General features: G+C 39.0%; 2 protein-coding genes across 6 annotated transcripts; one reads left to right on the top strand and one right to left on the bottom strand.

Annotated features, from left to right (window-relative positions):
- Nucleotides 1-10,534: 10,534 nt before the first annotated feature.
- RNF138 (ring finger protein 138) lies at nt 10,535-19,377 on the bottom strand. 2 transcript variants are annotated; one of them, XM_030944018.1, is made up of 7 exons: nt 19,047-19,377; nt 18,013-18,178; nt 16,406-16,521; nt 13,562-13,630; nt 12,969-13,074; nt 12,078-12,185; nt 10,535-10,702 (listed from the first exon to the last, which is right to left on the bottom strand). In XM_030944018.1, the coding sequence occupies exons 1-7, from the start codon at nt 19,157-19,159 to the stop codon at nt 10,634-10,636; spliced, it is 747 nt and encodes a 248-aa protein (XP_030799878.1). In that variant the 5' UTR covers nt 19,160-19,377; the 3' UTR covers nt 10,535-10,633. The 2 variants fall into 2 exon arrangements, with proteins under 2 accessions (XP_030799878.1, XP_030799879.1); XM_030944019.1 differs by having other exon boundaries at nt 13,562-13,627; nt 19,047-19,375.
- A 23,418-nt stretch (nt 19,378-42,795) lies between these two features.
- Nucleotides 42,796-94,486, top strand: TRAPPC8 (trafficking protein particle complex 8). 4 transcript variants are annotated; one of them, XM_030969797.1, is made up of 31 exons: nt 42,796-43,123; nt 48,469-48,663; nt 51,293-51,376; nt 54,115-54,204; nt 55,526-55,700; nt 56,003-56,156; nt 57,288-57,369; nt 58,793-59,040; nt 60,035-60,150; nt 61,428-61,578; nt 62,873-62,973; nt 64,468-64,573; nt 66,115-66,246; nt 68,217-68,441; nt 69,449-69,557; nt 70,289-70,483; nt 70,674-70,804; nt 71,875-71,949; nt 72,620-72,746; nt 73,525-73,682; nt 74,463-74,905; nt 77,264-77,411; nt 78,637-78,733; nt 79,182-79,250; nt 79,367-79,407; nt 80,943-81,128; nt 81,628-81,729; nt 88,318-88,365; nt 89,712-89,857; nt 91,377-91,466; nt 93,437-94,486. In XM_030969797.1, exons 1-31 carry the CDS (start codon nt 42,967-42,969, stop codon nt 93,669-93,671), a joined length of 4,416 nt encoding a protein of 1,471 aa, XP_030825657.1. In that variant the 5' UTR covers nt 42,796-42,966; the 3' UTR covers nt 93,672-94,486. The 4 variants fall into 4 exon arrangements, with proteins under 4 accessions (XP_030825657.1, XP_030825660.1, XP_030825658.1 ...); XM_030969800.1 differs by lacking the exon at nt 51,293-51,376; XM_030969798.1 differs by lacking the exon at nt 88,318-88,365.
- The last annotated feature ends 49,693 nt before the right edge of the window (nt 94,487-144,179 follow it).

The following is a 144,179-nucleotide window of genomic DNA, read 5'->3' as shown; positions in this document are numbered from 1 at the left end:
CACATTAGGACATGATAACGACAACAGAAATAGTGAGGGCAATAAATCTGAGACATCATCTAGAGACACCACAAATGCAAAGGACTAAGAGTTCTTCTGAGTGGAATCTGAAATGTACTTGAGCTATGTTTACAATACACTGTGCAACCACAAGTGTATGACAGTGATTACTTTGGACACAGAAAAGCACTACTAAGTTCTTACACACGGCTGGGTGCTAAGCCGAAGTCTTGACCTCCCATATGCTCACACACACATAGAACAGTGTCTCTCAGTACAGCTATGCATTTCACTTTCTTGGTGCGACCACACGCCCCACTGCCCAAGCCCTGTCCTTTCTTTACATCACTTTTTGTTCTCTGGGCATCCCATCCTCATCACCATTAATGTTATGGGTTCTGGAGGATGCCCATGCACAAAAACCGCTGAAACCCAACTGAGATTGCAAAGCAGAATTGTTTTTATTACACGCAGTACCAAATAATACATACCAACCCCTAGATTTTTTGGAAAGCTGCTGAGCAGGAGAAGGAGATGGAGCATGGTGCTCAGGTGGGAGGGGCAGGCAGGCACTGCACCTTCAGGAAGTCCCCTGGATCAAAATGCATGCATCTTGTCCTCTTCAGCCCCTGCACCCCAGAACCACACCTCATATCTCCTCCTCTTGGAGTGGAATTTTTCCAGTTACGACATCATCTCACACTTGGCCACAGTGTGAGATGAGGCCACAACAGCAAATGATACCACCTCCATATTAACAACAGCTCCATTGTATATTGTTCTTCTTTCACAGGTTATGTTCCTATCAATTGACCAAATACATTGTTTCTCTTAAGGGTCAAATTCCCACCTGTTGAACAATAAGGTTTTCTTTTGTCTTTTCTTCATTGTTGTATCTTTTCAAAACTGGTCAAAACTGGTCAAAACTGAAAAACTGTATCCATTGTTCCTTGATTATAGTAGCATACAAGGGCTTTCTACAGACGGTGAACTCAACAGAAATAGCACAGTTTTGGTCTTACTACTTGATTTTGGAAGAAAGCCTAAGACTCTGCTTTTCTACTCCCCTTTAAATGGAAATAATCACTACAATTGCCCTCTGTTCCCCATTCCCACTTCTAAGATGCATCAACCAATACTAGGAGCTTGCACCAAATTCTTGTCAATAGCATATAGAGGGATGAAGGGTTATATGAACCTCCATGTCATGACCATTGCTACTTTCAGGACTGGCTGAAAAGTGAGTTACCTAAAGAAAATACGAGCAGGTGTGAGAATTGGCATATAGTGACACCAAAGAGAGAAGGCATGAAAGTTATATGCTAACACACATTGCTGTTTTATTAGATAAACTCAGAGTTTTGACACCTCAACCAGTCATCTGGTAAAATAAAACAAGATGCAATGGTAAAATAAATACTATATTAATTACAGAACATCAGGGCTTTTAAGATAGAAGCTCTTGGAGGAAAATTCGGTGCCACCCAGTAAGTAGCTAAAACAGCTTTTGAGCCTATTTTATGTTGAGATGAAAGTAATTCATATAGGGGCAGTCTTCAAGAAGCTATTTTCTGTCTAACCATGGAAGATCTTTTCAACAGACCTTATCTGCTTTTGTGACCATGTTCTCTACAATGACAAACATCTTGCCTTATTACTGACTTACTGTCTGTGTTCAGGCAATATACCTACCTCTTATTTTTCTTCAGGGTTTTCATTCAGAACTTGCATTTTTCTTACCAGATGAATACAACCATGTGTTACCTCCAAGACTGAGGTCCACAATAAGAAATAACTGAGTATTACTTCAGATGAATTAATAAAGAGTAGTGCAACTTACTTGAATAGACAGTGTGCATTTTCAGAAGAAAAAAAATAATGGCAGTCTTAGATTAAGTGTTTGTTCCACAGCTACCAGTGCATATATGTTGAGGAATGCACCTGGTCAAGGTAGCTCAGCTTGCAAGCTGCAGATTGAGATGCCTGAAAGTCTTGTGAATGGTCAGGCTGAGAAGTTTCCTTAACATATGACAGCCAAAATAATGCATGTCCTTTCTTGACACAGTTGGGGATCTGTGGAATTCAAGAATGTTATTTCCATTAACCTTCTTTGATCTGCAAGAAGACCACCAGTATCCTGATTACAAGCTCTGAGTTTGAAGAAAAATAAAAACACTAAATGCAAAGGAGAATGAACAGGTCTTTAACTGGTTGATTGCTTTTTCCTTTCTTGCAATACTTTGCCTCTAACATGTTTCACAACTTTTACGACTGCTAAGATATCTTATGAGCCCTGAGTAACTGTAACAGACACCTGCAAAATCTGAGCTTTTGCCAGTCAATTGCATTTCTTTCCCCCCAGACTCTCATGCTCTCATGCTTCTAGGAGAAACAAGGAAAATTAAAGACGTCAGAACTCGCTGTGGAGCTTGCTGCTGATCTATTGCAAGTGACTGCCTGGATTTCCTGCTGAGCTTACTTTGCAAGCACCAGAGTGATGGAGAGCATCCCAGAGCAGACTGCATGTTCCTTGGGACAGGCACTGTGTCATCTTGCCTTCCTGCTGGCACTGTTGTATGTGGGCTCTTCCACAGCACAGCAATAAAGATACTGCACTGCTTTTCCCCTGCCTTGCTGCAGGAGAAGGAACATCATCAGGCATCATACAATGCAGATGGGAAGCACCACCTGTTTTACTCCTCTTTGTAAAGCTACTGAACTTTGTAATACTCTGGGAAGAGACAGTAATGGAGGCAGAGAGACTGGGAAAAATGAGTGGAGGAGGGCAAGAATGCTCTTTTAAAAGTCAAAGGAACTTAATTACAAAACGCAATTTCTGCTAACTACTGAGAATCATAAACCCAAGTAAAATTAGCTCCATACATATAGTAATTTTTTAGAATTTTTAGTATGTAGTTTCATATTTGAATAGTTTTGTTAATCTTCTGTAAGGCAGCAGACATGCTTTGGTAATTTTGCCATCTGTATACTGTTCAGCAAACAATGATTCACGACTGCTCGTTGGCATTTGGGTGGATACCTGTCTGATGGCAAGTTTCAGTGTCAGCTTCAAGTGATATGGATTCATTACATAACATGAAAAGTGCTGGTTTGCAGAACACCACGTGTTCCACTCACAGCAGTGCTTACAGTTCAAATGTGAAAAGAGCAGGAAGATACTCAGATGGTCTATTACTCTCAGTGGATTGTCCCTTGCCCTGTCTCAAGTTTCCTGTGTTATCTTGCACAAGTTGGGTTCACTTTTTAGGTTAATCTCCTAAACAGAGATACTATTGCAGTGTTATCTCCTTGGCTGATGAGGCAAAAAGCAGCAATGAAGATAAGAGTTGTCAGATAAACCTGTAAGATAACAGACCCTCAATCAAATCCAGAATGCTACAAGTTCAATATATTTAATATATTGAAGTTCAAATATTTAAAGTTAGAAAGGTCCAGTGTTTACAAACCTAGCAAGTGTCATATGGGATGTAATGAAAAAAAGTGAAAATTACACCAGATATCAAATACAAGTGTTCCAACTGCTTGCAGAGGAGCAAACAAGGCAGGCTTGCTTTCATTAAGAGTTTATCAAGAAAATGAAGCAGACCTTCAGCTTCCTTGCACTGCTTAGCTACAGGTAAATTAAAAAGCAAGGTTAAAAAGCAAATGGCAGAAACTTGGGTAACATTGCACACCTTCCTGCCCACTGCCACTTCAGACCTACTTAAACCGTCCTTTTTTGTATGTTTAAGAAAGCAGTATTTCATAAATTAAATAACTACTCAATAACTACAGGATTACACCTCCCTCCCTCTCCCAGGGTGCTGAATCACGTCTGACATGTTTTTACACAAACACATTTCACGCTAAATATGAATCAGATCACCGTGTGAAATGAACTGTCGCTGCTCAGCAGCCACTCCAGGGGCTGTGGCTGGCCACTATCATGCCACTGCAGAAGCACACTCCAGGGAGACTTCATTCTTTCTCACATGAGGCAACATAAGCCTTAGCTGCTACAATTCCTCCCTTCGTACCAGAGGGCCGTCCCAGCCCTAGACTATTGTGAGCGCTGAGAAGGGATAAGGCAGCACACCTGGACAGGGCACCTGGCGGACCTCACAGCGCCGCGGCGATGGAATCAGCGAGGGCGGTGGTAAGTGTGCAGTCTCACAAAGCCAGAAGTCAGGACTGAGCACTAGCCCCTTGTCACTGTCACAGTCACAGAATGCATCAGTCCCCAGCTGCCCCCGTGTGCCTCCTGCCGGCACTACAGCGCCCGAGCTCGAGAGGACTCTGCAGAACGCCCTTGGGCAAGGAGAGGTCTTGCGAGTACATGGCGCTTGCAAGAACGTGTCACATTTAATGTTCGCTGGTGAACAGGGGAGCACTCCATTCTTCCCAGAGTGGAGTCCAGGGGGCAACACTGCTTACTTGCCACAGATGATGAAACAACATACGTAAACCTATAATTTCAAGATTTTAAAGTAAGTTGCAAGAATTCTTTCTGTGGAATGGAATGACCCCAGCCAGTCTCTTAACACTCCTCCCCCAAATCCATAAAATATTAATTGCATTTTATGAAACATCAGGAGAGAAATTCCGTATGTAATAGTGTTTTGGAGTACAACTACTTATTGAATTATCACCCTCCAATACTTATTTAGAGAGTACCCAAAATACTCAGTGCCCTCTGGTGGTTTGAGTTATGAAAGACAAAAAAAAAAAAAACCCAACATATAATAAACTACTCAAGTTTGATCAGTCTCACAACTAAGGTGGCACATGAATCTCACCTTCTATGGCAGTAGGGCCACAGCAGTTACCCTGGAGAAAAAAACATCCCACACACTTCAGTCCATACCTGCAAAACCATAGAACCTAACAGAAGGTTTTCTGGGCAAAAAAGGGTGCTATTACCATAAAAGAACTGGGCTTTGTGAAAAGTTTTTGATTTTTAACCTGTTCCTAATCTCTCCAATCCTAAACCAGATCGTCCCCCTACAGAAGACAACAAAGCAAACACCTTAAAATGTGTTCAAAAGCAATAAAATCTATCTGCTAAGACTTTCCCATTCTTTCCAAGTGCAAACACATTCTGAGAAACATAAACTCCTCTAGCCATAGAAGTAAACATGCCTGGAGAACTCCATAAATTATTGGTGCTAAGCTTCTTAGTTACTGTATTTACCCCTGTGGCCCATATAAGCCCCATATTAAAGGCACAGCCAGAGGAGCTTATAAAACATACAGAATATGAAACAATAATTAGTAGCCAAGTAATATAATCATAGCAATTTAATTGATGACTACTTTAAAAGAGAGAAAAGGCAGTGGGAGGGAAATGGGTAGTGTATATTTATGAGAACTGCTGTAGGGAAATGCACATAGAGGAAAACAGGTGGTGAGACACTGGAACAGGTTACCCAAAAAAGCTACGGTTGCCCCAGCCCTGGAAGTGTTCAAGGCCAGGCTGGGTGGGGCTTTGAGCAACCTGGTCCGGCAGAAGGTGTCCCTGCTTCTGGCAGGGGCTTGGAATGAGATTATCTTCAAGGTTCATTCTAACCCAAGCCATTCAGTGAAAAAATGAGTGACAGAGACACAACAGTAGAAAAAGAATGTAAAGTAATAGTGAGAAGCAGTTTTCTCAGTGACTATACATCCTCGTAAGATTAAGCAATTTCATAAAAACAGTATTCTGTCTCTGAGCTCTTGGAAATAACCTACAGCTTCACAGAGCTGAGGAATGCCTCTAAATATATACAGAGTACTTCAAGGCACAGATTTGAAATATAATTAAATGCTACTCTACAGAATGCATTCAGCAGTGATGGCTCCTCCCTCCATCCTTGCCCTCAATTTCCTAACAGTGAGTTGTGGTGAGGCAATAAATGTAAAATTCACTTTCTTAGCTGTTTCCTGGTTATGTCCACAAAAATGTTACAGATAAAATAAGTCTGGTTAGAGCTGGAAAATGAAGAGGTGAAAACTGGTCCTTCCCAAAGCAGACCTAGAGTTTGAGAAATATAAGAAACAGTACAGACCTACTCTACTCATGAGACAAAAAACCCCCATAGTTTGACCCTAGTAAGTCTGGCAATTCCCTGGGAAGTAGAAGTTTTAACATTATTGAAATGCCTCCTCATTGCAGACACCCTGAATTTTGCCTCCTTTTTTTTTTCCCAAATACAGCCAAAACAGGAAACAAAATAAACATGATTTCTGGAGCAAATGTATGGAGAACAGACTATGTCGTTTTTGTGCCCTTTTATTGCTTATTTCTCCAATTCTAAAAGAAACCTGAAGATGCCCTCATCAGACATCCGTGTGGTTCTTCTGTCTTGCAATAAAGCAGCCTTGGATGCCAGGTTCTGCAGTCATTTCACAAATGTGCACTTTACCACATGTAGTAAACACTGTCCCATCCCCTAACCATGCTCATGAGTTGGTGTGTCTGTTTCTGTATAAAACAAAGGATATAAAAAATACACCATTCACTCTTTTGAAGCAGTCACAGACACTTGTTCAAATCTCACCAGACTCAAAATTCAAATCTAAAAAAGAAGAACTCAGAAATGCTTCCCAAACACAGAAAGCCTTCTAGTCCCAACTACCTGTCAGAAGATGACCTGGGTGCACAAAGATCCCCCCCTCTCCCTGGGAATGAGGCCCTGGCTTAAGGCTGGAGAACAAAGGGCAGTTTTACAGAGCTCAAGTATCCTATAACCAAGATACTGCCAATAAGAATTAAACACATCACATGCATTCTCTCTAAGTAGTGAAATATGAATTGCTGTAATCAAATCAAATCAAATGAAATCTCTAACAAAGGGCTAATAAAGAGATCCTGAGGATACAGCAGTTTACTTAGAGATCAGAAAATTAGATTACATGGGGAAAGAATAAATTAATAAAAAGGAAATTTACATAGCTTTGTTACATTTCTATCATTTAAATGAACACATTAAGTCAATTTTATTACTGTATCTGTGTGTCCTTAGAATGCAAAAGCACAAGAAATAACCATTTTTTTCAGTACAAGAACAAAGGGCAGAAGGACAAATCATCTAGCTGCCACTTTGCTGGTTAAAACTTGTAACCAGCCCAAATTTACTGGTATTTCTTTCTCCAGAAAAGCATTAAATCTTCTCAGAAAACCTTTAAATAACAAGGTTTGTTCATGACCCCAAGTGTTACATACCTCTTTCTGTGTCCTTTTAGGATGTTATTTCTCTATTAACATTACATGGAACAGCAACAAACAAACATGGAAACAAGAAAATATGCACAAAGCAGATTTGGGCCAACCTATAATCTTTTCTGCTTGCTGGAAATACCCAAGGTATGATATCAGGTGTCTTGTCTCAGCTCACAGATGCATCACCAGTCACATCTCATCATTCCAGCAGCATACACACTGTTCCAATAACTCAAAGACATACAGTGATCACAAATTAAAGTTTTAGAAAGCATCTGAAAAGGAAGAAGTAGCACCAAGGGAACTGATCATCTTTATTATGCAACAAAAAGACAAATAGAAAATAAAATACTTTAACAGGAAAAAACCCAGAAGGTACAATTCAAACATAACATATTGAAACCATACATAATGCAACATGAACATGAAGACATTGTTAAGAAGCAATGTTCTAGTAAAGATTTCATGTTTTGGGCATCACCCATCACAGATACACAGCTTTTTGAGCATGTCTGAGTTTCAGTGAGAAAGATCATGACCAGCAGCAACATATTCAAATAATTTAATTTTCATTAAACGTTTACCTAGTGAATGTATTGGATGCAATCTCTTAATATTAAAAGTATAAAATCTTAAGCAAGGCAGCACCTGCCAATACAGATTTTAAATAAAGAGGTTAAACATTTTGAAAGGTTTCTTTGTATTGCATTAATACACACTTGTTGCTTTAAAATGTGTACAAGTCTCCCAGCATTTAAACATGACTAAAATGCTCAGCAACTATGCATCAAGTGACAACTATTTATTGCTATAGAAAACATTGTTTCCCAGAGTTTTAAAACAGATGTCATCTCACTCGTAATTCCCAAGATATATTCAAGTAATAACTAGTTCCAGCATCCATGAGGCATTCAGAATCTGTATTGGCTGTAGGCATTTATTGCCAGATCATATAAACATTTTGTTGAATCTAAAAAAGTTAACTAGACATACATCTAACTGTTAAACTCCTTAGGAAATGTATGCAGTAATAAATCACCATAGTATGTGTTTTTGTTAAAAAAAGATAAAACTTCATCAGGTACCTTGATGTTCTTCTCTGTATAAGGGCGCTGTTTAATAGTTGGCTTTGCTGAGCAAATGTAAAAATCTCCTTTTTTTTCTGTTGGCTCAGTGAACCACTCCAAATCAATGCGATCACACAAGCACTAGAGATGACAGACAAGTGAGAATACACAGATGTGTATGGGGGCAATCTGGAAATTGGAATATAAGTTCCAAGTGTGGTCTGCTGTCAAAATACTGTAGTGAGACAGTAACAAAATGCAAAAAATGTAGTTATAAAAAAGTATATAAGCTTCAGACAAGGTTTTTGAAATAGACAGCTGTGACGGTTGTCACAAGGGTTCTTGGGTGAAGGAAGAGACGAGAAGGTTGACTCCATTATCAGAAGGCTTGATTTATTATTTTATGATATATACATATACTATAACTATACTAAAAAGAAAAAGCAGGAGAGCTTTTCAGAAGCTTGCTAAGCTAACAATAGAAAAGTAAAGAATGATAACAAACCCCGCACTCTCAGACTGTGAGAGAGCTCTCAGTTCTGGATTGGCCATTATTTCTAAACATCCAAGATGGGCCAATCCAGACTGACCTGTTGCATTCCACAGCAGCAGATAACCTATTGTTTATGTCTATCTCTGAGGCCACAGATTATCAGAAGGAAAAATCCTAAGGAAAGGATTTTTCACAAAGAGAATGTCTGCGACAGACAGCTGTTTCTGAAATAGACAACTTTCTCTGAATTTTAGCCAGCAATGCCTTAAGTAACATTTTACACTCAAAAAAAATTAAGATAGAAAAGGCAAGTTCAAATGTGTAGTGGGTTAGTTCCAACACTCAATAAATTAGAACTTTCAGTTCTGAAACACATATTGTAAAATGAGGCGTTTCAACCTTACCAGTTTTGGAATATGAAATATCTCAGCATTTAAAGAATAATCAAAACCTCTGTTTGGAGAGGAACAGGGAGTCTGGGCACAAGAAGCAGACTGTACTTTGGCTGCACAACTGATATTACAACACATAAATCACCATCTAGACTAAAAAAATTTACTGGGGATGTTTTCCACCACATTTGCAATGCTCATTAACAACAATAGCTTGACAATGGGTGATGGAAACACAGAATGCAGTTAGTCCTAACAGGTGTATGTTCAGAACACTCTATTTAAAACTCCAAAATGTATGCTGTGCAGCCTTCTTTCCCTTTCTCCCTTTTAATATAAAGGATCCTAAAGTTTTTACACATGGATTTTCCATCTAAATTCAAAATTGCATTATTTGTATTTTCTCCAATTTTAACGATGTTCTTGCTGGGAAGGTGGAAATCTAGAACAGGAACTCTTAAAGTATGTTGGTCACTATTTTAGAGTAAATTCTTTTCTTCTCAACTGTTTTTTGAAGCCTTTGGGTGCAGGAGATGTACAAGTTTTAAACAGCTTTACAAAAATAAAAGGTTTTTGTAGGTGTGAAGCTGGTTTAGTTATTTGGCTACACAGCCTTCCATGAAAGACAGGACAGACCAAAACTTGAATTCCAAATGTAAAACGAGAAGTTCTTAAAAAGCTCCAGCAAGACCTGGTCACAGGCATAGGCCAAAAAAGTATACCTTTTGCATGTAATCTTGAATTGCTCAGAAAACATGTAATCTTCCTTAGGAGTACAGATAATATGCCTCATCACATTAGTAACCAAGCATCCTATTTTAGTTATTCCCAAAGAGCAAAAAATAGATTTAGTTATTCCTAGGCAATGGCATCCTTCTTTCTCAATGAAAGGTGAAAAAAAGCCCTGCTCTGCATTGTTGATCAGTAGAAAAGAAATATTTTAATATTTTAAGCTGTTGTTATTTTCAGTCACATAGCAATAGTAAAAAACAAATCACAATATCAAAATAAAATTAGTCCTTGGCAGGACAAATGCCTGTCCTTGGCAGGAAGAAAAAAAAATAAATTATCATCTCATAAGATATCTTAGAAGACAGCTGAACTTGAAGAAACCCAACAGTGCAACAGAGCATCACTGCATGTCTTTCTAAAGATACTTTCAAAGTTGGTTTGGATGAATTAAAACATCCTACATTAATTATATGAACATGTAATTAACAGAGTAGTAAATGTTAGAGAAAATCAAGACAAGAGTGACAAGTTCCAAAAATGTCCCTACTTCCATAGGGGCAGAACTCAGTCAAGATATCAAGCCTGAGTTTCAGCAAAATCATTTATCAAAAGTCCTTATGAGTGTGAAAAGAAGCTTAGCCTGAAAAGTGAGTACTGAAAAACATTTTTATTAATATACCCTTCGGATGGCAAACAGAATAAAGTAATTTTTCTCTCAGATAATCAGTACGAAGATGAAGGGGGCTCTACTTTAAAAGTTCACATGACAGGATTCTTGAACTGCATTTTGGTATTGGGCTTCTTCATCAAGCTGAAGATTCTAAACAAAATGAAAACATCATCAAAATGGGCAAATACTCAAGATGTAGCATAGTCATTAGTTTAATCACTCATCTGCTATGTTTTTACATTGGAAATGGCACCTAGACCAAAGACTCTATGCTACTAGATGATTGTTTATATTGCACACAATCTTTTTATTGAACCAAGTACCAAGAGACATACGAGACAGGAGAAGAATCAGTAGAGTGGGACAAGGCTCATTAAGCAGAAGGGTCCATCTTCTCTTCCTGGCTCAATTGCATTACAGAACAGCCAGCTCAGGAAAGCTGACTGTGTCATGCAATCCTTTTAACAGGGCTTCTAACCAGCCAAAACATCCTCCATTAATAAAACCAAAATGGGATCCCCAGACAACAGTAATCATAGACTGTTGAGAATACATTGCCTAAAACAGGAAAGCAAACACAGAACACAAAGTCTGCTACTTTTTGCAGGAATATCCTCCAGGTTCTTAATATGCCAGAGTGATGAATCTTGTAAGTGCAATTCTGGCAGTTTCCCCAAATCAGAATTCCTATCACCAGTTTTAGGTCATCATATACACACTCATGGTGAAGAGCCCAATCCCCCCTATCAAACCCTAGCTCTTCAGGCCTTTATCACAGCTCACTCATCTCAAAGGACAAGATACATAATCTTTGCCATCCTGACCCAGTGAGGCTGCCTGTGACTCAAATACTATACCTGTTGCACACCTCAAAGCCTGTCAAACTCTGTAGAAAAAGCCACAAACTCTCCAGCTCTCTGATCCCATATGCAGAACCCAAATGGCTGGCTTGACTTATGAATCAGCCACTGACTACATCTGTGTATGTAGTTCTCCATCTACTTAAGGTCATTTACTCAAAGAGAGCCTGAAAAGAGGCAACCTAAACACTGATTCAGTGACACATCTCTTTTCCAGTCTCTCTCACAACATACAGGAAGAGCAGCTGTAGCAGCAATATCAGCTAGTCAACCTGCACACTAAGTCCTGAGAATAACTTCACAATTTCTGCATTAAAAGGTCAATAATGTCTATAAAAAGAGTAGCATCTATTTTATTTCCCCCAGAAACAGCAGTAATAAATTGTTCTAATAAACAGAATAAAAGCAATAAATAGTTCAGATTGAGAACACTGAGCCAAAGACTTAACTCATCAGCTTGGAGAAGTTTGACTATTGACAACATCTATTCCCAGTAGCACTTCATGTTGATAACAAACAGACAGGTCTGCTTCCGAGTTCCATAAAGAACAGGAACACAGCTCGTCCAGAGCACATGTCAGGTACGAAATTTTTATTTGGCATTTTGATTTTTAGAAAAAAAGTTACCATTTATTCCTCCACACATCAAAGAAGAAAAAGCTTACCACAAATTCTCCGTAGTCAAACCGGTGTCTTAGATTTAGATGGCTAACAAGATTTCTAGTAACCTGGTTAGTATCTGCCCAAGGAAGAGATACACAAATAGGACAGATCTGAATTTGGAGGGGAAAGAGAAGAGACAGAATGAACAAAAAAAGTTATTGGCAATACAGAATGCATTAAAGACGTGTTCTACTGGAATAACTAGTCTATTACTCATCCACTATCAAAATACAGTAAGACATTAACATCAAATCATGCTGCTAAGTGTGCTTTTCCTCAATTGTGTAACATTCAAAAACTACATTTCAACTTGGTCGATTTCTTAAGTGTTTCTCTTTGGAGTGAAAGATTATCCTATCTGTCTGAGCTAATTTTGCAAAGTGCCTACTGCATCCTACTTATTGTTTGGGTTTTCATAAAATTGAGATGATCAAGTAGACCAAAAGGAAAAATAACACACCCTATACATATGAAAATAATAGAAAACTGAACAGATTTTTCTTTTTCCGACCCTTTGGTTACCTGGGATTACTTTTCAAGTAACTGTAGATTTCACACACAACAGTAGTTACGTTACAACTGGGATTCTATAGAAACAGACCTGAACCACTAAATAAAGAAGAGTTAAGCATGAGGCTCAAAAACGGAGCCTGTTTCACACCAAGATAAATGAGACCACTAACTCAGAAATGCTTAGAACCAGCAGGCTGGACATGAAACGTTTTCACATCAAAGTCACTCCTCAATTTAAATGCACTGTGTGAAATGTATTGTCTGTCTTTCTCAAACCACAGTGATTGTTACAGATACAGAGTAGTGACTGCACAGTTAAAATCGTCCACATAATTACAATGAAAGTAGCTTAAGAAACATACATAAGCAGCTCTACTTACCACAGGAACGATCTGATAAAGATGTCTATTATTACAGTGATCCAGCAAGCGCTGTCTGGTAAAATTGGCCTCCTGACACAGGGGGCATTTGAAGGTTGGGTGTCCACTGTAAACAGAAGTACAAAAGCATTAAACGGAAAAGAGTTTCAGAAGTAGTGTTAAGAAAGCATACAAATGAAGCTATCATTGTTTTCCCTTGCTTTGATAACAACAAAAAACCCCCCACACCCCCACTGACATATTAACAGATCTAAAGGTGTCCCAGTCCTACTACCACCTTGCAATTGTGAATTTACTAATTGTAAATTAGCATGCCTAAATGCACTCTTCTGAGACTTGGGCTTCTTTTGTTCCCACTGCAGCTACACCCTGGTTTTACTTTCTTGTAATACCTTTCAAATCCTTCAGAAAAGTACTAAAATACCCAAATTCTAACAGGTACAAGTGTACAAGAAACTACAGGATTGTACAAATACAGCTCCTGGTGTTTTTGTGTGGGTTTTTTTGTGTTTTGGTTTTTGCATTAGCAGAAGTTTGCACTGTGACTATCAGAATCTATTTTAATAACAACTATAGACAAGTAAGCAACCTACCTTGTTTCTCCTTGAAGTATTTGATTATTAGCCATCTCGCCAGTACCAGGTATAGCATCATTCCTGCTACTTTAAATGAAAGAAAAAAAAAAGAAACTTGAGATTATTTTACTCAATTATCAACATTTTAGAAGTTTAACAGTAAGAGATGGTGGGGGGATATGCATTAAGTCCCATGAATTTCAAAGAAACATACAATGGCACATATCCTAATACAATGGCACATATCCTTTGGATCAAGGTATGTCTCAGTATTTACAGAATCACCAAAGCTGAAAGAAACCTTCAAGATCATCTGTTCAACTATCAACCCAGCACCACCATAATCACCCCTAAATCATATCTCCAAGTGCCACATCCAGACACCTCTTGAACACCTCCAGAGACAGTGACTCAATCATCACCCTGGGCAATTTATTCCAATGCCTGACTACACTTTCAGTAAAAAAAAAATCATACTGTCCAATCTGAACCTCCCCATGTGCAACTTAAATGGTGAGGCCATTTCACCTCATTCTTTCACTTCAAGACATGGCAGAAGAAACTGACTCTCACCTCACTACAACCACGTTTCAGGTAACTGCAGCAATGAGGTCTTCCCTGAGCTAAGCCTCCTTTTCTCCAGGATGAACAACCCCAACTGCCCCAGCCACTCACCACAGGACTTGTGCTCCAGATCTTCCACCAGCTCCACTACCCTTCTCTGAACTCACTCCAGCACCTTCATGTTCTTCCTGGATTCAGGGGCCCAGAACTGAACACAGGATTTGAGGTGCGGCCTGACTGGTGCTGAGTGCCAGGGGACAATCACTGCCCTGATCCTGCTGGCCACACAATTTCTGATGGAGGCCAGGATGCCACTCTTCCCCCAGCCTGTGGCACTGCCTGGGGTTGCTGTGACCCAGGTGCAGGACCTGACACCTGGCCTTGTTGAGCCTCACACCATTGGCCTCAGCCCATTGATCCAGCCTGTCCAAATCCCCATGCAGAGCCTCCCTGCCCTACAGCAGATCAACACTCCCACCCAACTTGCTGTCATCTGCAAACTCACGGAGGGAGCACTCAATCCCCTCATCCAAATCATCAATAAAGGTATTAAACAGGAGTGGCCCCAAACTGAACCCTGGGAAACACCACTGGTGACCAGGGACCAACTGGATGTAACTGCATTCACCACTTCCCTCAGGGCCTAGCCATGCAGACAGTTTTTTTCACCCAGAGCACACCTGTCCAAGTCATAGGCTGCCAGCTTCTCCAGAAGAATACAGTGGGATGGTGTCAAATGTGTTCCTGAAGTCTGGATAGACAGCATCCACAGTCGCTCCCTCATGTACTATGCAGGTCACTTTGTCACAGAAGGAGACAAGGTTGGTCAACCAGCACCTGACTTTTGTAAACCCACGTTGGCTGGGCCTGATTCCTGGGTAGTCCTGCACATGCCTAGTGATGGCATTCAGGATGATCTGCTCCATGACCTCCCCCAATACACCAAGGTTAGTCTGACAGGTCTGTAGTTCCCTGGATTACCCTTCTGATCCTTCTTATAGACAGGCATTACATTTGCTAATTTCCAGCCAACTGGGACCTCTCTGGACAATTTAATTACCATGGTGATGCTTGGTGGTATACTACACAACTTCACAGGAAAATGATATATAATACAACAAACATTTAGTCAACAAGATTGGCAAAGCAGGTGACAGCCAAGTATTATGAAATCATTATGAACTATATGAATGTAAGACAGGTAGCAATTTCGAAGTTTTCTGACTTAGGAAGGTGTAAAACACCTTTAACTGCCATGTATTCACACAAATAATTTGCAACTTTCAACTACAACAAGTATTCCTATGCTGAGCAAAAAATAAACTTTTTTCCTAAAGGAAAGGTAAAGTGGAAGAACATTTTAGAAAGTAAATTTGCCTGTATATGCACCTCTAGCTAAGCCAGAAGAAACTGTACAGACGTGCTAAGAACATAAATATTTACAGTCACAAGTACAGTAATGGTAAATTTTTTTATACTTCTGGGATATTATAATCACAGGTGTTCTACTGTAGCAAACTGCATAAATAGTGATATCAGAATATGCAGACACTTCAGTGGAACATTGCTGCAGCTAATTCCACTAACAGCTTCAACTTTCAATAGACTGATGAGTTGAAAACCAAGCACAGAGAAGTTCAGACTGCTAAAAATAGAAAATCAATGGCAAAAAAAAGGATATATATAATAAAGCTCTGTGGAATGGGCATATAAAAAGCTTTTCAAAGATAACCAAAAATTCCTAACTCCTACATCAGTGAGAATATATGAAAAAAAAAGTTAGCTTTACTGCCTGAAAACAATGGCAAGTGTCATCTGATTTTATGGTGTGTAACATACTGGAATTCCTTATATATTTCCTAAGAAATCTGTTCAAAATAAAGTCAATCAGAAAGCAAAAGCTTGCACAGTAATGTTCTGAAACAGGATACCCACTTAAACAAACTTAGGAAAGGGGAGGGGGAATAAAAGTAGACAGAAAGTTCTCCAGAGGTAAATATTATTAAATATGTTACAAAGTAAACTGCTCAAATGCTGTCAAGGCAAGGAAAGCAAACTACAAATATTAAATACTTTTCAGTAGAGTCTCTAGAAGACATTTCAAAGCCATCATGCAGAAAAGTTTTCTTCTGTCTGCTAAAAGTAGAGAAAAAGACCTGGAAAAACTCCTATTCTGAAGCACAAAATATGGATAATAATTAACGCAAAAAGAAGAAATGCCCTGGAAAAAAATACTTGCCATGGGGGAAGAGGGTGGGGAAAGAAGATGCACTGTTACACATAGAACAGCCTGATTACCTGTTCCCTGTTGCATCTTGGGAAATCTGTAAGTTTGGCATAATTGAAGAAACACCATATTCATCCTGATACTTCTTACACGTTTTATAATGCTGTCTCATCCATGAAAATCTAACCTGAAAATAAAATGCCAAATTACTGAAATCATACTAAACAATCCAGGGATAGATGGAAGAGATAATTCTGCCAACAGAAAGCAATGCATGCAGGGATTATTTAGACTTCATGTGCAGCAGAAACCAGAACTTGTGTCTCCCTTCTGAGCATGAACACTTTCTTCACCAACAGGACATCTCCAATTCCTCTCTCCTCAGAGCCAGTGTCACTCTGTGAGACTGGAGAACATTGCCACTCAAACTGCTGGACATCTGAGAGCTCTCTCAGGGATAAAAGATGCAAGAAAACACCATTTAACTGAAACAAAGTCACTGGAACTACACATCCCAGATAAAGGATCAATAAGTGATGAGCTAGAACAGAGAGTGGCTGTGAAGATGGGATAAGCACCACTGCTCCTTCAGTCTTCTCTGGCCTCCTGTTACCTCATGCAAGGAACATTTTCTTTTTGCATTAGGTGTGTTCGTTTACTCATTGGCAGGGGAGGGAAACAAATAGGTGAATGATCACCAACTTAAGGCTGCCTATTGACCTTTAATTCAAATTAAGAGAATGACTTGCTTACATTTGCCAGAAGACAGATGTGTTGGACATGCCCCTGAATTTCAGGTCCAACAGCACTGTCAGAAGGTGCTCACAGGTCTAGAGGCTGAATAAGATGGTATCTCATATGCCTGTGCCTAAATTCCATTAAAGTTATTCTGCTTGGTTCTTCTGTCCAGTTTACCAACTTGCTATCAGTTTCTTTTTCCCCACTTTTCATCCCAATGAATCATGTGGAACAATGCAAGCAGCTGAGGGTTCCATTAGTGATGATCTTCACATTGGCAGAAGTCCCAAGTGAAATGAAACCAACATAAAGACTACCTGGATTTGATGCATTTTGTCATAAACAAAAAGTATGGCAGCAATCCTGCATCTGCTTATATCAAAAGAGACATAACTCTTGGTTTCAGTAAGGGTCAAGATTTCACCCAGTGTTCCAAAAATAATGATCCCTTTAGAAAGGAAATGAAAGGAATGTAAAAGGACTGATGGGGAAGGAGGAAATTACATATGATTGATCATGTGGGCATTGCAACTAGTCAACTCACATATTTCAGTTTTAAATTAAATTTATAGCAGCTCGAAGCAGTTGCATTTCCATACTGAGTTTCTGAGGTTTTCCACGTATCTGCAATTTTCATGTTCAGCTCCTTAACTTTCCTTTTGCCAGTTTTATAGCTATATCCATTTTTCCACCTTTTCAGGGAAAAACTGGCACTCCACCTAAAATGCCTTTACTGACAATTCAAGATGCTCTTTCAGTTTACATCTGTGTTAGCTACAGCTAGCAGGCACTGCATGCCCAGTATTTGCACAAGCCATACAAAGCTAAGTTCAAATTGCTATAGGCTCTTCAGCTCCAAGATGACAACGACACACAGTAAAGGCCTGTCTGGACAAAACCATGAACAATTTATTCAACTATTTTTAAAGTTTTACTCTACCTGCTTCTCACAGCATCTACAGCCCCCAGAAGCTTTCTTCATACTGTTTTCAACATCTAGAGCCCTTTTGGGATACGTTCTTTCTTTTTTTGTCACGCTCCCACGGCAGAGAGGACAATGTGTTCCACTTTCTCTTATAGCTGTCAAGAAGCACTTCCTGCAAAACCTAAATTGAAAAATTACCACAAACACAGGTTAGCACAATATACAGAGTTGGATACTTTGTCCTTGAAGAGAGCTGGACGATTGTCAGGAAAAGCAAAAAGAGAAGTATCAGAGTAATAGTTTACCAAATACAAGTGTGACATTTAAAAGAAACAATGGTGCTTACGATCAAGTATATGGAAATCAGGGGAGCTTGGCAATGCACTCTAGAAAAAACTCTTCTTATTTACTGACTGGCATTACCGAGCTGCATACCAGATTGATCACTAATGAGATATTAAATGGTGCAGCAAGCACGTGATTTTGGACAATCTTATCAGCGTAACTCCTGTTTATTGTCCTCAAGCGGAGCCAAAACCACTGCAAAGCTTCATTCAGCACGCGTTTCCAAAGACCTCAGGTCACCAGCTTTTGCAGCTCTCCCTCCTTACGCACCAGCTGCCAAAGCTATTTTGCTTTTCTACAAAGTAGCACGTTGTAATCAAACGTCCCTCTGGAAAAAAAAAATGCTGAATAGATGAACTGAAAAGAGAGAACAACTCACACTACCGTCCTTGTTCGAAAAGGAACGGGGAAAACCATGAAGTTAAAAACCGCGAGTCAGCTCAGACAGCACAGCAAAACTCCCCCACCGCCGAGCAGACACCCGGGGAGGTGGGGGGGGCTCCTCCTAAACCACCAGTCCTCGTCGGCTACAAAAGAAAGAGGCGAGGGGAGGCTGGAGCAGCACCGGGCTCGCATCCTCACCGCCAGCGTCTCCAGGCCGAGGGTCCGTGCGCCGGGAGCGGGGGGAGCCGAGGAGCACAAGGCGGAGAGCCGGAGGAATCGAGGAAAAGGCTTAGGAAGGGGCGGGGGGTCGGGATACCCACACGTGCTGGCAGTTGGCGGTCCTCACGGGCGTTTTGAACACCTCCTGGCACACCGGGCAGTAAAAATCATCCTCGCTGAAGCACGCCGGGGCCGCCGCGGCCCCCTCGGCCATGGCAACACGTACGGGCCTCTCCGCCAGGATCGGGGACGACGAACAAGCCCCGCCCTGGCGGGCCGAGGAGAGCCCGGCTCCGCTTCGCTCCCGGGGGGCGCTGCCGGGGGTCCGAGAGCGGACGGCTGGGGGCACCGGCGCCGGCTGGGATCTGGGCCGAGCTGCGGCGGGGCAGCGGAACGAGCCCGGCCTGCGCTCCGCCCGCCGCCCCTCGCGGCTCCGCCCGCCCGGCGCCGGCGGCCCCGCCCCGCGCTCTACCTGGCGCTGCCTGGGGAGGAGGGACCCGGCAGCTCCGGCCGCGCTCCCGGCGGCACCCGGGGGCAGGGGCGGGGCCGGCGTTTCCATGGCGATCGCCTCCCGGCCCGGCGGGGCCGCTGCGACACGGCCCCCGCTCCGCCCTGTCCGTGAGGCTTCCCCGCTCCGCTCCGCCCCCCGCGCTGCGCCCGCCCTGCCGCCCTTCCGCGCAGCAGCGGCGCTCGGCAGCCTGCGCGGTGGCAGCGCTCAGACTCCGGGGTGTTTCTGCGTGGAATCGTCCAGTCCCCTGTCCTCGACACCCGTCAGGCCGCCCCTCGAATCTGTGTTCAGTTCTGGGGCCTTAATCTAGGAAGGACACTGGGGTGCTGGAGCGAGTCCAGAGAAGGGAAGCAGAGCTGGTGAGGGCTCTGGAGCACCAGTGAAGAGCGGCTGAGGGAGCTGGGGTTGTTTATTCTGGAGAAAAGGAGGCTCCTTATCTCTCTCAATCTGAAAGGAGGGTGTAGCCAGGCGAGGGTCGGCCTCTTCTCCCCATTAACGAGTGACAGGATAAGAGGAATTAGCCTCAAGCTGTGCCAGAGGAGGTTTAGGTTGGACATCAGGAGGAATTTCTTCCGGGTGATTAAACGTTGGAATGGGCTTCCAAGAGAGATGATGGCATCAGCATTCCTGGGGATGTTTAAGAAGAGATGGGACATGGCACTTAATGCTGTGCTATAGCTGATTTGGTGGTGTTCGGTCATAGGTTGGATTTGATGATCTCAGAGGTCTTCTCCAACCCAACTGATGCTGGAATTCTGTGACTGGCACTAGCAGTGATTTTATGGAGTAGTTTTAGTGGTATTACTGAGAGTTGGCGGTTGGGGCAGGTTTTCAGCCTCCTGAATGATTCTGACCAAAAAAAAAAAAGTAAGACCCAAAAGAAACAAACAACCAAAAAAAAAAAAAAAACCCAAAAATCTTAATTCAGCGGTATGACTGTGTTTTTCTTCCACAATAAGAAGTTTAAAGAATACCTATCTAGCTGTATAGTGATGCCAACAGACTTCCCCAGGTAGAGAAAACTTTGGACCTATTAAGCACATCTAGCACTGACCTCATCTGGAAATAACTCTTGGCATATAAACAAAAACTAAAATGTTGAAAATGCTTTAAAAAGAAACAGATTTGTAGAGAGTATATCAACTATATTAATTTGTGAAGGTTGTAATCATAATAAATCTAAGATTCAGACTAGGTCTGGTCCTTTTCTGCTCAGAGATTATAGAATGGCTTGGGATGGAAGGGACTTAAAAGATAATCGAGTTCCATCTGCTCTGCCCTGGGCAGGGACCCCTTTCACTAGTCCAGGTTGCTCAGAGCTCCATCCAAACCTGGGCTTGAACACTTCCAGGAATGGAGCATCCACTACTCCTCTGGGCAATCTGTTCCTGAGAGAAAATGGATCCTTCATCCTGGTTTCTCCTGCAGCTGTCTGGACCATAGCTAGATGTTCAGAGGAGATCTCTTGGTGGGGAGATCCCCCTCTCTCTCTGGCCTGGGGTTAGACTTTTGGGAAAGAGAGAGTGCAAAACATTAAGAGCTGTGGTTCACATATGCTTTCAGACTCCAGCATTTCAAAACCAAATGAAAACCTAAATGCTTTAGACATCCATCAGAGCTGGTTCATTTAGCTGCTAGTGATCAGCAGCAAGAGGCAATGCCTATGACACCATCTGGGCTCTTGGTTTGGAGGGGAGAGGGATCTGCAGGGAATGAAGCTGAAACTAAGGTCTCTCTTCAAGTGGAGATGAGAGATGAACCCTCCTGTGATTCTGTGAAGGATGCTGGCTCTGTGTTCTCCTTCAGTATCTGTCACAATGACTACTAGCTAGTAATGTTAGTATCTTCCTAAGGGAGAGCAGAGGCAGCACAACAAAAGCCAATCACTGCCTGAATACTTTCTTTTTAGACCACCTGGAGACAAAATTTGCATGCCTCTAAGTACCAAGACTTCTGAAACTCTCAAGGGAAGCGTTTCCAGAGCTTTTGGCCCAAAGTGAATTAAGTTGCCTGGGCTGGGATATCTGCTGCCCTTGCTTCAGGCTGGGAGAAAATCTGGTGGAAAAGGCAGAACTCCTTGGGCAGGGATCTCACAGGGGAAGACAGGCCTGGGATTTGAGATGTTAGTTGTCCTCTGGTAACCATGGCTGTGCTATCTTAGGAGGTTACTGCTATCCTGCTCTCATCCCTGCTGATAAGGGTTATCTGGGTGTTCATAGGCTGGCAAACCCCCTACTGTTTAAAGTGATTATCTTCCATGGAATGGAGCAAGCAGCCAGACCAGTCAATCTGAGCCGGTGACTAGCAGCAGTGGGTGGCAGTAACCTCATCAGCACTGCAGGGACAGCCAGAAGAAGACACAGAGCTACACCTTAAGTGCTAAGTAGCCTGCAGAGAGCTTCTTGTACATGCTTGTGTCAGTGAGGATGACACCAAAGCTGTATATCAGCATCAGGGGCACCCTAGCCAGGCTGTGACAGTACATGAAAAGGAAGAATTACAGAAGCCTCAGTTGAGATGCTACACAACTGCCTTTGGGGTACAGGCAGCATGGCCTTCAGCCTCAGCACATGGGAGGCTGGCAGAGATGGGCTTCCAGGTCTTTTACTCTTCTTGTATGACTTCATGGTCTTATGCCTCAGTTTGTCAATCTTTAAAAAGGGAGCAGGTTTTAATCACCAGATAAGACTGTTAGGAAGTTTAATTACTGCAGGTAAAGAAGGTTATGTCTTTTGAAGACAGGTGTTAAACAAAAGCAAAGATTTATTACTAAAGCAATGTGATAGATCCACTGGAACTTTCTTCAGGAGACCACAATATTTATTGATTAGTACCTTTGGCAGGGGGAGAAATTGTGCAGGTGACTTCAGGGGAGTAAACTACAGGAAGGTGTCTGTGAAGGCATTCATGCTTTTGTTAACATTATTGTAAATCTTGATCCTTTAATAAAGCTGTGACCTTGGAGCTGACAACTGGTGCACCATGGTGCAATATAGAGCATGGCACAAGCTTTGTAAATCTTACGTTGTTTTTGCCGTTCACATAAACAACATGTAAAGAGAAATCAGGCAGCTGCAGTTTATGAAACACATTTATTTGAAGGAGAGCATTTTAAATCAGACTTTTTAGATGAAATGAAACCAATGGCCCTTCCAACTTTTTATTCCTTGTGATAAAATATGTTTGTGAAATGAAATCTCAGCAATGAAAACTTTTAGAACTGCTTTGTAAACTACTGTTTGCAGGGGTAAATTGCCACTCAAAAAGTACATTTTAGATCATCTTTGCACAACTATTGTACAACTTTGTAGAAATATTTTTGTACAACTATTGTTCTGTTGCTTTCTTGACAATGCTGTTGCAAGAACAGCGCGTCTACTTGCCAATATGAAAAATGCAGAGATATGTTCTGTGGGAAGAGTCAAAGATGAATGTGAGCAGAAGGGGAAAGATGAGTAACTGCAGAGAGGTCAAAAGGTGCCATGTGCAAGGGGAAGGACGTCTTTTTTGCTCTTGCCAGATGTATCTGCAAACACTAGCAGCCACAGACAAAACTAAGGACAACACTCCTACAGCTTATTTCATACGTGTAAAAAGTTTTTTGGATGACCAGGAAGCCATAAATGAAATATCTTTTCCCCTATTTTAGGCTACTTTGCTCTAGCAGACTAGATGTTTTTTAGTTACACAGATCTTCCCACCATATCAAGCAACACTCCAACACCTTTGGAGCAATACTGTCCATCTTTCTGACCGAGGAGTTTTCTTTTGCAAGGGCAGTTCTCAAAGAAAAGGAAAGCAACTTTCCTAGGCATGTGAAACATTGAGCCTTTCTCTTCCCAAAAAGGACCCGCTTTCTGATTCCAAAACCTTAAGTGTAGAGGCCAGTTTCCTTGTTAATATGTTACCATGTGAGTAAAGCCACTTTAATCACTGTATATGCTTCAATGAATGAACATTAATTTTAATTTTTTACAGTTCAAGTGCATCTTTGAAAGACACTGTGTTATACTGTGCATGCAAAAGAATGGACATGCTTTTTTAAACTTACACAGTAAGAACAGAGGTTAGTTAAAAGAGTATATTCTCTTGAACAGGGTTCAATTTTTTGTTACTGTAAATAGAATATTTGCTTCTTGCTATCCTTTCAAAACAGCTGTCATTTAACCAACTTTGCTTATTTTAAGTCTCATCTTGTACTGTAAATGGAAACTTATGTGCAGCCCTTGGCAGTAGGTAGTACACCCAGTACTGTTTAGTGGGGGAGGATTTGTTCCAGTTTGTTTGGTCCTGTTGCATCTGAAATGCTGCTGTTTGTCATCTACCTCCAGCATTTCATTGTCATCCTCAATACACACAAGATTGGCCTGCTCCTGGAATGGAGCTGCAGAAAAATAGGAGAGACTGCTGTAAAAGCCAGTGTGCCTATATACTGTACACATGAAAACATTAACTCATATAAAAGTGCAGATTGTATAGACTCTGTATGAATGTTTCCCTTAATTTACTTGGGCTTCTGTCTCTTAGATAATCATGGTTAGGTGGTGAAAACTAAGCTGCAGTGTTAAAAGGAACAGAGTGTGTTCCCCCCATCCCACCCACTGTGAGAAATGGGAGTGCTGGTTGATTTGCCTACATGTCCTTGCATCTGTAACCTCTCTAAAGGACCTCTTCTGTGAGATGTGAGAGTCAGAGTCTAAAATGCCATGGCAAATAATGATCAGAGAAGTAAATTACGTTTATCAAGATCCAAGTCTACACCCTGTTGACCTCAAACCTACAAATGGAGTCACAGTAAGACCTCGCAGCCTCCATGGACCTTCAAAATGAAGCCATTTATGTGAAGTTATCAAAACTTAGGGAAAAAAAAAGTTAACCTTCCCACTATGACAGACTCCTATATTAGACCATATAAGCAGTTTTCAAATTATGACTACAAAACCCAGATAGGAATACACAAGAAATGCTACACATATCTGATTTAGGGCAGTAGAAATAGCACATGCTGGATTTAAAATCAGGCGAGTCACTGAACAATGCTCTTTGACCTGGCTGTAAGTACCTGTTTATTGTAACCATAATAAGACTTACTACACATTTTCAGTGGTTCAAGCAGCACTCACAATGATAGGAGTGCTAAAATTTTAAATATGTGCATACCTGCTTGTCTAAGAGAGATGGGGAGGGGGAAAAATATAGGTACATTTGCCCTCTGCTGTCAAAATCAATTAAACAATTAATACACTTTCTCAATTATTTCCTATCAGCAATGGTTGATAGAATTAATCAGTTTAATATGCAAATTCAGTAAAATAATATGCTTATGTACATTACTGCTGCTGTCCCTTCTGATCTGTGGTGCATGACACGTGGCCCATTAGCTCACCCTCATCGACTTTGCACGGGCAATAAGGAAAAGAGGATCTGGGAATAAGAAGTATTATGTTTTTAGTGGATACTGATACATTTTTGTTACTACAAACTATAAAAGCAGTATTGAAATTTCTTTGGCCAGACATCATAAGGAGCCTTCTTTTGCCATGCCAGACTGCAGCATGAGTGTGTAGCAGGCACCTGATGTATGCTATGCTGCTAAGAGGTCAGCCTTGCTAATGGATGTTGCACAGTTCTCTGTGCCAGCATGTCAGGATATCGATCCAGAAAAGCACTCAACTTATGTTATGGTTATCCATGACCTTAGAGAAGAACAGATGAAAATACTGATCACTATCACTACAGGCATTTTCTAAAAGCATAATTTAATTGCTGTGATATTCTTGGAGCAGGCGTGACCAAACTATCAATTCTCAGGAGTGCTCATTGAGTATTGACACCTCTTAGCAAAGGACTCCTAACTCGTTTTTCAGTACAGAGCATGGTCCTTTTGCATGGTGGAGACAATTTTTCAGGTCAGTGCAATTTTCAAATGTATGTGGACAAATGTTCAATTTTTCTGAGCATCAGAACAGTAACTGAAAAGGAGATAAGTCTGTCTTCAGCCACTTGAATAGCATGTCATTTAGGAATTTACACAGCAAAGAGTATAGGAACTTTAAATTCATAAATAAAAACATTTCAATAATGATATCAAAATTTCTTCTTATCATTAATGAACAAAACTAAGGGCCATTGAATTTCAAGGCCTGAGTATTTTTAGAATGACGACACACTTAATCAAATTCTCTAACATGTCCTGCTCTGAAAGAGAATGAAAGGAACATAGAATTTGAACTTTTGACATACAACACACATATATTTTTAAAATATATATATTCTTTCTATATACTATATATTAATAAGAAGAGCTGCCAATCTTCATAATTCAAAACTATTTCTGGAGAACAAATTCTTAGGAGATGGTCAATTACATTCAGAATATGATCAGTCTTATTCAACATTTTCAAGGAGTTTTATTTGAAAGTAAACATAATTGTGCCCCAAGAAAAACAGCAAAAACTGCTGACTTTTGAAAATATGGCTGTTTCTAGAAAGCAGATCATGTGGAGCTAAAGTCTATCAAACTACTAAATGGCAGTAAAATGCATTGTTTTGTAGTCGTGCACAAAAAATAGCATGCCTCTGAAGTACTATTCCAGTATTATAATTTAAAAATATTAGTAAAGGGTAAATGTTGAATTACATGAAACAGAAACAAGTCCAACTAAAACTAAACAAAACAGAACAAAATCAAGAAAATGTTCTACCAAATTGAATTCATTATGTTGGGATAACAAATTTAAAAGTGCTTTTAAAAAGTCTTCAACACTGAGGTCTACCTTATTACAGCAAGCCCAAGCTTCTTTATAGGTCTGTATTTTTCTAGGTATTTTTCCTAAGTTCTTAAATGAGGTTTTATTTTACTCAGACATACCTAAGCAGTGAGAAGCAGCAGCTTGTTATGGTTTATACCACGACCTATTCATGCTAAATCATTACTCAATATATTCTAGTTCAAACCTTATTATAACATTGTGGCTATACCTAGGGAAGACTCTCCTTTGACTACAGGCTCAGTTCCTCAAGCATTTTATTACTGGGTGAGTATTGCACTAATATGTTATATAATAATAGCATTCAGCTTATAAAAGTAAAGTCCATTTGGGTGAAATGATTATTAGTTTGTGGTGAATTTATTTGTCCATTATATTGGCTCTTAATATTTTTAAATTAAATTTGGAAGGAAAAAGGGAAAAAATTTAGTTTGGGGAGGGGGACCCTCCCAGATCACATTTGGCTTGTTTTTTGTGATGAAAATCTAGACTAACTGCGCTAAAACCAAAAAATATTCCAATGTGAGGGCCTGATTCTGACCTCAATGTAGTCTTCAGCCAAACTTTCTTGAAGATTCATTAAGGATAATTGGGGTTTGATATCGCTGCTGCTACTGGCTGTCTGATTTCCACAAACTCAGAACTTCCATATAACAGTGAACTACTATACTTCTGATGAAGCACAATCATGAGGTATTTTTTATGTCCTTTATCTGGTCAAAGCCAATGTAGTGGGTCAAGAAGATTCAGCTCCTGTAGGTTTAGGTCTGAGATTAAGATTTACAATGGCACTGGCAGAAAGTTTTATAGCTCTTTTACATATCAGCTTGATGAATTCCAAAAACTTATTCTTCCATCATTATGCTGGTGGAATTTCTGTTTATACCTGTCATTAAAAAGGGATTTTAATAGTGTTAGTTCTCATGCATGGACACATCTCTGGAATTATTTAGCAGTTAGTGTTCAAGGCTGCAAACCCATATTTTGCATTCTGTTCAGTTTCGGTATGTACTTTTCTATCTTGGCCATATCAGTGGCTGGAATTCCTGCAGAAGGAAGATAAGTGCAACAGTAAGGACACATCCATGCTATATTATTTAAACCTGCAGAAATACAGAAATGACGGAATCTATACATAGAAAGAAACAAAACCAAATGCTTTAAAATAGGCTTTTAATAAGGCAGGGTGTACAAAAAAGAATAAACATTTTGCACCACATGACACCCCTGGTGTAACATGCAGGATATTTGTTCTTAGAATATGTTAAGATTGTGCTAATTGGTCCTGCAGCCCTGCTTGCATCAAGCAGAGAGCTGAAAACAGACAAGTTGGGCCTCCTGGTAGCACCAAAATGCACCAGTGTGAGGATTCGCTGAGAGTAGAAGTGAGGAACCCATTTCCCATGGGCCAGGCAAAGCCTCCAGTCAGTGATTGAAAACCTGACGTCACAGCAAAGATTATTTCATTTTCATAGTGTTGCTGCTGGACAATGTCACAAATATGCACATTAACAGCTTACTTAAAGTCTTCCTGAGCCCAGAACCAGCAGAATACTTCATGCTGCTCCTATAAGAGGCAACCATTTTGGGGCTGTCCTGTGCAGAACCAGGAGCTGGACTCCATCATCCTGTGGGTCCCTTTAAACTCAGGATATTCCATGATATAAGCTATAAACTATCTAGGTTGTAGAGACAAGGCAATTTCTCCAGCACATGATGAAGTCAGGAGATGGAGAGTTACATTCGGGGTTTTAGGAAGCAGTTGAAGGGGAAGCTTTGGGCTGTTGTGCGGCAAGTGGTTCCTTGATTTAACCATCTCAGGGTCTGGCTTGGGTAAAGGCATACCTACCTTTGGGAGTATTTGAGCCGCGTCTCTGGTTTTAAGAATAATAACAGGTTGAATTAGTGGTCACTGCAGCTGCTTTTGAAAGCTTTATTTCAGCTTTTGTCAAATTTGTCAGATATGACAGATAAGCTTTGGTGAATTTTCTTGTAGAGATGTAGAAAAAACATTGCTGCTATGTGCACTATTGAAAACTCCTGGTGCTAATGGGAGAGGAAAAGACCTTCCTTTACACTTGCTTACTGCTTTCTATCATGTCGAGATAGGGATCTGAAGCTCAAAATAACAGCCTGGGGCTGCATGGAAGGACAAAAGAAAGGATGCACATTGACTGACACACTGACAGCCCCTCCGGCTTTGGAGGAGCTAGAAGAAGCTGTTGTACCAGACTGCAACCTTCAGTGTGTCACAGACTTTTCCTCAGATGCTCCTACTCAGTTGGCCATTTTAGAGCGAATCCACCTTTTTTCCCCGTTGCTAAAATGCTAATCTTTGCACCAGAGCTTCTAAGGCAGGAGTACACCTTGCTCCCACCAGCTCTGCTATGTAGAAGGCAGCTTCGGAAGGGAGTGGGGTTGGATATTGAGGGAAAACCTCAAACCACTGTAAAACAACCTGCCAAGCTTGCCAGAGCACTCTGCAACAACATTTCTAACATACTTAACAGCCTGTGATCGATCTACAGGAGGATTTCATATGTAATCTCCTCTTTGGAAGCCACCATCATCTATAGCTCCACGGAGCCATATAAAATACAATCAAAGCCTAAGTCAGACAAAAGGTGGTATTTTGCAGTTATTTCACAGAAGTATAAATGATTGCACAAGGTGCAAATAGGGTACAGCAGAGACCCGGCATGCTCCCTGTCCAAGGATAAACTCTGAATTGTTACACACTGTTTGCCCGCGGGCAGGTTTTAACTTAGATCATTCCTGTACTTTAGACAGGGCTGAAAAGGTTTCTTTGTTTCCCTGAGGAACAGATGAATCTTCTATAAATAACCCTGTACAAGGTTCACAAATGCTGTCTGAGAGCTTTCCCCTTTTAATGTAACAGAATATAAAATCAGATTACCCTTTGCCAGTTTGTTCACCCACCCTCTAAAACTGTCAGTAGTAGGAAAAAAAGTTGATATAAAGGATAGAAGGATTGTGAAGAACAACTACAGTCATGCATTATATGCAAATGGTCTTATGCTGTTAGCCAGTGATTTCTTCACTTGACTATAAAAACAACTTGCAAAAAATTCAGGTTCAGCCACAAAAACCCCTCCACCCTTAGCCCAATTTATCACTTTGTTTGCTCAGACTGCACCTAAACACATAAAACAAACAAAACTTAACACAGTGCACATAGATTAAATAACACCTGAGTATCTCAGGATATTGACTCTGGACACTGCTAAAGCCCTGCAATTTTTCCCTTCCTGCCTAGCCTCCAAACAATTGCCATGAGTCTCTAGCCAGAGGCTGCCTAACACTTCCCAAATCCCACAAAAGCTAATACATTACTTCATCTAGGACATATTGAGGCTGCAATAAACAGTTGCACTTTTAGACATGCATGCATATATTTGTGTGTCTCAGCTCAGGAGCACCTAATTTTCCATAATCTGTGACCTGTCATAAATAGTGAAAACAAGGCCTGCTGGATGAATAGCGGAAAAGGCTCAACTGCTTAGCCAGATCACTATTGGGAAGGAATACTGCAAAGCTGACTTAGCTTCTGAGGCCAACAAGTAATCCTGGAAACAAGGGAGCTCAGAAACATGCAAGGACACCTTTCATCCCTTTTTCTCATTTTTCTCCCCCTGGAATTGCTCCTGAACACTTGCTTAAATGACACTTCTGCCTGCCATGAGCAACAGAAGGAGGCCTGTGCCAAGTGCCAGGCTGGGAAAGGGAGCAACTGTTGAGCACAGATGTAACTGACAAGGCATTTAAATAGTGGTAGGCAGAAGTAGGTTATCTCAAAGCTGATGATTCAGTCATCGATTACTTTTAAAAACACATTTCCATTAGCACTGGAGAAGGCATTTCCTCGGGTGTGGGCAGCTGTGGCCCACATTCCTTGTGCCAGCATGATGGACTATCAACTACCTCTGTCAAAGAAAATAGGGAAAGGCTTAATGGCTAAATGTTAAAAACAATGACCACAGAAATTTCAGAGAAATTGATTTTGCTCTATTTATAAAGGTTATGAAGGATTCTAATTTTTTATGTTTTCGGCCTGATATTTCTTTACCCCGTACTCTTATGATAGCTGTGATGGGGATGTCTCTGGCAAATGACAAGATAGGGCAACAAAAGATAGGAGACATGTCCTTGTGTTGGCTGAGAGACGCCAATATAGGTTAATTTTAGCAGGAAGTTAAGATGCTCAAGGAGTGCTGGGATGTGGAAACAAAGCTGTGATTTTTCTTGTCATATTCTCTCACATCATTCATCCCTGTGCATGAAGCTTCTCTGCCAACAGTGGAAATGAGTGCTGAAGCCAAGTGAAAATTATAGAAGGAGTTGAACATGTACAAACATCACACAGTGACCTTAGTGCAGCTGTCAAAGCAATCTACCAAAGCCACTGTTGGGTTGGTTTTGCTTGTAATGAAGAAAAAAAAGGCAGATTCCTTCTAGGTATCCTCAGGCAAAGAACAAAGTAGTGTTCTACTTATTTCTGCAGGTACTGGGAAATATATGATACATTCAGTAATGCATATAAGTGTTTTGGGACCTGTCTAGGTTCTTCTCATTTAGCTAAAAGTTGCATCTGCCCTATTAAATACAGTTGGAAAAGGTTGCAATATCTTTTGGGCACTGTCTTTTTTGTCATGACAGAATATTACTTTTTCTGTATTATTGAGAAAATTTGAATACAGAATCATAAAAAATTAATATCTGGCAATTTATGAATATACTTTCCAGTATCCAATGTATTTTCCACAGCTTGATATTTTTACAGAAGCAAAGTCAAGTATGACCCACTTTTGAGTAAGAAATAAAATGGGAAATGCAGTAGACTTGGCACCTCCAAGATGAAAGCAGCAACACATTCAGTTATCTTTCAGTTTGCATCTGGCCTGCAGTATAACTAGTAATCTCCTGTCAAAGTGATTTCCTTGGAAATTTCCATCACAGATTTGGTTTTGGAGAAGTTATCAGCATTTTCTGGTCCCAAACTCTGCAGTGATTATTATCTCATATAAACAGCCTTTACAGCCATGTTATTAACTTGCTAAATCGAACATGTAATGACAGCAGAAGGACAGGAAATCCTGTCCTTGCTATTCACTCCTATGCTATCCCCCGATGAATAATAAAAGCAGATCTAAGAATTGTATGTCATCTTATAGAACATGTCATTGTTATAGAAACTGCAACAAAGTATATTCCAGCACATGTGCAATCTTGTCAGTCAGAATCAAGTCAATGAATTTCCTCTGACAGCTACTGGTTTCTTTTAGTATCCAATAAATCAGGAGGAAAACAGTAATACCATGCCACTGACTGGACTCTAATTTTGTCTATTAGTGCATTACATTTGGTGTCACTTGGTTAAGATTTAGATCTGAATTACACCCAAATTCAATTTCTTTGCATATGATGGCGTTAATAATCTAATGTGATAAAAGGTTATTAGCCACTCTAAGATAATTAAGTGCTAGGATTATTAAAAAAATCAATCAGGGACTAAATCTGTAGGGTTTTTCTTCTGGTAAATCACACACACATTTAAATCTGACTTAATGTAAGAATGAATAATATATGGAAAGCATTAAATCAGGAAGGTTAAAAGTAAAGAGGTTTAAAAAAAAAAAAAGCATACCAACAAACCAACATTAAAATACCCAGCAAATAAGCCCTTAAGTGCCTGTCAATAATATGTGAAAACAGAAATGGCATCGTCATTGCTGATGTGAAGAATGGAAGATTCATGAAGACAGTGGTAAAACTGCATTATTATTGCATATATATTATATATATATATTGCTGGAAGGTTGTGGTGGTCTGAAGACAGACACAATGCTCACAACCAGTTACATCAAATGAGGTCACAGGGAGAACAGGCTCAGCCAAGCTCTGTTACATGTGCACGTGTTTCTGGCTGAGTAGGCATTTACAGAGTGTTTGCATTTAATGTGGATACACACATACAAATAAATTCTACATACACCTGGTTTTAAGTTTCCTAGAAAAAAATTAGTTAAGAAATAAGGAAAACAGAGAATGTATTAGATGAGAAAATTAACAGTGTTAATGAAAATTAGGATGTGTATCAGAAGACTTCATTACATGGTGTTAAGCCGTATTTGAAATATTAAAATTAACAATTTTATTTAAAACCTTTTCTGGAAAAGGAAGGAAAGACAATAGTTAGAAGTAGATAGCAAACATAAATATGTTAATAAAAATTACCACATGAATCCAGAGAAAATTCAAGCCTAGTAAAATGAGGGACAACAGAAGGAAATCTACAGTAGAAGCAAAAGAAGATAAAGCTGCAGGTAGGATTTGGTGCTAGATTAAGAGGAGAGTGCTAATGTTAGCTACAGTATTTGGTAAGCAGCGAAAGGATGTATTTACATCTGATCAGGATTGTGGATAATTTGCTAGGCCAAAATGCAAATATAAGTTTTAAACTGCATTAATAAAAATTCTTTAAAAAAATAAATATTCTAAAAGGAAGGGAGAGAAAACTTGCATACAATAACCCGAGATGAACTGGCTGAAGAATTTTATATCTTGCTGTTAATAATTGTTAATAATTCTGAGCATGCAATGGAAGTCCTCCAATGCTGGACTCAAACAACATATTTGACCCCATCAGTTATAAAATGTAAAATATGAAGCACTATCAATAGAAATATATTGATGCTCACTAATTTGGTTTTAGAAACAGGACATGGCAACCTCAGTTCAGGCTGTACTCTGATGAACTTCAATTATAATTGGGTTTTGTAACTGTGCTGATGTAATACACTTCTATAGGGTATTTAACTCAGTCTTTCATAGCCTTCAAACTAATATAAAATAACATTATATAATATAAATGTGATACTTGGGAAGCAATAAATGCTGTGTGGCAGATCTTACAAAGTAGCATCAGAAACATACATACTTGACCTTACCATAGGTAATATTTTTATGGGTATTGTGGAAACAAATACACAACCACCAAGTGACTGTATTTGCAGATGCTGGAAGCAGAGATGAAGAGATAAATCATGATGGCAATGTAGATTGCACAGCACAATCTGCATTCCAGGATAAATTGGACCCATTCAGATAAAGCAGATCCTAAAATGTCAAGTGCAATCTCATATATCCAGGGGAAGAAAAAATGTGTGCTATATTTCTGGAAGATTAACTAGTGGCTGAACACAACCTGGCAGCAGGTTGGAGAAGCAGCTTGCACTTCCCTGGTAGCTTTGCTATCAAAGAAGCCAAATTACTTCTGATGAGAAAAACAACAGTGTAAACTGAAAAATAGGGTATTTATTGCATTGGATTCTTTGCTCTTAAATGCAGAGCAAGTGAAAGAAACTCTGCTAGTGCAACTTGACTATTTTTTTTTTCTTATCCAAAGCATAACATACATCAGATAACCTGTGCCCACAAATAATCTGCACAAGGAGAAGGGGATAATGGAAGGGGATGAGAAACAGGGCAATGTTTCCCAAGTACAGGATCAGGGATACATTCTTGTGCAACCTGAGCATGCATATAATGACCACTGCTGTTAAATCACAGGGCCTTTTCCCACCCACGCAGAAGCTGTGGCTTTACAGTTGAGGATACATGTTGAAGCACAACAAGGGGTGTTTGCTGACTGTCCTGAAAAGAGCACACCAAGTTGCCTTTCCTCTTTGTTCCCTTGTCCTAGTTGAAAATGCTAAGATTGTAGAGGATTTCCTCATATGAGTTTCCTGTCATTTATGCAAGTCAGAAAGAGGCAAGGATTTCCTACTCCCAAAAAGGAGACATTACACCATGCATGTATGTCAGGCAGCAGTGCTGTTGCCTTGAAATGTGAATTTTAATTTCAGTGAGCTTATTTGCATCATGACCCTTCATCTATTTACCTGATTTTAATGACACTATTATATGAGAAAGTAATCTGTGACCATTATGTTATTTGGTGTTACTTTCTAAAACCTTAATGTCTTAACCTTTGTTAGAGTGAGTCATGCAATTAAGTAATTGGGTAAGGTCAATTGAATGGTGCTTGGTGAAAGCATGCGTTAACATGAAACTGGTTTCATAAAATCATGGTGTGATTTCTAGCTTCTGTATGTACCTTGAGAAACTATAGTTCCCCCAGGGAAAACCCTTGTGAATAAGAAAAGATGGCTGAAAAAATAAGCCATGTAAGTACTCATATCTTTAGTGGCTATGATTTTAGGAGAAAGTTTTAAGTTGTTTTGTTAATTTATGAAGTCACTTCTTTCATGGCAAAGTGCCAATACAGTGCCCAAAATTTACTTTTTGGTATCAACATTTAGGAAAACTTCTGGAACTTCCTTCGGTATTTTGATTTCCCCATTCCTCATATTTGCCTCAAGCTCTGATCCTATCTGTTGCTGTGGCTTCCACACAGATTCATTGACCATCCCACTTAGGTCAGGAGGACCTTCCCTCCTGCCTGTCCTTCACTTACCCCCAGAGTATTTCCCTGTCATCCTCATCTAACTCAGATTTGAGTCCAGTGCTTTTTCCCTACAGTACTGTCCTTTCAAGTCCAGCTTTCTTCATCCGTGTGATTTTTTCTCCCACCGCCGTTTCTTTACAAGTCAGTAGCCCATGTCTGCTGGCTTAGCTCTCTAGATTTGTCATTTGTTGTTTTGCCATGCAGTATTTATTGCCTGACCAGTGAGTGAAAGCACTCACTGCTTTCCTGATCAATTTGAAGTAGAAATTATTTGCAATGAGTAGACTATTTTCCTCAATGCGAGAAGGCATGCTTGTCCGAATGTTCAAATTTTCTGTGTAACTTCCCTGCAATTTCCTCTGAAGAAACTTTTCCTGGGAAGGAACCAGCAGGCCTGAGCTGGTGCCTAGCTGAGGAATCTGGACAGTTTGATTGATTCACCAGGCTGGGCTTTTGGAAAGTGAACCAAGTGAGTGAAAAGAGGCCCTGGGGAATCATGAATAGGAGGGAAAGAGGAAGCAAGCTATCACAAAAACTTTAAATTGCCTTAGAAGGGCATAGCCACAGTGACCACATTCAGATTAGTGACATTACACCTCTTTGCCAGGTTCAGCTCAGGAGCATAAGATGACTTTGATTAAGTATAGTGGGTGTAGAACTAACAGTTAATTCCTGTTCCTCAACAAATGACCTCATTAATTTTTTCCCCCTTAAATTGGAACAAGAGTTGAAATTTTGAAATCTCCTACCAGCTGGCATTTTGGGGGTAGAAAAAGTCAGGAATGTGAAATACCTTTCTGAATTAAACAGAATTACTAAATGCAAAAACTTAAGCAGGCTGTTTAGAAGTGGTTGGAAAGTTTGGATTTTACCTTGCCATGTCTAGTGCAGGACAAAAGACATGGAAGAAAAAGTGATTATATCCTCTGGTTAGGGCTTTCTAATTTGGGAACCAGTATTGTCATGCTGAATCTATTGCACTCCTTTCCTTCCTCCATTTCCCTTCCTTCCCAAACAGTAAAAATATAATTATGCATTCAATTCTAGTTCTTAGTAGGGAGGATGGTTCTCTCATGTGCTTGCATTATGAATTGCTGGAAGCTGCTGGAGTGGAGTGCTCTGATTTTTTATCCGATTTGACCCCCATCTCTTCCCAAGCTGAGGCCTATATCCTTGCAAAAATATAGGAGCAATCATGTCTTGCACACTAAATCCAGTGGCTTTTGATATAATTCAGATCAGAATTCATTCCTTTGTGCTTCAAATTGTAGTGCAGCAATTAAGATGTTGAATAATATCATAGATTAAAATATGCATGATGGCTCCTAAGATAAATAGTATTTATTTTTAATGCTGATCTTATTCAAGAAGCACTATGGTTGAAAGATATATTAAGATTAGAAAACCTTATCGATTTTAGAGGCTATTTGGACAGTTTAATATTTCACTAAACTTTCTAGGCACAGAGAATAAAAGGGATATGTAACTTTAATGTTTCCCAAGAGCATTTTTAATAATGTCATTAGTAAAGAAATAATAAATCTCTTGAGTAGCATTTCTCTTTTGCTTTTCTCTTCCTCTTAAATGACTTTTTTTTTTGCCAAAAAAAAATTTACAGTGACAGAGAGTCTGAACAAGGCACTTTCTAGGAATACAGCGAATTCTATTAACCAGAATCCAAATAACAATTTTTTTGGAAACACTACTTTTCATGTCTAAGCATACAATAAAGAGAGTTTAAAAAAATTCTGTCTGTTCATTCCCCCTGTGAAGGGATAGATGAATTGCATCTACTTGACTACTGCAACTAGTAAACTCTGTCAAGCTCAAAATGGTCCTTCTAGGCCTACCTATTGTTTCCAAAGCATTGAAATATATTTTGCAGTGAAAATCTGAACTGCTGATTCAAAGATGAAATTTCTTTAAATGACAAGGAAAAGTTTGTTTAGACTTTTTCATTTGTTGATCGCTTAAATACAGTAAAACAAGTATGTTTATGGAAAGATAGAGAGGTGATTCGAATCATAGGAAAGACAGGAAATCTTAAATTGATTGTATTCCCTGGAGTAATATCTGGTGAACAATGGAAAACTGATATTATCATCTCACAGAATTTTATTATTATTTTATGACTTTGCACTACATAGCACTGTATTTATGTATCAAAAAACCTCAGAAAAAATACTCTTTGTGAGCTAGGAAAATACTGATTTCTGGGTGAGAATCTACTGTTTGGTTCATTTTCATCTTCTGTCTACAAGAATAATTACTTAAATATGTTGAACATAGAAGAGAAAATTTGGTTGGATACAACAATAATGTGCCATGACACTCTTTTAAGGAAAAGAGATGAGAAAAAATGTAGTATTAAGATGCCTTGGTAAATTCCTCTGCATAAAGCACATTGCCATTTGACTTAAAAAAAGGATTCACTTCAGGTGAACAGATGTAGTTTCTTCATGAAATCACATATCCACTTGCATTTCCACATTCCCAGCTGTCATTTCTCTAATTATTACTCCAGTGACGGTTTTTGCCCTTATCTTTATATTGCTTAAATTTAACATCACTCTGATAGCTAAGCTCAGTGAAAGCAGAGTGGAATCTGAGGAACCAGATTTATTTAATCAGTTTTAATTAATACTTTCAGTCATTTGTTTATATTTATGTATATGCATACTGTAACCAGTGCTTGCCTCCCATCCACTAAAATACACCTGCTTGCTTTGGATCACCTAAAATCAAAGCTGCACACTATACACACACACTAAGTCATAAATACTGCAATAGACACCTTGTTATAGGGACACATTACATGTAGGGCTTTTGCATGTGACTAGGACTTCAAAAATGGAGCAGCTTTGGAGAAATTAGTACAAATGTTGCCTACAAATGAAGAACCAGTTTGTTAGTCCTTTGTTAGTTTAGTGACTCAGTTTCAGCAAGTGGTGGGCAACAACCCCAGGAATTTCCATGACAAAGGGACCCCCAGAAGATCATCTGACTACAGTATAAAAGAAATGAGCAGCTAGGATGACAGACTTTAGGTAGAAATATCTGAGATAATTAGGAGAAAGGAAGTATGAGAGTGTGTGAGAGAGTGTGTGTGAGAACTTCACTTTTTCTTACAAGGAGAGTGGTAATATTTATAAATGTCCAAAGTTTTGTGGTGAATGGATCAAAAGACTGTGTTGCTGAGTTTTGATACACTTGTTTTACTTAATTTCTTCTTCTTTTCTACTTGTCTCTCTCTTTTGTTACCAGCAAAGAATAGAAGATTACTGCTTATCCTGGGCTGATTCAGGGGGGTGGTACTGGGGCACAAAAGAGAGGTTATAGAGAACGATTACTGCCGAATTCCCAGCCAGAGCAGGATCACCAGGAGCTACTCCTAGCTCTCTCTAAATACCAGGAGCTGTTCGCTGTATTATCAAGGGCTGTATTATCATGCCTGGAAGGAGAGTTGCATAATCACACACTCCCATCCCGTGCCCGTCAAGGTCACTGGGATCCCCAGTAGTCAGGGAGAGTGTCCCATTGATTTAGGAGAGCAGGAGATTGATCCCTGCTACCACCTCGAAGCATAGCTGGGCAAACCTTTCCCATTAATTCTTGTAGCTTCAGATCTGACCTTCTGCTTCAGCCAGCAGACTCTATCCAGCCACCCTGGCCTTGATACACACTTGAGTCCCCTGAAACAGTTCTTACTGCTTTGCTGTCTAAAAATCTTCCTTCAGAACTGGGTTTTTTCCTTGTCTTTTGGGAAAGGACAAGCTTGATTCAGCTTAGGAGGAGTTCCTCTTTCTTCTGTGCATATGTCGTTTTTCCTTTGTCTTGCAAGCTGCAGAAGGGCATTTCATGAGATTTGCCTGACTTGTGGAAGGCAGTGAAACTTAGAGGGCTGCTGATGCATGGCAGACTGCAGGAACCACAGCTTCACTCTGGCAGCAATTTGTCTTTCATACCAGTGTCTGCTGACACAGATGGCCACATTGTTCAGGTTTGTGAAAGTCATAACCAAATCCAAAAGTTGAAAAATCAGGGTCCCAGATTAACCTTGAGGAGTTATAACACAACAGCCAAAATCTATGGTTGTAAATCCATGTTGGTATCAAACTTGAAATTATTTGTATTGCTGTGGTTTATCAAAACAACCCCTCAACCAACCAACTCCACCCCTCCAATAGATAGCTTCTTGTGTGATTTTAGCTAAATCTCAAAATTTTCATTCAAGTTATGCTGCAGAGGATTGCTGTGAAAAACATTAATTCTGTAACTCAGAAATTTGAACTGAGCGTAAATTCAAATGTGCAGTTGAAGTTTGCAAGGAGCTGGGAATCCATGTTGTAAACTTTCAAGGACATAGTTTAACCTGTAACTACCACAGGGAAACAGCTACATCCCATATTTAAATGACTACAAATGAAAGTATTGGATTCAACCTGAGATTGCAGCTCTTGCAATTCAATATTCTTTTTCCTCTGTTTTAAACCTACACAGCAATACAAATATTTTATTAACAGATGGAAAAACCCTTTCAAATGAACTTCCTCAGCAGTAGCTGAGTTCAGCAGAAAGATCTAGCTTGGTTATCTGCATACAAGAATTGCAAAACTTACAAGTTCAGTAAGCTTCCAGCCCAAAGGAATACAAAAGCACAACTGGCAGCAGCAAAGAAACAGCAAAGGGTGGAGGCTAAGCAGTTTCAGCTCCAAATTTTACAGTCATGTTCTGGTTATTCTTACAATTGAAGCAGTGGACATGCTGTCATCTATTCATTACTTTCTTACTATTTGTTCTCTTTTTCTATTCCCTGATTAGGCCTCCCCTGTCACTTTCCATCCTATATTCTCTGACTTCTGTTCAGATACCATTTCCTTTGATCCACTGCTTTCTCTGCAATAACCAGCATTTTCAGTTAAATAATTCAGATGGTTAAAACATGGATTTGTGACATTGTATTATCCCTTTGTATTTCTGTCCACTGTCTTTCCTATCTATTTGTACATTGTCAGAATCTGAAAGCAAAATGTTGTGCACACATTGCCAGGCTTAGGGTGCTACAAGTCATCTATTATACTCCTTCTAATGGATCTTCTGCCTTGTAAATAAAGGTATTTGAATCCAAATTGACTGCCTCATTTTTTAGTAACAAATCTGGATACAACACCCTGAGCTGCTGTGTTCATTGAAAATGGGGTTGTTCATCCTTCCTCAGTACTCCAGGCAAGTCCGAGGCTGCATCAAAAGGCTGTCAGTCACCACCCCTGGAGGTGTTCAAGAAATGGCTGGCCATGGCATTTGGTGCTGTGGTTTAGCTGACAAGGTGTTGTTCTTTCAAAGACTGGACTCAATGATCTCAGGGGTCTTTTCCAACCTGATTGATTCTGTGATTCTGTTACCTTGTCTTAGGAGAGCAGTCCATGAGATGGCAGAACAGCATTAAACTAGTGTGACAAAACTGGTCCTGTAGACAGTGTCCTACTGGGAGAGATCATGCAAACAGAGAGACATTCTAAGCACAAAATTTTTAATACTGGGTAAAAAGAAAATGTGTACAACGTGTTTGCATTCACAGAGAATAAATTCTGAGCGCACGAATATAAGTTGAGAACTGCTATAATAAAAAAATCCTCCAACACAATTACAATTAAAGGAATGATTTGTTATTCTGTAGTGGCTACTGAAGATTGGTAATAGCCACATAAAATTTGAATCTCTGCCAGAGGGATGTGATGATGGTCAGAATTTTAAAATAATTTTTAACCTCAAGTCATGTGTGCGCAGGATCAGGAGTTCTGATCCACTTCACTCTACTGGATATGACTCATGTAGTGTTCAGAAGTAATGAATCAAGAGGAATGGGAGACAAGCACCATTTCCCCAAATTGTCCGTGTGGAGGTCCTAGTTTAAAGTATCTGTGAAAACATGATTTTGGAATAGCTCTTGGGAATGTCCAAATGTGGATAACCCATAAATATTGTGGAAGTTGGCTTTCTTCTTGTTCTAATAATCTACCAAAGCAAAACCCCCCTTTTTCTGCAATATCTAGTAGCTTTTAGATAACATTCCCAGGACCCAATCCTGAACAACAGCAACTTGTATGGCCTATTAGATTTTTTTTTCTTACTGTCTACATGAAAAACTATTTTTTGCATTCACAGAGGATGGGCTTTTTTGTGATGTTTACAAGCTCTGTCCCTGGCAGGGTGTTAAAAATCAGCCCTACTACAATACTCTTTTTTTGTAAATAACATGTTCAAAATCAGTTATTTCACCATGGATTATCACTGTTGTCTTCCAAATGACTTCCTTACTCAGGTGACAGATGCAAAAGGACTTTGGGTGATAATCCTGCTTTAACATGCAAATCTCAAAAAAAAGGAAAAGGAGCTATTTCATCCATTTGAATTTCATGCAAACAACTGAGCAGTGACAGGTCTGCCAGAGAACACCCAAAAACTCCTTAATTTTTAACAGAGTCACAGAGTGGCTCAGGTTGGAAGGGACCACAGCGGGCATCTGGTCCAACATCCCTGCTCAAGCAGGGTCAGCCTGGAGCACATGCCATGGGATTGCATCCACACAGTTCTTCAGTATCTCCAGTGAAGGAGACTGCAAACCTCTCTAGAAAATCACAGCAGATTTACCCACACTGTAAAGAAGTTCTTCCTCATGTTCAAGTGGAGCCTCCTGTGCATAAGTTAACTATTCTGGGGGGTTTTGTGTGGTTTTTTGGTGGTTTTATTATTTCCTTTTTTTTTTTTTTAATAAAACTGACAGAACTGCTTTCCTTTGGGGGAGATTTTTGGGGCCAAATGCCAGCTCTTGTCCCACCACAAAGCAGCTTCCTGGTGCCAGGAAATCCCCCAGGACAGCTTCCCACCATGCTGTGCACAAGGATTTTGTTTCATATCATGCTTTAATGGGCAAAGCTTTAAAAATGAGGCTATTTTGCTCAGTTTGAATGTCTTGCATACACTGACAGATCTGCCAGAGAACACCCCAGAAACTCTTTAACAGAACCTCAGAATTATTAGGGTTGGAAGGGGCCAATGGAGGTCATCTAATCCATCCTCTCTGTCAATGCAGGGTTACCTGGAGCAGGTGCCACTGGAATGTGTCCCGGTGTGTGAATGTCTGCAGAGAGGGAAACCCTATGTCCTGCCTGGGCACCTGTCCCAGTGCTCTGCCACCCTCCATGCAAAGCACTTCCTCATGTTGAAGCAGAAGTTGTGTTTTAGCTTGTGGCTAACCATTCGTGGGTTTGATGTGTGTATTTTGTTCGTGTGGGGGGTTTTTGTTTTGGGGTTAGTTTGGTGGGCTTATTTCCCCTTTTTGGCGCTTGTTTTTTATTTCTCTCCCCCCCCAACACCCATCTTTTTGAGGGGGAGGGGAGGGTATAATTATTTTGCTTTTTTGTTGCTGTTTTGCGTATTTTTCTTGTTTTGCTTTGGGGTTATTTTGGCGTTTTTATGGTTGTTGCTTTGGGTTTTTCTGGTTCGGTTTGGATTTTTGTTCTTGTGGGTTTTTTTTAATTTTTTTTTTTTACTTCCCCCCTTTTTGTTTTGGGGTCATTTAGGCAACTTTGTTTTGGTGGTTTTTTTGGTTTTATTTTTATTTTTAATTTTTTGCTTTGTTTTGAGGGTTTTTTTTGGTGTCCCCCCCCCCAATTTGTTTTGATTTGTTTCGTCGTTATCTTGGCGCTTTTCTTGTTGTTTCGGGGCGCTTTTTCCCCTCTATTTTTCTTGTTTTGGGGTAATTTTGGCACTTTTTGTTGTTATTTTTGATTTTTGGGCTTTTTGCTTGTTTTGTTGTTTGTTTTTTTTTTTTTTCTCTTTTAATAAATCCCACAGCACTGTTTTTCCCGTTCCTTACCCAAACCCGCTTCCCGGCGCCAGCGTTCCCTGGCCCACCCCACGGCCCCGCGCCGCCCGGACCGCACCAACTGCCCGCTCCGGGGGAGGGAGGGTTGGGTTGTGCGCTCCCTCTCCCCCCCTCCGGCCGGCCACCGTCGCTTCCCCCTCCCGGCCCGGCACCGCCCCTTTGGCCAATCACATGAGCGGGCGCGGGGGCCGCCGGGAGCGGGCGCTCCCCGAGGGGCTCGGCTGAGGCGCAATATGGCGCCGCTCGGTGGGCGCTGAGCGGGGCCCGGGCGGGAGCCGCGGACAGGCAGCGGCCAGGGAACGAGGGTAATCCGGAGAACTGCGGAAAAAGGTGGCGGGGCCGTCTCGGGCGGCCCCGAGCGGCGGCCATGGCCCAGTGCGTGCAGTCGGTGCAGGAGTTCATCCAGGACTCGTTCGTGCCCTTGGTGGCCGCGCTGTGCAGCGAGGAGGCGGAGCGGCTCACCCGCAGGAACAACCTCAGCTTCGCCGAGCTCGTCAGGCCTTTCTGCCGCCTCACCTCGGAAGGTCGGTGCCGGGAGCGGAGCGCGTTGTTTACACGGGGCGGGGGAGGCGCCGCCGCTCCCTTCCGCCCGCGGCCTCCGGGGGTCCCACACGGCTGCGCCCGCCGGGCTGCGCCTGCCGGACGGGCCCGACGCCCCTTCCCCTTCCCGGCGCCGTGGCGGCGGCCGCCCGGACGGGTGTCACCGGGAGCCGTGACAGGCTTGGCGGAGACACGCGTGTGCCGGGCTTGTCGCAGGTGACAGCTGTTAAGCCAGCTTAGTTTCATTCGGTCTGCGGAACCGGGGAAGTTTGGCTTCTCCTGGAGACATCCGACGGCTGAAGAGGAAGGTGTCTGTAAATTCAGCTCTTCCAGACAGATTTTTGGCTTCCATTAAAACCACTTTGCTGTTACTTTGCTAATACTCGTACCTGACTCTTGCTGTAGACTCTACTGGGTTTCACACTTGCCGTAGCCAGGCGTTGAAAGTAGGCTAGTCCTTCAGAAACATTAATCATGATTTCAGTTGCAGGGCTTTCCTTTCTCGTGCCTGTAGCTTTATCCTGTATGCTTTTTGTTGTTGCTGTTGTTGACGTTTCTGTGAGTAAGACCTGTGCAAAGAAGGAGTGGCAATCGAGCTGCTTATGTGGCAAAATGACCACGTGAAGCAGCAGGAAAACTGGAGATTGGCAACTTAAGAGAAACAACAGAGTTTTTTAGCTGTGATGCTTTAACTTACTATCCGGAATTTGTTTGTTTTTAATTTAGGTAAGCTATACATTTCAAGCTGCTGCTCATTACAGTAGTGTGCAGGACAGCAGTTTGCAGAGAACTGCACGTCAGAATAGTGCTGCAATGACATTTGTCAGATTTGGTTTCTGACAGACGTGTAGCTCAGACTGCAGCCTCTGCATGTCGTGTTGAGGAAAGCTTGTTCTGTCATTCTTGTTAGATTTTTGCATTTCTCTCTCAAAAAATAGCAACAGCTTAAAAGCTACTTTGTGTTAAAAATCTGCCTTAATTTTCAGGTGAGTTTTAGTAACTTCTCAACTGTAACTTGTTCATAAATGTTTTTAATTTTGTTTAACACTGCTTATGAATGATGTGAGAATACAGCAGAGATAAAAATAATAAATGCAGATGCTCACATCTTTAGAGTTCTGAAGTTAATTGTCTCTTTCTTTTAGTGAAAGGCTCTCAAAATGCATCTAGTAAACAAAACCAGGCAGAGTATTGGAAATTAAGCATTCACTTGGAAGGTTAATTAATTCACTTAGTTGCAACTATTTTGGTCCAATTATTGTGACAATTGAGGAACTTGCAAACCTGAATTATCCTCAGTGTTCCCTGAGTGAAAGTTGGCACAGTGGGTTTTGTTGCTGCACTACTTTGTGTGTATTCTGATCCAGCAGGGCACAAGCCTGACTCCAGTTCCTCACTCCAAGAGTGACTTCCTCTTCCTACTGCCTGGAAAAAATGTTACTGCATGCTGACTGTCAGTTCTTGTGTTAGAAGCAGCTTGTGTGAGGGTAGGGACAGAGAGGAAGAAAGGCATGATTAAATGATTTGATTGTGGTACAGCAGAATGCGTGTACGTGATATGCTCTGTGTTTTACTGCTTCTGGTTATAATGTTATTGTTATTATTATTCTCCTATTATGTATGGTTATGATATTGTGGTGATAACTATTCTGGGATTCTGTGAGGAGCAGTGGCCATAAGCTAAAATACAAGGAACTCTGTTTCAACATGAGGCAAAACTTCTTTCCATTGTGGGTGGCAGAGCACTGGAACAGGCTGCCTAGGGAGGTTGTGGAGTTTCACTCTCTGGAGACATTCCAAACACACCCAGGCAGTTCCTGTTACCTGCTCGAGGTGATCCTGGCTTGGCGGGGAGGTTGGGTTAGATGATCTCCAGTGATCCTTTACAACTACAACAGTTCTGTGATTCTTTAATTCTGTTTTGATGTCTTCCTTTCTAAGCACAGTTTTTCTTAAGGGGGTGTAAAATGCTGTTCATTTTAAATTAATTGGTCTCTCTTTACTCGATTGAATTTGTAACAGAAAATTGATTATATTTCATCTCTTTAGCAAGAAGCTGTCCCTTGCTTATGCAGAAGTTTAAAGTACTTAATTTAGTTTAATAGATTAATAGCTTCTTGAATTCTTCTATAACTTGAAAAGCTCAGTCATGGATTTGCTACTGCATTTTTAGAGTCCTGTTACAATACATATTTTTGTCTGAAATTAGGAATTATGTAGCTTATGAACCAGCTGGAGGCTGTGTGTTCGTCAGCCTTCTTGCTTAGAGAAGCAGTGCAGATAGGAAATTAATCTGATGTGCGTGCAAAACAATTCTAATAAACAGGAACTGAGCTGAGCTCCATACTGTGCACGTGTCAGTCATCCTTCACGTGCTGACAGGGATGTGAAGGACCAGAGCACAGTGTAATCCTTCAGGTAGTGTAAAACCACACACTGTTGAGGTTGCTCAATCCATGGAGGCCAGATTCTATCTAATTTCAAGTAGAACCCCACAAAGATATGTAATGTAGACACAGCGGAAGCACCCTTTGCACAAATCAGTATTTAATCTACTCATCAACTTTGGCCTATCAGTGAGTTGCTAATGGTGTAGCCAAAAATACCCTTGCAATATTCAGCAAACTGTGATGGTAGAGTGTCCCAAGCACAGATTCAGGGTGCTCTGTCCTGTAATTTTTAGCCTCTTGACTTCTGTAAGTAAGTCACCTCCTGTTAGTGAAGGAAAAATGTTTAAAAAAGTGAAAGGACACCTTCCCCAAATTTTCAAGTTCCTTTAGTAATAAAGGAAACCAAAAGTATACTGAGGATTTTATACCTTCATATTTAGTCTCAAAGTGGCTGTCTTTCTTAACTGTTTTTGTTTGTTAGTAACAACTGATGCCTGATTTAACGAGTGTATGCATTGTGTAGATTGGTAGGCATATATTGTGTCTATAGGAAGGTTTTCTTTAAAATAGGATCCTGTTTTTAAGACTCTTTAAAAATACTCTATGAACTAATACTGTCTTTGTGGGAGGGAGGATTACAGTACACATGTCAATTAGCGAGTATCACTTTAAGATAGCATTGGTTACTCTTAAATCAAAGGGTTTGACCTTAAAAAAAGGGAGCTTCTGATAACTTTATCTGATTCTAAGCCTTAAATATGTGCAAGATGTAAGGAAGTATAATGGGAATACTGTGCTTATTCAAGCTTAGTGTGATGTTAGGAGTTCCTTGTTCATGTGTATCTTAGCATCTTCAACTTTTGATGAGAAAGATACTGTTCTAATACATGATACTGCTGCCAGTTTTTGGCAAAGTACTTTTTGAAATTATCTTCTAAACATTTGAAGAAAATGTATAACACAAGACATGTTTTTTTTTTTTTTTAAGACTTTTTGGGGTTCCAAGTATGTCTGTTATTTCAGTCCTTGTCATTAAACATATGCCAGAGATGTCACCTGTGCTCTGTATGGAAATACTCTTGCTCTTCATTATTATGGCTGTTCTATTTAGGGCAGACAGCAAGGATGAGTTGTAGTGTTACAGCTGTGCTGGTGAAAGCAAACTAGTTTCCTAGTTATTGTTCCTGCCACTTCCTTTACATCTGATAATTTCAAAATAGGTTTGATAATTGACTAATGTGATAAGATGAAAGAAGCCCCATCCAAAACAACTGCTTCAGCTTTCTGATAGAAATGCTGAACTAAGTAAAGTTTAGCCAGCACAACTGCCTTTTCTGGTGTTGGTAATGATATACGAGTTCAATCTGAAACTTATAGCTGAAAAAACGCACACAATTTTAGGTTGTTTTTGGCGGGATGAGTTTTCTAACCTGCTTTACTGTGTTTTCCCATGAGCTTGAGTGCTGGTAAAGCGTGGGAGTGAATATGTGGATGAGGAAGGTAGAAGTGCGCCAGTCAAGATTTGAACGATATTAGAAATCTGTTTTAATATTCAAGATGGATTGTGAACACATCTAGTGTGGTCTGACTTTAGCTAAGTGCTTGTTACTTCTGAAGAGGTTTGTGGAGAAGGTGTGGAGTGCTTTCCAGGCTGGAGCAGATTGAATATTCAGTTTCAGACCTTTATGGTGTGACTCCTGTAGTTAGTTGAAAGATAAAGAAAACACTAAGAATTTTCCTTTGTGCTACCTTTTATATGCTATACAGGAATTTGTGAAAATAACATGCAGGGGAGTCAGCCTGTGCTGCGTGGCACATGGTAGCACCAGGTGGCTTAGGCAGCTGTAGTCAGTGTGTCCTGCCTGCACTCACAGTTTGGCTTGCTGGGTGGTGGTTGTAGTTTGAAATAGGGTGAAATTACATGAAAAATCACAGCAGGCCCAGAATTGTAATGAGTGTTGAAAATGTTGTGAACAGTTTTTTAAAACCAGATGGCTTTAGGGAGCAATTTTCACCAAGATTCTACAAAGGAAGCTATAGTGTTAAAAATCATAGAATGGTTTAGGTTTAAAGGGACCTTCAAGAACATCTAGTTCTAAGTTTGCCCTGCTGTGGTTAGAGTTACTTTCCATTAGACCAGGTTGCTCACATCCCTGTCCAGCCAGGCCTTGAACTGTTCCAGTGTTAGGGCATCACAGCTTTTTTGGGCAACCTGTTCCAATGCCTCACCATCCTCATGGGAAGGAATTTCTTCCCAGTATCTGATCTAAATCTGCCTTCTTCTTTCACTTTTAAACCATTCCCCCTTGTCTCATCACTACATGCCCTTGTACCTTTCCAGCACTCTTGAAAGCCCCCTGTAGGTACTGGAAGGTTGCTCTAAGGTCTCCCCCCTTCTCCAGGATGAGCAACCCCAACTCTCTCAACTTGTCTTTTAGGATATGTTAATTTTGGATGAATGAATACTATGTTATCCCTGTCAAGTTTCTTAAATGCTATTTATTTGTGTGTGGGGGGATTTCTTGGAAATTGCTGATTCCTTGAAACATGATTTGTTGTGTGAAATCCATACATGGTTCCTGTGGCTTTTCCATGAAAGTTGCAATGTTCTACATGGAAGGGAGTGTATCACTGTAGGATGTGCACGTACAATGTTAGATGGAATGGATATTATTACTACCAGCTAAGATCCTATGCTATTCTTTAATCAGTCTGCCTAGATGAGCCTAATCTTGAACATCAAGTGATTTTTTTGTTACTACTTCCCCCACTCCATTTTTGGTAGTCAAGCATTATGGACTATGATCTAAAATTGACGATGGAGAAGTTTAGTGGAGCAATCTTTAAAGAGAAAATGTGTTGGAAAAAGACTAATTTATGACAACTGTTTTAACTGTCTGTTATACTCCTCAACAAATCCTCTTCTTTTTCCTTTTTAGTTCACATGAGAGATCCTAATAATCAGCTTCACATCATTAAAAATTTGAAGATTGCTGTCAACAACATCATTACTCACCCACCTCAGCCTGGTGCTATTCGGAAACTTCTGCATGATGTTGTGTCAGTCAATCAGCCTGCTGAAGGACTGGTAGCTAATGTGATCACAGCTGGAGATTATGATCTCAACATCAGTGGTATGTAATGCTACTGTATTTTTCATAATGTAAACTGGAATTGGCTGAGAGATTTCTAGCCTTCATTTCAGCTTCATGGCATGTATTAAATTATTCAGAGTTTCAGTTTTGAGACATTGCTTTTACTGAAACCTTGGGTTTATCGAGTAGTTTTGCTTTATATAATGCTGAAAGAGTGGTTGAACTGAATTAATAATTTTAATTTTCCTGGTGTTGTAGTTCTTCTCAACTTCTGTGAAATCATTATTTTAATGTAGCCATTAGCGATGCTTTCATTGTGTAATTTTCTTGTTAGAAAACTGATGCAGTGACTTGTTGCACTTGCCTGAATAAATGTCAGAACTTGGTCTTGGTACTAATGTACGGCTTTATCTTGAAGTTAGTTATCTTAGTTATCCTAGCTTCTTTTATTTTTTATGGTAAAGTCATAAAAAGTTAAAGGAAAAAGGACTGTGAGGAAAGGTATGTGACGCCTTTGATTCCTTGTATTTTTTTTTTTATCCTTCTGTGGAACTTGTGCTTCATATTTCACTTATTTCACTGTCAAAATGACTAGAGTATTCTGAATAAAAATGTTTTTTCTTCGATCTCCAAGTGATGAGGTATTGTGAATAATGCTAAATGAGAGCTGATCTTAGGAGCTGAGAAGATTGAACTCCTCCCGGTTAAGACCCTAATCCATTAAAGCCTCTGAGCATGTACTTAGTTCAAAGCATGTATGCACTGCCCTATTTAAACATGTGTAATTTATTGTATTTAAAGTTCAGTCTGCAGTGAAGAGTTTAGCTCTGCTATTGCAATAGACTGGTAAAACTTTGTGAGGATTAGTGACTGATGTTGCTGTAGTAAATTTTTTTTAATGTTGATAATGGAAAAATGGCATAATCTCATGTCTTGGATACCTGATTTACAACATATTTCTTCAACTTGATGTCCCGTGTTGGTTATAAAGCAAAAGACCTGAGCCTGGAAACTTCTTGTTGTTGAGATGTGTTGAAAATCCCACATTTTTGTAAATTTCTGTGCCCTTCTTTATAGATTGCATTGGTGAATTGCCATTTTGCTATGAATTTTTTTTTTTTGGATGGAAAGTTTGCTTCAATTTTAGAGATGGAAAGACCCTAAGAAAGCAGAATGATTTCAATGAGGAGACTTTTCCATGAGATTTTTAATGACCTTAGTTTAGAAGTGAGGTGTTGAAAGAAGGGAAGAAAAATAGTGGCTATATTAAGCAATGCTTTGTAGTTACAGAAGCAAATATCTCTCCTTTTGTTTTCCATATTTGCTGCTGGAGGCTCAGATGTACAAATTACCATGTTTGACTATCTTTTATCTCTCAGTGATTAGGTTCTTATTTCCATTCACACTGGCTGTATGCTTATTTGACAGAAAAGGTGTATAAGCTGTTTAAGATCACACAGAAGGACAAATTCATGTAGCAGCTTTGTCATTCAGTGGAACCCTGTTTCACAAAACACTGACAGTGCTGTTGATGGAGGAGTTTGTATCCCATTACAGTGTAAAAGAACATGAAGAAGTACCAAGTAGGGTTTCTTTATGCTTAGATGAATATGAGTGTTTGCGAAGACATTTAGGGTATTTTTTTCAACTTTCTTAGAGCATTTTATTCAAATCAAGGGATGCATTCATTCCTGACAGCAGAACATAATAATTTGGCATTGCAAATGGGAAACATCAGTTCTTAATTTGTTCTTTTTTGGGAGTGAATTAGTTTTCTAGGATAATGATATTAAAAGATATTTCCTTAATATAATGGTGATCAAGTCAAGTGCAGTCTATTTTGAAGAAAGATAAACACTGTTTAAGAAGCTGAGTTATGTTTCTGGCACTGGGGTCAAATTCCTGCTCTTTTTTTGATAAAAGTTTTGGAACTGCTGTGTTGTATTGATTTAATTGTTTGTAATCCTTCTTCGTTACAGTTTTGTTTAATATTCTTATAGTTCCATAATGTAGTGCTGGGAGACCCATTTGGTTGCTGAAAAGTTGCTCGTGTTCAGCCATGCCTGCTTCTCCCATGTACTGGTGCATGTAGAAAGTGAAGAAAAATGATCCCATTAAAGAGCTAAATTATTTGAGAGAAGGAAAGACTTTTTTCTACTAGATCAGTTCCCTGGCTATGTTTGTTCAGGGCTGCATGAAATAAATGCTGGCAGGAGGCATTGGAGAAATATGTTTGAGATGAAAGAGAAGGTTGGAGCAACCACTTTCAGCAGCTACTGTATTCAGGTACTTTTAACTGGTACTATAGGCTTGGAAATCTCACAAGTTAGTGCCTTAGATTTAGAGCATCTTCCATCTAGTAAAATAGAAATAAAGGTGTAGATACAACTTAAATCTTTGCTACTTGATAGAATTTCCATTTTTGTTTGAGCCTAGAATTGGGGCTGAACTAGAAATTAATATTGATTTCCATTAAAGTAGTCTGTCAAATGTTGAGAAGCTTGAAATATTCATGATTAAGGTTAGCTGGAATCAAATCATCTCCATGCCCCTCATAGGCCTGCATGGTGTAGATTTTTTTCTACTTCACGCTACCAGAGTGTAAAAGCCAAGAGTGTGTTTGCATCTGACCCTTTTTAGTATAACAATATCATGTTTTTTCTATCAGATCGCTCAGTTAAGGCTAGTGTTCCTTGGTACAGTAATTGGAAAGAGACACTGATGGAACTGAACACATCCACGTTTTATTCAGGTATTTTTTTGTGGTTGGTGCTGATTTGCCAAATTGCCCTTTACTCCTTTTCCATGTGCTGCATCACCTTTCCTTACCATCTGCTACAACTGTTCAGCACTTTTCCGGACGTAGATGTGTGTTCCTCCATTTTTTCCCCCTAACTGAAAAATCGTTGGTGGTGGTTGTTTTAATTTTTCCTTTAATCACATTTCTGCTCTTGTTAATCAAAATCATTTGGTCTTTCCATACAATCAATAAGGGTGGCGGTGGTAAATTACCTGATGCTGTTAAGAACACTGGATTGTTTGATCCTATGGAACTGGATACTGTCACTGTGCTGTATTTCAAGTGTACTTTCTGCTTCTTCAGGGAACGTCTTTCTCAGGGGACATGAGTTCCACTTTTTAAGTTGGAACTCAACTGCTGACTGTACTTAGAGCACATATGTCTCTGCTATATTGACATTCTTTCTGGAGTATGATCCTTAAAAAAAGATGAAGCTTTCTAATAACATTTTTATGTAGTTTATGAGACTTATTACTACCCAAACCACATTGGTTATTGACGTCTCAAGGCTTTGCATTGTGGTCTGTAAAAGCCAGGTTTTGATGTTTTTAATTTTTATATATTAATATAGTTTATGCCTTTGATTAATAAGCTATCCTTTCATTAGTATCTGTTCAGATCCTGCTAAATGCTTAAAGGGTACAAAACTTCATGAAGTAGACTTTCCATTCTTAAGCTGTTATGTAGAAATATTACTCTTTTTTCCTAATAAATTCTGAATGTGTTAACAAGCTTGCCAAAACTTCATTTCTGTTCCAGCAAACTGGAAAAATGCAAAGTGCATAGATTTGGGTACCTGAATGGCAGTGCTGGTCTACACTGCTGTAACGTGTTATGAGGTGTTACAGTTGTGAAATTTTTTTCAAATACTGCTTTTGTTTTGAGTATGGTGTGTGTTTATCAAGTATCTACAATAAGTGATTACAGCCCTGTAAAATGCTCAAGTGAATCCTGTTGATGTCGCTGTGTAGAGGAAATCCCAGTTTCCTTTGAGGCTGTTTCCAAGGTTTTTAAATAGGCCTAATGAAAAAAGAGGGCAGAGGAACCAATCCACAAAACAAAGTAGTACTTCCCTGTTTGTAACTGTCAGATTTTAAAAAACACGTGATTTTTGTATTTTGCTCTGATTCAGCTGTAAAACAGAAGTGAAAATTTTTTGCCTTAGGTTGTTTAACAGTGTTTACTTTGAACCAGAGTTACTGCACGGCTTGTTATACTTGTGAAAAATGCGCATGAGTCACTTTCTTATGGCTTACTTTTAATAATAACAAGCTGTGTTTTCCTTAATTTAATAGTTGGCATGTTTGCATGTAGGACTCAGTAAAGCCAAGAGCTTTTTATATCCTAGATGAGTACTCAGAGAACAGTTTCTGGAAAGGCTGTAACAAAAGCTGGAAGTTTGTCTCCTATTAGGCTTTTTTTTAATGTGACATGTGCTGACTGCTAGACTGAATTCAAGTGTGGCTGTATCTGACTTCTGTGTGTCTGAAGCCAGTCTAAGATGGCTTGACAATGTAGGATTAAAGAAAATGCATTAAATGAATGCCGTACAAGATAATTCCAACATAAAAGTGAACCTGTTTCCAAAATTAGCTTAAGAAATCAAAGTGGTGGTTTGGCTTGGTTTTTATGAGGGGGTGCATGAGAGCTTTACAAAGCATTAGAAATTTTTATTTACTTTTATTTTATTTTTATTTACTAAAGTCTAGCAATGTGGGTTTTTAAGGGTCATATAAAGAAAATACTTTCAGATTTTTTTAACAATTTTTTTTCTCTACTAGTTACTCTTCTAGTTTGCAGGTGAGATGACACTGGATCCCAGTTACTTCAGTGTGAAATCAGGTTATTGAAAGTGGATTGATTTTGCTCTGGAATCTGTTTCCCACTCAAGGCAAAGGAGTTGGAGAATAAAGATATAAAAGAGCAGGCTTAAAAGAAGAAATAATAGTTCATTGTTTGACCTATAACTGGAGTGGAAAGAAATGGACAATATTAGGTTCACATTTTTTTGATGTCCCAGACATCCTTGGTTTCCTTTGATTTGTTACTCTTAGGAAAAAGAAATTCCTATTGTAAAAGGGCATTGAACATGGCAGGTTAAAATTATTAGGCATTAATAGCACAACTTGGATCTGAGGTTTTATCTTCTTGCATCTTTACCAGCTGAACTGTTTCTTTTAGCAAGGCATGGGAAGGGGACTGCTGTCAAGCCAAGTCAACACTTGTAGAAAATAGGCAACATAGGGTTTTGGTAATCCTTAGCTCCTCTACATACTCAAAATTGAATTTTGTTTCTTGGTCAATTCTTACATCCCTAGCCCAGAAATTCAATGACTGTTAGGAAAATTTCTTTCTTTCTTTGCCAAGTGTTTGTGTGTTTAAAGGGGTGGTAAAGAGTAGTGGTTTAACAAGGACTCAATACATGTGAGCCTGAAGTGGTGAGGAATGTGGTGCTTAAGGTGCTATTCAGTTTCACAGGATTTGATTCAAGTGTTACTGTTTCTCCTACTTGTGTTGCATCTAAAATACTTTCTCCTTGGACTGTTCCTCCTTCTTTCCCCCGCCATGCAAAACTTGTCAGAGTTTGCGGGCTTCACTTTCAGGTGTAGTCTTTCATACTTCCTTTTCATTAATGGGTAAACAAGTTTCACTCAATAGTCTAATTTGTCCTGTTTTATTGTGTATTTCAGCTACTACTCCTTGGTTTGAGTCTTACAGAGAGTGCTTTCTTCAGTCCATGCCTGCATCTGATCACGAATTTTTAAACCACTATGTTGCATGTATCCTTTGAATGTTACAGACTGCTCCAGGGAAGGCTGTTACAAAATGTAATGTAGGAGACGCTGAAAATTTTGCAGTAACTCTTTCACAATTATGATTTGAAGCCTGTGTATTTTTCTTCTGTGTCTGACTGCACAGACTGATTTCATAAGGGTGTCAGGGTTTTCTTTGTGACTGTTTGGCCTGTTTTTTTATAGTGTTCATATTGGGTTTTTTCCCCTTCTCCACACACTCTTTTTGTGTCAAAGTGAGCTCGCAGACAATACCTGTAAATGAAACTCCATCATCCTCAAACACTTTCTGCTGTAGCTCTTTGAGTATCTCTTGTCCATCCCCTATCTACAACAGAGGAATGTGTGTTTGGGATGCATCTGCTGCTTTTTAATAGCTTTTTGTAAGCAGATGGAGTGGTGGAGGTTGGGGAGATGTTTTGGAAATTTGGTGAACTTTGAGCTATGCTGGATAAAAAGAAGTCTGGAAAGATGCCTGAATGCTTTCTTTTTTTTTTTTTTTTTTTTGCCAAAGCTTAGGCCTAATTTGCTTGTCTACAGGGAAATTGAGAATAATCACTGTTTCATGATGTAGCTGGTGTTAAGCTTTACAGTAATTATGATACTGCAGGTTTTATGACACTCCGTTCCTAATTCTGTACTGAACATTATAATTTCAGCATAGTGGAAAGGTATTATAATGGCCGCACCTATGCAGAATTAACTTTGCAAAATACTGATCCTGGCATCTGAATTTTCATAACATTTAAATTATACCTTTGCTTTCTGGCTTCTCTGAAGTAATGTCTTTTGATTTGGTGAGTAGATGTAGCAGAGTGGGATGTTCCTTTCTAATGATTGTGTAGTTGCATTGAGGTAAAAGTCTGACCACTTCTGCTTTTTACTCAGGTGGTGTTGCTGTGTTTATGAATGCTGGTCATCACTGTTGTTTAGGTGATAACTTAAAGCCCCAACTCTCCTTGGAAGTTGAAAGCTAAAATACAGTGGAGATGAATTTCAGCTACATGTTTGCTATGTGAACATCTGGTCTCTATCTAAAATCTTAAATTGGCTATCATGTAGCAGCTTAAACTTAGATTCACTGTCAGAATTGGAGCAAACTCCTGTTGCATCTCATTTTACAGATGTTAGTTAACTGATGGTTTTTTATTGAGAGTAAGGCCAAATTCTAATTGCACATACTTTTGTGGCAGCATGTTTTACATGCCTAAGTATTGTACTCATCTATTCTATTTTATACACTTCCTGTTTTATTCTATGATCAGTGGTGTCCCTGTGTTCTTTGGATATATGTCCTTAATGAATTCAGGTATGCTGGTAGTTTCTTCCAGTGAACCTGACCCTGTGGAGCAGTTCCTGAAGCTGTCCCAAGAACAACATCGGATTCAGCACAGTAGTGAATACTCATATCCCAAGTGGTTTATACCAAACACGCTCAAATATTATGTGCTACTGCATGATGTAAGCACAGGAGAAGAGCAAAGGTGGGTCATCTGCCTTCAGTGAGCTTACAGATGAGCTCTTTGACCAAAATGTTTGTGTTGATAAATTCTGTTGATATTAGACATGCAACAGGATCCATTAGCCAGTATGCTATTATCAAGACAGATATTTGAAAGTATTATTTTTAGATTTTCAGTTTTACTCTTGCATAATGGATTGTTTTAAAAACGGGAGAATTTTCCCTTTAAGCACTATGGATAATAGTCTAAAATAGTTTGTTGCAGTACATGCTCTAAAGTTAGTTTGATATCAAGACAGGATAAATGTTGTTTTACTGTTTCAGAGCTGACTCCATTTATGAAGAGATGAAACAGAGATATGGAACTCAGGGTTGCTATTTGCTGAAAATAAATTCTCGGGTGTCTAACAGAGGAGCAGACGAACAGATACCAGATCCTTGGAGTCAGTACCTTCAGAAAAACACTATCCAGAACCAGGTATTACAGTATTCTAAAAACAGATTTTACTGTGCTTATGAAAGTCTATTTTAGTTGCATTAAGTTTCCCCTTAGTGTTATGTATGTGTTTCTACAGAATGAGTAGGCAGTCCAGACACTTCTGACACAGCTATGGCTTTTTGTGAAGGCATAAGATGAGTCGTCAATAGGAACTGTCCTCTGTGCTACCAAAGTTGACAGTAAGGAGCACTGAAATACTGGACTGTCTGACATAGACTGACAGGAGCACAGAAATAATAGACAATAAATAAGAAATAACAAGAGCTGTAAGAGGAAGTAACCTCAGAAGTGTCCTGTTCATAGTAACTTTCTGCCTTCATTTTTATTTGTCTTCCTCAGTCTTAAATTTTTTTCCCTGGGTCTTCTGTACTTCACTAAATAGTCTGGGTGTGTTGTTTTGTGGGAGTATGTGTGGCTTTTGTGATAACTACTTGTGGGTCTAGTCTGGTCTGTCATCTGCCAAGATTGCAAGGGATAGTGTGTTTTGAGTTTGCCATAACTATATGTATTTTTGGCTTTAGAACCAAAAATACTCTTTTTTGAGTTTGCTTCTGACTGACTTGCAGTTATAACTCCTCATGATTAAAAGGTTTCTGGAATCATATTTCTTTGCCAAATGTAGCTGTCTGTTCTAGGTAGCCATTCTTGGCATCAGCTGCTACTGAAAAGTCAAAACATTCCATATTCTCTAAGCTAAGAGGACCAGTGAGTTACAGTCCACCATAAACTAATCAGATATTTTTCTTTTTTTCTGTCCCATGTGAACTGTGCAATATAGATCTTTGTGTATGTGAGCTTATTCAGGAACTGCTTTAGGGAATATATTTTTGCTGCTGTAGGCATTGCTGTGCAAGAGTTGGAGTTACTTTGATTGACAGGGAAGCCAGTTGAGCAAGTTAGAAGGTACTTGCTTCATTTGGTTGAATATGACTTTCATCTTTAAAATAAGACAGTTTCTTAAAGTCTCAGAAACTACTTAGAGAAGTTAATACATATGCTGCTGTAGTAATTCAGTTAACTTATTGAAACTGACAACTATTGTTTAATGACTTTTGTATGTGGTTGAGTAGTCTTAAAGTTCTGACTGTTTTTCCCCCTCTTTTCTGGCAGGATTCCTATGAAGATTATACTGTTGTTTCAAACAAGAACACTGAACACTTGATATCAGATGGCATAGACAGTGAAATTAAAGGTATTTTTGTAACTTTATGAAAACCTTGATCTTAGAGTGTTTACACAACTGTCTTTTGTCTTGGACAGTATTTAATTAGATGGCCTGTTAGGCAGCTCATAGTAATGTTTTTTTAAATGCTCTAAGTGTCCTCAAAGAAAAATGCTGTGGTACTGATCTACTGGATTGGTGGCATCTCCTTAATGAGGTGGTTAATGATGTATTGGGCTCATATTTTATAAGTCTAAGCATATTGTCTGCAAACTCTGGTAATTAGTGAAAATAGCATAGGATTAAATGGTCAATTTTCATAATAATGAAAGTTTTGGTTTGTTTGCTTTGCTATAACTTAGAAGCTGAAGTTTTGGAGTTTGTCCTTGGTTTTGGTATTAAATCTGTAAATGTTAGGGAAGTGCTTAGTTTCTAAGTTGTTTGGAAGCACTTGCTTTGGAACTGCTTATGGATGGGAGAGGATAGTAAATGAAATTGAGTGCAAATTATTGCACCCTCAAACACAAGATAGAATTCAGATGAGAGGCATCACCAAATAGGGAAAAAGTGAGGTACCCTGCATTGCCTGGCCTGCCTCAGCCCAGATCCTTCATATCTCACCTGAAAGGCTTGTGGAGACCTAGCATGTGTAGGAGACCCTACCGTTGCTGTCTTTGTAGGGCCTTGCAGCCCAGATGTAGTCTGGGAGCTGCCAATTGAACTTTACAAACTCAGGATTAGATTTCATGAGTAATATCCATTCAGGATTTGCTTTCACAGCTCAGCTTTGCTTGGTGCCACATAGAGTAAGCTGATTTTCTTATTTATAAGAGAACTGCTTATGTCTTAGAGTGAAGCAGTGTCTCAGTCTATTTCAGAAAGCTGAATGCAATAGTGGTCAGCAGTCCTTCTCATTGAACAAAGAGGACTTTGGAGGAAATTGTTTTACGTCATGATTGCTTGGAACAACATGGAAAATTAGGTTTGTTTTGTTGGTTTTGTTTGTTTTCCTTTACCTTAAAACATAAGCAGAAAAGAAGAGAATGGACCCAGTGGAGCTATTGGAGTAATTGCTGCAATCCCAGCTTTGATGAATGCTTTATTTTGATTTTAATGTTTCCATAGTTTTCCTTCAAAGTTGTTAATATGAGTCAACATACTGGAAGATTTTTTTGCGCTGTAGTTGAGAACCAAAACAGTACATATTTAGTTATGTTGTAATTCTTGAGATTCCCTGAACTTTCTGAGAATTGCAGGAATGATGCAATACTCAGTGCTCAGCTGCTGCCTGCTCAGCATTGATCTGTAGTGCAGAACAGTTGGTGAATTGCTTTGCTTTCCAGAGTTCTGAGTAAGGGAAGCTTTGAAGTAGGTTAGTAAAAATGATCTTTAAAACCCAAAATATTTAAGTAGTTTTATACTTACTGGAGCTTTTATTTCAATCTTTCAACAGATGGCTTGTCAAATAACTTTAAGACTCACCCCCTACAACTGGATCATCCCAGTGGCAGTTTGGATAGCACTGATTACATGAAGGCTTCTACATCACTTCAAGACTCAAAGAAGTCAAATTCTGGGACATCTCATGGTGCTTGTTTAACTCTCACAGATCACGATCGAATTAGGCAGTTCATACAGGAATTCACATTTCGGGGACTTTTGCCACACATAGAGAAAACAATTCGACAGCTCAATGATCAGGTCAGTTCACCCTTAAAAACACTTTGTGCTATAATAAGGAAAAATGGTTGGGGTATAAATCCAGTTATCCAGAAATCTGTTTTGACAGTATCACTTCTTTCTTCATCTAAGGATTCAACGGTCTTGCTGAAAACTGTTAGTAGATTTAAGAGAAATAACTGAAGTTTTCTCATGATGCCTTAATTTGTCTTTTAAAAAAACAAGAACAGGTTTGTATCAACAGCTCCAGTGCAAGGTGCTTTCTTGGTGAAAGCCTATGTGAACTGTTTCCAGGGAAATCTGTTGAATCTTAATACTCTATGCTTTTGGATGATTCTGGCATGGGGAACAAAATTGACTTAGTGTTTCAATGTCAGAATACACAACTAAATTTAAGAAATTTGTTTAATCAATGATCATTGCAAAAAAAGCTGTATCCTTCAGTTGCTACTTGACAGGGAAGAAATGTAGGGACACCCTGAATTGTGTAATTCTGTTGATTTCAGCAGTTTTTGAAATTGAATATGCTTCTCTCAAACTAGGATTTTTTGGAAGTGGGATTAATGTCATGCCCATGTTTGGTCAAGGTCATGCATTAAAGTATTTGCATCACAGTGAAGTACTTTATTTTACAAGTAGTCTAGATTTTAGGTTGGACTACTACCCAAAATTACATATTATAATTATTTAGAATTTAGTTTTCAAACAGATATATCAAATGTTCAAGGTCTTCAGATGAATGTTTCCCCAGTTTACAAAAAGAATAGTGAACCTTAACTGTCTGAGATAAAATAAACATATGAATTCTGAATATACGAATATAAAGATATGAACTTCTGTCTCGGTGTCAGATTAATTCTAAGAAAGCGTGTTCTTAGTTATTTTACTCCTTTTATTTATTTCTGTTTTATGGAAGAAAAATCAGTTCACAAAGCCATAATGAAGCTTGGCTTTTTTTATTGGTTTAAGTTACATCTCTTGCAATGTAGTGGTCTAATTCAGTGTCTTTCTGCAGTTAATATCCAGGAAAGGCTTGAGCCGATCACTGTTTTCTGCTACTAAAAAATGGTTTAGTGGCAGCAAGGTTCCAGAGAAAAGTATAAATGAGCTCAAGAATACTTCTGGTTTGCTGTAAGTAATCTCAGTCCTTATTTTTAGTTCTAAACTGCAAATGTAGCCTTTTTAGGGAAGGGAGGGAAAGCATGTGTTTGTTTGATGGTGTTCTGCAAAGTGAAGTAAATCAGCAATGTTGTGAATTATTTCAATTAGAAAAATCATGAAAAATACTGTGTCTGAATATGTACAATAAATGAGTAGCAGAAATTTATGAAGAAGAGGATAAAATAGACTGTTTGCAGAGTCATCTGCCTGCTCTATTTACAATGAAACTTTCTAAGTTAATATGAACATATGATTTTTAAGAGTAATAGTCATAAAAAGAAGCTGTGGTTTGTCATGAGGGATTTTTTAAGAATTTGTACAAGCTTTTCCACCTGTCATTACAGCCAAACCCCATGTATAGGTGTTTTTGCTTATGCAAAACTATGCAGTTTATTCCAGCAAAGTATTGAGTATATTGCATTTACATTGTGTTCGAGAGCTAAACTAAAGGGAATTTCATACTTAGTGCACCTGTGTCTTAGTATACACTAAAACCAGGTTTTAAGTGTTACCAGAGTACTAATTCTGTATGATTTGGTAAATCCCTCTGTGAATTAGGATGCATAATCTTGAAAAACACTCTCCAACTGTCTTTACCACAGAAATCTAAATAATTTTTTTCGTTGTCTAGTCAAGGTTAATGTCCTTGACATGCACTTACAGCTGTGTTGTGTGTCTTTGGATTTGTAATCAAAATGTTGCCACTTCCAGCTTTCTGTTTTGAATTTGAAAGCGTAGTTCACTTCCTACAGCATTTGACATGCAAGTGTTTGTGAAAATGTATTTGATTATCACTGAAGTGAATAATACATATTGGATTAACCAACAATTAGATTGATGCTTGCAGAGGACAGGAACTTGCAGTGTTTTGGCATAAAGCATAGTTGTTATTGGACTTATTTATTTCAAGAGAAATGTGGAGAAATAACAACTTGAAGCCAAGTGAGCAGTCAAAGTCTTATTTTTTTTTTCCTTCTCATACAGGAAGGAAGAGCTAAGCTTCTGCTTAGCTCTAATGGTTAATCTGACTGAGCAGTTTCAGTGGTAGTTATAAACTTCATTCAGTATTTCTTGGCTAAGAGGAGCGTGTGCTTTCAGTGTTACTGGAACAGTGAATCTTGCTAGTCAGAAAGTAGGATGTGAAACCAAGTTACATGTGGCAACAAGGAAAGAGATTCACTTTTCTTGGCTGTTTTGGGGCAAGGCTGAGAGAGGACAACTTTGAATTTAAATATTTGTATTTATAGGTATCCACCAGAAGCGCCAGAACTTCAAATTCGGAAGATGGCAGACTTGTGCTTTTTGGTGCAACACTATGAACTTGCATATAGCTGTTACCATACAGCAAAGAAAGACTTCTTAAATGATCAGGCAATGCTTTATGCAGCTGGAGCACTGGTTGGTACTTCACATAACATGAACATTCTGTGAACTTTTTCTAATCTCTAATATTTGTCTGAAGGTAACAAAATGCAATCTCTCTCCTCCAAATTTGTACGAGTCTCCCCAAATCTGCTGCCTATCCTTAGGAAACCCTTAAGGTGTTGTAAAATCTGTTTTCTACTCTTATATGAAGGGAATAAAGGTATGAATAAAAACTGGAGAGTTAATTCTTAAAATGTGGAAAGGAGAAAGCCTAGAATGTGACCTCCAGAAAAATTATCTTTAAACTGATAAGTCAAAGCCAGGTGTAAAATAGCTTTATAGTATCTCTTCTAGACTTAGGCAAAATACTTATTTGCCAGAAATTCAAGACTCTGTCACTATAAATATGGTATTGTACTTGTTTTTGGGTGACTTAAAACTTGAAGGCTATACTTTGAGTATGTCACTACTGAATTTCACTCTAAACATATACTCTTTCATAATTTCCTCTTAAGAATGAAGGTGTTTATGACTAAAGTAATTTTCAACAAGATAAATGGGAGTACTGGGGGAAAATGAGTAATTTTATAAATTTTTAGAAGATACATATTGTAAACTTTAGTCTGGTTAACTTGCTAAAATTCGAAACTCTGCTTCATAGACGCATGGAAGCATTATTGTACATCTTTGCATCTTGATTAAAACTTTTACTTAAATATCTGTCTTTACAGTTCAGAAAGTTGCTCTGCACTTGGATAATCTGAATAAACAGAATAATATTAAGAAATCTTAATTTCCAAATGAATGGAAGCAGTCTTAATTACGAATTTGTTGCAATTTACTAGTCTTAATGTTTACTTTCTGCAGAAAATCTTTGCTATAATATTTGCAGTCTGTGAGAAAAGAAGCAAAATTTCAGACTGCATGTTCACTAGAGTTTCCTTGGAAGCTGATAATATAATTTCATTTAAGCAAAACTCAAAAAACAGACGTCATCTTAAAATACACGGTAGTGCTACTTTGCAGGAGCAGTCTTCCTGATAATAGGAAGTTCTTTTGGATTTGTAAAACAGCTCTGAATCAATGCTGCACTGCACAGTGTTGGAGGTACTGTCAACTGCGAACACTTCTGTGTGTAACTCTCTGGCTAATTAATAAGCAGAGCCATAAATAAGCTGTTGCATTAAACCTTTTATCAGTTACAGTGCATTGGATACTTCGATATGATTAGGTGAAGATCTTGAATCTAATAGCTATGTTCCTCAGTCTTTAGAGGTTTATGATTTGTTGTAAAACCTACATTGACTCTACTGAATTTCTCTTGTAGGAAATGGCAGCAGTATCAGCTTTTCTTCAGCCCGGAGCTCCTAGGCCATATCCTGCTCATTATATGGAGACAGCAATTCAGACCTACCGAGATATCTGCAAGTATGTTGTTTACTTTTGTACTGATCTTTGTACAGTGAAAGTTGAAAGATCTGATGGCTTAATTTTCTTACCCTGCACAGTAATAGTACCAGATGATCACAGAATGATGGTAACATTTTAAGGAGTAAGATAAACTAACATATCTAGGATAGCATGAAAGGAGATCTGGACTCTTCTTACCAGAGTGCTTATCGAACTTGTGTATTGAATTCACATGATAGATTTTTAGGTAGTGGGGTGGCTGCAAGGAAGGTTTCTGTGAGAAGATAGCAGGAACTGCCTGTGGCAGAATCAGTTTTCACTCATCTCCAAAATGAACCTGCTGCTGCCCAAGCTGGCAGTGCTACTGTTACCTCTGTGATAACACATTAAAGAAGGGGTAAAAATAGCTGTGCAGCAGCTGTGAGAAAGGAGTGACAAAGTGAGAGAAACAGCCCTGCTGATACCAAGGTCAGGAGAAGACAGGACTTCCCTGCAGCCTGTGGTGAAGACCATGCTGAATCAGATTTTCCCTTGCGGCCCATGGAGGTGCATGGGCAAGGAGGGATCTACCCTGTAGCCCGTCCCAATGCCAGAGCAGGTGGATGTACCTTGAAGGTGGCTGTAGTCTGTAGAGAGCCTATGCCACAGCAGGTGGCTGTCAGGAGCTGTGACCTGTGGGGGAATCACACTGAAACAGTTCCTGAAGGACCCTGCACTGCAAAAACGATACATGCTGGAGCAACTCTTGAAGAACTGCATCTGTGGGAGGGACCCCACACTGGAACAGGGAAGGAGGATTTGGAGGAAGAAACAGCGGAGGAGAAATGTTATAAGTTAATGTTAAAAGACCACAGCTCCTTTTCCCTGTTCCCCTGGCTTGCTTGTGGGGAGGAGGAGGTAGAAGAATTCAGAGTGAACTTGAGCCTGGGAGGGAGGATTTGTCAGGAGAAGGTGTTTACTTCTGCTTTTATTTATCACTGTGCTATTCAGTTATTAATTGCCAATAAATTAATTTAATCTTCCCCAAAACAAGTCTGTTTTGCCCATGACTAAATGGTGAGTGATCTTCCTTGTCCTTTTCTCAGTACATGAGGTTTTTAGTCTGATCTTCTTCCCCCGTGTTGCTGAGCAGGGGGTGTGGCAGAGCAGCTTGGTGGGCACCTGGTACAACTTGCCAGTACTGCTTGCCAACCTGCTTCTAGCTGTTGGACTTCTTGTTTATTAGATCATTTTATTTGGTACTCTTACAAATACAATACTGTTCTAAGAAATGCTCTCCAGCTTTGACTTTCAGAAAGCTCCTGCTATAGTAGGAATTGGACACTTAACGTGTCAATCTGTATGTGGTTGTTCTGTGGGGAGTGAACTTTCATATATTTTGCTTTAAGAAGAATAAGCAACAGAACCTCAGTCTCATGCCATGTGTAGAAAATCAGTAAGATTTGAGATAAAAAAGTTCTCTCAAATTTATTTTGATAAATATTTATTAATACATGCATGTTTTTACTTTAGGAACATGGTTCTGGCTGAACGCTGTGTACTGCTTAGTGCTGAAATCTTAAAAAGTCAAAGCAAATATTCAGAGGCAGCTGCTCTTCTGATTCGCTTGACCAGTGAGGTAAAACTTAGTAGCTTTTTCCGTTTCTGCCGTCTCACTATTTGTTTTCTTACCCAAACACTTCTAGGTTACCTTCTGATTCTTGTGCTACAATATTTTCTAGCCAAAGGTAGCAAATGAACAGGTGTAGAGCATGAAGTGAAGAAAACTGTGTACACTGTAAGTGAAGGAGCTAGTACAGTTACTCTTTTTCTAGTCAAATGACTTGCTTGACTTCCTTAACCATGCTAAATATGTTATCTTTGGCTTTGTAACTAATTTTCTTTGACATCTGCCTAGCTCTTGGATGGTGTAACTTACAAACTCGTATGTTCAAAGTATTAGCATGGCTTGCTAGAGCCACAATGGATGCTATCCCATATAATCATAATCAGAAATTCTCTATAGTTTAAGCAACTAAGAGATTACTGTAGCTCAGCCGGTATGAATCATTCAAACCTTGCTGTGTAAGTGAAACCCTACACTTCTGTGATATTAATTGGTGGAAATTAAGCATGGATCAGCTTCTAACCCAGGAATTGTCTTGCTTAAAAAGGAGTGAAGAAAAATGTAATTCCAGTTATAGTGTAGCATCTCCTTTAAAGCTTGGAGGGAAGTTTAACTGGTAGTTCTGATTTCATGGCCAGCTGCACCAAATGTGATGCTTCTGAGACCTTCCTTGGACTGCTTAGGCACGGAATAAATCTGTTTAGTTCTGTAATTTTCTTTCTTGAATGTCTTTGTAGCTTCATTCTTTCCTTTCAACTTAAGCTTGCCACCAGTGTTTACAAGAGCAACCTAAGATATTTAAGCAAGGAATTTAAATCCTATTAGCTCTGCACGGTCACTTTACAGCTTAAAATTGCACATAGTATGCCTGTGGAGCATTTTGGTGGTTGCAAGGAAAATCTTTACAGGATACTATATTGGTGTCCCAGAGTATATTTGTAGTCAAGATGCATACCTGAGCATCATTGATAGCATGGAGTTCAGCTGTGGTAAAATCAAGTAGATTCTGTTCTGATTGGTTAAAGTAATATAGCTGTGTCTTGGCAGAAGAGAAGGATGTAATAGTAAGAAATTGTACATTAAGAAATCAATAGGTTCAAAAGGTTCACATGATAAAAATTCACCAAGTTTCATTGCTCCCTGTATTTTTCAGTCATCCTGGTAGAGGTCTTATTTTTTGGTTTTAGCCTTAATATCTGCAGGGGAAGGGGAGGGTAAAAGGTGGGAGAGTGTTTCAGAGGTAATGGTGTTTGAATCTGTAGCCTGAGTAACTGAAAAAGCAGAAAATACTTCTTTGGTTAGTCATACTGAAACAGGTTCATATATGCTTTACTGAAATAAGTAAGAACATGATGGCATTGAATAATATTGAAAAATACTTTTAGTCTTATTTTATGTACTCACATATCTATATAATCTTTGCATATAAAAGAATCTTCAGCTTCACAGAACTCTTACAACTTACTGTCCCTCTTAGCATTACAACAAGGCCACCTTGTTTTACCTTTATGGTTTTATTCAACTCAGGCTAATTCTTTTTTCCTTTTAAACAGGATTCAGATCTTCGCAGTGCACTCCTGTTGGAGCAGGCAGCCCATTGTTTTATAAACATGAAAAGTCCCATGGTTAGAAAGTTTGCATTTCATATGATATTGGCTGGCCATAGATTTGGTAAAGCAGGCCAGGTAAGTATTATCTTTCCACATGGAAAATATGCCTGGTATTAGATACTTTGTAAGTGTGTCATTAGTCTGGAAAAGGATTCTTGGCTTCTGACACTTCTGTGTTAGTCTGCAGTATTCTGTTCTGTAATCTTCTGAAAATGATTTCTGGATTGATCACCCTAGCCTTTTACTTCTGTTTTTGAAGGAATGCTGAAGATCGCTGACTTGAAACTTAAGTGATGCGTGTTTTCATTTGAGTCTCATTTTATACACAGTAATTTTGCTTTTTGGGCAAAGGAATGTTTTTACTCTTGAGATAAGGGTGAATTGCGGGAGATAATTATTTGCTAGACTCAGCTTATTAGAATCGTAGCAAAATTTAGATATTTGTTTTTCCTGGTGACTTAAATACATGTTCCTTATTGGAGATGCAGGTGTGTGAACAGTTACTCACCACAAACCAAAGCATCTCTGTGGCTGTTAGACGTAAGTGGCAGTTAAAGCAATACAGATCAGATTGGTTTTACTCTCATTCACATTACTTTGCAGGCAGTTCTAACGGTGGTAGATAAACTTCTTTGGATAGAACTTTTGTGCTTTGTTTCTGCATTAGTTGTGGGATATATTCTGTAAAGATAGCTTGTGCTTGATTCCTGCTGGGGTTCTTATTGCAAGACAATAATCCAGGAGAACCAAGGTGTCAAATTTCTGTTTTAAACAAAGCCCTGTGATATTGGCTGGGGATTTTCTCCCACCCTACCCAATCTCAGTCTCACCGTCCTGGTAAGGACTAGAAAAAGTATTTTCACATTGTTGGCTTCTGTGATGTGAACGAGTAGTAGGAGTACTTCACCCCCTCCTTGGTTTTCTTCATGTGACAGTTTTCCTGTCTGTTGTTACGACAAAACAATAATGGCAGGAAGCTATTGAGCAGTTTTTCATATTTTTATTCTTTTATGTCCTGTTCCTTTGTCTGGGAAAGTGAATGCATTTTGTAAAGTTTTGACTTTGTGTAACAGCTCTCTTTGTTGTTTGTGTCTAATATTTGTAGGGATTCTGGTTTCCAAGAAGTACTTTTTCAGTGTTACAGGAAATGTAGCTATTTTATTTTTCCTTAGAGGTACGAAACTGTAAAATGCTACTGAAGAGAAATCAGCCAGGCTGTTTAGCTGCAGACCATAATACCATATTTTAAAGTGTCACTAGTACATGCTGGTGTTAAGGATTTACTGCTTGTACTCTGCTGTCATCACCATACCAATGTGAGCGTATATTAGATTTTTTCCCCATTAGTGTTGTAAGTAAGGGAATGCTGTTGCCATTTTTTAGAAGCTGAGACTTAGCTGTACAGTGAATGTCTATACAGCTGTTCAATACCTAGACTTGGGATTGAATGCCTGGGTCCTGAGGTACATGCAGGAAAGGAACTATGTAGCTGACTGGGATCAGTTCATCTATCTCCCAGTGGCTGATATGACAATTGGTAATTTTTCTTGTTTGTAGGGCTGTGTTTTGTTGGTTTTCTTGGCATGGATTTTTGTCCCAGATACGTATACTGAACAACAGTTGGCTGAACGTATCACACTGAAAGTTCAGTTCAGGTGGAATGAAATGTATTAAATCTAGCTTATGTCGTGAGGCTTGGCAATAGACCTCTGTAGACTTTAGCAGTCAGTCCTAAAGGAACTTCAAACCCTGTTTTAAAAGTAATCTGTTCTTATTTGCTTTTCTAACTTACTGCCTGTTACTAAAGTCTTTGAAAATGTGAACTTAATCTGGAGGCCAGGCTCTGTACTGTAGGAACAAGCACTTCTGTGCTTAGATTAGTATTGACCAGATTCTATGAGGCACAGTTCTGGAACATTACATTTAACATAGTGGCAGGGATGTGGTAAAAACTACTTCTCTGACTTACTGTTCAGTGTTCATAATGTTATAATTACAGTCAGTGGGTAACAGTAGAATTTGACAAATTACCTTTTTTCTTGCAGAAGAAACATGCCTTACGTTGCTACTGTCAAGCCATGCAGGTTTACAAAGGGAAGGGCTGGTCTCTTGCAGAAGACCACATTAACTTCACCATCGGTCGTCAGTCCTTTACGCTTCGTCAGTTGGACAACGCTGTGTCTGCCTTCAGACATATTTTGATCAATGACAGTAAACAACCTCCAGCTCAGCAAGGAGCTTTTTTAAGAGAATATCTTTATGTCTATAAGGTAAATGACTTCTGTGTCTGTTTCTTTAGTAATAAGTAATTTTATTGCCACCAGTTCTCTGTTAAATCATTACATGATTTTCTGTTTTATCTGCTTTGTTCCAGAGTTTTTTTTAAATCTAGTTGATATGTTCAATTTTTTACTTCAGACTTCACAAAACTCGCACATGCTGCATTTCATGTGTGTAGTACTTTCACAGATGGGTATAAGTATGGGTTATTATCACAGTAATGTATGTGGTTTTATTACAATAAAGTCTTCTTTTTGAGGGTCATAGCTGGATTGTAGTTGTGATAAGTTTCACAATCTTTAGAGGAAATGGGTCTGTTTTGTTTTGATCAATTTATAATGATTTTGAGGGCTTTTGATCATACATGTTTAATAAAGACTAGGTAGCTAGCTCTGTCGTCATCCATATAGTGAATTTCATTCTTTAATAAGGATAGAATTTGATGGATCAAGTGACTCATTGAGTTGTGTTTAAGTTCATGGATGATTCTGGATTGCAGTATACTATATACTACATGGGGTGTTTGGTGCTGCTATTGCCACACAATATGCAGTCATGTAGATACTGCCTTTTAAAAGCTGATGAACAGAATTTCTGTGGTGTTTAAGTTATGGCAGACCTTCCTCAAAGGCTGGTATTTGAATCCACAGCTCAGCTTAGTGAGAGTCTTGTTTAATGGTGGTGGGATAGTAAATATAGTTTATCAAATTCTGAGTTAGAGAGTCAGGCTTGGCATCAAATAAAGTTTGTAACAGCAATGCAACCACGGTAGTGATTAGGTTTCAGGGTTGAAGTAATTATTCTCCTTTTCCCATAAGGATTTCACAAACTTGAAGCACCTATTATAGGCAAAAAAAGTCAAACAGTTAATTGAAGTTATTTATTCCATCTTAAAAGTACTCCCTGTTCAAACATTGGGTGTTTTTAACTGGGCTTCCTTATCATTCAGTCATCAGTAATGTACATGACACTCTGTTTTCTTGCTCCTTTGCTCCAGAATGCAGCCCAGCTGTCACCTGATGGTCCCTTACCACAGCTTCCTTTACCATATATTAACAGCTCAGCAACTCGTGTTTTCTTTGGCCATGATCGACGACCAGCAGAAGGTTAGAAAATTTTAAGTAAACAGTTTCAAGTCCCTTTTTTAAGGAACCAAAATACGTCCAGGAGTTGGTGCCATTTAAAAGAAGTCTGTCATTATGTAAAACTAAAGTAACTGGGTAACCTAAAAATATTTGAAAATAAAAGCTTGAGCTTAATATCTACTGGCTGGATGTTTGCAGACTTTCTTTGTAAATATGAAATCTGTGTATGTGGTTGTGCGGGCTGTCGCTGTTTTTCACACCTAGGAAGCTTCAATGCAAGTCTGTAATGAACTTCATGAAAGGGCTAATTATTGCTGTAGCAAATACTGGACGCTAGCGGCGATGCTACGAATTAGATTTACAGTTAAATTCCTCTAGGATGAAATATTTGAAACACTCTGATTCCTGAGTGTAAAGAAAGCTGAGTGGAAATTCCTATATAATCCAAGGCTGTACTGTGGAGTTGTAGTCCGTTATAAAGTAAAAATGATCTGTAGCCTGGGTATACTGTGTAGCATGCTAAAATCTTGGAATGCTGTGGTATCCCAATTGAACTATATTCAAATTATCTCAGTGTAGTCTTCCATATGTGCATTTCAAAATGTCCTGCAATTCACTTTTTAAAATCAATGGTAGCATAAGAATTATAGTGACCTAGAACTTAAAATAGTTACCGAACTGCCAGTGCAGCCCTCTGATGCAGCTATTGCACATCGCTGTTCTCGCCTTTAAGACTGCCTTTCTCTCTGCAGGTGAAAAGCAGGCAGCTACGCACGTAAGCCTGGATCAGGAGTATGACTCAGAATCATCCCAACAGTGGAAGGAGCTCGAGGAGCAGGTTGTATCTGTGATAAATAAAGGAACAATACCTCCAAACTTTCAACCAACGCAGTTCTGTTTAAATCGCTACTCAGATAACTCCAAATTTCCGCTTGCAGTGATAGAAGGTAAAGTTGAGATTTTTACACTTCAGAAATAAAATTGGTTAGATAAATTTGTATTGATATTTCCTGTCTTATTAGAGATTTGAGCCAACATTCTTGTGCGAATTGGTTGCATGTGAATACAAACAATTGAGATAGCCTTCAGATTGTGATAGGGAAAGCCTGTTATTGTTTTCTTGCATTTTTTTGGTAGAACCAATAACTGTAGAAGTGTCCTTCCGAAACCCTCTGAAAGTTCCTCTTCTTTTGACTGACCTTTCATTGCTGTGGAAGTTTCAACCTAAAGACTTCAGTGCAAAGCATGATGGAGAAACAAAAGAGCAGGTAAACAAAGCTTCATCCTTTTCCAATTCAAACAGCTGCAGGTATGGAGTATAGATTGAGTATTCAAAATTCTGTAGTATGAAAACATCTAAACATAAACATTAAACATGAAGGTTTTAGTGTAAACTAAAAAAAAAGGGTAAGAAAAACAGTAGCTACTTAAGTAATTTTTATATTATCTAGATTTTCCTAGATCTGTAGGGCACAAAGCAGCCGAGTTAGCTTTACAATACACATTAGAATTTTTTGCTGAATGCAAAACAAAATACTTCCAAGATTTCATTATATATGTACCACGTCTATTTTGAGTCACACTAGCCTTGACTTGCGAATATGAGTGTCAGTAGGTAGATTATCAAATACCCTTTTCTTATTTGAGCTGTTGTACATAGTGAAATGTGTTTTGAAAAACTGCGCTCATATAACATAGAAACATCTTACTATCTTGATTAGAAGAGAAATGAAAACTTACTGTATTAAAAATTAATATTTTGAATACTTTAGATGAGCTGTTGTGCTATTGTTTGACTTAATACTTCAACTAATGCTGCCAAAAGCTCTGATGGACTCTTGTCATATCCAGGTTTTAATATATTCTAATACTGAATAGTATAGTAAATTCCTAAATAATTTGTTTTCTTGGCCAAAACTTTGGGAACACAGTGATCTCTAAAGGTTCTGTAAGTATTTACCAGAATTGTAAACCTGGTTCTGCATAGTTTAAGTCTCAAGGCTTACCATACACTTTCCCTTCTGTTCTGATCTGAACTGCTACTTTAATGGTGTGATAAATACTTCTGTAAATATCCATGAAACAGACTGGGAATGGTTCCAATTTGTAGTGCTAAATCTTAAATTTCTCTTAAACAAAAGTTTACTGAACTCTCAAGCTGCTTTTTTAATTTGTAAATGCTGAGAACCTGAGCATGCAGGACTTGATTTTCCAAACTGTTTGGAAATTTGCATGATTTTTTCCCTTGAGCACTTTAGGAAGGGTGTTGGAAATATTTCTTATGGCATTTTCTCTGACTAGGAGTAATAGTATCTAAAGAGCTGTTTCTTCTTTTCAGGGTACATGTGATGAAGATATGGTAGGAACTGAAGCAATAGCAGAATTTTTAATTAATAGTGAGGAGACAAAAGTGGTAAGTACTATACTTTGTTTTAAAGTCAGCACTGAACTTTGTTATGATCTGAACTTAACACTAAACTGACAGAACAAGTGACTGAATCGGAAATTCCAGTACCTCATATATCTTATCACTTTGTATAAATGTGACAGGACCAGAGACAGTGGGCACAAGAGGCACCTCCTGAACATCAGGAAATGTTTATAACTTCATTTATAACACTAACTTATTTTGTAAATGTGATGGTGCTTGGGCACTTGGCACAGGCTGCCCAGAGTGGTTGTGGAGTACCCATCTTTGGAGATGTTCAGAGCCCTTTGGATGTGGTCCTTGGCAGCTGGCTCTAGATGGCCCTGCTTGAGCAGGCAAGTTGGGCATGACGACCTCCAGAAGTCCATTCCAGCTTCAATCATTCTGTGATTCTGCCCCTGTTAATCACAGTGAAGGTTAATTTTAAGGAATTTTTTCTAATGTAGTGAACATTTCTCAGCTGTGAACTGGTTTGATAAATTCTGTGTATATGAAATTTTCAATCTAGTAAATGATCTATATTTGCTGTTGCAGTTACAGCTGACACAGCTATAAAGTAAATGTAGCCATGAGTGTGTTTAGCAATTGGACATTTAACTGTAAAAATACTTCTTTCTAGTAGCAACAACAACAAAAATTTAACGTATCTCCACAGGCAAGACTAAAGCTCTTTCCCCATCAAACAGGGGAGCTACATATTCTGGGAGTCGTTTATAATCTTGGCAGTGTTCAAGGTGCTGTGTCATTAGATGGGATAGATCCTTCTATTGGATTACAGACAGGTAAGTGTATTATTATCTTAAATTGTGTGTTTCTGGAAGGAGGAGACATGGCTTCTGCAGAGTAGAACTAAATTCTAGTGTCCAGTGTTTGACTACCATTGTTAACTTTCAACTTCTGTCTAAATGTTGCACTGAAGTCCTTTTTATAGATTGCTAAATTTAAATTTGGCTGATAGCTTTTTTTTTAGCATCTTGAATTCTCTTTCCTTTACATTACTATATAAATTGACAATTAATTGCATGCTATTTGATCTGTTTTGTTGAATTATTCCTCTGAAATTGTCTCTCACGTGGTGAATTTAGTTGTTAGATGAAATGGAGATTAAAATGTGTCTGAAAGAAATAGAAGCTTGTTTAGAGGCTGGAAACCTTTTGAATAAAAACCTTTTGGAGAGTGGTAGCTGTCTTTAAAGGAAATAATCCTCTAAGTGACTTTTCCAGCCTGGCAGGAATTGGGAAAGGAAATAAATGCTATCAGCTTCATGCACTCTGTCTGCCGCTTCCCTTCCAGTTGTAGTCAAACTATGGAAGGGCAGAGTAAGCCCACAGCAATGGATAACTGGCTGTTGGAACTTGAGCTAGCTATGTGTTATGTGAGTGTAAGCTTTGAATCGTTCTTTGTTGGTGATGCTGCTTAATCAATGAACACCGCATGGGCCCAATGACAAAAATTAACTTTTGAGATTGGATTGGGAGCTTTGGATCATTTCTTAGAGACTAAAGTCAGGAATTAATTAAAAAAACCCCAACTAAACAAAAGTTCTAAAAATTTTTTCAGGAAAGTTTGTTTCCAATGGGTTGTCTGTACGAGGAAGACAAGATTTAGAAATCCAAGGACCTCGACTTAATAACACGAAAGAGGAAAAAACATCAATTAAATATGGACCTGATAGACGTTTAGATCCCATTATTACAGAAGAAATGCCTTTGTTAGAGGTATGTAGCTACCTCCTGTTGGTAGTTTTGAGAAAATAGCAAAATGCAGTTTATAAATGTATGTCTAACAATGGCGGCTTGGATTTTGTTAATGCCTAAATCTTCCCAGATAATTTCTGATCTGTCAGTGGCAAACTTGTGTGGGTTTTTTAAATTGAAACTTGAAGCCTCAAAATTGTATTCTGAAATTGCTATATTCCCTTTAGAATTATAGTTGGCAACAGCTTTGGTACCCAGATTTTAAGATAAATGAGGAACAGGCAAAGAAGCTTTTTTCTGTTTACTTGCCCTTCATCTAGAAAAGTTATTCCAGCTGCTTAATTCAAATACAGTGCTTTTCCTTTCTGCGGTCATTAAAATGGTCTGGGTAACTGGTTAATGACAGGGGCCTGTAGAGTGGGATGGATCAGCTAGAAAGGATTACAGTGATCATCCAGTCCAGCTGCCTGACCAAGTTACAGTATGTTAATGGCTTTATCTAAATGCCTCTTGAACAGTGTCAGGCTTGAGGCATCGACCACCTCGCTAGAAAGCTATTCCACTGTTTGGCCACCTTCTCCATACAGAAATGCATCTTAAGATCCAGTCTAAACATCCATCCCCTGGTGCAGCTTTGAGCCATTCCCACATGTCTGATCACTGGATTTCAGGGTGAAGAGGTCTGCACCTCCCTCTTCACTTCCCCTCAGGAAGCAGCAGTATAGTTTGTGTTAGTGATTGTTTGCGTGGCATTCCCAACTTGGCTCAGGTTTTTATTGTTTCCTTTTCTCTCCCATGCAGGTGTTCTTTATAAATTTTCCTACAGGGCTTCTCTGTGGAGAAATCAGAAAAGCGTATGTAGAATTTGTGAACGTGAGCAAGTGTCCTCTTACTGCACTGAAGGTTGTGTCCAAGCATCCAGAATTTTTTACTTTTGGCGGAAATACTGCTGCTTTAACACCACTAAGTCCTTCAGCCTCTGAGAACTGTAGTGCTTACAAGACTGTTGTGACAGATCCTACCTCTGTGCGAACAGCACTGCTGTCTTCAGCTTCTTCTGCAGACTTTGGGGTTGGCACGGGAGGTTCACCTGAAGTAATACAGGTTCCGCTTCCTGATGCTGTTCTTCTTCCTGGGGCTTCAGTGCAGCTGCCAATGTGGTTACGGGGACCAGATGAAGAAGGTGTTCATGAAATTAACTTCTTGTTTTACTATGAAAGTATTAAAAAGCACTCAAAAATGTGGTAAGTTCTTCTAATCTACCTTCTCTGTCATACTTATTAGACACATTAGATTCTGTGATTGTAATGGTAAAAGTAAATATTACTGAATTTAGTAATAGTCACTGTGATGATGTGAAAATGACCTGTTATCTGCTATTCTAAGCAATATTTTTTCTAATTATCTAATTTCCATAGGAAATTGAGTAGCCTACACTGCTTTTATTGAAGTAGTAAATACTAAATTAGTAAAATAAATTAATAAAAAAAGGGTTAATGGAATTATGTTAAAACAACCTTTGTTTGTATTTAGTCCCTCTGGAACTACATTATTTTGAGGTGTATAGGATGAAAAATTATAACCTAATTTGTTTCTACATCTTACAAGACAAAATCTTGTCTTATCATTCATTGAATGAAAGATTTTGTTGTTATTTAAAATTTGGTTAGTCATTGTATTGTGATGAAGGATATTCTCTTTGGAGGGGTTAATTACCAAGTTTGACTTGCACACTGTTTTGTAGTTCCTTTTTGGACCATCTTGAGAGAGTCCACAGTCAGGTTTGACACAAGCTAAAACAGCCCCAAGAAATTCATTCACCACTTCCTGTGGGCAGGCAGGTTTTCAGAAAGGGGGGGGTCCATCATGTTTAATGATCACTTGTGAGGACACGTCATCAGGCCCTGCTTTCTCCTTCTCTCTGTTTTTGTTGCTGAGCATAATACCATATGGTATGGAATATCCCGTTGGTCAGCTGGGGCTCAGCCATCCCAGTGTGTCCCCTCTGACCCTTTTGTGCAGCCCCAGCCTGCTTGCTGGTAGAGTGGGGTGAGGAGCAGAAAAGGCCTTGATCCTGTGCAAGCCCTTCTCAGCAATAACAACAACATTCCTGTGTCAACACTATTTCTAGCACAAATCCAAAACATGGCCACTTACTAGCTACTGTGAAGAAAATTAACTATCCTGGCCTAAACCTGCACACTTGGTGTCTGTACCAGGGTTAATTCAGAAAAACTCTAGTAAGATGGGCTGAATGTCTTCTTGTGGCTGAAGCTTGTTTTCTAGGCTAGTTCTGAGAGAGAAACCAAGTTCGTGTACTGTGAGGCTGGTTTGGGGTGTAAATCAAAGCAGAGTAAGTTGAAGATGGTTGAGAGAGTGGATCAGTAGCATATTCTCAAAACTGAAGTCATGTAATGCACCCTTGGTTTAGATTTTTCTGTAGCTTCTAAAATATCAAAGGTAGCATTTAATTTGGCTCTAAACTAGTCCGTAGGAATAGGGAATTTGTCCCCTTACAACTCATAGGATTCAGAAATGGAGGTGCTTGAGAGATGGAAGAGGGTTGTTTGAGTAATTTACTTGTTCCTTACTGTACTAAAGTTTTGAGGGGGACTTAAGGGAACTGCTCTGGTTTAAGAGTGCTCTTTGTAGATGGAGCATAGCTTTTAAGTGTTGAAAAAATTATGTCATTTGTACCACTTGAAAGCTATACAGGTATCTGTATATCTGAACATTAACTGCAAAACTTAAAAGTTTCTTCTGTAATTATGACATTGTGAAGTAGAGTTTAGGAAGCCACTGATTTTTCCCTCCCAAAACCAAGTGTCACATGATGTTTTAACATATTCAATAGGTAATGCGTATCAAACTTCTACATGCCTCTAAAATGTTTCCAAGTGGAAGTTATGGTAGCTAAAAGCTTCTACATTGGAAAAGCTCAAGTGTTTTGATGGTGTCTACAAATGGAATTGTAAAGATTAATTCATCCTTAGAAAAGCAGGAAGAACTTTCACAAAGGGACTGCTGTGCTGGACGTTGAGCATACCTGGAAATAGGCAGAGTAGCTGTGGTTTGATTCTCTTTTTTAAAATTCTCTCTTCAGGAGAATTTATTGAATGCAGTGGTATTCTAAGTGCTTTTTAGTAAATATTTATGGCAAGAGATGTGACTAAGTAGTGGTCTTTCTCTCACTTATTTACTCAAAAACTGTTTTCCAGAGCATTTGGTGGCATTAAATAGCTTAATGATATCTGTATGCCAATACATGTCTGTTTGCTTTCACTCTGCCAGTTGTCTTACATCTGAAACATTTCTGAAGTGTTTTTCGTCATGGTAATACCTGAACCTTTTTCTCCAATGTTTCACACTGGCTTAGACTGTGTGTTTAAAAAGCACCTACCCATGCAGCAAGATGGTTAAAAATAAAGTAGGTTTAATAGGCTATCTTCAGTGAAAAGTGTATTTTTGGTGGTTGGAATGAACAAAGTGTCTAATGGCCTTAATATTGACAAACATAAAAGCTAAATTTCTTGATGTCATGTTCTGGGCAGTCCTGGTTGTTCAAAATGTTGTCTTTTTTTTTTCTTTTCTCCCTTTCCTAGTCACAGAGTATTAAGGCACACTGCAGTTATTTGTACCAGTCGGTCTCTGCACATTCGGGCTACTGTCTGCAGAAGTAATGCACTTGGGGATGAAGAAGGCAGAGGGGACAACATGTTGCTCTTTGTGGATGTAGAAAATATCAATACTGTAAGTTCTTATTTGTATTAATAATAATAGTACTATCCTGAAGCTCAGCAGATATGAACCAAGACTCAAGTTTTTCTACAGTAACTTTGCAAACAACAACAGAAAAATGCCCTTGCATATTTGATCATTCAGTTACTGTTGGAAAGAGTATTAATGTGAAGTTATATCCTAACTGTGTGGAAGTCTCCTATACTAATCATATTGCAAGACTATAGTTCATAGTGTTTTGAGGAAGATTTATTCCAAATTGGTGAGTGTTCATGATGCCAACTTCCAAGGTTGTCTGTTTCCTTTCAGTAGAAACACTGGTAGAATTAGTGGAAATGTCAAAGTCAGAATTTAAGCTCCAATTTGAAGGAAGTTTCTCTGTTTACATTTATCACCAAACTATAAAAACATTTTTACTAATATAATTGAAATACAGATATGTCTGTTGACTTACTAAAGCAGATTGGAGTACTCAGTTTTTCAAACGTGCTGATGTAAATTTACTATTTTTTTGGCAAAGCTGCTCCCATTTTTTCAATCACAAAGCAAGGTAACTGAATTGTCTGTTCATAGAATTCATAGACACTTAGTTGGTAATGGAACCACTGAGCTGATTTGTTGTTTTCTTTTAAAGGTGTGTACACTCTGACTTTTTTCTTCATTTACTGAATATTGTCCACTCCTTTAAAGAGGGAGGAATGTTTTAATAAAGGACTTACCAAGTTAACAGTGTGAGGCTTATTTTTCCACTACCACCTCACTCTTTACAAGAAAGGAAGCCAACTCCAAAGGCTACATTTCATTATATATATATCTAAACCCAAAATAGATCTTGAGTTTCTAGGATTGATGATATAGCAATGCTCCTAAAGTAATCCTAGAAACTAAGCAGCCTTGTGGACAGTGTTCTGCATTGGAGTTAAAAAGCCTAGTTTTTGTTAAAGTTGTTCTTAATCTAAAATACTAGCTTGTGGGTCTTTTTCTGGGGGATCCTTATTTCCTCTGTGTGGCTTTGTTTACTGGAATTTGAAGTTGCTGTGATCTGGGACTGTTGCGTTACTTTACAGTGGGTCTTAAATCCCTCCTTGTCTCTAAGTACTGTGTGTTATGAGTGGTGTGAATAATGAGTTAAATTAAGATTCTAACAGTGCCACCTTGCAGTGAACGCTTACTGTGCAATGTAGCACATCACAGTTGTGATTGGTTTTCTTTGACATAACTTTTGTCTGTTCCATAGAGTGAAACGGGTGTTAAGGAATTTCATATAGTGCAAGTTTCAAGCAATAGCAAGCACTGGAAGCTTCAGAAATCTGTTAACATCTCTGGAGACAAAGGTGTGTATCTCCATCACCAAAATGATGGCAAGTCTAGCTTCTGGCTGATAAAAACAGTTAAAAGAATCTTACAAGGAGGTGAATTTGGCTTTTAGAATAATTAGTTTCTAATAGCTTTGTCCATTCCAAAAATACTAAAGCCCTTCTTTTGTTATATTTCATGAAATGTATGTTTACATATAACTTATTCAGACTTAATCAATTTTAGAAACAAGCTTAGTTTACAGGTAAATTATTTCTGTGATGTAGAGAAATTCATGTGTGGAGTGGCTGATAACTTTCCTCACAAGAAATATGGTTGTGTTGTGTGCCATTGCTATGCCTGATGAACTGTGCTTGTTGAATGTCATCAGTGTGTTTCCTGTTTGTGAATGTTCAAGACTTTTGTCTAAGGGACTCTGATTATGCTGAGAGTGAATAAAAAAATCTTGCCACCTTTATCTTTCAGATACTAAACTGGCTAGCAGAGAGCGAGCGAAGTTGTGTTTTAAAGCAGTGAGATGCAAAAACTCAGAAGGTAGGTTTTTTCCTGAATGTGGTAACTTTTTGAAAAAGATACTCTTTTGGATACTGTATGCTGAAGTTGTGACTTGTCATGATGCTAAAACAGTGCTTTCTCTTTTTATCCCTTAGAAAATTACATATTTGCAGATATTGTCTTTGGAAATGAACAGGTAGGTGGATGGGTACAGCTGCATATTTTGTCTTGTGTAAGGTGTCCCTGTCATGTGCAAGGACAAAGAGGTGGTAAGGTAACTTAGGCTAGCTTTACTTTGAAATCACATTACAATGCTGGCTTTTTTGCTAATGCTTTTCCTTCCATTTCAGCTCTTCGGAGTAGTTATTTTAAATATGTCCCAGCCCTTTAGTTTTCTATTAGAGGCCTGGAGATGATATATGCTTGTTCTTAATTATACTTTTACTAAGACAGGCTAAAAATTTTAATTACAGCTTATTTGAAAAACTGGAAAACTAATGGATGTTGGTCCCCGAATTTCAAAACTACTACAGGAGGTTGCAGTGAATTCAAGGAGTCTGTTTGATTTTTCTAGAAGTTTAGGATTCTAGACTACCATGCTCTTCTAATATTTCTTAAACCCACAGATATTGAATAATCCTTTCAGTAAATGATCTTGGTACTACAAATGCTTTCCCAAAACCTGAGGAAAGTAGGCGTCTTGCATTAGGTCTGAAATCTGCATAGTGGATTTAGTCAGTTGAATGACAGATTGCTTATTTTGTGCCGAGCATACATTTTTCCTGTATTTATTCAGCTTTTAAAGCCAAAGAAAACCTATTCACTGCCATTTCATTTCATAGGCATATAAATTGAAGTCAGGACTGAAAATCTGAGGTAGATGATGCCTCTGTACATTTTTAGAGTTGGAATCTGAGCTACAGGAACTTTAGCTTTCCTTGAGAACATTTTATTGCTCTCAAGGAAAGATGGGGAGGGAGTCCTCCCCTCCAAGCAGTGGCTCCAAAGGTGGATTTTTCTCCCTGGGTATCAGCATTCTGCTGGTGCAATAATTATCAGCTTTGCAACAGCATATTCTGGAAAGGCTAGCATTTTTGAAAGGGAGGGGTTGCAAAGCTGAAGTTCCTTGCTTATCTTGTTGCCTCCAACAGGACACAGTATCATTGCTGTTGCTCCTAGAAACCAGTTTCTTTGCCGGACTTTTGGTGTTGGAAGAGCTTGGTACACATGAGAGCGCAGTGTTTCTGTTTGTGCCATGTATCTCTGGGGATGTGCTGTGCACATCTGTTATCTCTGCTATTGCTAGCAAAGTGTATGTTTCTAACTTAGGTAAATAATTCTAGGTAAGCTGAGGAAAATATTAGTAAGCAAAACTGACTTTTGTGTGACTTAGTTGGATGCTTCAGCTCTCTTTAATAGATTTGATATATCACAGTAGGCTGTTTTGTGGTAATAATCAAAGCTCCTATTTCCAAGTTTGGTATTTGTAGTTCTAAACTAGCACGTTATAGTGCTGTATACCCTATATTACATTTAGTAGCCCTTTAGCTATTCTGATCTCTAACAGGTCAGGCACAGAAACCAAGCTGTCTGGCATCTTGTAGCTTTGCAAAGGGAAGCCACTGGGATAATGCAACTGAAATGCTACAATGATGAGCTAGCTCATGTTAGAGCAACTTGAGTCAGCTCACATCCTGTTCTGAACACTTTCTTCCTTTTTTTCTTTTGTAGATAATAAGTTCAGCCAGTCCTTGTGCAGACTTTTTTTTCCAGAGCTTATCTTCTGAATTTAAAAGAACACATGTGCAATCTCATACTCATGCATCTCAAAGAGCAGTGAAACAATCGTTTGATGAAACAGTCAGATTGATACAAAAATGCAGTGAAGTTGATTTGAACATTGTAGTGCTGTGGAAGGTATGTATGGTTGTGGCCTTTGTGGTAATTTGGACATCAAACATTACAGTTAGAAAATAATTCTGTGTGGTATCCTGAACTTTCAGGCATATACATTTGGAATTTATGGGTGAATTTTTTCTCCTGAAAACAATCAAACAAACTATAATGATGCCAGCAGCAAAGATATTCTTAGTATCTCTTACTGTAATAAGTGTCCCTACATTACTCTCGATGCACCCATTTCTTCTGATCTCTCTTTTAAAAGAGAAAATTATGAAATCTTAAACTAAGAGACTTGTTAATGCTTGATCTTACAGAACTGTAATAGTGACCCATTTTGTTTTGAAGAAAAGAGTCTCATTTGAAGCAGTGGAAATTGGCAGAAATATGTCATGCTAGCCTCTAAGTTTTGATCAGTACAGCATGTTCCACCTAAGTTAGGGAGCAGTCAGTAATTCTGAGTTATGAATCTTATGATAGTTCTGGTCTGCAAATGTCTTTGTATTATGTTTTGTAGGCATATGTTGTGGAAGACAGCAAGCAGCTTATTTTGGAGGGCCAGCATCATGTTGCCCTTAACACAGTTGGGAAGGAGGCCTTTTCATTTCCTCAGAAGCAGGTAATCTACTGTGAAGTTTTCCTTTACAATTGCTTCTTTCTCTAAATAGACTTAATTAATTCCCTGGTATGTAAGTGGAAGCTTTTGTAGAATCTTAACATCAGATATGTGTTATTACTAAATAATTCAGGCTGACTCCAGGTTTGCTTAGTCTTCTGTATTGAACTAGCCAGGCCCAGTTGAAACATGAGAAAAGCAATATGCAGGTAAGCATGTTGATGAACTGTTGTTGAGATAAACTCTTCTTTGGTGTTTCAGGTAGAACTAGAAACTTGTTAATGGTATGAAAGGTAATGATTATTACATAACAAAGTTAATAGTAGAATGGTGAAGTTTGTAGTTGTTTTGCTTGATGAAAGAAAACAGCATTGTAAGAAACTGGTGGCTGTCTTCTGATACATGAATTTATAACAACTATGGAAGTTAAAGATAAGGTTCTGTAAAAACATCTGTACTAAATTCAGTTTATGTGGATGAAGGAGACTAATGTGCAGAGTAAGAGGAAATAAATCTTGTGCTTGTTTAGACTTCTCCTGAGCAGCACATTGCTGTTCCCTCTTGTTTTGGCGTCATGCTTAATGTTTTTACCAATATTGTGAACATAATATATAGCTTCTAGTGAGCTCTTAAAGTTGCAGCAAAGAGTACTATGTACTAATTTTGTCAAGAAAACAATACAGGACAAATGTCTTCCTATGAATACCATGCTATAATGCAAGTAGTGAATTACTCTGAAGCTGTGCATTTGGCTTTGGTTCATCAGCCTTTAAGTATTTGTACATTGCTAAGATAATTTTTTCCCACTTAATTATTTGTGCTGTGAAATAAATGGGAATTGGCACACATGTGCTCTAGCTATGCTGAGGAGTACAAGAGGCTGTATTAATGTGTTGACAACTGCCCCCTCAGGTATTCCTGTCTGAATGTATATGTAGAACAGTAGATCACACTGTAGACATCTAAGGTTAGGAGACACAATACTGTGAGCTCCTGATCTCATCAAGTTCTGATTCTCAAATGAATAGGAAGAGAAAATAGAAATTAATCACATCTGCATCCTAAAATAAACAAATGACTGAATGGCATGGGTATGGGTAGAAATTCACATTTCTTGTTGACTGGAACTCTGTCTGTATCACAATGAATTTCAAATTAAAGAAATTGATCCTGCCACTAGCAACAGGGAGGATCTGTATGTACTCTCTATGTTTTTTGAGGAATATATGCTACTATATTAGCATTCTCTGTCTAAAATCTATTTCTCATCAGGTTTAATACAACTATCTTCATATAGATTCTACATTGATTATTGTATTCACTTCCTTGAGCGTGAGGAGCACACTTCCTTTGAAGCATTCTGTAATTTGGTTGGGAGCAAGAAAGCATCTGCATTGTCATGCAGTTGAAATCTGCTGTAAGAGTAATTGGTTGTTGAGGGTTTTTTAATAAACATGTAAATTCTGTGTCCTCATGATAACCAAAGCCCAGAGTTAGCATAAATTTTAAGAACCTGTGATCTCAGGACTGCTAAGAATTGAGAAATTGCATATCCTCACATACTAGTTTTTTTAATTGGCTCATAATAGTGTGGGGAGAGCAGATAGACTGCTCTGAGGTAGGAACTGAGGTGTAACTAATTAATTTATTTGAGCCTTTGCAGCAGTTTACTTCATTCAGTCCACATTTCAGAATTAAGACTCCCCAAAATAGAAGTAAATTAGGCTAGGTATAGAAAATAATGTACTTAATCTCTTAAGAGTTGTATACTGTCTTTGAATTATTTTGCTCTTTTAAAGTAACACAAGCAGCGAAAAGCTGGGGGGAATAGTGGTAGAAAATCCCAAACTCAAACTTTACGTCTAATTCTGTATTTTCAGTGTATGATTTTGTCTTATAAGCCTTTATTATAAGTATTAATTCTCTTAAGTCATGAACAGGGTTGGAAACTACTCTAGACTGTTTCTGATTTGCCTTGTGCTGACGGTATTGAAGTTGGTTGTTTTCTGAGGACTGGACAGCAGAGGGAGATGGAGGTGCATGCTTTTTACCAACATTTGTGGGTTATCAGTTCATAAATGATAGAGGGCTGCTCTCATCTGGGGGAGGGGGGAATAATTCCAGACTCTGAACAGGGTGTCACCTAGGTTGCAAGAGTCCACTGTCTGCATTTATTGCTGAGTTTTGTTTGTTGCTTCTCTACAGTGACTTTCTTCTTGACTTCTTTACCTTCATGGTATTGTATCCAGCAAAGGAATTTTTGTCTGTCTGGCAGACACAGACAATTATCTCCAGCCCAAGAACTGTCTTACAATGGACATTGATGAAACATGAACAAAATTCCTCTCTGCCCCCACCCCCCTCTTTATTTCTTTTAGTCGTCTGAGAAATGGCTCAGATCTTAGCCAAATGTATCAAAAATGAGATCACTTACTTTGTACTTTGGTCAGATTCTCTGTACTGGTTAGCTTCTGCTACATAGTCAGTTGTGGTGTATCTCAGATTAACTCTTTGCCCGCTTCTAAATATGTAGTTTGGATTCACAGAAGCTTCTACTACTGTTCAGGGAAACAAAGTTTCAGTAAAGCACTGTAGTGAAGAACAGGAGATTGATATTTTTCAGCATTATTATGTTTAAATTGTTCCAGCAGTTGCTGGTAGATTGGTAGTTGGATGTAGTGACATAAATTCATCCTATGTCTGTAAGATGCTGACTGAGCCACCCATGGTGATGGGTGGTTACTTCTGCTTGGGTCCTTTAATGCACAACAGGGATGTAAAACAGACAACAGGGTGCAATTATTCCTGTACCACAGTAGCATAACTTGCTATAGTATTTGATAAAATCAAGATATAACTTCTGGTTACAGTGGGGCTTGGGGAAAGGCTAAAATGTTTTTCTTGGTAAAATTTCTATATGTACTAACATATTAAGAAGCAAGTAGCAGTAAAATTCTATACAAGTTTTTTGATGCTCAAATTCATGTGCTCCTTTTCTTCCCATCTTTGTTCAAAATACAATTAGAGATACTAATCCTTTTTCATTCCAACCACTACAATAGCTATGACTTTAAAGCTGGTTTTCTGTCACGGAATACAGATGTTTTTTGTTGTTGTTTACACTAGAGGGTTTTTTTGTATAACAGAATAGCACTACTTTTGAGCATAGGCTATTGGACACAGTAGGCCTACCAGCAGATGTGATGAGCTACTTAGACTTTTATGTTCTAGACGTTTGGAGTCATAACATGTAGTGTGCTGAAGGAACATTTACAGAATATTGACTTTGTTAAAGCATGTATTTGTTTCATATAGAAATCTCTCTGGATTATATGGAAAACATTTATCTTCTTATCCTTCCTCTCATTTGTACTTTTGAAAGAATGTCCTTTGGCTAAAGGTAGGGGAAAAAATGCTAAATATAGTTTGTTGCCTGGAATCAGAAGGTGCCACAAAGTGATACATCAATAGTCACAGACAACAATATATGAAGAAAAAGAAAATCACATAAGGTGTAAGTAAAGTGAATTGCTTGCCATTTCAGGCCAAGTAATAAAAGCCTCACTTATAAATTCAACTGAGTATTTGTAAATCATGGCTAATTTCTTTCGACTGTGGTACTGTTGTAGGTTCTATTTCTCTTCTGAAACATGCTTTTTGGAATCAAGTAGTTTTAACTGAAGGTCAACTGAAGATTGCACCTGAAATACAGCTACTCTGTCTCTTCTTCTTGACGACCTCTCTGCCTTAAATTAGTGAAAGGACAAAAACTTAAAATGCATTAAACATCCAGTCACAGTTAGGGCTGTTGATTAATATTATTTCTTACTGCTCTCTTCCCTGTTTTTCTAATCTGGTGAATTCAATCCAAAAGATTCTGAAAGAAAAGTGCAGTGTAATAGGCTGGGATAGAAGTAATAGTGGAAGTAATAGGACATCTGACACACTTCTGGTTTGCAATGACTTCTCACCAATGGAAGGTGAGAAGCAGCCTAGAGGTTTGTCATTCGAATGTTGACATGTTGGGAATAGCATCCATCCTTTCCAGGTGTGCTTCAGGACTGCACACGATGTTCTGGGCTGGCCATTTAGTCCTGTGAATTAGACCGGGGCTAGCCCAAAATAAAATCCATAAAATGTGTATAGAATGGATGCAGGCAGAGAGGATAATTTTAGGTAAGACAGCTCCTTAAAATACATGCAGCTTAGTAAGTCAGCTGCAGTTTGGTTGGAAGCAGGAATTCTTGAAATGTAGGAGAGGGTAGGGTTTAAGTAACTATTTTTCCTATTACTGGAAGTGACATCTTCTGCTAGTTCAGGACTTTTTTTACAGAATATGTGGGAGGAGATGCTTGAATAAAACAGAGATTGTTGGAAGGATTTAAGACTTTCCTTAAACCACCTCAGTAGAGGAAAAGCAAAGTTCTTAAGAGTAAATCAACATCAAGAGCTGAAAAACACGTTTTTCACTCTGTTGTATCAATTAATGGAGCAGATACAGTACCAGTTTGGGAGATCTGGCTTATATTATTGTAATGAATGAAATATTACAACAAATAGTTGCAACATTTGATCTGCTGTTTTACCCATTATGGATTGCAGAGCTGAAGGTATCTGTTTTCAAATGCATTATTCTTGATATCAGTAAAATACTGTTCCTGGACTTCTCATTTCTGTAAGTTGAGAGCCAGAATGAATATAGATGAGTCACATGTTGAAGGAAGCATCTTAAAACTGAGGTTTTAAAATAGAAATTCTCAGATCTAAAATGGGAAAGGGAAAAAAGCACATCATATAGATATCTCACTCTTGTTCTACTGCTTTGATAAATTCTGCTTTTACTTATGCTTAGTTCCATTCAAGAATTTTCTGTTTAGGTTTTCTTCTGTGCTGTGCATCCTGGTCCCTCATATATGACTGAGCATGTCAGTCCTTTTGGCTATGTGTGACTTGTGGTTTATGGGGCAAATATGCTGATTTCCTGTACAACTTGGAAATCAAATTACAGTGTTTACCTTTTCCTGGTGTGCTTAAGGGCACATTGACCCAGTCTCTAAGAATATTGTTTATGAAACTAAAATCTTTAAGTTGTGTAATATTGGGTATAAAAATCTTGTAAAGGGACTGTATGTGAAGATACCATCATTTCTGTCTATCTGATGGAAAGGAAGAACTTCTGAATTTGAAAATGCATTCTAAGATATTAAGGAACGTATTATGGGTAGATCTGTCTGTTACATCTATTAAAAGATGCTTTGAATTGTTAAAATGTTGCTTTTTCAACTTTTAGCTAAGCATAATTGCAGGAGAGATCTGAAACTGGTGTGAATGACTAAAGCACCATTTTAGAAGTGTAGAGATGATTTATAGCTATTTCAATCTAGCAAAATACCAGACTCTAATGGTTAGGACTTTCTTGTAACACAAATAAGTGAAGATGTTGAGATTATTCTACTTGAATTAGAAATCTTCGGTCTAGTTTTGAGTGTATTTGTTTGAAGCTGGCCTGTGTAAATGGCTTTGGGCAACAAGAAGCTTTCTAAAAGTAGAAAACCACTTTCCAAGCACCAATTGTGCAGTTTGTAGCTCTTGGAACATAACTGAGGGAGCTGGTGCTAATGTTTGTTGTGTATTTTTAGGGGAAAACAAAAAAAGGTTTAAAATGCAGCTATAAAATGTAAAACAATAACAAAAACACACCCCTCTTCCAACCTCTTCCAGTCAAGCCTCTCTACTAGTTTGTATAGATGAGACACTCAAATTACACCAGAACTGTTTTTTGAAAGGGACAATCCTAACCATTGATGTGGCTTTCACATATGCTTAGGCTGGTTACTGGAGCTTGTGACACTTCTGGAGGTTTTGTAAAGAGCCACACTGGGTCAGCAAGCAGATTTTAGGGGTCAGAATTTTTTTTCCCCCCGCTTTTCAAAGGCAGTACTTCGCTTGGGCTGATAATCAAGGTGTTCAGCAACAAAATATCACCTGCTCAGTTCTTGATTTTTTTTTGCTTTGTTTGTGAGTATAAGGCTGTTACTGCTTGGTGTATATTCTTGAAGGGAAGGTATGAGTGCCAAGTAGGTATGGGCTTTTGGTTTGGTTTTTTTAAGGCTTGATCCAATTACACAAGCTCCAGAGTAGGGCAGGAGTTTAATGCATCTTTAAACTTAGCATTTATTAGCAGTCTTTAGGTAGCTTTCTGATCTGTATGCGCATCTTCTTGGTTATTGTTTGGAGGTCCTTAATTCTTTCCTGAACCATTCACTGGGTAAGAGAAAAATGGACTAAAAGTTGTGTCTTAGCCTTTGTTCTAGGTACAATCACAAAAAGCCTAGAGTCTGAGCAACTAAACTTGGAGAGACAGACATCTTTTCTGACTCTGACGCCAGAAGGTGGCTGAAATTAAGGCTTAGCTCTGCTGGAAAATGATTAATTTTGCTGCTTTCCAGTCCTTCATCAGAGGTGTAATATTAGAACTAAAGGTTGGAAGTATTAATAGCACTCTGCACGTTCACCAGTAAATGTTTCTGCTGCATTTCATGCTGTTCTTGTGTACTTGTGGAGGTAAATATTCGTATTTGTCTTTTGTAGGGTTTTAAAAAAATACTCGGGAATTCTGATTGGGAGGACTTGGAACAGGTAATTTACTCTAGGGCAAACTACAGTATGTAGGGTATTGCTGTGTGGTTGAAGGCAGCCTTAAAAATTGGTTGGACTATTATTTGAGGGGAGAGAATAATTTAAATGAAAACCTATAATCTCTGCTGTGTTACATGCTGTCAGTTTGCATTGTTAGATAGGGTGGGATGGAAATACCAAATAAATTCAACACTTAAAATATATTTTATTGTTACTATGGAATATCTTTTTTTCTTCTCAAAATACTTTTTGAAAAAGCTACTCTTCCTTTCAAAGGGAAGACATACAAGCCTGTGAAAACATTTGGTGTCTTCCTGGTATTATCAGCACAGTGACTAAGGCGTTCACACACATTTCCGAATGCCCGGTGTGTTTGGTTTTTAAATCAGGTTTCATTGCCTGTACTGTTTCTTTTCAACTTAAAAGGTACAATCTATCACCTTTTAATGAAAAGTATTAACTTTATTATACTGTACCAACTTACTGGTGGCTTTTTAAAAATCTTGTTTCGTGTGTTTTTAGTAGGCAGTGACATTTACTGCTGCAAATTCTTTTTTTTCCTTTCAAGATGGATTTTCTGCAGAATAGGTTCATAAGGAAGTACTAAAGGGCAGCCCTTTCCTGAATAAATCCTGCTCACAAACCAGATTAGATGATGTTGAACAGAAACGCTGCACCAAGTGCAGGCTGGTTGCAGCTTTCTGTATCACTTAATTTCTTCTGCTTTAGAGACTCATTCCTCCAAAGAGTTAGGGGGAATCCCAAGTAGTGTGTTAGAGCTTGTCTTGGGCTTTCAGCTGGGGACAAAAGGTAACTTTTCATATCTGCAACTGCTTGTTATGCAATTTCAAAGAAACTCTGTTATTCAACCCTTCTGTCAGTGTTCACATGTTCCTGTAAATTTCTGTTTGCTTTACTTTGGATCTGTTCTGGGAAACCTGTGCATTGGCTTTTCTGTTTTGAACTACCTAGGGCAGGTGATGAATTTTTTTGTTGTTAGGTACAACTGCTGAACAGGGAACAGTGTAAATGCTGTCCCTTTTCCTTAGAAGCCAAACCCAAGCACTACCAAATGACTGCAACAATAGTGTGTTTTTGTGAAACTTGCACAGATAGTGTTTTCATAAGCAACTGTGAAATCTGTCTCAAAAGAGGGTAATAGATAAATCATACCAGTTCCTCCTCCAGCATGCTTAAATGCAAACTACGTTGAAAAAAATGTGAGCTTCATGATGCTGCAGACTTGTTTCCCTTATGAGTTATAGTTCATAGTAATTGTAACTTTTGTGATTTCATTTCTGGTACCTTATGTTACTATTTTCAATGTTATTCTAAATTTGTTTCAGGAACTACCAGAAACAGTTCTCTTAAAGTTCTTTCGACCAGAAAACACACCAGTACCTGCAAGACCAACACCAGAGCAGCTTTCTAATCTTATTAAGACAAGTCTTCATTATCCAGAGTCTTTTAATCATTCTTTTCATCAAAAAAGGTTAGTGAAACATTACCTTTAGAAACTTTAAAAATATTGTTAATTAGACATAAATCCTTTTGAGAGATGCTGTGTGCGTTATGATATTAAAAGTCTGATATGCAAGTGTAAAATCTTGTTTAGTTTTTAAACTCACTGCTTCAGAAGTTTATAGGTAAAATGAAAGTTTCCTGTAAAAAAGAATGGACTGTAACACCACAGCTCACAGTTTTAATGTTAAGAAGTAATGTTATCAAACTTAGCAAAGAAGAATAGTCTGCCCCCTTTGTGTCTATTTTTGTTGTCAGAGTAAACAGTGTGATTTCTTTGAGAAGCCAGACAGAAAGAAAGCTCAAAGGAGCCGTTAATGTCTACAACATCTCACTTGCCAAGATTAGCTGCACATGGTAACAATTCAGATCACTGGGGCTTGTCTCCTGAAAGAATATCAGTATTATCTTCTCACAAAAAGCCTGGTGCTAGAGTGAATTGGTTGAAGTTTGTAAAATTGATGAGTCTTTCAAAATTGTAATGATATGAACAAACCCCCTGGCTTAAGTTTTGAGCATTCAATGGGTTGTACTTGAAACATGAAGGTACCTGTTTAGGCTTGAGTTGTTTATCTGCAAGCTCTACTGTTTTTCAGTTTTATATAACAATTAATGTACGTTGTCAAAAGAAAGGGATTTGTTTCTAAAAGCTAACATTTAAATGTTCTATAAGGTGCTATATTTTAATGGCAGTGATAAAGCATGTATTTTCCCTGTAAGACATTCAGCTCTTATTGGTTACAGTCTCAAATTGGTCTTTTCTTACAATTCAAGTTTAGGATATTTAAAGTGTTTAGGCAATGGCAAGGAATTCAAGTGACACAGATCACCTGCTGAATGCATAGAGCTATTTTAGCTGCAGTAGTTTGTGTTCCTGCCTTTAATATCTTGGGGTCTTCCTTGCTGCAGCATTATTTATAGAAACAATTATAGTAGTTGTGAACAACCAGAATATCAATTCAGTGTATTAGTTTTATTTAGTATAAAGGTCTGCATTAAGTCCAGGTATACGTGTGCTATCTGTTCTGGTTGGGCACTGTTCAGGTTATGACTTAAGGCCCAGTGTCAGCAATTCCTCTGCGGGAGGCAGTGCAGAAGAAGAGTATCCAGTCAAAGTGTGCCAACCAGAAATTCAGAAAATAGTGTACTGGACCATGTTATCCCACTCTGGAATGTCTCATGTCACACAAGCAGATTTCCTGTAAACTGAGATGGTATTTATGCTTTTTGTCTCCTTTCTCAGCTGGATGAAGGGATGTGGTAACTTCATTTGGCCCAAATAAGCCAATGCAGTTTGCCTTAATTGACAGCTTTTATTATAAGTAGCTCTAGGCAGTGTAAGTGATTACATTTCTACCTACACTGGCATAATTGACAACTACATATAAATTCTGTGTTACTGGAAATCATTTTAACTATTTAAGAGTATAATTAAGAGTATCCAAAATAAGATTTTTTTTTCTTTAATGTAGAACTGTTTCTCTTTGCAGCCTCTGTCTGGTACCTGTCACTCTTCTGCTTTCCAATTGCTCCCAGGCTGTTGTAGATGTGATGATTGATTTGCGGCATAAACCAGCAAGGTAGTGTGCAGATGTTAATAAACCAATATTTTTAAAGAACCCTTCCTAGCTTGGGGAGTCTTGTAATATTTTAACTATATTGAATATCTAGAATAGGATTTTTTCAACAGTGGCTTCTTTGAAAGAATGGAAGTTGATAAAGGGCTTGTGAAATTAACTGTGAGTCTTCAGTCTCTGCTAAGACAGGGCCTTTAATTGTGATTCTTGAGTAGTTAAAACTCGGCAGATCTTTCCAGATAAAGGGAAATGCTTTTCCACTGGTGAAATAGGAGCTTCACCAGCATTTATTAAACATAAGTTGTTAGGTTTTCATTTTTAAAATTCTGGGTAATTTGTAGACGACAACTTTCTCTCTCAATTTGGCTTTGTGTAAAATTTTGGAGAACCTTGGATATTTTTAAGACTTCCTCTAGGTTTAGCAGCTGATTCTTATGAGTGCCTTTTTGCTCAGTACTGTAGTAGTATGTGGGAAAATATTATCATTGAGGAAGTGTTCATGAGTTGCTTCTAAAAGTTTCACTGAAGATTTTTTGTGGGATAGACAATTCATTACCATGATATCTATACCATTGTAATTCTGCCACTTCTGTTTAAACAAGGCAACTTCAATTCATGATTAATGCAGGTGACAGCTCCCCTTCGGCCCTCTTGGGTATAATACTACCTAGTCTGTTTGCCACCAGGAAGGGGAAGAAAGATTGTGAAGACATTGCAGGGGCTTAGTCATGGGTGAGCAGTGGCTTCTTGCCACCAGTCCGTGGAGTCAAGTAAGATTTTAAAAGCCCAGAGCCCAATACAGAGGTTCAGAAATGGAAGACAGAAAATTTAAGTGTGGTTTACTTCTCAGGTACAGTTAGGGAGCCATTTACCGATCTGTTTTTTCACAAGATGGTCATATTGTGTTACATTGGTAGACATGTCCTAAGACGGTGTACTCCTCATGTACCTTGAAACTGCTTAAAAAGAAAGCCCCCACACGCTCTCTCCTAATGTGTCAGTGCAATGTCTCTAAAGCAGTGTATGTCCATTTTGACTATTCCTGTGTGACATGCAGTCTGATTCAACTCTAGCTCATGGGACAGACCTAAGAATGACTGAGACAGGAATTCCTTAAACTATGACAATTTGAATATTGTTACTACATTTAGTGTTAGTGTTATGTGCCAGTTATGTAGAAAGCTGAGAATACACTGAGTTTTTCATTATGCATCTGTGTGTAATTAATGTCCTGTGTATAGTGTACAGTACATTAGGAACCAAAGAAACGCATTAAATGTTTGTAATGATTCATATGAGCTAAGGGGAGAGCCACTCTAAGGATTTTTAAGTGAGACTGAGAACATTAAAAAATATTTGATAAGACTCAGAGTTAAATTGACCTGATGGACAGACATAAACATCCTGAAATTTACCCAAGGGTACCCTAGGTACTGTGAGTCTGCATGTATTTATGTATTTGTGGGAACGGGTGTGAGTGGATAGGGATGTAGTAGGAAAGAAGACAGACACAGGTGATCTTTTTTTTTAAGTTGTATTACAGTATCTCAATAAAATGTTAAGTGGAGTTCTGTCTGTAGCTGTGATGTCAGCTGTTAATCCTTGCAAAGTCCAGCTTTGTCTTGCTAGAAAACCTGCTCTTAAAGATAAGGAGGGTTTGCAGAACAAGGACAGCAGTATGCATTTGAGGAAGGCAGTGATTTAAGGGTAGTGATTGTAGGCAAGCAGTCAAAAAGACTCAGCAACATCAAAGACAAATGGCACTTGGCACTCATCCAAGGAGAACCAGAATAATAGCATAAGTTCCCTACTGACTTCTGAAAAATTTCTAGAAAGTATCAATCTTTGTAAGCGCCTGGTGAGGGGGACACAGTGCATTCTGAAATCTTAGAAAAACTTGGAGGAAATCCTGTAAATTGGTAATACATACTTCAAGTGCAGAGAATTAACATTTTTTTCCTTTTTGTTTTCAGCTCCGAAGCACTAGAAATACATGGATCTTTTACATGGCTTGGGCAAACACAGTACAAGCTTCAACTTAAAGGCCAGGAGGTCTATAGCTTGCAGCTCAAGGCTTGCTTCGTTCATACAGGGGTCTATAACCTTGGAACCCCCAGAGTATTTGCCAAGCTCGTGGACCAAGTTACTTTGTTTGAAACAAGTCAGCAGAACTCCATGCCTGCACTGATTATTATCAATAATATCTGACCACTTCCTGAAAAAAAAAAAAGGCATTTCACAAAAACACAAAGAAAAAATAAATGGGATTCTTTTCTTACATTGCTGGTTGACATTTTGCTGCAGTTTTTTTGAAATAGCACCTCAGACATCTAACTTGTTACTAAAGATCGTGTAGAAAAGAAAATAGCAAAATATTCAGATGACTTGTCAGTTTGTTTCTCCATGCAATGCACGTTGGACTGAACATACGTTTATCCTTTTATAATGTATTTCTTCTCTGGTAATTAAGATACTCATAACATAAAATACTCTAACTGCAGATCTGAACATACTTGTATGTCCAATGCCCTGTCAAAAATGCAGCTTGACTGCTGTTACAACTTCCAGCATGGTGTGTTTAATATTTGTGGCTGTATTAGGATATGATTCAGGAAGAAAACCTCATTGGCTTTTTCCTGTCTGAAGCCATTAGTCATGGTAAATCCCAGCCTTACTGTGAAGTTCAATAAGGTCTCTCAATTCCATTTCTGATTCTCGGTTCTTTAGTTAAAGATTTTGGTTTCATATTTATGGAAGCTGGTGACTTTTCAAGGTTTACATAAAAGTCCACCTAGGGTGTTTAAAAAAATTTTGAACCAGTTTGAGTATTTTCTCATTCATCTCAAAACAGAATGCACTATTTCACAACCATGAGATTGTCATTTAAATTGTCACTTACTTTATTATGTAACTATAACAACTGATCTGTTAAAAAAAAAATCTACTCAAGATTTTCAAGAAATGTATTATATTTATAACAAAAGTACTGTAAATAGAATAAAGCATACACCATATTCACTGTATGGACTAGTGGTCTTTTTGCTTCCCTTTGCATACAGCTGTAGCAATCCACAGGTGCTGCTGCTACCACAGGACAGTGCTGGTGTATGGGGCAGTGCATCTACCTTCTGATGCATTTTATTCTTATTAGGTAAGGCTTCCAGTTTTACTTGTGTTTGGTACTACTGCATGACTGTCTCCAGGACTTTAGACTTCCTGAAAGTCTTGGAGCCTATTCACAGTACATAACCTTTCATAGTCAAACTTAATAGGACTGTGGATCATGTTACTAAATCAATAGAATACTGAAATATTCTCTGTCCATGAATATGTTGCCTCAGGTCCTTTTCTGCTGATGTACAGCTTGAAAGAATAATCTGAAAGGTTCTCAGCATTGTAGCCTTAAGCTGTGTCATCACTGCTTTTTCTGTCTTACACCCATTTAGGGAAAGAAAAGTCATTATCGATGCCATTCAGCTGTGCTCTGTAGACCACAGTGTTCTAAGTCACAGTTGGTGTATATTTTAGGACAGCCTGTCCGAAGTAGGTTATCAAGAGCATCATGTTTAGAAGGTGGATGAAATAAGAGAGACCCTGTAGAGAGAATTGAGCTTCTCTGATGGAGGCTGGAGGTGGTACAAATGGCAACTCACAGTGAGATCCAGCTCTTGAGCAGTGACTGGCAGGTAAAAAGCAAGTGAGAGTTGGAGAATCTCTGAATGACAGAGCAGTGAGATGAGATGATGCAGGGCAGAGCAGCTCCTGGAGCTTCTCAGCACTGCAGACCCAAATGCGTAATCTCTGACGCTCACCTGTGCGTCCGAGCCATCTGTGATTCATCAGTCTGAGACTCAGCAGGAGTTGTGGGTGTCTGAGGGAGGAGGGTCCTTGGTAACCTGCTTTTCTGGATTTCAAATATAACGGTGGAGCTTTTCCTTTCTTGGAATTGCAGTAGAATGGTTAGCTGGAGACATGCTCTTTGTCTCTCCTGGTGTGTCATTAGAAATTCTAGGTGTGTCTTTGGGAGCTGTAAAAATCAGTATGATTGCTTAGGAGAGGAACTAGCATGGAAGTAGAGCTAAACATGCCTCCTTAGTGCATTCTCACAAGGGAAGCTCTGTGCCCACATTGTGGACTTCCAGTGATGATGGAAAACAGTTCTATTGAAATGAAAATTAATCTTGTCTTGCTATTGAGTAAATAAGTAATCTGCAAAGGCATGCTTGTGCTTCTGTCACAGCAATGTTGTGGCTCACAATAGATCATAATATCACATCTTACTTTTGAGATAGCTAGAAAAAGCTCTCAAAGACAATGAGATCCAAGGGTTCTTTTCTGTGCTAGGAATCTACCAAATTTTTCTTTCTTGCTACATTTGTAACTTAAAACCATGAAACTTACCAAGCTGGAGGTTTTGGTGAAAAATAAAACGCCCTGTTTCAGTCTGGGGAATATGGGAACAATTCTATCTTGTATTACTTAAAATCCAGAAATAATTCCATATACTAATATACATAAAAGTAGGCTTTTCTTTTGAGCTGAGTAACCAATAAACCTTTTCCTGAGATGAGGTGAATTCTGCCATCCCTTCCATACTTCATGGCATGTGTTTCTCCATCTTTTGCTAGGGGAATTCAGGTGGTTTTAAGCTGCTTTGCCAAAATTTGCTGAAATGCTGCACTGGCAGATTACTATATTGTGGAATGCAAATCTGGAGTCATAGGGTTTTACAGAGTCAGAGTCTGTGAGTCCTGTAGGAGATGACTATGGTAACATAGCAAGGTCTTGTGCTTTTACTTGTCTCAAACAGCAATCCCCATCTGCTTCCTCAAAAATAGTAGAAATCATTCTAAATGAAGTATTCCTCTTATATTTTTAATATTGTGTACTTGTCTTGGCTGAAATTAGGACAGTATTCTATTCTAAAATTGTTTTGAAGGGATGGTTATGCTGATAAAGCTGTGGAGTTCTCTGAATTTGTTGCCTTGTCTTGTAACCTAAATTTTTCTATCCTACAAAACAGGAAAAACTATCGTAACTTTAATACTTAAATTACATATGGACAGAAACTCACTTTGTCTTTATCTGAAATGACATTTTTAAAATCCTGTTGAAATATTGGGTAATGGAATAATGACTTTACTAGCAATAAATATCTAAAAGTTTGTAGCAAAAGCAGTATTAATTGTTTACCTTTGTAAACAAAATGTCCATTTACTTACTCTTGTGGTTGATGTAGTTTTAATTTATTATTGCTGTCTTACTAGAAAAGTGACTGGCAAATTACATATAAAATCCATTCCTGCCATGCTTTAAGACAGCTAATATTTTCCTGATACTCAGCAGGTGTGAAAACCTGTGCTCCCTAGGAGCTGGTTACAATTCCAGTTTGGTTGCTGGTTGCAATTTGAAAGTTTGAAGATAATTGGTCTCTGCCACAAAGTCTGACTTGATACCAATTAATACAAAATCCACTGAAGTCCCCTTTATTTAAATACAGGTTTGTGAAATTTAAAGTCTGCCAGGTTTCTGAAATCATTCGCTTGTCCTGGAAAGACGGTACAGTGAAACAAGTAGGACTATACACATAGGGTCAGTGAAAAATTTAGCATGAAAGATGAGGGGGAAAAAATAAATACAATTATCTTTTTGGATTTCAAAATAATAAAACATTAACTTTCTAAGTAGAAAAAGGGCACTGAACCAGTTTATCCATTACATTTTTATAACATTTTTTTCCAAAATAAAAGGAAATTTCTCTTAATAGATTTCCCAGAGACTTCTAAAAATTCCACCCAATATAACTTTTTAATCCTGGTTTTTTTACAGTGATAAATGAGATAGAGAGTATGTAAAAAATCAAGAGCAAAATCAGAAACACTGACTGTGATGCCCAAAAAGGTTGTTAGTTTTTGGGAAAACTACTATAGACATGCACCGGGAAGGTTTTGGATAAATTGCAAAAACTGAGATGTACCCACTACAATGGCTTTAAAGATATGACCATTATAGGGAGGGAAAATAAACTTATTATTCTCTCTATCAAGACTTGATACTTGACTGAGGACAGATTCAGCAACTCATAGCAACCTTTTGGTATCATTCAAAGATTCAGGTAGAAATAGCAGGAAGGAAAAATAATGTAAGGAGAGGTCAGTTCTGTGTTTAGAAACTTCTCAATAGAAGATCTGAACATCTGTTTTTCTCCCACTGAGTCTTTACACAGAAAGCCAGATAGTGTTCCTTATTATCCCTCATGTCGTGGGTCATTGGTAATTATTGCTGTTTCAGGATCCAAGACTGGAAACTAACAAAGGAAATGAGCACCAATTAATTTCCAGCTTTGATAGTAACTAGTTTTTGCTCAGGTACAAATGCTCTAGTGACCTGTGCCTTGAACCATCAGCTTTCCCCCCAAAAAACTTTAGTTTCATTTACTAAATAATTTCATTATGTTTTTGAACAAGTTCTAAGTATTAGGAAATTCTACTGTTTCTGGAAGCATAAACTTAGCTGCACTTTAATTTCATTTTTGTGGTAGGATTTTGCCAAGTCCAGTAGCAGAATAGAGAGGTTCAAAGTAACTGTTCTTTGGCAGTCACTCAAATTGTCTGCTGCTCCAGAAGAAATACATAAGATTCCAAGATAAAAATAGAAGAATTTCAAGTTTGGATTCACTGACATAGTGAATTTCAGCAGAAATAATACTTGATACCCAGGGCCATTGTGGATCCCACTGCATGGGCTGTATTTTGAGCTCTTACCAGATTTCTTTCCCTGTGTAACACAGAGACACACATGTATAGCTTGATTGTTAAGATAAAAAGGTAATATGATTAAGTTGTGAGAAAAATTCTGTGAAAGTTCTAGAGTGACTGGAACACACCTATGCCCTGGGAAAGAGGATAGTGTATAATTAGAATAATGAAAATGAAAAATAAAAAAAAGTTGGTTTTCATTATTTAAATCCAGGGTCACAATAACCACACAATATAAAGAATCTGGGTACTATACCAAAGCTTTCTTACTGATCTAAAGTTAAAATTTCCCTGTTCTGACTAAACTACAGAAACAACATTTTCATTATTCTTCAGCTGTAAATGTAAGTACAGCTGCCTTACTGAAAAGCCATCACCCTGCCTATGAGACTGCCTGGAGGATGAAACCATGTGGTGCAATGACAGCCACAGTCAGATTAATGGGGGCAGAACTTTTAATATTAAAGATTGCCTTTAATTCAGAATCTACTGTGACACAGAGCTGTCTACACCAAAGGTGTCACCCAGCCCAGGTGTATCAGAAGTCAGGTCACTGAATTGCAATGAATACAGTAGAGACTCCTGGGTGTTCTTCATTTATTACACTCTTGCTCCAGTGAGATGAGGGATTATTTCTGAGTGTACTAAAATATAAAGATCTCTGCAGTAATGGAAATCCACTGAGAGAACTTCAGTCTTTCTTCATATGCACATTGCCTTTTCTTCAGTCCCTTGAACAATTTCATGGAAAAAATTACTCTTATAGAGTAAAAGCTAGGCTGGAACAGAAGATAATTTTTTCAACACTTCTGTTTTTAAAACTGTGAATACAGGTTAAACACTGAGTGTTTCCTTATCCTATTTAACTCAAGATTTATTTACTACACATTTCTATTTTACAAGACTAAATAATTAATTTGTAAAATGTCACTTGGTTAATGAGTTTCACTAATTGCTTAGTGGTAGCTGAAGAAGTGGAAAAATGAACACAGTTTAAAAACTGTTGCTTATAGACTATAGCAGTGTATAAATCAATTCAGCTGATGCTTGCAAATGTTATTCCTGTGGATTTTCCTCTTTGTAAGTTAGAATAGATGTATTGTTCTCCTCTTGATTATTGTGGCATAGTTCCTTTCTCTGTTTCCTCCAGGGTGATGAAAATTCTGCTAAAAAAAAAAAAGAAAAAAGAAAACATGACTGTTCCTATAGATTTTTACTTACTGAGGGAAATAACTTAGTGATGATCATTAAACAGCTGCCCCGTGATCCCCAGGTACTTTGAAGCCCTAGGATGAGAGAGGTATTTCTGTCTGTAGAGGAAGTAAGAACCCCTTCTGACCAAAACCAGAAATACTTCCTGAAATTCACAGGCAACATATTTCTTGGTATCCTCATGAAGAAAGCATCAGTGATAGACCCAGCTTCCCTCACTTGTCAGTGCAGATGCTGTTGTTGGGGACATGCCAGAGGGAGGGACAAAAGTGTACTCAGGACATGGGCTCCACTTCTTATAGCTGCTGACACCAGGGTTGTATTAGGTGCATTTATTTTTAGTGGCAGTTAGCCTGAAGCTCTTGAACCCTGGAGATGCTTTGAAAATATCAGGTTTTTGTGATCTGCACTGGTAGCTCTCACAATGTTGGGGAAATACTTGAAAACATGATTTGCTTGTACCAAGAGTTCTGCAGCCATGAGACAAGTTTAAAAAATGGACCAACAAACAACCCCCAAAAAACAACAAAAAAACCTCTATAAAAACTCATCCCAATTGTAGTGCCATGGGCAACTAGAGGGAGCTGCCAGAGAGAGAAAAGGGCAGTGGCAGTTCAAAGCACTTCTGGCTCTGCTTGGGAGGATCAGTGGGAGGCCTACAAGAGAAGACTATCCCAGAAAGTTTTCCTGCTGTGACAGAACTGATTGAACATGTCAGTCAGGTTAAGAGAACAAGACTCAGGAATCAGAGTGATATTGTTTTTCATTTTAACATCTGTCCTCAAGGATCACAGCTTTTATTTTCCAGATCACAGAAGGGAGATGTCACTGCCTTAGAGGTTCATGTTCTCTTTCTGGCTGCTTTTCAAATCCACTCTCTTCATCTGTAGGTCACATGAGTGCTAAGCATTCTGGATGAATTGTATCCTCAGATGTACTAAAAACACTATTAAATTTATTTGTTCTGTTATCAATGCAAATTAGAGCAGAGTATCTTGTTAACTTACTGAAATGCCACTTAGAAGTACATATATTTTTAGAGGAATATCTAGAACTTTTTTAATAATGGATCTGTAAATGATTGCAAGGAGGTAGAGAATAATTTATTGTTGCTTGTCACCACATTTTTTCCTACCACAACAAGACTTTTTTTTTACTCTGCAAGCCAGAGTTCAGCAAATATGTGTGGGTGTTGAACATACTGCTGAGAATAGTTTACTTTTGTTTACTCTTTTATGTAACTGGCTATGGGCTAGAATTTCTCAGAAGTCTTGGTAGGTATATTCAGCATTTTACAATAAAATTTCTGAGTGTGAAATTTGACATTCATGAAGGTTGCCATGAAAACTGATTCTTTTCCTTAGCATGGGGAAATGCCAATTAAAACCAGGATGTTTAAATCTCTTTCAGTGGAGGTCTTTGCACGGTGGTGTGTCTCTGTTACACAAGACTAACAAGAATGTGTGCATTGGGATGACAGTGGAAGGGCAGATATGTAGTGGAAACCTTCTTCGCTGTGCTACCATCCTCTTCCTCACTTTGGCTTCATTAAATATTGGTGGAAATGAGAAGCAGTAGTGAGGGAGCAGCTTTGTGGCTTTTTTCCCCCCCTCCTTTACAATGAAAACTTGTGCATTTAGGTGTGTTGGTTTGAAACCAACATCCTTTCTCTGAGTTGATGCTCTGCCTGTGCTGTCAGTGCTCTGTATCCCAGTGAGAGTGAGGAGAGCGTGACAGGAGGTTCCAGCCTTGTGGAATCACTGCATCACCAAGCAGGTCTGGAGGAAGAGTATGGGAAAAAAAAGATCAGCTCCTGCTCTTTGGCTGATCACATGAACAATCCCAGAGTGAGCTGTGGGACCAACACACCCGCACTGGCACCCTCAGGGCAGATGAGACAGCAGTTCAGAAACTCCTCCTTGCAAAAGTAGTTTAGAAGGAACTTAGCTACTAAGAGCAAGTTGCTAAATTCCAACACTTCAGTGGTCAATGAAATGAGGACTGTGTTATCCACATCCTTAATCAGGGCAGTTTACCAAACAGAATTGTCTCCTGTGAGTATAGTTGGTTCTGTTCATTAAGAATGCCCTGCATCAACTATCTTAGTAAAAATCCTGTATGTTGCTGTAGACAGTTAAGTTTGTTAAACAGGTCATTATTCCTGTCAGGGGTGTTCAGTCATGTGTGGCTGCTTATCATTGTACAGTCAGTCTGGTGTTTCTTATACAGCACCTGTATGAGGGATGCATTGATCAGTGCAGCGTTTCCAAAGACACAGAGAGGAGAAATGACAGCACTGACAGCACTGGTTCCTGACTGAGGAGAAAAAAGTCAATGTCTCCATTTCAAAATTCTGCTTTTACACACTGATAGTACAAAACAAACTGTTTGACACATTACTGTTGGAAACCACTGATTAAGAGAATGTCTGTGTCTCTGAAATTAATTGAAGTTTGCTATATTTCTTTAGGATCAGGGACAAAAATGCCTAAGTCCATATTCTCATTCTACTAAGAAAAAATGCACTCTATCCCATCTGCAAGTAGGACAGTCACTAGACAAGTAAAAAGGGACAGCTGGGGAAAAAAGTCCAAATGAATATTTAATCCCAATGAAATTTATTCTGTCTTGATACTGGACCTAAGACAAAGTGATAGGGTAAATGACAACTCTGAGCAGTTGCTGCACCTGTGCCATAGTTTTGCTTGTAACATCAACAGTCTATGGGACTTCTTGATTTGCAGAACTGGAATAAATCAAAATAAAGGAACGTTTCAATGGAGGAAAAATAAAAAAGGACAAGAAGGTTTTGATTTACGTTCCCCTCTGTTTCATTATCATATTTTGATGGGAATAAAAGGTGAACTTTAAGGAAAATAATTACTCTTTGTCTTTTTTTTTTTTTACAAAAATCAGTGGGTTTAAGTAGAGGTGCTTTTTATTGGAGTTTTTATCCTTTTTTGGAAAATGATAAAATACGACTATTTAGGAGCAATCATTTCAACTCAGTGCCTGTTTGTCATGGCTTAGAGGACACTCAGATATGGTGATGTGTGGCTGGTGGTGTTGTTGGCATGCCACCCTCTGCCTCAGCACCACGTGCTGCGCTTTTGGGGGCAGTTTCTATTTTCAGAGACATTCTGGGTTCAGCTTGTGCTGAAAGTGTGACAAATAGATCTGTGCTTCTCGCCAGGTGTGGGTGTGGATGTGTGTGTGCTACTTTTATGGCTCTCTTGTATTTGACCCAGTGGCTCCTGTGGTACCTGGGAAGGATGGGAGAGGTTGGCCCCTGGATCCCTGCAGGGACTGTGGAGCAACCCTGGTTCCTCTGCACTGGCCTGGATGTGACTTTAGCCCCAGAGCCCAGCGTGGCAGCAGGGACGGCCTAAGGCTGAACCAGGTTTGCTCTAGAGCTGCTTTAGTTAATCAGATGGGCTGCCCCTTCACCTCTCTGTATGCAGCAGTAGATTTTGAGGAGTGGTGAGAGCAAACCACATTTTATGGTGGAGATAAAAAGTTTGGTTTGGGCTTTTTTTTTACCCCGGTGGAGATTTTTCCCGGCAACACAGGAACAGCTCCAGCTCTGCGCTGTGTGTGTCACATCGCGTGTCACATCTAGGGGACCGGGGCCGGGTTCGCGGTCGGAGCGGCTGCCGGCTCCCGGTGCGGGCCGGGGCAGCGCGGCCGGGGGGAGCCGCGCGTCGGGCGGCGGCGCCCGCAGGGAGCAGGGACCGGCTCCCCGTAAGGCTCCATCCCCCCCTCACCCCGTCCCTGAACGCCTCGCAAACCTGCGGATGGATGGCAGCTGCACAGCCGGAGCAGCGCGTCCTTTCACCGCCCTTTGTGTTCCCACTGGGACGGCGTCAGGCCGGGCTCTGGCTGGCAGCGCTTCTCGGAGTGCAAGGCAGGATTGCTTGTCGGAGCGTCGGGACGGATGGAGACGAGAGATCTCTGAAGTTTGGAAATTGCAAAGGGCGTGGGTGCCGGGGCCCTGCTTGGAGCTGCCAGCCGCAGCTCGGAGCCGGCCCGAGAGAAGATGAGAGGGTAAGAGAGTAAGAGGGTAAGAGCATAAGGGAGTAAAAAAGGTAAGAGCGTAAAAGGGTAAGAGAGTAAAAGGGTAAGAGAGTGAGGTTCCTGTTACAATACAATAAATCTTCTTCTGTGTTGAATATTCTAATTCTCACTAACCAGTCTAGTACAATATACAAATCCTATAGCATTTACATACAGCCTATAAGAATCGTTGCATTGCCATACTGTGTTACATTTTAAACCCTAAAAACTACTCTTTGGACCCCTTCTGCCAAGGTAGTAGGGTCTGCTCTGACCCTTGGACCTGTCTGCAAGCAGAGGGTATTGTTTCATCAAAAGAGGATTACCTTCAGTCTAGCCACACCATTGTTTTCCAGTTGTTTAGTAACTAAGGAATCTCAAACCTTGCTTCCATTTCAATCTCACTTATAGTTTCTATATTCTCAAAATCTTTTGCCAGACAATCATAGTTATAGGCTTTCCTGTTTCATCTTCCCCAACAGTTGCGGAGGAGTGGAGCCCCGAGCTGCGCCGTGTCCCCGGCCCAGAGTGCTCCTACTGACCCGTCCTTGTGCCCTGTCACCTGCCTGCTGGCAGCTCTGGTGGTGCTCCTGCTGTCCCAGGACATGTGCTGATGCACCACGAGGGTGATCTACCTGTGATGCAGTTATGGAATCTGTATTGAGCAGATACTCATCCCACTGCTCTTCTCCATTCCTGAATTGTTCGTTCCAGTGTTGCCTCATTGTCATGGTTGGAATGCCAGGTCTGGGATCCAGGGAATTACAGGAAAACTAGATTCACATTAGACTACTATCCATTGAGCTGAAGGCTTGAAGGCATTACTTCTTAGTCTCTCAAAACATTAGGAAAAGAATGGAAATTTGGAATTTACTCTCGTAAAATCCCACGATCCATTAAAAAATTAAATGATTCTCTGGAGCCGCACTGCATGAGTTTAATGCTCCTGAGGTTGGTAGAAGGGCCAATATAATTTATTATATCTTACAGTGCTTCTGCATAGAGATATTTTTAATGTATCGTTGCCTGTGACAACTTAGATAATTATTTCTCTAGGGCTTTGAATATTTGTTTGAGAAGTTGAAATGTGATTAGTGAAGGTACAGGAGATGGATTTGTTCCTCTTTTTTTTTTAGCACCTCATAAACTGGTTGTACTTTGACCTGAAACAAAAAAACGTTTCTTAGGTATTAAACACATCTCAGCCAGTTTCCTACTGGCTTTTTGTGAATGGTAAATATAAATTCAGTTCATACAAATTCATATGAAGTGAATTTTAAACACCAGGAAGTGTGGTTTTATTTCCATGTGATAATAGAAAACTGGATTTGACATTTTTCTGCAGTTCATCTTCAGTTTTTCACTAATAGTCAGATGGTGAAAGGCGAATGCCACTTTTTAGTGGCACTATTCCTACACAGGGAGGCAAGATCTGTTGTGGGAGAGCAGGAAATGTGAGCAGCTGTGTCCAAACACTTGCACATTTGGGCAGCTTTTCTCAGAGCTCCAAACCAGATTATAGGGAGTCAACTGAAAGTGTGTAACCACCCTCAGAGGGTTTCAAAGACTTTCAGTACCACATGTAGGGTGTGCATGGCCTCAGACAGGTTCTGGATGCTGCAAGGATGTTCTATAAACAGTATTTTTCCTTTAGATTAGGGAGTTGCAAATTATTTATTCTGGGAGAGAAAGAAGCATGAATGGAAAACACTTAACAAAGTTGGCAGAAGTGGCTAAAGACATGAGTTGAGGAGACAAAACTCAAAGTTAAGCTATCCCCTTCTTTGCCTCACCATCCTCCTCTTCTCCGAAAACTGAGGAACTGTGATTCTGTGGAATCCATTCTTCAGGGAATGGATACCACAGAATCACAGAATATTCTGAGATGGAAGGGAACCACAAAGATCATCAAAGTGCAACTCCTGGCCCTGCACAGGACAGCCCCAGGAATCACACCGTGGGCCTGAGAGCATCATGTGGGAATTCCTGGGAGGAGATATAATCCAGGTTACATTAATTTTGCTGCAAATGTATTACATCTAGGTCTGTGCCAGGTTTCTTTAGCACCCTGTAATGTTTCTGCACCTGCATGTTTATGGCACCATATCTGGAATCACTGAAGTTTCAAAAGCCCCAGAACTCCAGAAACTCTCACTTATGAGAAAAACCTTGAAGCAGCTTTCCAAGCATCCTGCAAGACCACAGGGCTTACAGAAATATCATATGAGACTTAAGAAATGTTCCTTTAAGTCACAGAGAATTAGACTCCATGCAGAAAGGATTCTTCAGGCAGTGAATGATTAAGCCTGATGCCGTGAAGATGATCTGGGGACTCTGTCACAGCTGTCCTGGTGGAGGTCATAGAAGGAGAGTTGTTTATAATTTTTTCCTGTGACATGATGGAAGTTCTATAATATCAAGATACTACAGCCAATAAAATTGTTTACAAAGGAATACAAGGAGAAAGGCTAAAAAGATGTGTAATCTTCAAACTTGGCTTTAAAGTATAAAAGGGGGCCAGCTGGAAAAGAAAAAGAATGCAAAATAAATTTGGTGTGCAAGAAGGTGGAGTAAGGGACAGCTAAGAGAAACTGGCAAGGACAATGACAAACGCAGAAATGATACAGTTAAGTGGAAGTATTGTACCTGTCCTTTTGAGAAGTTGGAAAAAGTAATCCTGGAATTCTTAATTAAAGGGCTTGAGGTAGAGAACAGAATGCCTTAAGTATTTGGTATAAAGCAAAGTCATTCGAAGGGCTGATGGAGTTTGTGGGAGAGCAGTTATTACTCAGCTACAGGTGGGGAGTTGCACAATATACTGGTATTATCTGTGGCTGTAGCCTCTGCATCCCCAAAACTATGTACCAGGATGAGAAAAGGTACAATGAATATCAAAGGTCTAGAAAAGAATTCCTGCAAGAAGAAGGAATTTGCTCGTAGCTGACCTCCACTATTTTACGTCTACCATTAATTTTTGTGGGCAAAATGCTGAAAAATGAAGCTTCTAAAGAGAATCATCCTTTATGATCTGCTGGTTTGAGGCTGTGCACCACTGAGCTGGGCCAGTGAGTTAATTACCCTTTTAAAACAAACCAAACCAAGTCCAAAACCCAAACACTTGCTGTTCAGGGAAAAAGGGCTTGTTTGGTGGAGCCATAGGCATCTGTTCTGTCTGTTCCCTGAGCTCTGTATAGTGTTTGTCTGTGAGCAGAGTAACTGCTGGGAGGGATGGCAATGTGATCAGGGCATGAGGTACTAACATTTATAACCCACTGTGTTTCTAATGATCTCTGTTAAACATAGGCAAAAAAACTTCTGATGCAAGAATGGAAAATCTATAAAACTATCTATTTCCAAAGCCACCAGTGACTGCAGAGGGTTTCCAGTTTTTATAAACAGAATAAAATAAAGGAAGCAGAACTTCCAAATTTGTGCCTGGTTAAGGAGCCACAGATATGTGCCTATGGGCTGTGGAGGTTATGGCAACAACTTTGAGGCTGTAAACTGAAAGATGAAGTCTGGAGTGCAGAAAAACAATGGGTTGGAAGCCTAAAGAAAATACTGCCTAAAAGGAAAGCAAGGAAAATACTGGAAATGGCGTCTGGGTCAGAGGAGGAAGAAGTGGGAGGGGAATATAACAACATTTTATCTATTATTCAAGGCTGTTGCAAAGAGGAGAGGAATTAATTTATTTTAGGTAGCCATCCTGGATAGATCAGGAAGAATTAGTACAAACGTTCTAACAGTAACATATTTCTGAGCCTTGTAGAACACCAACACTGCCATATAAGGGGACCATACAATGTCCCTCATGAGACACTCTTAAAAATGCTCCACAGAAGTATCTATCAGGAAGAGCAAACTAGAACTGGCCATGTTTTGTCATGCTGTGGGTGAGATCCACATTGAACAACCAGAAATTAGGACTGTTACTACGAAAACCAGGCAATGCCAAGCTTTAAGGTTTTGTGTGTGGAATGGGGTTGGTGGTGACCTTCCAACTAAAATGAGAGTTCACTGCATTGCTCATGGGTTTTAGTTGAGTGTGCAGAAAGATCTTGGTTGCCTGAGCACATGTGGGTCTTGCATCATACTTTTCAATTTATCTGTTTTCTGTAAGGTGAAAGAACTTTACCTTTGTTTCTGATCAGTGCCAACACTTCAAGGAGTGCTCTTAGCCCTCAAGGAGGGCTCAAAGCCCTTCTGGCTCTTTTGGAAGGCTGTCTTACACAGAAGTGAGGGAAGAGCAGAATAGATGCTTTAAAATGGCTATCAGGTGAAGATATCCTCCCCGGGAGATAAATGTATATTATATTTGTATGTGAGTCTGTCTATATAGATAAAAACATATGGTAAAGCTGTATTGTCTATTGTGAAAGTATAGCTTTATTTTAGCTTTACCTTAGAACACTTTAAAAATAAATGAAGAAAGGAAGGGGGAAATCAGTGTGAGCTCCTTTCAGTCCTTGGGAACCTACCCTGATCACCATGACATTTCAGAAATCGAGTGTGACCTCTCGGTAACATCTGCCAGCTCACTTGGCACTCACAGTTGTGTCAGATCAGAGGCCACAGGCTTGTGATTGTTCAGTTTGTGTAAATGTTCCTTAACCTGGTCCTGCTGCATGGAGGGCAAGTTTCCCTGTATTCCAATTCTTCCTGCATGACAGAGCCTCAGAAGAGGGATCAGTTGCAGGCTGATCGTTTGCTGCATGCAAGCTGAAAGCTAATTTGGGCTGATGAGCTTTGTCTCCTTAGGTCAGTTCTTTGAAAGAAACATGGGATGTGCTGGATCACCTCTCCTCTGGACACTGATAAATACAGACAGCCTATCTGCCCTGGCAACTGGGCAGAGTGGCACAAGTTATGCCTCTAATCAGACATAGAAGAACAGCAAGTGAGACCTGAGAATCAGAAATATCAACACTTTTTGAAAGGACTGAGCTGTGGAAATCAGAGTTTGGGTTTTTCCTCTCTCCTGTATCTCAACTACTAAGTTATTGGTCTGGGGTTCTGGATCTCAACATCAAATTGAGATCTCAACATCAAGTTATTGATGTTCAGAGACATGAAGTCTCAGGTGCAGCACAGCACTGGAGCACATCTTCTCTTGCAGAGAAACCAAGTGTGAGATCCTAAGAAACTGGGAGAGCAGGCACTGGACAGAATGAACTTCATGCCGAGAGCTTTTGTTTTTTTTCCTTAAGATGCTGCTTCTCCAGCTGAGAGGTACTTCTGGCTTGCATAAGAAGAATTGCTGTCAGAGCTGACCAAAGGAGGTTCTTTTTTAATTAAACAAGAAACACTTCTTTTAAATAGAAAAAAATATCTTTTTTCCATTAAGAGATAGTGTTCTGATAACCATTATGCAAACAAGGGTTTCTGTGTCAGAATGAATTGAAGCTTAAAAGAGAATATTATGTGACTGGACTTGTACATCTTCTGGGCTGCATGCAGGGACTATTATGACATTGGGGAATGTTTGGCCAGCCTTTATCTTCCCAAACTGAAAAGTGTTGCTGTTTATAGAGGAATGTTGGAATGAATGGGTGGATCATCAACACATCTCATGATACTGTAGGTCTGCCATCTCTTGGAAATGAGTAAGAACTGAAACAAGTTGTGTTTTGGATGATTGCTCATAGCTGAATGATGCTGGCATTTTCTTGTTGCATACAAGTAGAGATATTATAAAAAAAGACCTTATAAAATATAGTTTAGGCCCTGCTACTCTAGCTAAGCTAGTAGTCAGCTTGTGCTGAAAAATCATAAGAAATAAAAAGCAATAAAAAGCTTGTGAAAAATCATAAGAATAAAAGCAATTAGCACAACAAGCTATTCTGGTAAGAGAACCATTTGTATCTATAATAAACAAGAAATCTACCCCATAAAAATCAGTGAACAAAATATGTAAACTAACCAAAAGAAAAGAAATGTAACAGATGTACACCCTGGCCATTTACCAACCAATAAACTGAATGTGAGTGCATTATTAGCCAATTGAGTCTAACACAGTGCCTTCTGATTTTTCCTATAAATTTGAGCTTTGTGAATGAAGAATTAGCTTTCCTGCATGAAGAAACTGAGTCCTGTCTGCTTTACTGCAACATTTTCTATGTTATCTAATGTTGAAGAGAGAGGTATTTGCCTTTTGCCTATCAGATTTAAATACAGGAATGCTGTATTAGGCCTGTCAGGAAGAGTTCTTGTTGGTAGCAATCAGGATTCATGCATGGCACATATGTTTTCTGGCATCTTCCAAACCCCAATAGCAAATTCTTGCTGATAGCCAAGATATTTCATGGCTGAAATACCCTATTTTTCTTCAAAAATCCAGCCTTCTGTCAGATATAGAACCTTAATAAATCTGGGATTTTCTAAGCAGCTACCGGTTGTGATCCTGACTGCTATAGGAAGAAAAACCATTATGTGCTGTTTTCCCTTGGCCAGATGGGAGGTAGAGGCTCTGGGCTTGATAATGTCAGTGTCCCATGGCAGTGGGACCAAGAATTTTTGCCTACATATTCAGCCTGGAAGATGCTTCTGAGATTTGAAAACTGTTTCTGAGCAAGAGGATTCCCTGGTGAAACAAATGCTTGATGCTGATCCCGTGGGTCTTTTACTTTCTCATTTCTTGGTCCCAGGAAAGGATAATGTTGTGGAGGGGAATAAACATTACACTGCCCAGTCTTCTGAAGCAAGTGGAAGGGCTGAAGGCTTTTTCCTTCTCTTTCTTTTCCATTTGAACTGCTCAGGATTGAAGAAATCTACTTATTGTCATCTGCCAAGCCTGGGGGAACCCATAGACCAGGCAATTCTAAGTTGCAATGTGTTTTCTCTTGCTTCCAAAGAGGAGTGATACAGCTCCTTAGTTGGCATTATAGTTGAGCTGGAAGATCATGCCCAGTCTCCAAGGAGAAGGCAATTTTAGTTCTTTTTCATAAAAACAATGCCAGAGTTATGTTCTCATCCTTCAGGAATGAGGAATCCATTTCACTTGAAGACCTCCCTCTGCACATTGCTGGGTATTCTCTTTTTCTGGTTAATGATTGTTTATTACCCTTTTCTATTTGGTTTCTTTCCCCAAGAAGTCATTCTAAACACTAGCAAGAATTTGGAGCCATAAAAAAATTCCTGGAAAATACTCTGGCTTTTCTCCTTTATTGTGTGGCAAAATCCAACAACAATGCAAACGTTTTGGACAGAACTGTGGTATTAAAATAATCTTAGAATCCCTTTGGCATGAGTCAAAAAATCATGTCCAGTCTCACCATGTAGCTCTGGAAATCTTGATATCTCTCTACTTTCTGTTTGTGCACTGAAGAAATGTATTTTTCATGATTCATATTCCTAGAAAAACTTTCCCCTTTCCTTCAAGCTTGACCAGTAGATTACTTTGAACAGTAGTATTTCCTGAAGGTTGTACACAAACATTGACTTTAAACTCTTCCTCTGACCCAGACTCAGGATCCCAGGCTGAGAAACATGCAGATTTCCTAGCTGCTAGAAGAATTCTATCATTATTTCTAATGTAAGATACTTCCAAAATGTTTATAGATATGTAAATCTTACTCCTGCCAACTTAGAAAAACCTCACCTACAAGACTCCACTTTAATCTTTAGAGGAAGAAGTTGAAACAATAGTGAGGACATATTTCCCATTCATTATCCATTGATAGTTTATCACTGGCAACAGGGATGGTTATGGAAATAAGCAGCCCTTCTGCAGAAATAGTTTGGACCCATTCTGAGCTAATTCTAATCTGAAGGAACTAAATCCTTCCGTGTGTCTGTCAAAAGTTCATCCATATCAGGGAACGAGGAGCAGTGTCTGTCTGTAAAGCAGCAGCCGGCATGTGAGTGCTTCATCTTTGTGGTGTCAGTGTCAAAAAAGTGCTTACAGAAAGGTTTGGTTCAGAGCTGGCAAGCATGGCTTGTTCTGGAGCCCATCATTCCAGGATCACATTTGCTCTTTGTTAGTGTGTTTTTCCCCTTCAGTCATCCCTCCCTTCTCCTTATGCCTCTTCTAGCTGGTCTGGTGTACTTGATCCCATCACTTTGGCAATCTAGGATGTAAATTTGAAGTGATGCAATGTCAGAACCCAGGACATCCCTCTGGCTGTCCTGGATGGCTCGAGCCCCTGCCAGGGGCCTCAGAGACCTTGGCACAGAGCCCAAGACCCCCGTGACTTTGATTTTGACCCATGGAGCAAATTATCACCTTTGTACAAAGAATTACAAGTCAGAGATTTAAGTAGAATAATAGTTAATTGTCACAGGGTGAAAAAGTAGAATTTTGCGGTTTTTAGAATGGGGGTTTGGGGTCCCAAGATAGGGGAATTTGGGCATGTTTTGTCTTTCTTTCTCCTTCTTCCTAGCCTTCATCTTCTGGGTGATGGTGGCACTTTTGGATTGGTTTAAGGTAGGAACACACGGTCTAACACAGGTGATAGGTATTGGAAAATCATTGCAAATAATGTACACATAGTTTTTAGTATAAAAGATAACACTGCCTCTGAAGGCAGTCAGTGTGTCTCAGACTGACCTGATGAATGGACCTCAGCAGGCAGGGAAAGAATGTTATACACAGCAGAAAAATTAACAACCTTGAAAACCACAGCTGAAGAATTCTGACTCCTTTTTCGACTGCCGGGCTGGGAAAAGAGACTTTCTAACATGTCTCTGAGCAGAGGTTCCGAGAATGCAACTTCTTCCTCACAAGACAGGGACTGGCAGCATGACATCAGAGAAGAGATTCCCTCATCTGTTTCAGACCTTTATCTCTAAGAAATGTTTTTTCACCTCCTGTGAGGATGTGCCTGCTCATGTGCATATCGGAGTGAGGTGTAGCTGGGCATTGTAAGCTGCAATACAAGAGATATGACATTTTCACAAAGAAAGCTGTGCTTGTGTTATTAACTGGTGGCTTGGAGGACATTTGCATGCTAGGTATCTTTTTTTCATTTGGCAATTAACCTCCTATACCAGCTGTATTTGTATGGAAATCTTAGTTGAGAATGTTCCATTAGTAATAGACCAACAGGACTCAAAGTGCCATCTGTGATCCTTAGATGGTGCTGTGACAGCAGCAGAATAATGTCAGAAGAGCCTGCAGCACAGACAGAAAATGAGAAATTCCCGATGTATTTATCCTACTTACAATAAAAAAGGAAATTGAAGTAACAGGTTCCTGCAGGGATAATAAGGCATCATATTTCCACCTCATTCTTGTTGTGACCTCTGGTGTTTAGTCCTTTTCTCAGAACTGACTTCCTTTTACTGAACTTCCTGGCCTCAAGGAGGTTCCTATGGCAGCACCTGTTCCTGACACTGAACTTTATTAATAAATTCTTGCTGAAGGGGAAAACTGCCCTCTCTCAGCTTTTCCTACAGGCCACAAACTCTACTCTTACTTTGATGTAGGGTTCCATTAAATCTACAGTGTGGAAGTAAATTGTATTTCTAGTCATTCATTATTCGGTTTTGTTTTGGCAAGGATTCTCAAAACCAAATAAGGACTCTTAAATAGGACTTTTTAAAAAAAATCAAAATGAGGACAATAGCTGCGTCCCAAAGGCATTGTAGCAAACAACTAAATGGAAAGTAGAAAATTTGAGTGTCCTTTTCCACCTTACAAATAAGACTGGAAATAGAATACTTAAGAACATTTAGAGATTTATATAAAATATGGAGTCTCATTACTGTTTCAGTTATTGAAACAAGTAGGACAAAGTTACAAATACTCTAACGCTTTCACTGGATAAATTGGAAGCCGTGGTAAGAGTATTCAGTTAACTAAAGAAACCAGAACTGTGTGATGGAAATGTTTTTTCACTTGCTGGAAGTTTCCTTTCCCATCTCCTCCTGGCCAGCACTACAGTATGAATCCAGTGAATAAGACCAGCAGTGATAACCAGCCAAAACAGGAGCTTTGGCTGTTCTGAGGACTATCTGTCATGTTGCCTTGCCATGCTCAGCTCTGCACCTTTGGGCCCACCTTTGTCTCTGTTCTTGCATTCTGCTTTTCTTTTCAGAATTCCTGAGAGAATTGCTATGGAAAACAAAGATAATGTGACATGAGCTGTAGAAATATGGGAAATAAAGCTGAAGAATGCCTTTTTGAGGAGATAGAAGTTAAGGACAGTGCTGTGATGAGGCGTTCTCAAGGTACCCAATTCCCCTTCCAGTACTTCACTTCCCTTGCCATCACCACTGCTGTCAGAGTGAGTGTGGTACCCTTTTGGAATGTCTGAAAACAAAATTTGAAATTTAATTCAGCACATTTTTTAGAACCTTTCCACCTCTTATACCTTCTTAAAAGCAGAGAGAGAATTCTTATGTGATAAGAATTTTTACATTAATTTTTCTTTATTTGTTTTTAAACCTTTTTTATGTAATCCACTCAGAGATGTTGACTTCTAATGTGCAAAATTAATCACTGTACTTAGCTTTTAAACTATCACAAATATCTGCAAAAGGGGCGGTTCTTGGAAACTGCTTAGGTGGCAGGTTTCTGGAGAATTCAAGATTAAAACGTCTCTACTGGTCCTAAGAAAGTGAAATTTTAGATAAAAAAATAACTCTAAAAGAACAAGAAGAAATATTTACAGTGCTCAAAATAATGTGGATTTCCAAACACTACAAATAAGAACAATTGGAAATGACTGCTCAGGTGATTCTCAAAATGTTGTTTAATGGACATTTTCTGAGTTTATTTTTATTCAACAAGCATGTGGTTTTATTTACTTGATCTTTAAGATTCCTATATCTGCTTTTATTTTCTTATTTTGATATCACACAGAAGGCTGACACAGTTATCCTTACCATTTTTGCACAAGATCTGGTGCTGGAAATATGACAGAGGGAGCTGAGTAGACTAGTAGGACTAGAGTTTCCATAACAGAAAGAATTAAATAAGTTACAACAACCTTTAAGTGATTTTCATTTAGAGTGGCAAGTGAAAACTGGGAAAAAGCAGATCAATGTCCTGTCATCATCTTTGTTACTATCTTTTGAAGGAAGTCACATGCTGAAGCACTGGCCACCAGAAAAGAGCTAGAGCTGAAGCTTTTGATGTAATTGCTGCAGCATTTGCTTAATGAATGGAACGAATAATGGTAAAATTAAAATATCATGAATATTTTTAGTCTTATTCACGAGGCTTAAGATTCTCCCTGAATGAGCTCCTGGAGAATTGACATGTAGCTTCTTTGGTTTCATTGGAGGTGTCCTGGATTACAGAAACTGAGAAGACTTTATGTAGAACCAAGTGATGGGCTACAGTGAGAATAAGCAGCTTATAGGAAGGTCTAGGGAAGATGGCAAGCTGAATTTAGATACTTTCTCTTATTACACTGAAAGAAAGAAATGCAGGTACAAGGTCACAATTTGATGTTGGAACCCAGCAGTGTGTTCAAATGCAGTGGATTTAAGTGCTTTAGCACTTAAGTGTGAGCTTTAGCTGCTTGCTGGGATGTCTTAAATTCTACAGGTGCCTTTTTTTTTTTCCCACATATCCCATGTTTCCCTCAAGTCAAACATGTAAAGCTGTGCTACCATTTCATTGTGTGCTGCTGTCAGTGGAGCAAGAGCCAGCTGCAGTTCACAGTGATGAAGCAGGAAACAAGATATTTCCCTTTGCAAAAAAAAACCTCAATGGAAGTAAAGAGAAAGTGAGAAATGAGCAACAATGGAAATGTGTTATCTCAAACAAGGGCCTGAGAATATATTTGGAGGATTTTCTTAAGCTTTCATCGTCATGTTTTTGTGGTAATTTCCATTTGCCAAGAACAGCTTCAGATGATCTCTCTACTACTGGTTAAGACAATACACCTGTGAGAAAAGAAAAAACAAAATAAATAAAAGAATTGGCCTTTTCTAGACTTTTTTCCTTTTTTTCTGACTGTGGTAGAAGAAAGTTGCCCCTGAGGTCGTTGCCCTATAATTGTGTGATGTGTCAAACCCTGTCTGTGGGAGATTTTACATATCTGCTCTAGCAGCTGTATTGACATTTTTTCCACATGTCAGTGTCCTCATTTTACTCCTGCTCTCACATGCATGGCAGTGAGGTCTCAGGGGGTTGTCATGGTCTGGCCCATAGCAGGAAAGCGAGTGGTAACACTGACATTTTTTGGAATTGTGCCACCGTATATTTCAGACCAACATGAACGCAGCTGACGGAAGCTCTTTTTCATTACTTTAACTCCATTCACAACAGATTTTTCTAGAAAAAGCTGAGCAATATCCATCTTGCCTTGACTTTATAGTAGCACTGTAGTTATGTTCGAAGCTGACACATAGGATGCCTGAAATACAGACTCTCCTAAATTTAATAACACCCTTCCTGAAATCTGAGCGAGTTCAATCTGTTGTAGTCTAAAGGGACATTAAGTAATGTCCAAGCTTTATATTCTTAGCTAAAGTCAGAAAATTACTTGGGCACTTAAAATGGAACTTTTACAATTCTGACTAAGCCCAGAAATACGACTGTGGAAGCTCTTGCTTGGAGGCTGCCTATGCTTTGAAGCTCCATGAGAATGCATCTGTAAGCATAAATGTTTACCAAGGTCCTGCAGTTTTTTATCTGTCTTGCCCTGTATATTAAGTGGCTATCACTTTCCTAAAACATATTAACACAACTACACCATAGCATTCAATTTAAGCCCACTTTAATCTATTTGTTTATTAGCAACTGAATATTTTTACTAAAAAAGAACAATAAAGCACAGGTAACATTGTGATTAATCTGCTTCTCATGTCTGTCTGCAGTGTTTTTTTCTGTGCTGTTTTAGAATGACATTTGCAAGACCTTTCAAAAATTGAATGGGAGCTGTGTAGTTCTGTTGGTGCTTGTGAATTTGCAAGGTTGGATAACAGACATTGCTTTTATTATTATATAGTTCCATAAAAATCAATTATAATACATACAGAGGACATGATTGTTCTCATGTGAACCTCTTCACTGGTGCATGTGTTTGACAGCTTCTGGAGAAAACATGCTCTGAGCATAATAGATAATACAGATAAATATTATGAATGTGAGCAGAGATGTAGAAAATTGCCTCTTCCCCAGGAGTTCCTTGGGATTAAGCTGTTTCAGAAACAGAGCTTAGTTCTCCCTAGACATTTCAAGATATCTTATCAAACATTTGTCCAAGTACCATCTCTGAATTGTCTGCAGTATATTCAATTTAAATCATGAAGGCTTTGGTCTGGGGGATTGTATTCATTATTTGTTCTAATTCAGACTTTGAGTGTGACCTTGGACAAAACTCCTGGTATTCAACTTGTATTTCTTTGTGCATATAATCTGAGATACCTCTGAAGTACCCAATTTAAAACGCTGATGAATCATTTGGCTGAAAATGTTGAATAATTCACAACTCTCTCATAATATTCTTTATTGGAGAAACTGATTTTGTTAGATTTTGGAATGTAATGATTTCCAGAGAAAAATCCCTGACCTGCACACCATGGAGGTTAACTTGTCTTAAATTATTTTTTTACAATGCATGGACATATTGATTGTGACTTTTCAATCCTTGTTATATATATTTTTTAAAATTACTAGAAATTTTACCACAAACATTAATGGAAGATGTCACACTGCTCTAAAACTTTGGAAGTATTATACATGCACTGGTATAGGCAGTCTTGAAATCTGTGGCTAATTACGGGTGGGAAAATCTATAAGCATAGAAGGAAATAAAATGTAAATCAAATTGGATAAAGGCTACTCTTCACAGAAGACCCTCAATTTAGGATGCAAGATGCTCAATTTCAGTAATTCATTACAATGTGTAAATCTACACTTGATGTGAAAGAAGAATTACACCTGTTTAATACCTCTTTTTTTATTCTGTCCACTTGAAACAGATGCTTTACTTGCCAAGCTAAGCAGAGCTGTGATTTGCTGCAGGCATTTCAAAGCTCTTTGGGGATTAGTGGTCAGTGTGCTGTTTCTAACTGCACGTGGAGGGCAAGAATCTGCATGAAGACACAAATAGTCTTAATGCCAAACTTGCACTATTGACTTCATAATATTTATTGATTAGAGGTGGAGTCAGTAGGGTTTTTGGCAAGGGTATGAGAGGACTGACAGAGAACATGTGTGTTATTGTCAAGGCTTGTTAAGGAAGAAGACATACGTTTCATCTGGGCAGAATATAAAATTGAGGCTCCCTTATTTTAACACAGGTGATCACATTTATGATTGACTTTTATTTTTGAGTAGCAGAAATATTTATAACAGTGAATCTTGAAAGAAGTGCTTTCAGATCCCTGTTTGAGCATTGTCCAGATGAAAAAACCTCTTCCATTATGCTTCACACCTTTCAGGAAAGCTGCCTTCATTTTTGCATGTTCTCATTTGACAAGCTCATTTATAATGATCACTGCTGCATGTATAAAACCCCAAGGTTTTCCAGGTGTTCAAGTCCTACAAAGCTGCCAGGCATCTTGGGAAGAAGTACACTTTAAGTTTTTTTTTAAACCTGGAAAAGGATTACCAAGGTAAAGGAGGACAGATCAAGAGTGTGACACAGGCCAGCAAACTACAGTTCTGTGGGATGTTTAGCTGTCTATTTTCATGATTTCTATGCACAATGAAACTGTTCAATATGGGAAATCATGGCAAATATTTCCCTTACTGATGAAAACTTGAACAATGTCAAACTACCAAGCCCAGACCACCAGTGTAGTCATAATCAAATTTGGAGATCATTCTTGCTTTGCCTGGTGTTTAGCCTGTTGGCTTCTCCCGCTTGCATATTTCTGTCCCTAGGCTTTGATATAGTGCTCATGGTGATTCTCAGCAAAGTTTGCACAGAGAGAGCCTGCACTTTCCTGGTAAAGGCTATGGGATCAAGCTATGGGATAGTGCTATGCTTATGTTCTCCTACTTTCATCTGTGATCTGGATCAGTGGGAAGGCTTTGTTCTTGGCTTTCATAATTGCACTGGGGGCTCCTTGATTTCTGAAAGTGGAAAGACCAGAAAAAACAGCTTTGGACACACTCCATAGGTGTACGACCCCATCAGGAAATTTGGTCCTAAAACTACCACTGGAATTACTCTCCTGAGGGAATTTAGATCTTCTTCACCCATGTAGGCAGCCCTAAGGAAGGAAGGACAAATGGGGTTGAAGTATTTAATCCATCGGGATGTATATAATGATCCCATCTACATGACAGCCGAGGTAGTGTGTGATGCAGGGAGGATGGATTACCCTGAAGATGCACAGCTGACATGAACATTTTCAATGAAAGGCTCATGCTGCACTAGAGCACTGTTTCTACTTAGATCTACAGGCAGCCTGTATTGGTTCCTGACCACATTAGAAGGCATGCCCATTTATGTGTACTTCTTGTAAGATATGCATTTCCATAGGACTCACTTAAAAAACAATAGACAGCTACCAAAATATTTGGGGCAGTAACAATGAGATAGCATAAAAAATATTTAGTCATATTTTAGCAAGAAAGTTGAAGAGGAATTGTCTTCACCTTGCACAAGTCAGCACCACTAGACTGAGCTGATACAGTGAGCTCTAAGCATGTATACAAGAATAAATGAACAAAATAATGCCATGTTGTTTATAAAAAGTGCTGCCAAAGGTCTGTTCTAAGATTTTAAGGGGGGAGAAATTATTGGAAAATGGCTCTTTGAATTGCTTTGGAGTAGACACCAACATGAATCAAGGGGGTTTTTTTCTGAACCATAGTATTGTAATGGTATTTTACTGTTTTCACTCTTTTTACTATATTGTGCTTTCTTGAATAAAGGGAGGAGTAAAATCCTTGACATGAACTCTCAAAGCTTAGCCTGTGATTTTCTAATTTATTTCACTTCTTCCTCTATTTTAGCAATGCATTGACTCACTGGCTTGTTATTTTGCAGAAGAAAACAAAGTAGAGGTTGCAATAGTCCCTTGAGGCATAAAAAAAATCAGTGGAATTAATTTGCTGCTTATAAGCATTTGGACTAAGACTTAAAGAATTTGAAAATAGATGCACTTAGCCTGTCAGAAACAATTTGTAGGAAAAACTTTCTATTCTCAGCAGAAAAATATCACCCATAGCAATTCCTTTAGAAATGAAACACAAAAGTATAGTTTTATTTGCTTTATCATACCCTTATCTAATTACTTTCTGAGAGCACATTTCCCCTTCTTTGTAGCCTTCAGGAACTCCAAATCTTTTAAGGCTCTGCTACAGTAAGCATATCACATAAGTAAATTGAGAATAGTTAAGCACCCCCTGCAAAAATTCTTTCTGTTTTACACACAAGAATTAATTTGGCTGCTGAGATAAAAGGTTCTACAGAAGAGACAAATAATGAGCAACATATGATTCACAGGAAGGATAGCATGCAATCCTCTTGATTCAGATTACACAATCTCAGGAAAGCATGATCCCTCTAAGTCATTTATGCTCAAGATTTATGATTTATGCTCAAGGTTTATGATTTAGATGATTCATGTATCTTCTTTTGGATAAAAAAACCGTTTTCCAAGTCCTAAGAGAGTTCATTATAGTAATGGCGGAATGTAGTGAAAATATACAACTCTTACAATGCATTCGCCAAATTTGTGCATATTTCTGGACAATATAATTCTTCTGCAAATGAAATTTTGAAATATAGAAGCTGGCTGTTCTGTTGAAGCTGCTGCATTTGGAGACCTAATGTTCTTCAGGCTGATTGAAGATCTGCAGCTTGTACTAATTTAGTGGAATTTGCAGCTAATTGACATACATGAAGCTGTCAAGTCTGAAATTGTAGGCAGGTGCTAAAATAGTGACATATGTGCTGAGATGTAGGTACCAAGGACAGAGTGATCCCAAGCATGTACACAGTTTCCATTAAAACTTGCTGAAATTAAATGCTACATGACAGATGCATAGATAATTCAGTGTTTATAGATGTAATAATTAAAAAGAAAGCCTGCTGTGTAATTATTGTACTGGTAACTAAACATGACATCTAATAGAAGCTTGCAGTTATAGCTCCATGCTGGGCTGTGACAAGGTAAGAAAGTGATTTCTAATATTTCAATATTCATAATTTGTACCTGTATTGAATCTCCATTTGCTATTTGAAATACTGGTGATATAATCGAGTCTTGAATCCTTGGGGCAGCCTAACATCCCAGGTATAAGATACACACCTGTTTCCTTGCATTTTAAAGTAAATTGAATGTATTTTGTTGAGGAAATAAATGTCACTAGAATGCAAAGGAGTTCTTAATTTCTTTTGAGGTACAGACACAGAAAACTGGGAATACAAATGTCTAGGAAGCTAATAGCAGCAGATAAAAAAGGATCAATCTGAGGATCTGTAGCTGGAAATGATGGTGATTTTTGCTCCAGTCCCTTTTCATTAGAAAAAGCCAGTCCATGGCTGCAGTGCTGGGAGGGTTCTGGGGGTTAATTTTCATTTGTCAGCTGTTCCTGGCTAAGTAGCACATTCAGGAGAAAGCTTTATCTCTTCATAATTTAGGCAGGAAAATGAGTGGTAACACCACAGTTTTTCTTGCAAGAGAACTGCCAGTGCCAGGCAGCCCTAGTTATCTGTTCCCACTGCTATCAGGACAGTGCCCTGTGCTGTTTCCAGACCTGCAGTGCTCTTCTGGTCTGGGCTGGTACTAAAAAAAGGGTGATAAAAGATTAAACTGACTTTGCACATGCTGATACTCTTACACTACTCTTAACAGAATCTTAACCCTAATTGTGCTGTTCAGTCCCTGAGATGCCAAATCTGTTCGCCTTACTAAGGACAATATTTTGCCCAGTCAGATCTCTGGCTTCTGATGAAATCTGGAGTGGTGGGCTGCAGTTTGGGCTCAAATTATTATTTTGAATGGTTCTATGATTTGCCTGTGGCCCAGGAAGCATCCTGGGCTGCATCAGAAGCAGTGTGGCCAACAAGTGAAGAGAGGTGATTTGCCCCCTCTACCCCACTCTCTTGAGGCCCTACCATGAGTACTGCATCCCACAGTTCTGGATTTCATGTTATATAATGCAAACAGTTCATCCTGCCAAGATAACTCCTGAGGATACCAAAATGCATGAGGCTAGGGGTGACACTGATGTCACTTTTGCAGTAAGCATGCTTTGCATCTGTTTATAATGGCCGGAACACACTGGACCCAATCTGTGGGGTCTGTTCTGAGAAAAATTAGGACACAGTGACCATTTCATAGTATGACTATCTAGAAGGCTCTAAATATTTCTTCAGCCAAAATGAGTTGCTAAAACCTGTCTGGAAAATAACTTTGAAATTATGCTTTGCACCAGTTATTAAATGTGTAGTCAAATAGACCCTTTGTAATGCATGTGTTCTCTTTCTTCATGTAATTTCTCTTCATTATAATGAGTAATGGTTTCCAATGTATAGTTTAATGCAAATTACCTTATTGAGTGTATTAAGGGAAAGATAGGAGCTAAAAATTAGGAGAATGGCTGGTGCATAGTGTGCTGATTCCTGTACAGCAGAAGTGAGAATCTGGAAATCTGTTTGTAGGTGTTGGTAGCTCTCCTTAGGACAGGAGATTTTGTTATTTGGAAACAGATTGGATGCAAAGAATACTTTAACTGATGGGTCATGGAAAAACATGGGTAGTTTTAGAATTTGAATTGTTGAATGTATCAAGCATGGTTGATGTGGTGTATTTCTTGTTCTACTTTTTATAAGCTTGATGGACAGATTGAAAAATCTGGACTGGACAAGCAAAAATAAACACATGCATGATGAAAGATGTGTGAACAAAAAGCTTTTTAAAAAAAATTATTTTAAAATAAGTTCAGATACTTTTAGAAGCCCAGAAGATAAGGTGCTAATGTATATGTCTCAAACATTAATAGCTAGATGGTCATGAAGCCAACCAAAGTTTGTTGGAAAGAACATACTGTGAAAAAAACCAAGGTGATGCTGGAACAAGGACTGGTAATTCATTCATTCATTGTCTCTCTCCCAGATAAAATTTTTCAGTTTTTGCAGACCTTTTTGACTTTTGTTGCTCCTTTTCAATGATGGGCATCTATGGATCTTGGGAGCTCTTTTTCTCCTAAAGATAGGATGTCACAATACTCAGAGGATGTTGCATGTACAATTACAGGATTTATATTGATAGTTTGAGAATACATGTACACAATGGCATATCTGCATTTTTTATGGGCAAATGATAATTTTCCTTTGAAAACGTGAAACTCCACAAGTCAGGCATTTAAAAGTTAGAAATAGAAGTCAGACAATGATAATCCTGTTCTAATAAAATTTTTAATAAACATTGTAATGATCAAGTGTTTTATGTTTTCAAAATGTATCATTTCATAAAATCTGTCTTCCACTAGAAGTCAGTATCTTTTCCAAGCATTATGCATTTTAGAGAAACTTACTGTAATCCTAAGAGGGAAGCTGTGAAAGATTTTAATGTGTACATGGTTTCCACTTTTTTCATGGAAACAAGTAACTTGACTTTGTTTCTGGTAGGCTTGACATCCCACCAGGGTACTGCTGCCTCTTTGTGACTGGCTGAGTGTCGCTGCACCAGGGATGTTCTTACCAGTGGTTCTGCCCTGCAAAGCATCATTTACTCAAATGTGACAACAAGCTGAATTCACCCTTATTCAATACATGCTCCAATAAATGTCTGTTTTGAAGCTGCTGAATCAGCCTATGCCAACAGCCAGGGTTTGTTCCAGTCTGCATGAGTGAACTGACATTCACCAGCTGAAGATCTAACTACAAAGATGACTTAATGCTGCAAGTGTAGAACATATATTTTCTTTTTCTATTTAACCATAATGTAAAAATATCCTCTGTAACTTGTGTTTTTTGTTGTGAAGCTTTCCTTATAAACCACAATGTTTTCCCCAAATTCCAGCTCAATTATAGTTCCCCAAGAGAGATTTTTGCCTGTAAATTTCTGAGTGGTGTATCTACCATTATATTTGGTATGTGGATCCCTTGTACTTGTTTTACAGACACTAAGAAACTTTTTTCACTTGTAATTGTGTTGCTTCCCCATGAGATATTTTGAAGAAGGTTTTTGTATAGATTTGCCTTCGTGAGAAGGGTAAGTTTAAAAGTTTGTTGGGAATTCCTCCCAGCCAAACCATACTGTTCACAAGCTATGATCCAGTACTGCCCAGGCTAAGAGGCAGGGCGAGGGTGACTCCGTGCCTTACTTTAGGAAATTGTTATATGGCTATATGGCTACATTTATATGAATTTTAAGATTTTATGTAAACCTAACTCTGTAAGTTATGTCAAACTTCCTGATCCAAGCAGTTACTGGGTGCATAGGGGATGCAATGTGTACTGTGATAGCATTTTTCTTTTATCCTTATATGACAAACAGGACCACAGGGATTCTTCTGATCAGTGAGATACGTGAATAGAAATACAAATAACTAAAATGAAAATCTGGCTGGATTGCAAGATATGGGAAGAAGGCATTACTTTTTTATTCATACTGCAGAGCAACAGCAGGATGCTTGATGGCCCCTTTGTTAAGGAAGGATGTCAGAAATATCCACGATTATGTCTAATTATGAATTGGTAACTTACAAAGTTGAAGCTGTTTTTCTCTCTATTTCTATGATAAAGACATAACAGAGTCCATTATTGTTTATTTAAATCATCTTCTTACTAACACTAAGGGATTTTGGATTCTAAACCTTTTTTTTTTGTACCTGCTACAAATTGTAGTTAGCTTTTTCTAATAGTTTCCATAACAACAAAATTTTTAATGCCTTTATGTGAGTCCTACACATATTTTTCTAAGTCACATCATCACATTGTCCCTTAACCAGCCACCCAATCTTGTGCCAGATTTCCTTGTGTTCTGTTAAGTCTCAGGTCACTGTTCTTGAAGTCTTAACACCTGTGTATTATAGGTTGAGCCTAAAATTAGGCAATATGTCTCTGCTTCAATGAGAGGCTAAATGGTGAGAACACTTGGATGTGATCCATCATGCCTGCTGTCCTCCCTGTGTCTCATTGTGTACTGATGCACAGGGATGCTGCCTCAGGTGGTATCACCTCCACAGAAGAAAATCAAAAGCTAGAACTGACACCTGTCAAGTGTAGCATGGATTTTGCACCACGTTTTACGTGGACAGATAGTGATAGGAAAATGCTTATAAACAAAGAGAGGAGAGATTTAGATTAGGTGTTAGGAAGAAATAATTTCCTCAGAAGGTAGTAAGGCACTAAAGAAGTTGCCCAGAGAAGTTGTGGATGCCCTGTCCCTGGAAATGCTCAAGACCAGGCTGGATGGGGCTCTAGGTAACCTATCTAGAGGATGCCACGGTGGGAGGTTTAACATAGATGATCTTTGGGGTCCATTCCAACCCCAATCATTCTCTGATTCAATGATTCTGTGATAATTGAACCAATCACACAGTGATGTAAGGAAATGGGGTAGTAGACCTATCTCACAGTGTTAAAGTCACATTCACTTATGTACAGTTCTCCTTGGTCTACATAGTTGATATGTGGCTTTTGTGAGTTAATGTAATGAAATAAAAAGACAAATGCACAGATCAGCTGTTCTCAACAATAGTTTCTGGGGTAAAATGAACTCGTAATTGGAAACAACCTACCTGAGACAGAAGTAGATTTTTTCCTGGCATATTCATAGAATTCTAGTTGGTTACTGGGGCTTGAATTACAGAATTTTTGAATAGTTCAAATTATGCAAGATGAATCCCCTCCTTGCTCTAGAAACTGCATTGATGCAATTAAAGAAGTTGACTGAGAGCTCCTTGAAAATATGTGGGCCAATGTCTTTTCATGGGAAGAATTAAAGGCTATGTCAATCCCAAAGACATATTGCAAGTCAAATCCCTACTCAGATCATGTCCAGAGCAGGTCAGCAAAGATGGTGAAATAAGCCTTCTGTGAAAAGCAACAATTGATTCTAATGTGCATTTCTTATTAATGTGATTCTAAAGGGCCACAGACTGGTTTAAATTCCACTCTTGAATACTGGCCACAGACATTTGAGGAAAAAACCTGGAGATGTAGAGGAGATGCCCTTCTGCTGAGCAGTTGCTCTGCCCCCATGGCAGCCTTGAGGAGAAGCAGGCAGCTGACCCAGCCAGCAAAGTGGAAGAGCCAGCTGGTGATCTGGACTTCTCCCTGTCCACAGTCCCAGTGCAAGTGATGGATTTTGTTACAGGTGTAAAATATCTGGACCCAATCCCATCCTTCTTGCACTGAGGTGATTGCATCATTATTGCCAATTACACTTTGCAGTAACTCATGCATTTTCATCTCATTGTTTTATGAACTGCAACTAATTAATCCTCTCATTCCTCTCAGCTCAACAGACGCTATTGAGAATCATCTGCATTTTTGTTTCAGATGAAGAACCACAGCACAGATTTCAGGAGGCTTGTCAGTGTAATTAGAGGAGTCAAGGTGGTGGAAATTGGTCTCCCTTCACTTGGAATCTGGGCACAGCTCTGGCTACGCATCTGTTATTTGGAGGAGTCACACCATAAAATTAATAGCTGTGAGATGAAATGAGGATGAGTCTTGTTGTCTTTTGTTTAATGTGTCTCAATTTCTGAAGAGGGTCAGGGCCAACCTATTCCATTGACAGAGAGATACTGGCAGACACTGTCTGCCAGTCAATTGTTGAGATTTAGCTCAGAGAGAGTGGCAGAAGTCGTCCTGAGTGCTGAAACATTTTCCTTTTCAATTATCTTATTTCTCTGCTTCCTATCAGGCTTCATGCTGAGACGAGGATGTTGCTGAATGCTGATTACCTGCTGCTCCAAGAAAATGGTATTTTTTTCTACAGGCAATTTTTCCAGTTCTACATGCATGAACACAGACAGCTTCTCCATGGACTGTGGTCAAGTCAGTGTATTCTCTGATGTACAGAAGTGTACAACAGAAATGGTTACACTGTTTTAAAATACTGTCTAAGTCCACAGCTTGAAAATTCTTTACTTTTCATTCTCTGTCCAACCCACAGTTCCCCCATTGCAAATAATCACATTTGTCTTTTAAAAATCTTTCTGTGTCTGGCCAGCCCTAAACAGTCTGTTGAGATCTGGGGATGAGGCTCCTCCAGTGTGTCCTGGCTGCAATTCCAGTAGAGAGGCAGGGCCAGAGAACTGAAGGACCCAAGCGCTGCCTCCCCAGCAGATGAAATAAACAGCACTCCCAGCTAAACCCAATTTGACTAGCCCAATGAAACCAACTTATTAAACAAATCTTAAGGCAGAGTGGTTTCTCAGAAGGTACACTATTAGGCACTTCCTATTTTTCACTCTTGACCCTGCCCATTTCAGCTGAAAGGGAGCTGATTTTGTTTTGTTTGTCTCAATTATCAGCTCCCTCCTCAGATCATGTCCAGAGAAGGTCAGCAAAGCTGGTGAAGGGTCTGGAGCACAAATCTGATGAGGAGCAGCTGAGGGAGTTGGGTCTGTCTAGCCTGGAGAAAAGGAGGCTTAGGGGAAATGTTATTGCTCTCCACAAATATCTGAAAGGAGGCTGTAGTGAAATGGGGGTTGATCTCTCAGGTAACAAGTTACAGGATGCGACAAAATGGCCTCAAGTTGCACGGGACAGGATTAGATAGGGTATTGGGAAAAATTTTTTCACTGAAAGGGTGATCAAGCACTGGAACAGGTTACCCAAAGAAGTAACGGAGTCACCATCCCTGGAGGCATTTAAAAGATGTGCAGATGTGGCATTTGGGGACATGGTATAGTGGTGGACTTGGCAGTGCTGAGTTAATGGTTGGGCTCAGGGATCTTAAAGTTCTTTTCTAACCTGATTGCATGATTCTCTCCATCATGCTCTTGCAGCACACGTTTGCACTGGCAGATTGGTCCAAATGCATCAATTGGTGCCAACTTTCTGGTGTCAGTATTCATTGGATTCAGCTGAAAAAGTTAAAACCAGAACTGAAATAAAGGCAAGACATTCTTACTGTACAGACTGTACTGCCTGACGCAGGATAGATTCATTATGGCTTATGTTACGAAACTGCAGTTTCCTTTTGTTGTAACATTGTGTATCTTTGAAATGTTTCCATAGTGAACAAAATTACCACCTCATTTTAAAAAGTTGCATAGGCTACTATGTATGAGGGTGGTGACAGCTGTTTGAAAGGTGATGCAAAATGTAGAGCAACTGAGAGCAGCTAAACTGGACCAACACTAAAATCTAAGAAAAAAAGGAAAACCATGTTAGTTGTGTACTCACATCTTACCTAGTCTTAAAAGGAAGAAAAACATGCTTTCCCCCAGGGAACCCTTTTGGAAATGCAACTCACTATTCAGGGTTTGTTAGAGATGTGAAGACAATGTTTTGTTTTTTTTTTTTAACGGATAGAGGATTTGAAAACCTCCATTCTGTTAGGTGGGCTGATATGTAAAAAGAAGGAATACATAAAATCTGCAAGGAGATCAACAGGAATTTTGTCTTGGCAAGGACAGCACACTTTGCCCTAGCTGAGGAGAAAACCCCTCTGCCCTCATGACCTGCTGCAAAAGCTAGATTCAACCCTTCTCTTTGTTGCTTGACCATTTCCCTTTCCTTGTCCTCCTAAAGAAGGAGAGAAGAAAGACTGACAGTGTGGAAAGGGCAAAAAGAAATCATTAATCCAATCCTTAAGAATTTTTTGAAAAGACAATTTCATAAAAAGCTGTGTACATATCATTGCCAAAAGAGGAAAACTCAATTTTTAAAATTTTAAGGTTTTTCAGAAGTTAGAAGATTTTTCCTGTGATACTTTTTGCAGTTTTACAAAGAAATCTTTCAAAAATGAACTCTGGAGGTATTTTCTTCTGTGTTCAGTAAGCACAAACCATGAGCCTGATGCCAGAGAGGAGCTGTGGTAACTCCATACACAGTATGGCCTGCATGATGCAGGGCTGAACATTCTCCAGTTATTTCTGCAGTGTGGGAGTGTATTTGCACCAGGAGGGCTCCTATGCTGAGGGGGGCAGCTGGAACCCAGCTGCTCTGAGAAGCCATTTTTTGCATACATCAGTCTTTGGGAAAGATGATGGGATCCCTCTGCCACTGCAGGGTGCCCTGGGACTTATTAAAAAGAAAAGAACAGGTAACAGGTGAAGCAAAGATTGTTAAAGGATTCAATTCTTCAGTTCAATCTTCACAAGAATTTAAGACAATAGGATAATTTTAATTAAGTAGTTATAGAAGGGAGAGAAGTTCATGAGAGGCTAAAGAGCAGACTCAAGTGTGTTTAGCTAATGGGGATGTGGTACAATTCCTTGGCAAAACAATATTAAAAAAACATTTTATAAAGGAATTTAAAGAAACAGCCAATGTGGTCTGTAAAACACCAGCACTTATCTCCACTTATGGAAATTTAATGGAGGACAGGGAAGGTCTTGGAAGACTGGAAAAGAATCAACATTATGCATTTTTAAAAGGCAGATGGTCCATAATGTTCTATTTTCTTCTTAATTTTTTTCCCTGAACTTTGATAGCTGCAAGGATTCTGCTCAAGTTATTAATTTTGATTTGCAAGATTATAAAATGGGTGTATTAAGAACAGAGCATAACAGTCTAAATTCCTGATGAGCTGTCTGGCCTGGTGAATTAGAAAAATGTGACTGACAAACCGTGACCTAAGTAAGTAGAATTTTTGGCAGTATCTCCCAGGATATTCTCAAAAGAGGCTTTCTTAAAAGCAGGCAACACATATGAAAAATGTGACCACCAAAACTTGCAATCACTGTATGAAAGAATACAGCTTTCAAGGAGAAATGGTGAATTTGTAGTCAACCTGGGAAGGTATTTCAAATATGGAAAGACCTGTCAGATTTTGAGTACATCCCGGTTGTATAAGCATTACAGGCAACAAGGTGTTGGGAAAGCTATTGGCCCTGAGTTTGTGATTACACTGAACTCTGAAAAAAAAGTAAATTCATATCATGCTGTCAGCAGGAGATGTTCTTTCCCAGTTAAATTGTCTTATTATCTTTATGAAATATGTTCATTACAATTTTAAAACACCACAATTGAATCCAGAGGCCACTGATTAATTTCTATGGTAAAACTTGTACTTCCCCCTCATCCTGCCCAAGAACGAAACACAGATTATTTCATATCCTCTAAAACTTAATGTATCCAACGGTCAGTGGCCATGAATATAATTTCCAGTCCAGGACATTTGCATAACAATCAGTCTGAACTGAGTTTTGATCTAATTGCTTTTGGCTAATTATGCTTTTTCCTTATGCTTAATGATCCCTTATAGCACAGTTTTAATGGATTGCTCATCAAATGAAGATCTTTTTCTTGTGGGTTTCCTGTTGTGGTTTTTTTTAAAATCAAATTGCTTTTAAATATATTTTTGACATAATGAAAACAGCCTTTCTACCTCATTAGCATTCTGTTGGGTAGTTGGAAACAGCACATAGCTTGATCCTTAGCATTAAAATGTAAGAGGATGTGGCGAGTTAGCCCTGGTTGGATGCCAGGTGCCCACCAAAGCCATCCTATCACTCCCCTCCTCAGCTGGACCGGGGAGATAAAATATAATGAAAGGCTCATGGGAGGAGATGAGGACAGGGAGAGATAACTCAGCAGTTACTGACACAGGACACAGACTTATCTTGGGGAAACTGACTTAATTTATTATCAATCAAATCAGAATATGATAATAAGAAATAAAACCAAGTCTTAAAACACCTTCCCACCATCCCTCCCTCCTTCCCAGGCTTAACGTCACTCTTGATTTTTTTACCTCTCCTCCAGTGGCACAGGGGGAACAGGGAATGGGGGCTACAGTCAGTTCATCACACGTTGTCTCTGCCACTCCTCCCTCCTCAGAGGGAGGACTCCTCACACTCTTCTGCTCCAGCTTGGGATTCCTCCCACGGGGCTCAGTTCTCTGTGGACTTCTACGGTGTGAGTCCTTCCCACTGCAGTCCCTCAGGAACTGCTGCAGTGTGGATCCCTTTCACAGGGTGCACTATTTCAGGAACAGACTGCTCCATAGTGGATCCCTCATGGGGTCACAAGTCCTGTCAGCAATCCTGCTCCAGCCTGGGCTCTTCTCTCCATGGATCCACAGGTCCTGCCAAGAGCCTGCTCCAGCATGGGTTTCCCATGGGATCACAGGTTCCTCAGAGCACCCATCTGCTGTGGCATGGGTCATCCTCCATGGGCTGCAGGTGGATCTCTGCATCCCTGTCATCCTCCATGGGCTGCAGGGACACAGCTGCCTCACCACGGTCTGCACCATGGGCTGCAGGGGAGTGAATCTCTCTCTGGTGCCTGGAGCACGTCCTGTTCCTCCTTCTGCACTGACCTTGGTGTCTGCAGAGTTGCTGTTCTCACATATTCTCACTCTTTTTTCCAGCTGAAATTGCACAGTGTTTTCCTCTTCTTCCTAACTCTCCTGTCTAGGAGACACCATCTACCTGCTACCACCACTGCTGGTCGGCTCAGTCTTTTCCAGCAGCAGGTTGGTTTTGGAGCCAATTGGTGCTGGCAATTGGAAAAGCTGGAAAAGGGAAAAGCTGGAAAAGGGAAAAGCTTCTAGCTGTGTCTCACAGCATCCACTCCCTCCCAAAACCTGGCCATACAAACCCAATGCACAGGCCTGCAGATGGCTTATTCAAGAACAAAAATTCATCCTGGAGATGAAAATGAGACATGGTGCAAGTGGGATGTTCATCACCCTTCATATCTGTTTTCCAGAATGCATTCCCAATAACTGTAATTCTCAGTGAAATAAAATTGCTCATATTTACTGGAGCTGGGAACTAGAAAATTATGATGGCTTTAGGTCCAAGGCAGTTCATTGGTTGGTTTACCTGGAAATAGAAGATGAGAAAGCTTCTGCTTCAGCAGTTCATTACTCTGCCAAGTATATTGGCAGGAAAGAAGGTGAAGTACGACGTCTGGAAAACACTTTTTTGCTGGTAACCTGCCTGACTGTTAACCTTGAAGTTAATAAAAGTTGATAGTATTCCATAAGGAACTTTGATTTAAGAAATATACAACTGTAGAATATCTAATTGGAATTCCTTAAAACAGTGCCAGCTGCCAAAGAACATAGAAAATCTTTTCATCTCCATTTGATTTGTTGCACTATGCCTTTGTCTGAGACTTCTGATACATAGAAGCTGAAGTGAATATTCAGTTCACCTTAAAGCTCTGTTTCACTTTTCCAGGAGTGAGAAATTCTAGGAGTCAGACTCTACTGAAAGCATAGGAAGCAGACGCAGTACACAGATACTTCTAAAATTCTAAAAATCAGGTGTAAAAGAAAGCTTTTCACAGGCAAGAGAGTTATCAAACTAAATATGGGTGCATTCTTTACCATGTTCCATATAAATTTTAGAGAATTTTTAAAAGATGGGTGGCTGGGTCCTGCCTCCATACCAGGACTTTTAATGTGAGAAGAACAGCATGGTCTCTCCCAGTACCACAGTGCCTGGTGTAAGGAAATAGGAGTGTAAATTCTATGGGGCAAGGCAGACTTTCTTTTAAATGTGCTGCACATGGATAAACAAATTAAAACATCAGGAGTGCTGAAGAGGAAAGGAGTTGTCCAGGTTGATTTAAGGCTATTTATTTCAGGACAAAAGATATTTTACTAAGCTGTCCTGAAACTCTCCTACAGTGAGGTTGAGTGACTTAGCAGAAACACATTTGAGGAAAAAAAGCAGCTCATTGCCTGAATCTTTCCCGACTAATCAGAGTGCTTGCAAGTGAGCTGGAAGCTTGGCTAGAAAGGATTTTATTTTACTAATAGCAAGCTGAAAAAGGCAAGAAAAGTATAACAAACTCTCTTCGCACCTTCCCTCCCCTTTCACTTCAGATTTTTTTATGAGGCTGAAGGGTCAGAGCAAGGACGGTTTGGCACAGTAAAATTTTCCAAACTTCATTTTTTCTGGTTTAGCTAATAGATTAAAAAGAATGGTGGTATTTTGTGTAAAAGCTTATTTTCCTCCTACTTTTTTCTGTTGTCTTTTTTTTACATCAGATTCCCTAAGAGATTAAAAAAAAACCTTACTAAACCACCCCTCAAGATCTATTCTGCATAACAGACCCTGCATGTTAGCCCAGGTATAAAATAAAACCTTGAGTATACATGTGGAGTTTTTGTCAAGCTTGCACAAACTCACTTTTGCTTTAATGAATGGCACTTGCCAGTTTTAATGTGTGATTATTCTGTTATGGGACTAAACTTTGCATGACCAGAGGCACCCAATGATTTCAGTCTTTGCAATTTCCTCACAAACTTTCTTCCCTTTTCTTATTAGATTTAAGGTAGCAATTTCCCAGATTGTCCTTCCCATGATTCTTTGATGAGTGAGCTGCTATTTTTTGCCCCAGAATAAATATATTCCTGATCTGAAACAGACCCCTTTCCCTAATGTCAGTAAGTGTCTATTTGTAAATCAGGTCAAATTACTTCTATCAGTATTTGTACAGTTCTTTCACTTCTCAATATTTTGATATAAAGTCTACAAAAATTGCCTCAATTTAAACATTCTTTAGTGGATATTGGTAACAGAATATTTGGACTACAATCTCAAACCCAAGATGATATCAAAGCTAATTCATTAATAAAATCTACCTAGGCACAAGGACAAACCTGCAGGAAGTTATTCATTCACAGGGAAGTGTTGTGATGGAGTACATGAGCCTGGGAGCAAGGGACGTACTCTGATTTTACTGCCACAGAATTTATCATGCTGTGTGTCATACAGAGGGGAACTGAGTTCTCAGAGTTGTAGCAAAACACTGCTCTCCCTCCATCACTTGTCACTGTTGTCTCATTTACACTGAAGACAATAAAGGTCCTAAAATTCGCTTTAAAACTTGAAATTGCTCAAAAATATTCAATATCATTTTTAGGACAGAGCTCGCTGGGGAATTGCTTGGGAGACATCAGTCTCTAATCAAGTACAAGGCTTCACAGAGGCTCTGGAATATGATTCTATAGTAATATAAAATAAACTGTCCATATTTGCCAACTGCAGTACTTAGGACTGAATTCCCCAGTGTCCTGTAGCCTATAAACACAGTAATTTTGAGCAGATTAAAAAATTAATAAAAATTTGAGTCTGAGGTTTGCTTCTGGAGGCAGGGACAACAGCTAATATAACACCAATCTCTCTGAGGCTCTTGGGGGCTTCTCTAGGCTGCAGGAAATGAGGAAGGAGGGGCATGTAATGGGGGTGTCCTTTCACCAAACAGGAATCCAATGTCTCAGTAGTCTTTTGGATATTCAATGCATCAGGAAAGTGGGGCAATAAGGTACTTTCCTTGTAGTACTAGTAGCAGAGCCTGTAGGTTCTAATGCAATGAGTGCTGTCAGGTTTCACTGTGCTGCTCTGAGATGCTGCTCTTCCTACCTGGAGGAAATTCTGGTAAAAGTGTGGAGAAGGTGCACTGAAATCTGTTCCAGGAGGAAAGAAGTCAGTGGTTATGGTGAACACTCTTTCTGTCTCTGCAGAAGAAATATGTAATATCCTTTTGTCTTAAATATTTGGCTGCATCTCTTAGTAATTAATACAAATTCGACCCAATCTGGCTACTTTGCCTGGGGAATATTTAGGAAATTGTAGTTGTATTAATGTCCTAAGTGTTTTTTCCTTCTAGTTTTCCATTGAAATGATGCTACTTTTGCAGACAACATTGTCAGGAAGAGGAGAACACCATTAAGAATGAAACTCTTGTTTCTTATTTTGGGGCAGTGAACCTGAGAAAATTGCATCTCTGCAGGTGTGGTTCATCTGCCTGAAGCTTAAAGTGTGAGCAGTCAGAAGTGAACTCCAGCTGACTACTGCATGAACTGTTCTGCTGAGCATGGAAGGAGGGTGGAAACAAAGTGATGTTTTCTCAAAGAAATCTGGGCAGTGAAACCCTGAGCCCAGCCCAGGTGCAATAGTGTAGTACTAATACAGTAAATAGGAAAATAATATAGAAATCCTAGAGCTGGGAAAGATAAGATTTTTTGCATGTATGAATAGATATATTTCTGAGAAATAAAATGCACAGGGGTGTTCAGGTACCTGAAAGCATGGTGGAAATGCTTTTCTGTCTCTTGGACTTGTATTCATTATTGGCTCTATGCATTTACATTTGAAGTATCAAGTCAGAAGATTTTAATTCCACTGTTTTTAAAGTGAAATTAATTTACTGATTCAGATCACCAAGGAGGAGAAGGGAAAGGATGAGTGAGAGAAGGTTCACAGGATGGAGTGTTGTTTGGTCCACAACTTCATGTGAAGTAACTTCCATGTGATGCTGATTTTGATGATTGCAGTTCAAGAATGGATGAAGTATTTCAGTATTTGTGACTATTATATGGTCACACTAATTGTGACACAGCTGCTTCATGGGTTTGTCACTGTATTTTACTAGGAAGCCAATGCTTAAGTTGTGTTGGTGTTAATAATCATGCCTGCCAAAATTAACACACTGTGACTAAGCCTCCAAACAAACTCCTAGAGCAAGCACCCACGCATGTAATGACTTCCTACACTGTCGCTCATCCTGAAATACAGAGTCTATCCCACCATCAATCAAGTGGAAGCTGGCAGAGAAGATGGGCTGAGACAGTCTCTTTAAACTTGCAGAGACAAAACCGCAGTCTTTGTTTCAGCTAAAGCTGACAGAATGACCTAATAGTGCTTTGCTGCCAACCAAAAGTGTTAATATGTGCACAAGCACACTTCAGGCAGGTCAAGTTGGTCCTGTCAGAATGCCCCAGAGCTGCTGCTGTAGTTACACAGAGATCCTCCTGGCCTATACGTGACCAATAGAAAATCCTGTAAGATTTTCCTCTGAGAGGTGTTCTGCTCTCTTAGGCAGCGAACTGCCTGGCACATTCATCAAACATATATATAGTGACTGATTCAGAAAGAGGGCAGGTGAAGAAACTGTACTGCCTTACTTTGTTTTACTACATGCAATTCAGATCAGAAAAAATAGTGAGTGTTTTTCCACACCAGTGCGTGCTGTCTTCCGCAGTTTCATGGAAAATGTTAGCTACAAAAGCCAACAGTCTAATAGATCTTCCTATCTCCATTCCTCAGAATTTAATTCCACCTTGAATACTACAAAAGTTAGAAAACTAGCAAGTCTCAAGTTCCCAAAACTCTATCAAGAATACCAGACCACAGTGGGGAAGTATTTCCACTGAGCAAAGTAATTGGACATAAAATGTGTGATTGGAATCATACCTAGCACCTCTAATACCTCCAGTATTAGAAAGAAAATCCTCCAATAGAGATATGATTGAAGATGTGACAGAAAAATCAAGAGATTCAATTTGTTGCTACTGAAGTTTCAAGATTAGATGGAATCTAATTAGTCTGTCATTGAATAAAAGGTGATGAATGACATATTCTGCCTAGTTGTTGTGTTAGAAACAATTACAAGTCGGGAAGGATGCTTTCAGCTTTGTCCTGCAGCAGTGATAACCTTTTTTATTAGCAATAACAGTACCAAACTAATCTGTTTGGTAATCATAACTTGATTTGCAATGTTGTCAAGGTACCCATGGTACATCTGTTTCAATATGTGTTGACCTTTCTCTTCAAGGAATTTGAATTCTTATTTTTTGTTCTCAGTTACAGCAATGTCTTTTAGAATATACAGTATTTGCAAGGTGTTTCACAAGGGATAAACCTTTTGTTCTGTGCTTACTTGGTCTTCACCTAAGATGGGGGGATCCAACTGCTGCAGGAATACGGATCCATAATAATAATGGATTCTTTGTTCTCTCTGGTGTCACGAAGATTCATGGCAGATCCTTTTAAACTGAAGCTGTGTTACTGGAGTTGAGTGTCTGGGCTCAGTTCCAGCAGCTTAGACTCTAACTCCCTGCTAATGCTGCTCAGCAGATAAAGCTGGTTATTACTGTGCTCTGTTCTAGTGACTGCCACCAGATTAAATACTCGGGAGAAACTCAGTAGCATCCTTACAGCTGCAGACTGCCCTGAACCTGCTCTGCCTGCAGACTGCACCACGAGCAGCTCTAAGCTGTAATGCCACTGCTTGTGACACCCTGGTGCTGAGCCTGAGCTGCTAACTCCAGGCAAGGTTTATGATCTCAGGCTGTGCCGTGCTATGCTATCACCACAGGTTTGTTCATCCTAGAAAAAGGAAGGTTAAGGAGGGCAGCCATCACTGATCTAGGGAGGGATTATAGGGAAGACAAGCTCCTCTTGAAAGTGTACAATGAAAGGGCAAAGATCAACGAGCACACATTGCATCAAGGAACAAGAGTAATTCCTGGTGGATGCAAGGGAGAAAATTACTCACTCCGAAAGAGGCTCAGCACTGAAAGAGGTTGAGCAGGAGGTCCCTGGAATCTCTGCCCTTGAAAACGCTCAGCGCTGGACTAGATGAGGTGTGAGCTCACAGCCTGCTCACAACTTAGAAATTGGTCTTGTTTGAAAGGATATTGGGCCCTAGGACCTCAGAGATGCCTTCCAGTCTCAAGAATTCAGTGGAAAGAGGGCATATCCTACATGACCCTTCTTCTTTCTCCTTCTGGCAAACTATGATTTCTATGTAAAAATACATTTTCCAGTACAGCAAGACTTAATTTAGAGATTGTTTCATAATAGTAACTTCTTGTCAGTTGTTATAGTATGAATGCAAAATACCACTGTAATCCTCAGGAAAACAAATTTGTGTGGAAAAATGTTCCTGACCCTCCTGCTATGCCACAGAATTTTACACTTCTGCCATCATCTCAAGTCTTGTCTGATGGTGCATCCCCACTCTCCCCCTCCCCTTTTCAGATGCTGGGATCTAGAATTAACTAGAGAAAAAGAGAAAAACTAGAGAACCTAATTGAGTCAAAAAGCGCTAGGACTGCAGGGAATCACTCTACTCCCTAGCTAAAGGGTAAGAGTTCTTCATTTCAACTCAGATGCAACTCCTGACCTAAGTACTATGGTATTGACAGTGTTCAGGAGAAGATACTTTGAACGAAAGCACGACAAGGCATATCTTTATATCTCTATCTCTATAACTATCTATTTATCTATCTAATCTATCTATCTATCTATCTATCATCTATCTATCTATCTATCTATCTATCTATCTATCTATCTATCTATCTATCTATCTATCTATCCACACACACTTCTGCTTTTCCAGTCTGTTTCCATTTTTCTGTCTCTAAGGGGCTTTGTAAGACAGAGGATTATATCATAGGTTTATATCAAACTTTCACAGCTCTTGATGGACTCTTCTTCCATTTGTCCAGTCCCTCTGGGACACTGCATCAGCAGAAGCAACATGTTGTAGTCGGGAAGCCTGTAGGAAAAAATAATTTCCTTTGGTTTGTTTTAAATCTGTTACCCAATAATATGAGCTCCTGTGATAAACTCATGTTTCAAAGAATTGACTTAGTTGCAAACCACCTTCTGTGTCTCCCATGCAGGAGGAGGTTTTGGTTTTCCTGAATGGAAATGGACTTATTTAGGAAGAATAGGCCTAAGCTCCTTATTAGAATGACAAAACCACGAAATATTTTTAGGACTCTCAATCAGCTGTTCAATGGCAGAGTTTTATGCAATGTGTTTTCTTAACATGCTGAGATTTTCACTGTTTCTTGTTAGTCGTCAGTGGTTTCTGGGATGAGTAGAACAATTATGCCAGTCCCAAAATGCTTATACACATGAGAAATACTTGAATCCAGCAGTATTTGATTGATAGTCTTAACTGAATTTCCATTGACAGAAGGTGGTATAAATTCTTTACACTTTCCATTCTTTCAGCAAAAGAGGCACCAAAATGGAGGTTGTTCTTGTTCTCTTCATTTTGATTCTGTCTAGCTCAAGAATGACTGTCTTCTAGGAAATGTGCCAGAGAAATAATTCCATTTTTTTTTTCAACTTTCATGTCACAGTAGGAAAAAATGAATGAGGAAAAGATCCTAGTACGTATCCTCTTATCCAAGAAGTGCAGTTCTTGGTTCTCCAGAGCTGAATGCCTACTCTAACAGACTGAAATTACTACCATAACTCTTTAAAAATTCCACTGAGCTTTTCAGGACATGGGATCATGAAACAAATACTTGTTTTCTTGTCTCTGGGCTGCAATTCATTCATGAATCAAGAATCAATGTGGATCTACTTCCTTGCCAAAGGGTAAGTGTTCTTCAATGCAACTCAGATGCAACTCCTGACCTAGGTGCCATGATACTGACAGCAAATGTGGAGACAACTTATGGCTGGCTATTATGAGAACAATGCTTGTACACACTGTTTTCCTTCTGACTTTCAAGCTTAATAAGAATACTCACATTATAACTCATCTCAGTGAAGTAATTATGTGTAATTGCATAATTACCCGTTACAGCTGTTTGACTTACTGGCACTTAAATTAATTAAACTAATGTGATGCACAACCACAAGTTAATTCAAAACAAGGAAACCTTAGAATGACCCCCCTTGAGGGTGTCTATGCAGGCATTGATACTGTGATTGAACAAAATATGAAATGTGGATCCTACATCTTTTCTTGTACCTGGAGCTTCTACATAGTTTACTTTTAACTGGTGATGAGACATGGAATTGAATTATAAACTCTGTAATAATCTTAAACAAAACAAAATACAAGGCTCTGAAATGAAAATAATCTCTTGCTCAGGAATACTTGCCTTGCTCCAAGTAATAAAAAATAAAAGTTCTTGCAGGCAAATAATCATACATTTGTTTATGATAAATATTTCTCAGTGGTGGCCAAAGCTAAACTTGGATTTAGCTCAGTACCTGCTGGTATATTTTATTTTCTTCTAGTTTAAAATTCCGTGTTTGAGTCTTGTGCTCAGTCAACTATTCTGATATGCAAATGACTTTAATGGTTGACTTTTTCCTCCTACAGTGAACTCCCAAATAATATGAAAAGGCATAAGATTCAGAATATGAACTTCAATAAAGAAAATGAAGGATTAACATAATGAATAGCAAACAGAATTCTGTCTTTAAATCTATAGTTTTGGGGACATTCATAATCCTACAATTACTTTACTGAAAAGAATGTGCTATTTAGTTTTGACTCAGAAAAGCACTATTTATGTACTTACTGTCTTTATCTGAAATTTGGTCTATGCATTTCTTCAAAGAAAAATGTCAAAATCCACTCTTGCTGCAACAGATGAACAAAGCCTTCATTCTGTTTCCCCCCAGTCTTCGCATGCTATTGAACTTTGCTGCTATAAATAGAGGGTCTGGTTACTGTGATGTGTTTTACTTGTAAAAGGGGTAAGCAGAAATGTTCATGTCTGCTCTGTGCTCTGAAAATCTGAAAGCAGTTCCTGTAGAGAACAGTGTTGGAAGCCTAAATACTTTTCCATGAAGGAGAGAGTTTTCTGAGTTCCTACAGACTTCTGCCCTCTGAAGCTGAGCCTGGGGTGGGTTGGCACTTCATACATTGAGGAAACAGCTTGCCTGGGTAGAAGATTCTCCTTTTGAGAAAACTGGAAGAGAAACAGAAGCACTTGACTTCCTCAGGGGAGAAACTCTATGATCTCTGACAATGCTTTCCACTCTTGACAAGCAGCAGCTCAAACAGTTCACTTAGAAAGTAAGAAAAGACAGAGATGTCCTTGAGACTGAAGCTGCTTGTGCAAACTGAGAGTTGCTTGAAGAAGATGCCAGCCACAAAAAGGAAGAGGCACCTCCTATTTAATTATTATTATCTATTATTTCATATTAATTTTAATTACATCATATTGTCATATTAATGGTTTTTTATATCTTAAAACATCTTTTCATGGAATTAGCTGATAACCACAAGAGGGTCTATTAATCTAATGAGGTAGTACAGTGTGTAATACTACATGCAGTGCTTTTCTCCCAATTTACCTGTTCTCCCCATTTTCTTTCACTCTCCTGAGGCAGTAATTTGAGGCATCCTGCTACACTTCTGTGCCTCAGATGATGAGGAGGTTTTAAAGCTTCTCTTGGTGACACAAACCAACTGTTTTAATAGACTGCTTCAATCTGCTGTTTAATGCTGAGACATTGTAAGGTACATGCCAATGTATTTTGTCAGTTACCTGCTAATGCTCTATAAAAGAAATTTTTATTAGCTATGTGCTGATAGTGAGATTTGTGGGGTTTTTTCGGTGTGTTTGAAAAATTAACACAAATAGTTCTGAAAGCATCACAATATAAGACTAATAAGATAGCAAAATGAGTCAGGACTCCTGACCTCTGAAAAAGAGAACATCAGCAAATGAGAATACCAAAATCCTTCTACTTTGTGCAGCAAAAAAACCTGGAGGAACAAGAATCAGGGTTTCAGTGAAGCTGGATGAGTACATTTTTTTTATGATGAGGCATTTAGATATTACATGTGCTGTATAAGAGTTGCTATTTGTAGATTATTAACAGAGAGATGATAATTTATATATATATATTTGTTACTCCGAGTTTTCACCAACTGTTTGGTAAGTTAACCAGAAATTTAATTTTTACTTACCAATAACATAGAGACTCCTGTTGCACTGAGCAGAGAAGATTGTTCTAGTTTAGTGCATGTAAATAAAAAAACAAACTGTCTAGAGATCAGTATTTTTCTTCTCACATCCAGGTTTTCCCATTGTCAAAATAATTGAATTGACTAGATGTCTCTGTAAAATTTTAAAATTTGTAAATAAACTACTATGCATGCCTGGATTCAAGTATCTTGAAGTGGATTTCAGATAACATCATAAAGGTTTTTTCAAAAAAATGTTATAGCTGGGACTCAGTGAGATGTTTATCAATAATACCTCCCACCTGAAAAGAAGTATTTCTGCAGAAATAAAAAAAATCTCAAACAAAACTGCTGGTATGATGCATCAAATATATTTTATCTTTTTTTTATAACAGTGCTAACTTTTTCAACTCAGGAAAGATAGGTGTGAAGTCTTTCAATGGAAATCTAGTAAAATTGATACACTGAGAAATCGACACAATTCTGACTATGTTACAACTTTTTGGTTTTTCATTTGGTCTTTAGCCAGCTTTTGTTAGACCCCTCATATTGAACACATAGCTGGCATGCTGTTAATGTGCTTTTAAAATCAAATATGTGAGCCTCCAGATATAGATCCTAAACTGTTCTTTGGCTTCTTTGCACTGGATGATTGCTGCCATACAGACTGAGCTCACCCCAGTTTATAGTACATGTGGGCCATTGGAGATACCTGAATGCCTTCTATCCTAGCTTTTAAAATGGAGCATCTATATTAACCCCTCATGGCCTGCTGGGTTATGTGATTGCTGGGAGATCTAACCACAATAAAAGTACCTTGCAGTCAGGGACTGCACAGGTCCACTCTGGACTGCACTGCACTGCTCTGGGTGTTCTCATAGCTGAAGGCTGGATCTGTGAATCAACTGACAAAGACTATCTTAAAATTCTCCCCAGGCGCATGATTTTGGCTGCTTGCATGCTGGGAACTTGTCTCTAACTAGAGCTTGAAAAGCCTGCTTCTATTGTGCAGATGAGTTCTTCATCTTGATACTGAGCAGACAGCTCAGAGAGTTCACAAAGGGAATCATGGTCTTGTTCTTCTCATCCATGATAGAACAGAGGAAAGAACTACTTTAAACCCAGAAACTGCTTGAGGATGAAAAGAAGAGCTGCACACAAAGGATAAGAGGGTTTCTTTGGTCAAAGGATTTATTTTTTCACAAAGCTTCTCTTGCTTAGGGAGTTAAACTCCATACAGGGTGCCAGCCTGCTTTGGTACTGGCGTATGGTGGTACACATTACTGCTTGAATGTGTGACCATCATAAGTATGGGAGAAAAATTTCCAGCAACTTTGAGAAGTTAGCTCTTCTGAAACAGCCCAGTGCTTGCTTCACCATGTTACCAGCATGGATTCACCTCAGCTTGGCCACACAGGATGCAGCTGCTGCTCCCTTGGCCAGCCTCCAGTCTCACCATTAATCCAGGGCCATTTTACCTGTGTGCACTCTCTGCATTAGGAAGAGATAAGTAAATGTCAAAAGATAGAACACATTGAAGAGTTCCAATTTCATATATTTGTCCAAAATATCACTCTCTTGCTGTGTGGTTATTACAAGCTAATTAATGCGATCCAGAGAAAAATTAATGTTCTCCTGAGAAAACATTGGCACCCTAAACCACTGTATGACACCCAAACCTGAAATCAGAAAAAAAAAAAAGTTTGTTTTTTTTTTTTTTTGCAAAGCTCTCACAGCAGGATTTGCATTAGGAATTTCCAGAGCTGGCACACCTACTCTTTATAGCTCCTCTTTTAGCACGTTCTTGATAAAGAAACCCTTTTCTTGAAGTTGTCAGAGATTGATTGGCTGTTACAGTACTCCAGTGCTGCTCAAGAAGCTAAAAACAGAAGATGGATCACCTCTATTGGAAAGCCATGGAGGCAACAAGCAGTCAAATATGTTGAAATTGAACTTGCCAATATCTTAAGCCAAGACCAAATATGTTAGCATCATTAAAATGTTTTCTTGCACAAATGCTATTGGCAGAGCATCTGCAAATCTAATGCAAACTTCTCTGTAAATATTCAGGGCTGGATTTTTAAAACTTGAGCTTGCTAAAAATTTCTGTGAGTTGTAGGGATAGCAATGGCAAAGCAATACAAATAGGATATCAAGCCTTGCTACTTACACTGGTTTTAATAGCAATCATGCAGTTAAACTCTTGATATGATAAAATATTTTGCACAGTTGTCTCATGATTTTGACTATTGCAGTGCATTTTCCAGACTGCTGGGCAAAGACCAGTACATTTTAAGTTATAGTTACTCCTTTACATGCAGTTGAGTTTTAACAATGCACACTGGAATTAATTACCATTAAAGCATCAATTTATTCACATTAAAGCCCTTATTAGCAATGCATTCCCATATAAACTAGGAAATTCCTTCTTGCCATTAAATTTCACACTACTGGTATCCTTTTATATTTTTCCTCAAAAGATGTAGAACACATGGTCTTAATGGGACTATAATTAGCCATTGAATTTAATGTTATATGCTAAGAATGCATATTTTGTACCAGTCTGTAACCCTCTATAGTTTGACAAACACAGAAATCTTTTTTCTTGAGAAAATGCAAACAACTGGCTTTTTAAAGGCCCCTTATATGTCTTTCTGCAAGTGACAGATTTACATCTTAAAGCACTTCATTATTCATATGATGTTTAAGCATAACAACCATTCCATTGAAGTAATTACCCAAATTAGCACTTGCTCAAATGTTTACCTGAATGTAATTTTAATTAGGAGAGCATTGCATACTGGAGATAGGTGACAGACATAGTTTGCCTTCCATCAGCCTCTCATTTCTTCCTCATCTCTGCATCTAAGGGTTGGGCTTTGTGTTGGTCTATGGATGTTTAAAAAATCTGGCATTGCCTGCGTGTACTAGGTGCCAACACATGGGAAGTGAGGTTACTCTCCTGGCTGGCATCAGTTCTGTGGGAAAGGGAGATGATGTGAATGAGCCTACTTTTTCTTTTTCATGCATTAAACTCCTGAAGTTTACAAAGTCCCTGAAAACGAGATACTGGTAGGGGTTCCAGAGTAAACTTCTTTTACAGTTAACAGCTTTAAGTTTTACATGTACCTGAATTTTCAGAATAACGTTCTGGTCTCCTTAGAGATCATAGGAGATAGGCTAATGGCTTCAAAAGGGCTAGGATCTTACCTGTACTACTCCTGTTCAAATAG

The sequence above is a fragment of the Camarhynchus parvulus genome, chromosome 2, assembly GCF_901933205.1.
Source record: "Camarhynchus parvulus chromosome 2, STF_HiC, whole genome shotgun sequence".
NCBI classification, from domain to species: Eukaryota; Metazoa; Chordata; class Aves; order Passeriformes; family Thraupidae; genus Camarhynchus; species Camarhynchus parvulus.
This window is presented reverse-complemented; position numbering and strand designations above follow the sequence as displayed.

Coding starts and splice junctions, on each gene's coding strand:
- TRAPPC8 (XM_030969797.1), top strand. CDS start 42,967: ATGGCCCAGTGCGTGCAGTCGGTGCAGGAGTTCATCCAGGACTCGTTC. Junction 57,370..58,792: donor CATAGACAGTGAAATTAAAG/GTATTTTTGTAA, acceptor ATCTTTCAACAG/ATGGCTTGTCAAATAACTTT. Junction 78,734..79,181: donor TAACATCTCTGGAGACAAAG/GTGTGTATCTCC, acceptor TTTATCTTTCAG/ATACTAAACTGGCTAGCAGA.
- RNF138 (XM_030944018.1), bottom strand. CDS start 19,159: ATGGCCGAGGGGGCCGCGGCGGCCCCGGCGTGCTTCAGCGAGGATGAT. Junction 13,631..16,405: donor CAAGATGCAACAGGGAACAG/GTAATCAGGCTG, acceptor TTTCATTTAAAG/TAGCAGGAATGATGCTATAC. Junction 10,703..12,077: donor TTGACTACGGAGAATTTGTG/GTAAGCTTTTTC, acceptor CATTTTGTTTAG/AATCTTCAGCTTGATGAAGA.